The 144,179-nt window shown below is 42.5% G+C and overlaps 3 protein-coding genes and 2 long non-coding RNA genes across 5 annotated transcripts; 1 reads left to right on the forward strand and 4 right to left on the reverse strand.

Annotated features, from left to right (window-relative positions):
• Nucleotides 1-19,566: 19,566 nt before the first annotated feature.
• Nucleotides 19,567-92,717, reverse strand: LOC309512827 (fibroblast growth factor receptor 1-A-like; the record flags this gene model as incomplete). Its single annotated transcript, XM_082188554.1, has 12 exons — nucleotides 92,577-92,717; nucleotides 90,169-90,294; nucleotides 85,440-85,697; nucleotides 85,258-85,341; nucleotides 84,623-84,795; nucleotides 80,489-80,612; nucleotides 77,893-78,083; nucleotides 32,580-32,724; nucleotides 31,662-31,852; nucleotides 31,243-31,387; nucleotides 19,727-19,824; nucleotides 19,567-19,581 (listed from the first exon to the last, which is right to left on the reverse strand). Exons 2-12 carry the CDS (start codon nucleotides 90,281-90,283, stop codon nucleotides 19,567-19,569), a joined length of 1,539 nt encoding a protein of 512 aa, XP_082044680.1. The 5' UTR covers nucleotides 90,284-90,294; nucleotides 92,577-92,717.
• LOC309513109 lies at nucleotides 29,308-30,749 on the forward strand. The gene is made up of 2 exons (XR_014211309.1): nucleotides 29,308-30,566; nucleotides 30,646-30,749. It is a non-coding gene; the product is annotated as an uncharacterized lncRNA (long non-coding RNA).
• On the reverse strand, nucleotides 70,638-73,810 carry LOC309513067. Its single transcript, XR_014211265.1, has 3 exons — nucleotides 71,787-73,810; nucleotides 70,772-70,863; nucleotides 70,638-70,684 (listed from the first exon to the last, which is right to left on the reverse strand). It is a non-coding gene; the product is annotated as an uncharacterized lncRNA (long non-coding RNA).
• Nucleotides 92,143-98,839, reverse strand: ankrd39 (ankyrin repeat domain 39). The gene is made up of 5 exons (XM_082188818.1): nucleotides 98,741-98,839; nucleotides 98,346-98,437; nucleotides 98,155-98,258; nucleotides 97,871-98,074; nucleotides 92,143-94,475 (listed from the first exon to the last, which is right to left on the reverse strand). Exons 1-5 carry the CDS (start codon nucleotides 98,746-98,748, stop codon nucleotides 94,326-94,328), a joined length of 558 nt encoding a protein of 185 aa, XP_082044944.1. The 5' UTR covers nucleotides 98,749-98,839; the 3' UTR covers nucleotides 92,143-94,325.
• Nucleotides 98,840-99,466: 627 nt separating this feature from the next.
• Nucleotides 99,467-111,238, reverse strand: kctd9a (potassium channel tetramerization domain containing 9a). Its single transcript, XM_082188787.1, has 12 exons — nucleotides 111,044-111,238; nucleotides 109,739-109,860; nucleotides 109,162-109,205; nucleotides 108,833-108,929; nucleotides 106,495-106,553; nucleotides 106,247-106,375; nucleotides 105,886-105,953; nucleotides 105,353-105,448; nucleotides 104,428-104,577; nucleotides 104,234-104,339; nucleotides 104,000-104,133; nucleotides 99,467-101,406 (listed from the first exon to the last, which is right to left on the reverse strand). Exons 1-12 carry the CDS (start codon nucleotides 111,089-111,091, stop codon nucleotides 101,290-101,292), a joined length of 1,170 nt encoding a protein of 389 aa, XP_082044913.1. The 5' UTR covers nucleotides 111,092-111,238; the 3' UTR covers nucleotides 99,467-101,289.
• Nucleotides 111,239-144,179: the final 32,941 nt, after the last annotated feature.

Here is a 144,179-nt window from a genome sequence, read left to right on the forward strand (position 1 = left end):
TTAATTTCTCTGCTGTGCAAGGACTTAGCCTACTTCTTTTTTTACAGATAATTTCTCCAGCCTTTGAAAAAATCCTCTCACAAGGGACACTTGTTGCTGGCATACAAAGATATTTTTTTGCAAGGACATACAAATGAGGAAAGATTACTGCTCTCTCTTTCCAGTAAGTTAGTGGATCATGAGTTCTGGGCAAATACGCAAATTTCTAATTCTCCTCAAATGGCGCATCATGGATGATGTATTGTTGCAGTAGGCTAGCAGCCGATCACAATACACACATCTCACTTTATTTGGGGTTTCTAAACGGAAATGCTCCCACACCACAGATGTACGGCATCTCTTCTGGGGAGCCTCCATTTTATCTATCTATCCAAATCTATCTATATGAATCTATCTATGTATCTAGATATATATCTATAATCTATCTATGTATCTAGATATAATCTATCTATGTATTTATATATGTATCTATAATCTATCTATATATGTATCTATCTATTAATCTAGCTTGCTATATATATTTATATCTATGTATCTATTAATGTGTCACTATATGTATACTCTGTCTGTCTCTAGCCTATCAGTCAATGTGTTGTGTAAATTTAAATGTAAGCCTAAATAGCCTATAACTAATCAAATCGCACTATATCACCAAAAATCCGCTATCTCAAAATCAAACTCCTCTCACAAAAACCCACGAGGTCAATATGCGTTGATTTCACTTTTATACAGATGCGCGATTGTGTGGTCTGTTCCCGACCCTGTCAATCAAACGCTGATTCGGCGGACCACACCTGATGAAACACTTAGTGAAACACTTCGAGGCTTCGTTTGGCCATAGTCACGTGACATGGGTGTTTTGAATCACGCTTCGGATCAGTGTTTCGAAACATCTGCGCTTCGGGATCTCGCAAAGCTTCGGAACGACTGTTTCGCGTCAGCCATCCCTAGGATTATGTAAGGACATGCTAACTGATGATTGGAATGTGTTTTGAGCATCTGAACTAAGACAAATAAAGAAGATAAACGCAGTATTGGACTGAAAGTGTATTTGTTTGGAACCACGCGTCAGATAGCCCTACAAACACCTCAGTGACAAGATGGTAATTAGTCGCTACAATTTGTCAAAAATTGCTTCTTTGTGGATTATCACGCATCGCTTTGGAACTTTTTGAACTTTTTACGAACTAAGCACTGGATTCTGCTGTGGATTTGGATATAATTGGACGCGAGCGAGCGAATGAATTCAAGGTATGTGTAGTGCTACCTATGAATGACTCACGTGTGCACACCTTTAACCTTAACGCCTACTGTCATAAATATGCGACAAACCGTTTGACTCAATCAACCAGGTGAGATAGCGTCTGCATTCCCCCAATGCCGGTTAGTGCATATTCGCTACGGATCTAGGAACCTTCGACAAGCACTTGTTTCTAGTGGGACCGCAAAGTGACGGACTTATTTCCTGTTTACGCACGAGGATTACTCCGGTCGCGAAGTTATGGATATGAGTCGGGAAAGTTTGATCCTGAGGTGTATATAAGGTAAGTTGTGCTAAGATAAAAATACTCACCTGCTTATTGTGTGCTTATACACTCGACGTAATGAGGTGAAATATGTGACAAGTATTTTTGAAGTTATTGTAATATTTAGCTTTGTAGCATATTAGCGACAGTAGGCCATAAGCCTAATGCTGACCGCTAACCAGCGCTATATAGAAAAACGCTTTTCGTGACGGCTTATCTAGGTAATCCTTTGTATTTTGCTTAGTTATTTTCAATAGTCTGTATACAGACACCATGCTGGGATACACCATGCTGGGATATGAATACAAAAGCTATTTATTTTTATGCAGATCCGAATGAAATGCTGATTTCCTATTGAATGGCTAGTGAATTTCGCCAGTTTATCCATAGATTATCCATAGATTTTCACATTTCTAATAGTTAATTTTGACCCCTGCAGGTGTGAGGAGCAGCAGCAGTGAGGAGGAGGTTCAAGATGCGGGCAGTGCGGGCAGCGATGGCGAATGCGTGCGTGTGAGTGTGTGTATGTATGTATGCATGTGTGTCCACGTGTGCGTGGGTGTGTGTGTGTGGACAGGGGCGTGTCTAGAAGGGGGGCACGGGGTGGCACCGGACCCCCCTGTAATATGATTGGCCCCCCCTGGTGCCTCCCCAACATCATTGGGCTAGATTTACTGTCAACATGACAATGCCCAACGCCATTGGATCAGAGCGCTGTCAATCACTGCTTGATTTGCGATTCGCAAAGCAGAATCACTGGTCTGCGTTTTTCAAACAGGAGAGAGAGACACCTCGACACGTCACTGTTTATGGTAACTTATACACACTCAATTACAGTATATATTTTGAAATATTGCACTGTATGTTAGTGTGCAAGGACCTTAACGTTAGATTAGCTAACGTAACTTCGTCAGACTAACGTTACTGAATAGAGAGGACTTGTCAGTGTTATTCAGCGGCAGCGCACTCCACCACATAAATATAAAAGAGATATACTACTTTATGTTGTTTTAAAGACTTAAGGCACAATAATATTTGTGGCATGGTAAACATTAAAATGTGAGAATGTTAACTAACACCATAACTACATGCAACTCTGTGTAATTTCGATACTTAATGTTTTTTTAATTTATTTTTAGGCAGAATTGGGGGGAGTTGAGAATGAAAAGAGTCTTTTTATTTTTTTATTTTTTTATTAGAACAAAACTGTGTGGTCCAAAACATGCAGTGCCACATTTAATACCATCTATATTAGGGCACAGGGCATTGCAAATATTTTTGAAATCGTGCTTAAAGGGCACCTATTATGCAAAATTCACTTTTACATGGTGTTTGAACATAAATGTGTGTTGGCAGTGTGTGAGCAAAACCACCCTAGAATGATAAAAATCCACCCAGTAGTTTTTTTACTATCTCAATAAATCACAAGCACTGTCTCAGAACACCCTGTTCTAGATTTCCCTCACTGTGACGTAGAAATGCGCTAAGCCCCACCGACGCGGTTTGATTGACAGTCTGGTTTTGGCATAGACCCCGCCCTCGGTGATCTGCATCCTCCATTGTTTCAACGACAGCCGGTGTGTTTGTCTCATAAGAAGTGTAACTTAGGTGTTCTGTTGTGGAATTTAAGAATGGACATAGTAGTCTTCACTGACATCAGAGCCACTGAAAACGCAGCGGATGGATTTTATTTATGAAGAAACGGCGCCACTTAAACTTCCTTCATTTTCTGACTGACTGTTTAGTGAACGAGGGTCACAGTTAATCAAGTGTGGATCATTGCCTACAGTTCGCGATTCAACGTCACCTCCAGAAGTAAGTGTATTTTATGATTTTTGAGCAAATAGTCATTTCAATCGATGTCAGCCAGTTCAACAACAAATGCGACTAAAGCTATTTATTGTCGTCGTCATAGATGTCTCAACAAACAACGTCAAGACAGTTTTATGTCACGTAGGCTATCATTTTTGCAGCAATTACAAATGTAAATAAATGAAGGTCTGCTCTATCTCCATAGACAGTATATAAACGTCTATCTCCCTCCCCTTAAGAAAAAAATAAATAAATCGTTTGTACTTAGCAAACGTTATCACAGTATTTGTGTGTGTGTGTAGTTTAAAAAAATTGCGCGAACGTTATCACAGTTCGTGTGTGTGTGTGTGTGTGTGTGTTGCACATCCATAATTGCAAAGGGGACGCGATTAAAACTTTGTAAGTACATAAATGTATCAAATAACCATTCCGAGACGTTTAGTCCATTCTCATTCGTGTCTCTTCATCATCTGGGTCCAGCAGCAGGGCGGGGATATGCAGCTCATTAACATTTAAGGTGGTACACTCCAAAACAGCTCTTTTTAAAACAGGCCCCAAAAATGACATTTTCAAATGGTTATAATAAATTAACTGTGGGGTATTTTGTGCTGAAACTTCACAAATGAATTCTGGGGACACCCAAGACCAATATTACATCTTGTAAAAAGGGGCATAATAGGTGCCCTTTAATGTTTTCTAAACAAGTATTTATTTCCAGTTGAATTTTCTTATTTCCCATGGGCCCCCCCTCACTGGTTCTTGGTCCCCCCCTGTGCCCCCCCATTTATAAAATCCTGGAATCGCCCCTGTGTGTGGAGGTTAACCCTGGGGCTACCCAAGAGGTGTTTCACGGCCCCTGCTCCTTAAATAATTAAAGAGTGGAGTAGCATTGTTATGTTACATTGTTATAGTACAAATAACTGCTTCTGTGCATTCCCTCTCATTCTTTCAGGTTCAGCAACATACATTTGAAAACTTAATTTACAATTCAAATCAATCTACAATTCAAATTAATGCAATGTTTCCTATAGCCTTAACAGTAACGTTTGTGTATATTGTGTTGGTGACATGAAAGTGGTCATAATTCTTATTATTGAATACCTGCTGTTGCAGATTTATATAAATAAATAAGTAAAAAAAGGGTGAATAAATAAAACATTGTTTTTTCACTGTTATTTTACTGTGTTTTTGTTATCTCATTATTGACCATTATGCCTGCTGTTGCTTATTTTACTGTGTTTTTGTTATCTTATTATTGACCATTATGCCTGCTGTTGCAAATTTGCAACATACCAAATTGACCCCAAATTGACCATTATGCCTGTTGTCGCAAATTTGCAACATACCAAAATTTTGATTTATTTGTTGTGCAAAAGTGAAATTGATAATCTCAACATTATTTACCATCTACTTAAAGGCAAAAACACACATAAAACATTTTTTTATATACAGCTATATAAATTCAGGCGTTAATAAATCCAATGCATTGGTTGCTTAAGTTTACAGTTACTGACAAGGTGAATGAATTCAACACTCTGTGAAAATGAGTGTGAGTAATTGTGGTGAAGATTTTATGGCTGCTGGTAAACAAACAGAGACTAATGTGCCGGTTGAGAAAGTTTAAATGGAGTCTGTGAAAGAAAAACGGTGCATCAAACTTACTCCAAGGGCATTACTGGAAAAATTGGAAACGTTGCAGAAAACAAGAAAGACTAAATTAAACAAAGCAAACAACTTGATGGTTATCATAAGAGATTTTATGTCTAACCGAGAGTATGAAAAGGAAGTGCAATGTTCTTTTGAGAAATTCTTAAAACTGTGTGATGAAGCAAAAGAAATGCACAATTCTGTGATTGTTATTTTGCCCAATGAAGAAAAGGAAAAACAACAAACATGGTTCAATGGAAAGATGTTAATTTAAAATGGGTTTAAGGATGATGTTCAAAATTGGTTGAGTACTGAAAGTCAAGTTTCATGTTCTGGTGTTGATGACAATGCTTGTCAAGATGACATTGAACCAAATGATAGCGTTTCAAACATTGGAGAACTGTTGCTTGTGAGCTATTGGAAAGGCACAATCGAAGGGCACAGTTTAGAGATATTGTAACATTTGTTGAACGTCAAGTCAAAATGTCATCTGATCCACTTTTTGGTGATATCCAGAGTATTAAAACTGTACAACAGAAACCTCAACGTAGGTATACAATTAGAAACAGCTTTGCAACAACGGTTGTTACTAACAGCAAGTCAATTCAGTGTTGCGTGTCTGATTTCAGATCAAAATCCCAAGTTGTATGTTTGTGCTGCAAACGTGATCACTTATTGGAGCAGTGTACACAAATGCAAAACAAGATACACAAGGAAAAACTGAACTTTCTAAAGGAGAAAGGTATGTGCTTTGGCTGTCTTTGTGTTGGACACATGAGCAGAGATTGTGAAAAGCACTTGACTTGCACAGTATGTGGCCAAATGCATCCCGGCATTCTGCATATTCAACAAAAGGAGAGAATGTGCACTCAAGAACAAAATCGTCCATCACTAAGTAGTGCGCTTGTTGCCCTTCAAGCATGTGGTCAAACAGGGGCCGGTAATGGAGAATGTGCATTATCAATTGTACCAGTTCAAGTCAAATCCTGTAAAGGACAAAAGGTAATTCAAACATATGCGTTCCTGGATCCTGGTAGTTCTGCCACATTTTGTTCAGAACACTTAATGCATCGTTTGAAATTAAAAGGAAAGAAAACCAATATTCTTTTGAAAACAATGGGCAATCAAAGGTCTGTTAATAGTTCTATTCTGACTGGATTGGAAGTGTCTAGCCTTTGTAATGACATTTTTTACAGTCGTCCGGAAGTCTTCACTCAGGAGAAAATGCCTGTGTCCAAAGATAACATGGTCACCGAAGATGATTTGGATAAATGGCCATACCTGAAAGGTGTCAAGATCCCTAAAATTCCTGCTGATGTGGATTTGCTAATTGGAGCAAATGCTTACAAGGTAATGGAGCCCTGGGAGGTTAAAAACAGTGATGGAGAAGGACCTTATGCAGTTAGAACCCTACTGGGATGGGTTGTGAATGGACCACTCCAAGGAAGCAAGGACAATGGGAACACAATTGATTGTCCGGATGTTACTGTTAATAGGATTTCACTAGGCAAGCTGGAGGAGATGCTCAATAAACAGTATAATCACGATTTTAATGAGATTGCTTCTGAGAGCAAAGAAATGTCAAGAGAAGATCATGCATTTATGGAAAAGGTAAACAGGTCAATTGAGCTTCAGGATGGACACTACAAATTTAATCTTCCATTCAAAATGGAAAATCCCATGTTGCCAAATAACCTTTGTGTGGCTAAACAGCAAATAATGGGATTGAAGAGGAATTTGGACAGGAATAAGACTTTTCATCAAGAATATAAAGTTTTCTTGGATGAGGTCATCAATCAAGGTTATGCTGAAAGAGTACCATTGCATCAGTTGAAACAGGATGAAGGGAAAGTTTGGTATATCCCTCACCACGGTGTCTATCACCCCAAGAAAGGAACGTTAAGAGTGGTATTTGACTGTGGAGCTGCTTTCAAAGGTACATCGCTTAATGATCAACTGCTGCAAGGCCCTTATCTGACAAATTCACTTCTGGGAGTTCTTGTGAGGTTTCGACAAAAGCATTTTGCATTTATGGCTGATGTGAAAGCAATGTTTCATCAGGTCAAAGTTGCAACAGAGGATACAGATTTTCTTCGTTTCTTGTGGTGGCCAGATGGTGACTTGATGCAAGAACCTGTGGAATACAGGATGAATGTGCATTTGTTTGGGGCTGTGTCATCCCCAAGTTGTGCTTGTTTTGCACTACGCAGGACAGCAGAAGACAATAAGCCCAACTTTCCAGAAAAGGTCATTGACACAATTCATGCCAACTTCTACATGGATGATTGTCTGAAAAGTGTAGCTTCAGAGGAAGAGGCCATTTTGATGACCAAAGATCTCATAGCGGTTTGTTTAACCGGAGGTTTCCAATTGATCAAATGGGTCAGTAATAGCCGTGCTGTGTTGCAAACTGTACCTGAAAAACACAGAGCACATGGCATAAAAATTATGGATCTGGACAAGGATCAACTACCAATGGAAATAGCTCTTCACTGTAAAAAAAAATTACATCCCCAAGTGAAAAATTTCAAGTGACCGATAACATCTACATTTTTCAATTAGTCTGACGTATTATTTCTCATTGAGCCAATGTTAACAGACTATTGCAACAAGAATTTCACTTGGGCCAATTGAAAAATGTAGATGTTATTGGTCACTTGAAATTTTTCACTTGGGAGGGTTAGACATTTTTTACAGTGTTGGTTTGTTGTGGTGTGTTGAATCAGACACTTTCAAGTTTAAAATGACCATCAAAGACCATCCTTGCACCAGACGTGGTGTTTTGTCGATTGTATGCTCTGTATATGATTCTTTAGGATTCTTGGCACCATTCACTCTTACAACAAAATTTATTCTGCAAGAACTGTGTAGGACAAGATGTGGATGGGATGATCCGCTACCCTCAAATCTTCAAAGACAATGGTCTTTATGGTTAAAATAACTTGAGAGGATTGCAGACTTTAAGGTGGATAGACGTTTAAAGCCCACAGGATTGGACCAACTTACCAACATTCAGTTGCATAATTTTTCTGATGCAAGTACACTTGGATATGGTACTGTAACATATCTTAGGATGGAGACAAACAAGGATGTCCATGTCAGTTTCCTACTTGGCAAATCAAGAGTAGCACCATTGAAGCATGTAACAATTCCACGTCTTGAATTGAAAGCCGGTGTACTTGCTGCCCGAGTGGACAAAATGTTGAGGGCAGAGATACAGTTCCATTGGTGGAATCAGTGTTTTGGACAGATAGTACATCTGTGATAAAATACATAAAAAATGAGGACAAACGCTTTCTGACCTTTGTGGCCAACAGGATCTCTTTTATAAGAGAAGTTACTAGACCGTCGCAGTGGAGATACATATCTACCATCTCAAAATCCTGCAGACTCTTGTTCAAGAGGTATGAAAGCAGGCCAGCTGTTATCGAGTGAAGAATGGATCAGTGGACCAGATTATCTGTGGAAACCACAGGAAGAGTGGCCAGTACAAATAGTTGATTCTACTCTTAAGGTCAATGATCCTGAGGTAAAGAGGAACATGAGTGTAAACACCACTGGTGTAAATGAAGTGTTAAGTGCAACAAATGCCACTCATAGACTGATTACACACTTCTCAGACAGGCGAAAATAAATCAAAACCTCTTTAGATTCTTTGGGTGTATTGCCATCCTCCAAGAAGATGGAGAATGAGCTTCAAAAGCTAACATTCTCAACAATTACACAGAACTTAACTTTGGAGGACCTGACTGAAGCTGAAACTGCTATTGTTGCATTTAGTCAACAGCAACAGTTTGGAAAGGAAATTGCTGCTCTGTCATCTTCATCTGTTTTAAAGGTAAAACGAGACAGCAAGTTGTATAAGTTGGATCCTGTCTTTCAAGATGGTCTATTAAGAGTTGGAGGACGACTGAGGAATGCTGCTATGCCTGAGGAAAGGAAGCATCCTATCATTCTTTATAAAGATCAGCATATTGCCACACTCATTTTGCGGCATATTCATCAACAATTAGGTCACAGTGGAAGAAATCATATGCTTTCCAAGCTGAGAAAAAAATATAGTGTAGTGATTGTGACATACATAATTCACCTTTGTTGTTAAGCGTAGTTCTATACACTGTTGATTATAAATGCAGCACTTTGTTCTTAGTGTGTTTCTTCATAACTGTTCAGGGATCACGGTCCCTTTAAAATGTTCTGAATGTGTGATGACGTGGGGCGCTTGGCAACGCCATTGTTTACTCTGTGTTTTTCCTTTTAAATAAACGACACACGCGTTTGTGTGCTCAACGTGAGAAATTGTCTCTTGCAAATTACTGCAATTTCCACAATAGGATCATTAAAGGTAATGCAGCTGCTAGGAAGATCATATCTAGTTGTGGCCAATGTAGACGTCTTGGAGTTAAGGTTGGTGAGCAGAAGATGGCAGACTTGCCAAAAGAGAGACTCATTCCCGACCTTCCTCCATTTACGAACGTAGGAGTGGATTATTTTGGTCCTGTAGAGGTCAAAAGAGGGCGCTCCATTGTGAAACGTTATGGGGTCATCTTTACTTGCATGGCAAGTAGAGCAGTTCATCTGGAAGTCGCCTATTCCTTGGACACTGATGCATGCATTAGCTCTCTACGCAGATTTATTTGCAGACGAGGACAAGTTGTTCATATAAGATCAGACAATGGTACCAACTGTATTGGAGCAGAAAGAGAGTTAAGAGAAACACTCAGTTCATGGAATAAAAGCAAGATTCAAAAGGCAATGCTTCAGAAAGGTGTTCAGTGGAGTTTCAATCCTCCAGGAGGCTCACATTATGGAGGAGTGTGGGAGCGTGTGATCAGAATGGTCAAGAAAATTGAGTTCCATCTTACATCAGCAAACTTTGGATGATGAAGGATTTCATACTGTGCTATGTGAAATTGAAGCCATTCTAAATGATCGTCCAATAACAAAGCTCTCAGATGATCCTAATGACCTAGAGCCACTTACTCCAAATCACCTTCTTCAAATGAAAGGCAAGCCAGTTCTACCACCTGGACTCTTTGACCAATCAGAGTTATACAGCAAGAGGAGATGGAAGCAGGTCCAATATATGTGCGACTTATTCTGGAGAAGATCGACAAGTGAATACTTGCCTTTGCTTCAAGAGCGACAGAAATGGAACAAGGAAAGGAGGAGCTTTGTTCCTGGTGACATTGTTGTCATTGTGGACTCTACAGCCCCACGTGGATCCTGGTTGATGGGACAAGTCTTGGAAGTTTTTCCTGATAAAAATGGACTTGTACGTTCTGTGCGAGTACAAACTAAAACCAATATACTTGAGAGACCTGTGACAAAGCTCTGTCTATTGTATGACAGCCTGGAAAAGTAAAGGACTGATTGCAAAGACTATATGTTCTAACAAACGGAAGATTGTTTAAATGCAATGTTATACAGTGTCGCTTTGGACTTTAATGGCTCTTTGTATAAATATTGTATTGAATTGTAATGTCTACCTGTCATGTATAATTAGGGGCCGCTGTGTAAGAGCCATTATGCTCTATTTAAATGTCTGTTGTAGTTCCACTGGAGAACACTGGTTGGAGTATGGGTTTAGGGTATATAGGTAATCAGAGAGCAAGAGACGTCAGGTGTAATGGGGAAGCAAACAATTTTTGACCGTGTCAGGATTATGTAAGGACATGCTAACTGATGATTGGAATGTGTTTTGAGCATCTGAACTAAGACAAATAAAGAAGATAAACGCAGTTTTGGACTGAAAGTGTATTTGTTTGGAACCACACGTCAGATAGCCCTACAAACACCTCAGTGACAAGATGGTAATTAGTCGCTACAGCGGCTTTACAGAGATACAAGGATAGTAACAGAGTAACAGAGATTGTTTTGGCTTTATAGCAGTTCTTGAATAAAGTTATTTTCCAGCTAAAGTTAATTTGATTCACTTCCGTCGCAACGATCATTAGTTATTAACTTAGGGGCCGCTAACACGACACCGTTTTAACAGGAAACTATACACAGACTTTAAATGCGAAACCTGTGAGAACGCTGATGGCGTGCACATGCGTATTACGAGTTCAGTCTATTGGTATGCGCGTTTGAATATATGTGCACAGGTTTGTAATTCCCTACAAACCAAGCCTTAAAAAACTACTTGTCTGGCCTTAACATTTTTGATACAGAATTGTATCACTTCGGGGAAGATACGCGAACCGAATTTTCCCGACAATGCTTTATCTGTAGAGTGGTAAAGAGATCCTCCATAAGAGGCACTTTAGCACCCCGCTATGACTTTGGGTCCAGGCGCAGGTCCTTCATCAGATCTGGATACAGCCTGGATCCGGCAGGCTGCGGGAAAACCTTGTGATAAACAAAAACACAAAAATTAGCGTAGATGCCATTCTTCTTATGATGTAACGAGTACATCAGGATTTATGGGAAGTGTACCCGGTTCCGGCTGACCTGATCTATGCAGCCTAACATTGAATTATAGAAGTCTATAATGTGTTATGTGTATGCTAGGTCAAAGAGATGTGTTTTTAGTCTAGATTTGAACTGACAATGTTAGGAAGACTGTTCCAAAGTTTTGGTACTAAATAGTAAAAGGTTCTACCACCAGCGGTCAATTTTGATATTCTAGGTATTATCAACTGGACGGAATTTTGAGATTACAGTAGACGTGAAGGACTATAATGCGTTAAGAGCTCGCTTAAGTACTGCGGAGCTAAACCATTTAGTGCTTTGTAAGTAATCAGACATATTTAAAAATGTATACGATGTTTAATAGGGAGCCAATGCAGTGTTGACAGAACAGGGCTAATATGGTCATACTTCCTGGTTCTGGTAAGAACTCGAGCTCCTGCGTTTTGGACCAGCTGTAGTTTGTTTATTAAGCATGCAGGGCAACCACCCAGTAGTGCATTACAATAATCTAGCCTTGAGGTCATGAACGCATGAACTAATTGTTCCGCATTTGTCAATGAGAGCATATGGCGTCATTTAGATTTATTTTTAAGATGGAAAAATGCGGTCATCAAGTGTTAGACAGTATTCTGGGTTATTACGTGAGGACGTTTTTTTTTCTTCCAATAATTAGAATCTCTGTTTTTTCAGAATTAAGTAATGGGAAATTACTAGTCATCCAGTTTTTTATATCAGCTATGCATTCCGTTAATTTTGTGAATTGGTAAGTTGCGTCAGGGTGTGAAGAAATGAGTATCATCAGCATAACAGTGAAAACTAATGCCATGCTTCCTAATGATATCTCCCAAGGGTAGCATGTACAGAGTGAACAGCTATGGTCCTAGTACTGAGCCTTGTGGTACGCCATACTGAACTTGTGATCGATAAGACATCTCTTCATTTACTGCTACAAACTGATAACGGTCAGATACGTATGATTTAAACCATGCTAATGCAATTCCACTAATGCCAACATAATTTCTGAGTCCATTTAAAAGAATGTTGTGGTCAATAGTATTAAATGCAGCACTAAGAACGAGTAACACTGATAGAGAGATACAACCACGATTGGATGATAAGAGCAAATCATTTGTGACTTTAATGAGAGCTGTCTCGGTACTATGGTACGGTCTAAATCCTGACTGGAAATCCTCGCAGATACCATTTCTTTCTAAAAAGGAACATAGTTGTGAGGATACTGCCTTTTCTAGTATCTTTGACAGAAAAGGTAGATTTGAGATCAGTCTGTAATTGACAAATTCTGTAGAATCAAGTTGCGTTTTTTTTTAACAAGTGGTTTAATCATAGCCAGCTTCAAGTTTTTGGTACGTATCCTAATGACAAAGATGAATTAATGATATTAATAAGAGGATCTATGACCTCTGGAAGCATCTCTTTCAATAGCTTAGTCGGTATAGGGTCTAATATTTATGTTGTCGATTTAGATGATTTAACGAGTTTAGAAAATTCTTCCTCTCCTGTAGCAATGAATGAAAATTTTCCTCAAGGAAACTGCAATGCACTGCCTGATGCAATACTGTAGTAGACAGTTGCATAGTTATAATTTTCTCCCTGATATTATCAATCTTGTAAGTAAAGAAGTTCATAAAGTCATTACTGCTGTGCTGCTTGGAAACGTCTGTGGTTGAAGCTTTATTTTTCGTTAATTTAGCCACTGTTTTAAGTAAATACCTAGGGTTTTGTTTATTTTCTTCTAATATGGTTGAAAAATAAGCAGATCTGGCAGTTTTTAAGGCCTCTCTGTATGCAATCGCGCTCTCTCTCCACGAAATGCAAAAAAACTCTGTTTTCTTCAAGTTACGCTCCATTTTTCTGTCTGCTCTCTTAAGGGCCTGAGTGTGCTCGGTCTACCATGGCATTGGACTATTTTCTTTAATCTACTTTAAGTTTAAAGGAGCAACTGTTTCTAAAGTGCTGGAAAAGAGACTAAGTAAAGAGTCAAATGTTTATCGCTAGATTGAGTTCTTCTAAGCTATCTGGGATGCTGAGGAGATTAAACTGATCAGGAATATTATTATTAAAGCAATCTTTAGTGGCAGAAGGGATAGGTTTAACAAATTTGTAACGCAGAGTAGGCTATGCAGCCTTGGCTAAATGAAGTATACACAAAACTAGATAATGATCTGAGATGTCATCACGCTGCTGCAGAATTTCAACGGCATCAACATTGATTCCATGTGATATTAGATTTAGAGTATGATTATGAAAATGTGTAGGTCCTGACACGTGTTGTCTAACTCTAATAGAGTTCAGAATGTCTTTAAATGCCAATCCCAATGCATCTTTTTCGTTATCTACATGTATATTAAAATCACCAACAATTAGAACTTTATCTGCAGTCAGATAAAAAAAAAATCAGCAAATTCTTGGATAAAGTCTGTATGGTGCCCTGGTGGCCTGTATACAGTAGGCAGCAAAAATCTCAAACATGATTTATCATGTACACTAGATAGTGTTACATTAAGCACCAACACTTCAAAAGAATTATATTTGCAACAAGACTTCTCAGTAATTCTGAAGATATTACTATAAATTACAACCACTTTGCCTTTCAGACGAGGCTCATGTCTATAACCGTTATCTTAGGGGGTGGACTCATTTAAGGTAATGTAATCGTCTGATTTTAGTCAAGTTTCTGTCAAACACAGCACATCTAGGTTATAATCTGTAATCATATCATTAACAATAAGTGCTTTTGAAGTAAGGGATTGAATATTCAGCAACCCGAGCTTTATCATTTGTTCATCTGTATTATATCTGTTTTTTATTTGTTGAACATTAATTACCCCTCCTTGAACTGCCACCTTATCGTGGTGGAGGGGTTTGAGTACCCGAACGACCCTAGGAGCTATGTTGTCTGGGGCTATATGCCCCTGGTAGGGTCTCCCAAGGCAAACAGGTCCTAGGTGACGGGTCAGACTAAGAGCGGTTCAAAAACCCTTATGATGCCTACAAATTCGAGGACCGTGACGTCGCCCGGCATGGCGCAGCCGGGGCCCCACCCTGGAGCCAGGCCCGGGGTTGGGGCTCGTATGCAAGCGCCTGGTGGTCGGGCCTCTCCCCATGGGGTCCGGCCGGGCTCAGCCCGAAGGAGCGACGTGGGGCCACCCTCCCGTGGACCCACCACCTGCAGGAGGGACCGTAAGGGGCCGGTGCTAAGTGGATCGGGCGGCAGTCGAAGGCAGGGGCCTAGACAACCCGATCCCTGGACGCGGAATCTAGCTCTAGGGACATGGAACGTCACCTCTCTGGCGGGGAAGGAGCCTGAGATTGTGCGTGAGGTTCAGAGATTCCGACTAGAGATAGTTGGGATCACCTCTACGCACGGCTTGGGCTCTGGAACCACACTCCTCGAGAGAGGATGGACTCTTCACCACTCTGGAGTTCCCATGGTGAGAGGCGGCGGGCTGGTGTGGGTTTGCTTATAGCCCCCCAGCTCAGCCGCCATGTGTTGGAGTTTACCCCGGTGAACGAGAGGGTCGCTTCCCTGCGCCTTCGGGTCGGGTATAGGTCTCTCACTGTCATTTGTGCCTACGGGCCAAACGGCAGTGCAGAGTACCCGGCCTTCTTGGAGTCTCTGGGAGGGGTGCTGGAAAGTGCTCCGACTGGGGACTCCGTCGTTCTACTGGGGGACTTCAACGCCCACGTGGGCAGCGACAGTGACACCTGGAGGGGCGTGATTGGGAGGAACGGCCCCCCTGATCTGAACCCGAGTGGTGTTCTGTTATTGGACTTCTGTGCTAGTTACAGCTTGTCCATAACAAACACCATGTTCAAGCATAAGAGTGTCCATCAGTGCACATGGCACCAGGACACCCTAGGCCGGAGGTCGATGATCGACTTTGTGGTTGTTTCATCTGACCTCCGGCCGTATGTCTTGGACACTCGGGTGAAGAGAGGGGCGGAGCTGTCAACTGATCACCACCTGGTGGTGAGTTGGATCCGATGGCGGGGGAGGAAGCTGGACAGACTCGGCAGACCCAAACGTACTGTGAGGGTCTGTTGGGAACGTTTGGCCGAATCCCCTGTCAGAGAGATCTTCAACTCCCACCTCCGACAGAGCTTCGACCAGATCCCGAGGGAGTCTGGAGATATTGAGTCCGAGTGGACCATGTTCTCCACCTCCATTGTCAACGCGGCCACTCGGAGCTGTGGCCGTAAGGTCTCCGGTGCCTGTCGAGGCGGCAATCCCCGAACCCGGTGGTGGACACCGGAAGTAAGGGATGCCGTCAAGCTGAAGAAGGAGTCCTATCGGGCCGGCTTGTGGGACTCCTGAGGCAGCTGACGGGTACCGACGGGCCAAGCGGACTGCAGCCCGGGTGGTTGGGGAGGCAAAAACTCGGGCCTGGGAGGAGTTCGGTGAGGCCATGGAGAAGGACTATCGGTCGGCCTCGAAGAGATTCTGGCAAACCGTCCGGCGCCTCAGGAGGGGGAAGCAGTGCCCTACCAACGCTGTTTACAGTGGAGGTGGGCAGCTGTTGACCTCGACTGGGGATATCACCGGACGGTGGAAGGAATACTTCGAGGATCTCCTCAATCCCGCCGTCACGTCTTCCATTGAGGAAGCAGAGGCTGAGGGCTCGGAGGCGGACTCGTCCATCACCCAAGCTGAAGTCACAGAGGTAGTCAAGAAACTCCTCGGTGGCAAGGCACCGGGGGTGGATGAGATCCGCCCTGAGTACCTCAAGTCTCTGGATGTTGTGGGGCTGTCTTGGCTGACACACCTCTGCAGCATCGCGTGGCGGTCGGGGACAGTACCTTTGGACTGGCAGACCGGGGTGGTGGTCCCTCTTTTAAAGGAGGGGGACCGGAGGGTGTGCTCCAACTATAGGGGGATCACACTTCTCAGCCTCCCCGGGAAAGTCTATTATTCCAGGGTACTGGAGAGGAGAATCCGGCCGATAGTAGAACCTCGGATTCAGGAGGAACAGTGTGGTTTTTGTCCCGGTCGTGGAACACTGGACCAGCTCTATACCCTCTACAGGGTGCTGGAGGGTTCATGGGAGTTTGCCCAACCAATCCACATGTGCTTTGTGGATTTGGAGAAGGCATTCGACTGTGTCCCTCGCGGCATCTTGTGGAGGGTGCTCTGGGAGTATGAGGTTCGGGGCCCTTTGCTAAGGGCTACCCGGTCCCTGTACGACCGGAGCAGGAGCTTGGTTCGCATTGCCGGCAGTAAGTCAGACTTGTTCCCGGTGCATGTTGGACTCCGGCAGGGCTGCCCTTTGTCACCGGTTCTGTTCATAACTTTTATGGACAGAATTTCTAGGCGCAGCCAGGGGCCGGAGGGGGTCAGGTTTGGGGACCACACAATTTCATCTCTGCTCTTTGCGGAAGATGTTGTCGTGTTGGCCCCATCAGACCAGGACCTTCAGCATGCACTGGGACGGTTTGCAGCCGAGTGTGAAGCGGCTGGGATGAGAATCAGCACCTCCAAATCCGAGGCCATGGTTCTCAGTCGGAAAAGGGTGGTTTGCCCGCTTCAGGTTGGTGGAGAGTTCCTGCCTCAAGTGGAGGAGTTCAAGTATCTTGGGGTCTTGTTCACGAGTGAGGGAAGGATGGAACGGGAGATTGACAGACGGATCGGTGCAGCTTCTGCAGTAATGCGGTCGCTGTACCGGTCTGTCGTGGTGAAGAAGGAGCTGAGCCGTAAGGTGAAGCTCTCGATTTACCGGTCAATCTACGTTCCTACTCTCACCTATGGTCATGAGCTGTGGGTCATGACCGAAAGGACAAGATCCCGGATACAGGCGGCCGAAATGAGCTGTCTCCGCAGGGTGGCTGGGCGATCCCTTAGAGATAGGGTGAGAAGCTCAGTCACTCGGGAGGAGCTCAGAGTAGAGCCGCTGCTCCTCCACATCGAGAGGGGCCAGCTGAGGTGGCTCGGGCATCTTTTCCGGATGCCTCTTGGACGCCTTCCCGGGAAGGTGTTCCGGGCATGTCCCACCGGGAGGAGACCCCGGGGAAGACCTAGGACACGCTGGAGGGACTATGTCTCCCGGCTGGCCTGGGAACGCCTCGGTGTCCCCCCGGAAGAGCTGGAGGAAGTGTCTAGGGAGAGGGAAGTCTGGGCATTCCTGCGTAGACTGCTGCCCCCGCGACCTGGCCCCGGATAAGCGGAAGAAGATGGATGGATGGATGGATGGATGGATGAACATTAATTACATTTTTATCCTTAAATTAGTTTGGGAGTTTTTTGTATTTCCTAATTCGGGGAACAGACACAGTCTCTATATGATGATATCTAGGTGAAAGAGTCTCTATGTGATGGGATTTATCTGACCTCTGTGACGTGAGGTCTCTTCTCTGCGTCGTATCGCTCCATGTTTTCGTTCTTCAAATTCAGCCCCTTTAAAATGTCGTCCTCTTCATCGCCCATACAATACATGAGTGTATTTATTTAATTGGCTTGCGTGGAAGTATGGAGATTACTGGCCTGACGGAAATGTTCAAACCGTCAGATCCATCTTTCCCATTCATGATATTCAGAGAAGTTAAATGGTTCAGGTGGCTGGATCCTGAAAGTAGCACATGGGCCCTGCGCCGGCGGCTCTCTCCCCTCGGCAGCTGCATCACCTGGAGTGCGTTGTCCTCCTGCCGCTTGTTCCAAGACTTTGCGACTTCTCAACTCATAAAGCTTAAACTACTTCTGCAAGCTTATTAGAGTATCCTACTCTGAAACCATGTCTTATTCTCTAGTTTTTTGCATGAGTAAATAGCACACAAACACCTGTCGACTTAATCTAGCCTTGCGTTTATTCCACAACCAAACAATACACCCTCATGGGCAGAAACAGTAACATTGTAATGTTGTTTCACTACATAATTATCCCACATATCTGTGCCGTTATTGTTACAGTTGTGGTGTGGACTCTGCTAGTCTTATATTTAGAATGATTTTTTTTTTTTTTTTTACTATATCTTTAACGTTATTGTTATAATTATCATCCTTGGTGTGAACGAGCCTTTACTTATAGCAGGCTACAGACTTGTTTCATTATTATTATACTTAATGCGCAGTCCATTTTGGAATAAAAAAAAAAAGAATCTTACAAATTTCCATCTTTCTCAAATGAACATTCACTACATGCTTACAAAAACATTTCTCTCTCCATTAAAAGCATTTAAATCACATCCTACATTAATGTTTTGTAAATCAAAATGAGCTGCATTTTGTATTATAAGTGAAGGGGATGGATTGGAATCCACTACTGCTTCAATGTATGTGTAATGAGTGATTAGAATCAAGGTATTAATCAATATTTTTCCTTCTAAATATCAAATGAGTTGAATGACTTCTCTGGAGATTTTCCTTTGTTATAGAAGTTACCAGTGTGATTACTGAAATGTTCTTTTCATGTATTCTTTAATGTCTGTATTTGATATCTGAATGCAGTAACAGTGCTTGCTTATTTAGCCCGGCTTCTAGAAATGAAATAGGGACTTTTTTTTGTTTAAACATACGTTTAAACATGTTAAAACATATAGGGGTCATTGAAGCCAATAGTTTAAGGGACCATTTCTTTTTTAAAGCCTTACTTTCCAGTTAGATTAAAGTGTAGCTCTCCTTGAGAGAAAGAACACATTATCTTGATGTTTTGAGAGGGCTCTGTTTATAGTTAGAGCCTGGCCAAATCCAACCTTGGAAAAGCTGTGTGTTGGTGTGTGTGTTAGTCTTCTTGGTTACAGGTTAAGGAACCACTGGCATTATTGGAGATTGACTGAATTGTTGTTCGGGACATGCTAGCGCCCAGCGACCCAAATCTGTGACCTGGAAGGTCATGACATGCCTAACTTCAGGGTCCGAGTGTCAGCTGCATAATCGATGGAGATATGCTTCAGTCTATCTGTAAATGTGTGGAAAATTACTATGTTTATCTATTTCTTTGCCAATCAGAAACCTGAAGCAAGGACGTAGCTTTGACCTTGGTGTAGGGTATAACTGCTGTGATCTTTGTAATTGTAAAGGAGGTGGCCTACGAACTCCCATGTGAGTCTTGAAGCTGACTTCTGCTGATGAAACTGCAAACTATCTTCAGTAAAACTTTTCTACAATTTATTATAATTCTGACTCCGGGTCTTCTTTCAAACATCTGGTCCTTGGGTCCTAGACTGTTACCCCCTAAGCATGTCATGGTTTAAGGAAGAAGAGAACGAGAACTCAGAGCAGGGAAAACTGGTGGGCTTTATTTGACCATATATACAAACAAACAAACAAAAACAACCATAAGGGGGGAAAACACACAGTCAAGAGCAGGTGTTCGTACATAAGACAGGTATAGGACCGCCCGGGCTGGACTGGAGGATGATGCCGACATGTTAACAGGAAACAGGCAAAACTTGGTAAACTCAAACTTGGGCTCTTCTAAAACAAAAACAACAAGGACAAGACCAGAAAAGACATGAGTGGCAGGATCCTGTCACAAAACTACAAAAGTGACCAACTAAAATGTCATGATCCTATTATTTAAGGTAACACTTTATTTTGATAGTCCAAGACATTGTAGAGCTTTTCACAATGCGCTTAACAACGGGATATTGTCAGTCTAAACACCGCTTTTTAACCCCCGGTAAAGGAGCGTTTCACACTTGTAATTTAGATGCGGGGTTACCACCGATTTTTACCCCGGGGTTATGAAACCCCGCTCTGGAGTGTTAACTCTGCATTGCAGTGCCAAACTTGTACAGTGTGAAATGATGCAGTGTTAGAATGTTACAACTAGATGCATAGAAACCGACAACCAATCGCTTGTCTTATATTCACACGCTTTGGCCAGTCTAGGAAACTGTGTATGATAGGAAAAAGGTCAAGCAGCGATGGAAAACACGACAATTGGAGTGAAGAAGAGACCATTTCATTCTTACCTTTATAGTTCGAAACGTTCACTCAGAATTTTTTTTTTGATATTACAGTCAGCAATGAGGACACGCAATGCTAAAGCCTTTATGTAAACAGGTCACGTATGTCTAGCCAGTAACACTGACACTGCAAATATCCAAATAAGGACTTTAACTCGGGTTTAGGAATGTACAATGTGAAACGACAGCTTATGAATACCCAGGATTAACTGTTATAGTATGAGCAGTGTGAAACGTAAATAAAGATAATGTCTCGGTTACTAACGTAACCTCGGTTCCCTGAGATGAGGGAACAAGTATTGCGTAAGGCTAGCTTACGCTATGGGAAAACTAATTTTCTCGAGAATATTGAAGCCAAATTTTTAAAATGCAGTGCAGCTGCACAGCAGACACAGATGAGCGACTAGCGCGGTCATTGGCTGTGCTGTGGCAACTGCACGAACCTATGGCGAGGCGGCTCAGACACGCGAACCAATCAGGCTGCTTCGCGCTCGGCACGTCAGAGCCCGCCAGAATGGGCGTGGCTTATTTCTTTATAAGCATACATTCTTAGCCAAGGAATTCAGGTTTAATTGACTGAAGCAATCTCCTGATCAAAGCACAGTAGCACGGCGAATTACGCAATACTCGTTCCCTCATCTCAGGGAACCGAGGTTACGTTAGTAACCGAGATGTTCCCTTTCGAGAGGTCTCTCGTATTGCATAAGGCTAGCTTACGCAATGGGAACCCCCTTCAAAACGCTGTGCGTGCTTAAACTTCGCTCCATACTGTAGCCCAAGGCAAGATGCCTGAGGCCCATAGAAGAGTAAAGTTATGAATCCTAATTGAAGCCAGTCCCCTGACGAGCTTCGCATTGGGAACCAAGGAATGGGCCTATAACAGGGCCAAATCCTTATAAAATATGTATACGGTAAGAACCGTAGTTCGAGTTCAGCCAGGACCAGACATGTATGGAGCCCTATGGCTTAGGGGGTTTGTGCTTATACTTTTATATTGAAAGAACCCTCGCTTGCAAAGCGGGAACTTCCAGGTTATAAAACCTCATAAATGTGGACGGCGAGGCCCAGCCGGCCGCCACACAGATATCTTCAATAGGTATTCCACTTTGACCAAGCCCATGACGAGGCCATACCTCTCGTGGAATGAGCTCTGACGCCTAAGGGGCAATGAAGGCCACTATCCAGCGTGATAATCTCTGCTTTATGACGGCGAGCCTCTTGGTGCGGCCGCCAAAGCATACAAAGAGCTGTTCCGACTGTCTGAATGAGGCAGAACACTCCAGATAAACTCTGAGAGCCCTGACGGGACAGAGTAAATTCGCGGCGAGGGAAGCGAAATAACCTGTGCTCTGAACGGAGTCGAGGGCACTTCAGGAACATAACCATGCCTTGGCTTAAGGACGACTCTGGAGTCGTTAGGCCCAAACTCAAGGCAGGAAGCGCTTACTGATAGCGCTTGCAAATCGCCCACTCTCTTGACTGAAGCGAGCGCCAGTAAAAGAGCGGTTTTGAGCGAAAGATGCTTCAGGTCCGCAGACCGAAGCTACTCGAATAGGGCACCCTTCATTGCTTCCAGGACCGTGGAGAGGTCATAGATAGGCACAGAGTGGGGTTGTGGAGGGTTTAGCCTCCTTGCCCCTTTAAGGAAGAGCACAACGAGGTAATTTCTTCCTAGTGATTGTCCGGCCACAAGAGCGTGAGATGCTGTTATGGCCACCACATACACTTTGAGCATGGAGGGGGTGCGACCCGCGTCCAAGAGCTCTTGCAAGAAGGTGAGTACACTTTATACTCCAGGCTCCATGCTGCGCACTAGCCAGAGAATACCACCCATTTCTGAGCATAGAGGCGCCTAGTCGAAGGTGCTCTTGCTTCGGTGATGGTTTTTAGCACCCTTTCCAGGGGACACCCGGGTACCTGTTGAGGGGCCATACGTGAAGGGCCCACAAGTCGGGACGGGGATGCCAGATTTTCGTGAGGAGATCTCTCCTCAGCGGTAACAGCCATGGGGCTGTTTCCAGCAGCTGTGCCATCTCGGAGAACCATAACTGGGTCTTCCAGAAAGGGGCTATTAGTAGGACTGCACACTTGCTCTCCCTGATCCGTTCGATGACCTGCGGTAGCATCGTGACCAGAGGGAATGCATACAGCTGGCTCTCGGCCAGTCATGGGCTAGCGCGTCCCTGCTTTTTGTGAAAAATGTTTGGCAACGAGCGTTGTCTTCTGAGGTGAAGAGGTCGACCTCTGCCTCGCTGAAGATGCTCCATATCAGCTGAACCGTCTGTGGGTGAAGAGACCATTCCCCTGGGGGAACATTGTCTCTGGATAACATATCCGCACCCTCGTTCAGAATGCCTGGCACATGCGCCACCCTCAGCGAGCGCAGGCTGTGCTGAGCCCATAGAATGAGACTCTTGGCCATGACGTACAGGTTGTTTGACCTGAGACCACCCTGGCGATTTATCTGGGACACCACTGCCATGTCCAAGCTGGAGTACTGATGATGACATACTCTGACGTAAGGCGCGCTTTCATTTGTATAGAGTCTATCACTGTTCCCAGGAAAGAAATACTCTGGCTGGGAGACAGTGTGCTTTTGAAAGCATTGATCCTGAGACCCAGGCATTCTAGATGGCTGAGGAGCCAGGATCAGTGAGTTATCTATTGTGCCTCCGATTGGGCTATAATCAGCCAAATCGTCGAGGTAATTTAACACTCGCATTCCCTGCTGTCTCAGTGCTGCGTCCATGCACTTCATAAAAGTATGAGGTGCTAGTGATAGGCCGAATGGTAGTACTGTGTACTGGTAAGCCTGCCCCTCGAAGGCGAATCTCAGGAATGGCCTGTGATGGGGCGATATCTGGATGTGAAAAAGCATTTTCAGATCCACTGACAAAAAAACAATCCCCTGGGCGAATATGCGCAAGGATTTGTTTGGTTGTCAGCATCCTGAACGGGCACGTCATAAGCGCTTTGTTCAGGTGTCTGAGGTCTAGGATGGGCCTTAAGCCGCCATCCTTTTTTGAAACGAGGAAGTAGCGACTGTAAAAGCCTGACTCGCTTTGTGAAAGAGGGACTGGTTCGACAGCTCCCTTTTCTAACAGTTCCGACACTTTGGTGCGAAGGACGTGTGCCACATCTCTTCTCACTGTCGTCTCGTCCACGGCTAAAAAGCACGGAGGTCTGCGAGCAAACTGTAGTGAGTAGCCTCGTTTATAATGTTCAACACCCATTCTGATATACCCTCTGGGGAGGGTGGGTGAATAACAACGGAGAAAACTCTCACTTAGCAGAGAAAGAGTCACGCAGGGGCACGCGTTTGGTGAATAAGCACAGGAGAAAAAAATGTCTCTCTCTGTATAATGTGAGTCACGCGGGGGCGGGGCTGGCGTGGGCTCACCTTTTTTGAATGCTCATTAATACTCTAACCTCGCCGTTGTGAAACAGAGGGTGCGAGGGGCGGGGTCGCTTTCTGTACGTAAGGAAGCTGGCAGTGACCGCAGTGAAGAGAGCAGCATGTCCTCATCAGTGAGAACAGCCGACTGTGAGTGAATGCAGATTCAGCGTGACTGGATCTCAGGCATGAAGACGCATTCATTGTGTCCATCTGAGTCATGTAGACAGTTCTTACATGACGCGCAAAACGGACTTTAAAATGTTATATAATTTTCACCTGCTGCCAGAGCCAGGATTTGAACATGGGTCTCTGAGGCGAAAGCCTTAGATTCCACCACTGAGCCACTGGGGGGAATGATGTAAGACAGTTAGCGTGAGCAGAGAAGAGAGCGGCATGTTTTGTGTAGCCTGTAAAAACGGCATTTGTTTGCAGGTGTTTATGTTTTATCACAGGCTCGTTTGCTGCAATATTGACATTTCCAGCCGCCCGAACTAAAGAGGGGACTGGGAAATGTGTGAGAAATGGAGGTTGGTCCGGCCTTGGTGGGACTCAAACACTCCCTTTCTTCCTTTCGCTGATGTGAGTGACGTAGTTTCAGAGTTGTGAAACTCACTCATTGGGCCCTATCTTGCACCCAGCGCAAGTGACTTTGTACAGCGACGCATGTATCATTCCTATTTTGCACCCGCGCAAAGCTGACTTTTCCCTCCACAGAAGCACGTCGGTAAGTTAGGAAATACACTTGCGCTCCCGGGGGCGGTGCAGCGCAAAGAGGAGGCATGTTCCGGCGCAAACGTTCCTTCATGCTATTTTGATGGTTTAGAAAACAATTGCGCCACTAACCAGGAAAAAATAGTTTAAAGTCAGTGGCGCATTGCGCATGTTATTCATATGCAATTTTAAGGGCGCATGCTTGGCCATAATCAATGTAGCGTGTGCACAACGCGCATACACTTAGATTCTCTCATCTACACAGAAGCAGCAGTTTTCATTTTTGCAAATCATACATTATTACGATAGATAGACAATTTATTATAAAAGCATACATCTAGCTTACACATTTACCCAAATTATCATACGCCTGTTTAACCGAAGCTAATTTGGGTGTGTTTCTCCATTTCAATGTAACTTCTCTCTTTTACGGCCATGACGAGAGCGTTGCTCTCCTTGGCTGTGAACCGCTCCTGGCGCGCGCCTGGCAAATCCGCCGTTACAATAGCAATCCGCTATGGAAAAAGCGCATCTGCTCTTAAAGGGAATGTGAGATGACGCTCTGATTGGTTTATTTCACGTTACGCCCAAACCACACCTATGAGTAATGAAGCTACTTCAGACCAGCCCATTTTAGATTTGCGCCTGGCGCAAGAGGCATTTATCCCGCCGGGAAAATAGCAACAGCACCGAGACCCGCCCACAAAGTTACTTGCGCTTTGCACTTGACACTTGCGTTTCAGATAGTTAAAATAGGGCCCATAGTGTCCGTCTGGGTCATGCAGAGCGCTCGAAACGGGTACGCGAGGGCGGGGTAGCTCTCTGAACGTAGTGAGAGCTAGTCGCGAGCGCAAGGGGACGAGCGGCAACTCTCATTCGCAGGCTGCTCGTTCCGCTGAAAAGCTATGTCATCATCTCGTCGCAGTCAGGGCAGCCGCCCTTGGCGAGTGCAGCTTCTTCACGGCCCAGACAGGAAGCGCAGAGGATGCGACAATCTCAGCCGAAGAGGGCCTCTGAACGAGGCGCACGTGACTCGAGGCATTTGCAACAACGCCTCAGAAATTCACTCTTTTAGAAGTGCGTCGCAGCGGTGAACAAACTATATTAGCTTTTGAAAAGGATATAGCACGCCGGATGGCACAGCAGGACAGCGGGCTGAAGGCGGTGTCCAGGAAAACGGATGCCGGCGTCCTCAGAACTGCAAGGCAGGTGGCTTGTCCTGCTGAAGGTTTTTCAACGGTCAGCGAAGTGGAGAGTTCGCTGAAGGAGATAAAATCTGAATTCCTTGGCTAAGAATGGATGCTTATAAAGACATAAGCCACGCCCATTCTGGCGGGCTCTGACGTGCCAGGGCGCGAAGTGGCCTAATTGGTTTGCGCGTCTGAGCCGCCTCGCCATAGGTTCGTGCAGTTGCCGCAGCACAGCCAATGACCGCACTAGTCGCTCATCTGTGGCTGCTGTGCAGCTGCACTGCGTTTAAAAAATTTGGCTTCAATATTCCAGAGAAAAGGAGTTTTCCCATAGCGTAAGCTAGCCTTACGCAATACGAGAGACCTCTCGAAAGGGAACCCAGGATTCCGTTTACCTGAGGTTTAGAATGACCCAGGGTTAACTCTTTCAAGTGTGAAAATCCTTTCTGTTGACTACAGTATAATGAGACTTAGTTGACATGTAGGTGCAAAGTTACTTATATTCAATAGAATGCTTGTTGGGGAGCATCAAAATAAAGTGTTAGCAGACAGTCTACTAATACCCTGAGACTTAGTTTACATTTACATTTATTCATTTAGCAGACGCTTTTATCCAAAGCGACTTACAAATGAGAACAATAGAAGCAGTTAAACTAACATTTACAACAATATGCAAGTGGTATGACCCTTCTCAGTTTAATCTAACGCAGTACATGTTAACTTTTTTATAATTTATTTATTTTTTATAATAGAATAGAATAGAATAGAAGAGAATAGAAGAGAAAGTGTTAGTATTACTGGGTCAAGTGCTGATGTAGTTGACATGTAGGTGCAAAGTTACTGTCTGCTTAAAGGTCCCCTATTATGCAAAATTAACTTTTGCATGCTGTTTGGACATAAATGTGTGTTGGCAGTGTGTGTATACACACAACCACCCAATAGTGATAAAAATCCACTCACTCCTTTTTTATTAATCCCCATAAATCATCAGCAGTGTCTCCCAACGACCTGTTTTCAGAATGCTGTTTTAGTGACGTCACTAGCGCAGGCCCCGCCCACGAGTGTTGCCAGACACTGCCATTCTAACATAGACCCGCCCTGATCGAGTTCACAGCTGCTGCACTGACGAGAATGTCTCCCAAGCGTTGTAGGTGTTGTGTGGCTGGATGTATTAATCCACATAGCTCTCTCTATTTACTCCCGAAATCTGAGGCAGCCGCTGAAGACGAGGTGGAATTATTTTGTTTTTAAAGAAAATGCTCCCTCAACTCTACCGAAATAACTTACTGTGTTTACTCAGCTCTTACGGTGATTTTCTGAAGTAAAACTGACGCTTCATCTTTTGTGTTATGTACAATAAACTTTATTAAACTCATCAGTATATGTTTGATCATCATTCGGACCTGGTCCGAAACAGCAGACTTGTAGGCTATTAAAGGGGACATATCATGCTTTTAAATCGTTCCTTTTTACATATAAATCATACATTTGTGGTCTATATAAAGCGGAACTGCAATGCTTGGGTCTGAATTCCTTATTATTATAGCTCCACAGGCCCCTTTTCTACCCCTTTTCTGATGTGCGTCTGAGAGCAACTCGTTTTGGTGCGGTCTCTTTAAATGCAAATGAGACACTTCATACCCCGCCCCCTCTCCAGGTTGCAGAGGCGACACTCGGTTCAACTCCACCCCGTTCGGCCATTTTTGTAGAGATAAGATTATCTAGCGGCACAGAAACTTTTTATTCACACGTTATTAACAAAATGTCAACAACGGAAGACTTGTCCATCCAGCCTTACATGTTCGAGCCAGAGTTGGACACGGAGCGAGATGAAAATGAAGACAACGAACCTGCAGAACAATGTCTTCATATGGATGTATCGCAATGGTGTGTTACTGTATTTACATTAACTTCTCTATCCATGCCCACTACTACAATACTGCCTGTTTTACACTTCCGCCTGGCTCCGAAGAGAGAGAGTGTGCGCTCGTTCTTTCAGCTAAACATGCGCCCTGAAGAAGTACTTTACTTTTTTAACGTTATTTACAGCTTACCGAAGTGCTCTGTGCGTCGTCTCCAAAGATAGAAGGAATTGACCCCTCAATCAGACGAAGTCTATTGGCAAATCCTTCTTTATACTGGCGGAGGTTGCTGAAGTAGTTGTCCTCGAAGTGCTTCGCGCACACAAAAATGACTTTACCCACAGATGTGGGTACATTTCCGTGAAAAATAAAACTCAACCAGGCACTTCGAAGAGGTTCTGATGCTGGGAGACGGTGTAATGAAGCGTGTGGGTTACTACATCCAACAACCGAACATTTTGACTTATCCTCTCGTAACTTTTGCATCCTTGAGCTTGGACTACAAAATCGCAGCGAGAAATCAAAATGGCGGATTGCTCGAAGTGTTGGGCCGGGAGTAGGTGTCCTTATTTGGCAGTTCCGCTGCAAATACTGTGACGTAATTGTTAAAAAAACGTAATAGAGAATAGAAAAATCCGAATAGGTTGCAAATTATGACCAAAACAGAATAAAGATATCAACGAAGCACCTGAAGAGAATAATTTCAACTTTTCTGTACTTCTAAACACAACAAAATGCATTTACTGTAAGGGCTAAAAAAGTGGATTTAGCATGATATGTCCCCTTTAATAATGGATACATACAAGCAGATGACAAATACGTTATAACCGTAATTAAACTACTAAACTATACCTGTTCCATCTCTATACAGCACTCTGACTCTGTAGGCATTATTGTCCGACTCCGGGTCGAAATGAACACCGTTACTGAGAGTTTCTGATATTATTATCATCATTCCGTGAGATGAAATTGTCCTGAGAGACTGAGCGCGAGCTCGTGAGACTCCGCCCCCTGTGTCGTGCAGCAGCAGCTTATTTGCATTTAAAGGGCACACACTAAAACAGTGCGTTTTTCTGAGCCCCAAAAAATGACAATTTAAACATGCTGTAAAAAATGATCTGTTGGGTATTTTGAGCTAAAACTACACATACACACTCTGGGGACATCAGAGACTTATTTTACATCTTGTGAAAAGGGGCATAATAGGGGACCTTTAAAATGTGCTAACACTTTATTTTGATTCTCCCCAACAGACATCCTACTGACTATAAGTAACTTTGTAAGTCGTCAACTTATTTTACTAACCCCAACCCTACCAATCTACTAATACTCTAATGAGAGTTGGTGGACATATAGGTGCAATGTTACATATAGATGTCTAAAGGGGCCCCAAATAAAGTTTTACCGTATTTACTAGCATTGACAATGCCTTAAACATAATAGCTTGTGCCTTCCATATTTTGTGATTTTTATGGAAACCAGTTGTGTTACCAAATTCAACCCATAGCTTCAAGATGACTGTGGATAAAAAGGGGTGATCCGTGGCCAAACGCTGCTGGGACGCAGGTCGGGCTTGATCACCCCCGGCTGTGTCACCTGGGTGAGGGTGTATGATGTTGAAAGACCCGAAACATCCGATGAACCCAGGAACATCACTGATGATGTGTCCCAGGGCATCCGTAGGATGTATCTTTCACCTGTTACCAAATTCAACCCATAGTAGGTACATGCACTAATTTTCGTAAATTGGAGTGAATTCAATCCGATTTCAGATTATGTTTAAATGAACCCTAAATGTTCCAATACAATTCACATATTTGTTTATATGTGCATTAAAGCCACACTAAGTAGAAATTGTGTTTTTGTCAAACAGCGACCCCTAGAGTCGCTGTGGAATACTTGCACTGTCGTAAATTATATTATAACATTTTTACATGATTGCAGCTAAATCACAAGTAAATAGTCTATAGTCTAGGCCTACTGTATAATTTAATTTGTGTTGTTTTTATTGGAATGTAAACATTACAAAATGCCAGATAACATCAATTAAGTTAAATGTACGTCGCATTATTTCATAACATTGGCCGTTATGATGTCATTAGACATGATTATTGCAATTTATCATAATAGTTTGCAAATTGTGCTCGTTTACACTATTTACAACCTCTACGTTAGGCTTATTTATGATAATTATGTGAGATATTGAAAGCTGTTCTCATGATAATCGCAGGAATCAATCAACAGCGTCTGATATCCCTCAGGACTACGTGATAAATACACCTCACAACACCTGAATTCAGCTGGCAAACTAATTCGTGAGGCATAGCTATCTGATTTATCAAAACGATTCCATTTACACCTGGTCACATAAATGTATTTTTGCGAAACGGATTTAAATTCGAGCTTCAATTCTCGCGCTATATGCAGATTTAATGGAGTGCACGTCACCGAGATATGAGCTGCATTTTATAGATCATCAGCTAAAATTTCAAAATCAAAGACCGCAATAAGAGAGAGCAGTAACAGCCCTGGTAAGATCATTTCGTTTCTTTACTTTTAATGATGAAGATTGTGTGTTAAGCGTCTGCGACTTACTTTCACTTTGATTTGCGATAGTTTGCACGTTGGCTTGATGCAGTTGCTCATCTGCGGTGATGCGTGTTCCAGTGCGTCGTCGTATCTGGATATAACATAATAGCCTGTACAACGCTGAACGCTCTCACACGTTTTTAATTTTTTTTTTTTTTTTTTTTAGCATTTTTGGGAGGAGTACAATTTACATATATGGTTTCAACAACCATATGCATTTACACTTGTCCAGTTTCGTCTGGAATGCGTCTCAGATCTCCTCCTGAAGTGGTTTGAGGGATCGGATTCAAATCCGTCTCAAATGCGTTTCGGAAGGCATACCTGGACTTTTCACGATCGGATAGCTATCCGATCTGAGAAAATGCATGAAGTGGCCAGGTGAACCCCCATGACAAAAACATACGCACGAAAGCCGAAAACAAACGCTGGTTGGCCTCTCACGTCCAAATTTGACGAAGTGGTGGGGGAAGTGACGTATGCCGTAAAGCAGTCGAATTTTGTAGTTCTTTTTGTGCTCTTGTTACTACCCGAACACCGAAGTTACATAGTGCCAGTAAAAGAGATACAGACCCTGTCAGGCTATGGCAGACGTGTCATTCAACCTATTGTAAGTTGATGTACCATCACAAGGATCTTGGAAATATATTATGAAGGTTGAAAAGTTACATAGTGTCGCTTTAAATGTATTCCGAACAAAACTTCAGCACATGTACAGTTCCTGCGTTCAGAACAGGAGAAAGCTCACCAGAGCTACCCATGAGTATAATTGTCTTTTTTTGCCTTGATGACATATCTAAAAAGAAAGCTGACATTTAAGTCAGAAGTGTTTTTGTTTTTTTGCAAATATTTAGTAAATATTTAGTTGCATCCACTGAGCAGTTCTTCATTCGACATGATCAGTTCAAATTTATACGCATGTTTGGATGACGTAAACATACGCATCACGGCACTACGCATATGCGCATGGAATTTTTTTATCCAAAAATAGTCTGATTCAAGTGTTTACGTGCTTAACTTTTCTGTTGATTGAACACCCCTTTCAATCTGATTGAGCCATCAATCTGATTACTCACAGATTATTTTAATGCATGTAAACATAGCTAGAGTGAACTGACGCTGTTAAAAATGGATATGAAACCATCAACCAAAAACAGCACCACAAGAACCACAGATACCTTTATAGACAGTCAACCATGCAGAGTGATTGGAGTGGCCGATAGAGTTCGCAGCCCAGCAGATGTACTCTCCAGCATCCTCTAAAGACACATTCCTGATCTGCAGCACCTCCATCTCCTTATCCGTAGTGCTGACGCCTGCCGTCTAGAGAAAAGAACCACAGGATGAAGCCGAAGAGATCCGGGAAAACCAACCAGAGGTGAGAGAGATGCTTTGCATAACCTGCCCATAATGCTCTTATGAAAGTTACTTTGAAAAAGATTTCAAAAAGTTTCTTTTTCATTTTTACACACTGTAGGACGATTTAATGTCATAAACTGTGTCACTACATTATTTTGTGTTGGAACATATGAGAATTTTCATTGAAATGTATAGGCACACTTTATAGGCTAATCTCAGATTAGCAAAGAGGTTTTACCTTCAAGACCCGAACGTACGGCAGTCCGTCAGGGCCGAATCTGCGGCCGTTCAACTCAATGTGCATCAGCCACTGGATGTGTGTCTGATGATCACTGAAGACTTTACACTCAAACTCCACGTCACTTCCCACCACTGCAGTACGGTTAGCAGGCAAACCAGCCTGGAGGATCGGCCTGTTCGGTGAGCGCTCTGTATCACGCAACACACACACACACACACACACACACACACACACACACACACACACACACACACACACACACACACACACAGACACACACACAGACACACACACACACACACACACACACACACACACACACACACACACACACACACACACACACACACAGACACACACACACACACACACCACACACACACACATTATACACAGTGTGGTTAAAATGAGCACAAATAACAAATTATTTTTACTCCTTTCTCTGCTCAGCTTTTTTTCCCTCTTAAATAAATCAAAGTTTGGGTCAGCATTGTGGAACATAGGGTTATTCAACAGATGTCCATTAAACGCTAATCTCAGAGCCTGCAGAGAGCAGCCTATTTAAAACAAAACTCGAAACTCATTATAATTGCTGTAATTTGGTGATAAATGAGTCGGTGCGATCGTGGCCTAATGGTTAGAGAGTCAGACTGGTACCCTGAAGGTTGTAGGTTTGATTCTCAATACCGATAGCAAATGACTGAGGTGCTTTCAGCAAGGCACCCAACCATGGTTTGCAGTGTGTGTGTGTTCACTACTCATTACTCCTAACGTGTGTGCACTAACTTGGATGGATTAAATGCAGAGGACAAATTCTATGCATGTAAACATACAGTAGCTAGAGTGAACTGCCGCTGTTAAAAAGGGATATGAAACCATCAACCAAAAACAGCACCACAAGAACCACACAGATACCTTTATAGACAGTCAACCATGCAGAGTGATGGGAGATGCCGATAGAGTTCCCAGCCAAGCAGGTGTACTCTCCAGAATCCTCTAAAGACACATTCCTGATCTGCAGCACCTCCACCTCCTTATCCGTAGTGCTGATGCCTGCCGTCTAGAGAAAAGAACCACAGGATGAAGCCGAAGAGATCCGGGAAAACCAACCAGAGGTGAGAGAGATGCTTTGCATAACCTGCCCTTAATGCTCTTATGAAAGTTACTTTGAAAAAGATTTCAAAAAGTTTCTTGTTCATTTTTACACACTGTAGGACGATTTAATGTCGTAAACTGTGTCACCGACTCACTACATTATTTTGTGTTGGAACATTTGAGAATTTTCATTGAAATTTATAGGCACACTTTATAGGCTAATCTCAGATTAGCAAAGAAATTTTACCTTCAACACCCGAACGTACGGCAGTCCGTCAGGGCCGAATCTGCTGCCGTTCACCTCGATGTGCTTCAGCCACTGGATGTGTGGTTGAGACTCACTGAAGACTTTACACACAAACTCCACATCACTTCCCACCACTGCAGTACGGTTAGCAGGCAAACCAGCCTGGAGGATCGGCCTGTGAGGTGAACGCTCTACACACACACACACACACACACACACACACACACACACACACACACACACACACACACACACACACATTATACACAGTGTGGTTCAAATTAGCACAGATAATGATTTTTACTCCTTTCTCTGCTCAGCTTTTTTTCCCTCTTAAATAAATCAAAGTTTGGGTCAGCATTGTGGAACATAGGGTTATTCAACAGATGTCCATTAAATGCTAATCTCAGAGCCTGCAGAGAGCAGCCTATTTAAAACGCAAACTCGAAACTCATTATAATTGCTATAATTTGGTGATAAATGAGTCGGTGCGATCGTGACCTAATGGTTAGAGAGTCAGACTGGTACCCTGAAGGTTGTGGGTTCGATTCTCAATACCTATAGCAAATGACTGAGGTGCTTTCAGCAAGGCACCCAACCATGGTTTGCAGTGCGTGCGTGTTCACTACTCATTACTCCAAACATGTGTGCACTAACTTGGATGGATTAAATGCAGAGGACAAATTCTGTGTATGGGTTACCATACTTGGCCTTCATATGTCACTTTCACTTTAAATGTCTTTTGAAGCCACAGCTCTCAGGCCTTCTGACCTAAAGAGGGCAAATACAGACAATCTGCCACTGGTTCTCACTGTGAGCAATGGAGTAAGTTGGTGTGCACTGCACATCAGACAGTCCAAAAGTATGACTGGGAAACTCAAGAGTGCTTTGTATTTTTGTCTGAGTGGAGGACAGGGGTGAATTGTTGCTGGAGTGATCATAATTACACAATGTTTCGCACGTTGACATGAACACAACAAAACTTATGATTAGGGTAGGTAATTTTTGGCTAGCAATAACAAGCTAGCTTTGAAAGCATAAGATCCTTCTCTCCCTTCAGAGCCAGGCCTCCTTCAAAACACATGGAGCAAACAAAAGCGTTACGAGAGACAGCGTCAAACTACCTCATGTCTCATTTCGTTTCTTAAAACTCAATGCTGAGTTGTAATGAAACTAGCAGTCATGTGTTTCATATGAATGGGCATGTTAATCAGTCAGCATGGCTAGTGGAGGAGCAGAAGAACTTGAAAAGCCTCCCGTAATAGCAATATCCCAGAAAGATGACAAATCGAGGCGATTTTTGTGGTCATGGGTCCTAAACGATGGTCTTATGTCGTACAGTGAGAGAGGTTCAAAGAAGGCCGTTGTCACGGTCTTGCGACCAAAGATAGCCTGTGATAATTTTCTGACAATGTCAGAAATTTGACATGATCATCTCACAGTGTGTTTGCTGCTATGGCCTACGTCTACTGACTAGTCAATAAAAATGCAACATGAAATAGAATATTGATAAATGCGACATGGCGCTACAACTTAAAACTTCTTACCTCAAGCTTTTCATAGCTTGGCATGCCAAGTTGGCCTCTTTTCCCTAGCCATGACCTCGTTCATATTCATTCGTTCATACAGTGTGATTTATAATGATCTTATAGGATTGCCAAAATCACACAGTCTGTAGCAGGCATAAGTCAGCCAATTAGTGTTTGAATTAATTTACTCCAATTACTCTAATCTCATCTTGAGCCACTAACCACATCTCTAACTCTTAATGTCTAAATCCACTTAAATCCACATATTTACAATGGATCATTTAACACACACCATCACCGGAATATATGTGCCTGTCCTTGAAGATGACATTTACATCAAACTAACTTTTAATATGCAGAGAAAAGAAAAGAAATATGACTGACCGACTACGTCCAGTTGGTAGGTGTGATTGATGCTGCCGTATTTGTTTTCCACCAGGCAGGTGTAGTTGCCTTTGTCTGACGGTACCACTGACTCCATTATTATGGTCCACAGGTGCTCCCGAACCTGTGCAGTAACAGAGATATACTCATATCAGATAAGAGCTTTGAATGACATCAGGACATCCAATCAGTGCAGATTCCAAGTGGGAGTTAAAAAATTAAATATTAACATACCTCATAATGTATTTAGAAAGAAGAATTGAATCGGATTTAGAACTCTTCAGTTATAGATTTTAAGACAAAATCTACTTGCATTTGTATGGAGTGGGTGGGGTGGGGTGGGGGTTTGGGGGGTGTAGGCAGGCCTACTATGATATTAGACTACATAGCCTATAATAAAAGATAATGAATTTCAAACCTGAACCAAACATATTTTTATTCAAAGATCCATAGTCTGTCATTAGTCTTTAGTCTGCCACAAAAAAAACAACATTAAAATCATGAACTCAAATGTCATTATGAAAAAAAAACAAAAAAAAACAATGACTGTTGTAACAGTACGTAAATCAGACCTTTCAGGCTATAGCCTAACGCTAATAAGCCTTATGCCAAAATTATTATTACAACTAAATTGTCTGTCATTAAATAAATAACTAAATAACTGTGTAGATGATTTGCTTTGTGTAACCCCACATCAGACATTAGGCCGAAGTATTTTTTTGCACACAGTGCAGCGACCAATCAATCACTCCTTTACGACTGGCTGCACATTTACTGTCCAAGCGGTTGCTGCAACTTGCGCTTGCTTATCAATGCATCTAAATTTCCACCTATGGTATCTTTGTAGAACTTCAAAAAAAGAAACAAAAAAGACGCCACGGACAGTTTTGAATGTTTTATCAGACAATAACTACTCAAGATTTTGCTAGTATAATTTTCGGGACAATTAGGGCTGGATTCGGGACGTCGGTCTGGTCACCCTAGCAGCAAATCCAGTGTGAAAAGAACAGCTTGTTTAATGGTGGCGAGTGAGAAACAGGCCACACTCCATGTCCACTAACACAGAGCTCTTCTCAAGCCAAGAGATAAACTTCCAGCAAACTTACCTACTACAGAAACAAACATGTCTGCTAAAATACATGGATCTCTAAAGTGCATCTGAATTAGGACGTGCTGTAGGTGACGTTAGTCGAAAGACTTTAATCTAGTTTAAAACTAGATTAAAGTCGCATCTCTTCAGCCAGGCATTCATATAATCTTACAGTTCAAACTACAATCCGGCCTCTAGCTCATAAATGCCAGATGAGAACTGGCCCCCGACTGAGCCTGGGTTCTCCCAAGTTTTTTTTTTCTCCATTAGGTCACCTGATGGAGTTTTAGGACACCATTAGGTCACTTTTTCGGTTCCTTGCCACTGTTGCCTGTTGCCTTTGGCTTGCTCAGTTGGGGATATTTTGGGGATATTTAATTTAATTTTATCAATCAATAAATTCCTCTTGAAACAAACTTTGTTGTATTATTTTAATTTAATACTGTGAAGCTGCTTTGATACAATCTGTATTGTGAAAAGCGCTATACAAATATACTTGACTTGACTTGACTTTCGATTTTGCCTCTCATTGGACAAACCTATACGCTGATTTCACGCAGCCGTTATTTTGAAATCGAAAGCGAGGCTCCGGTGGGAAGAAAACCGAAAGTGTCGCCTTTAATCACAGGAGAGTCGTGAATGCGATGGCGTATTGTTGTGTTTAATGATGTTGTGTCAATTCTAAAAATGTACATACATTTCTTTCATACTTTAGACTATATACAGTGAAATTCATTTATAAATAAAATATTTTTTTAATATATAATTCAGAATGTAAAAAAAGAAGCAGGAATGAACTATATACATATCCTATATTGGATATTAACATCCAATAGTGTAAATCGCGGCAGCAGCTTCAGGTTGGTAATCCAAGGCATTGTTGTTTATCTTTACTTCCGGAGTTCTTCCCACCGGAGCCTCACTTTCGATTTCAAAATGGCGGCTGCGTGAAATCAGCGTATAGCTCGCCCACAAATTAAGTTTTGTCATCATTTGCCAACAGAGGAGAGTGTTCATGGTGCTTTTTTCACAGAACAAAATCTAAATTGCTTCTCTTTGACTTCAAGATTCGCCTTTAAGTTGCATTTAAAAAAACAGCAAACAGGTTTGAATTACATGAGGCCAAGTCAATAATGACACAGTTTTAATTTTTTGGTGATGAATTTCTTTAAGCAATATGTTATAATGTTTTTGAAAAACAAGGAAATTAGCATGCCATTAAGTAATTGAAAATGTCAGGTGTCTGATCGAGAGTATGAAGCATGCTTTAGTTGCCTGTGTTTAGTTGCCCTCACCTTGAAGCCTCCTAATCGTTGGTCTCCCTTAAACTCTTTCCCGTTCTTTAGCAACTTGAGTGTTGGTGTAGGGTTACCGTTGGCCCGGCAGCGGAACTTGACAGTGCCACTAATGTGAGCCGTGAGTAGCTTCATCTCCATCTTCTCAGGATGAGTCCAGTAGGGCGCTATTGCTGAGGAACCGATAGAAGGTACAGAAAATAATATGGGGAAGGGTCATTTTAAACTATTGTTTCAACTAAATGAAACTATGATGTGAACAATATCATGGGCATGGCCATCTTAGAACAGCAATCCAAAGCAACAATAAGAGTATGTTCCAGGAGAGTGATTGTACTAAGGTTACCGTGGATCACGGTGGATGGTTTGTAAGGAAAGAATACTGTTATTGACATTTGCCAGTTTCTGATTCTGAGTCATTAAAGAGCAACAAAACGGTATTTATTTCTTAAATTTCGTTAAAAATTACAAACTTGAGCCTGAGCTTGAGCCTGGTTCAGCATGGCACGATTACAACCAGCTAAATTTTTTGCCCAGAATTCTCAGCTCTGTTAGCTAACCATGCTGGTAGAATCCATGAAGTCAGCATTGAAGCATTGCATCTGTCAGCATTGAAGGCTTTACATGTGATAAATAAAGACTCACTGTAACTTTAGATCCTTTATTAAATGCGCACACATAGTGTTCAACTCTTTCAGCTGGTGCCCTAGCAGCCCTGTCCGGTCTGCAACACAATACCGCAACCACAATTGTTATTGCGCATAACAGCACATGTTCCTTTTTAGAAAGTAATGGTATCTGCAAGGATTTCCAGTCAGGATTTAGACCATACCATAGTACTGAGACAGCTCTCATTAGAGTCACAAATGATTTGCTCTTATCATCCGATCGTGGTTGTATCTCTCTATTAGTGTTACTCGGTCTTAGTGCTGCATTTGATACTATTGACCACAACATTCTTTTAAATGGACTCAAATTACAGGTATGTTAGCATTAGTGGAATTGCATTAGCATGGTTTAAATCATACTTATCTGACCGTTATCAGTTTCAGTACTAGGACCGTTGCTGTTCCCTCTGTACATGCTACCCTTGGAAGATATCATTAGGAAGCATGGCATTAGTTTTCACTGTTATGCTGATGATACTCAGCTCTATATTTCTTCACGCCCTGACGAAACTTACCAATTCACAAAATTAACGGAATGCATAGCTGATATAAAAAACTGGATGACCAGTAATTTCCTATTACTTAATTCTGAAAAAACAGAGATTCTAATTATTGGACAAAAAACTTCCTCACCTAATAACCTAGAATACTGTCTAATACTTGATGGCTGCTCAGTCAAGTCTTCGTGGTCGGTTAGGAACCTGGGTGTGCTCTTTGATACCAATCTTTCAATTGAAAGTCACGTTTCTAGTATCTGTAAAACCGCATTTTTCCATCTTAAAAAAGATAGCTAACAAAGTTTGGACCAACATTCCACAGGCCACAATCAACAACCTGATCAACTCTATAGGAAGGAGATGTGTTGCACTGCGTGAGGTAAATGGTGGTCACACCCCTGGTTTTCGGACACCCCCGGACCTTTTATTATGGCCAGCCTAAGGCATGCCTGTGCAATAATCATGCGGTCTCATCAACATCTTGATATGCCACACCTGTGAGGTGGATCGATTATTTCAGCAAAGTAGAAGTCCTCACTAACACAGATTTAGACCTATTTTTTAACAATATTTGAGAGAAATAGGCCTTTTGTGTACATAGAAAAAGTCTTAGATCTTTGAGTTCAGCTCATGAAAAATGGGGGCAAAAACAAAAGTGTTGCGTTTATAATTTTGTTCAGTGTACAAAGTAATAAATGGTTTAGCTCCCCAGTACTTGAGCGAGCTCTTAACGCATAATTGAAAACCTTCAAGTCTATTGCGATCTCAAAATTCTGGCCAGTTGATAATACCTAGAATATCAAAATCGACTGCTGCCGGTAGACCCTTTTCCTATTTAGCACCAAAACTTTGGAACAGTCTTCCTAACATTGTCAGGGAAGCAGACACACTCTGTCAGCTCAAATCTAGACTAAAAACACATCTCTTTGACCTAGCATACACAACACATTATAAACTTCTATAATTGAATGTAAGGCTGCATAGATTAGGTCAGCCGGAACCAGGAACACTTCCCATAAATCCTCAATCCTGATGTACTCGTTACATCATAAGAAGAATGGTGTCTACGCTAATATTAGTCTCTCTGTTAATATCTGTCCAGATCTGATGAAAGACCTGTGCCTGGACACGACGACAACGCAGTCCTGAAGTGTCTAGTCTATACACTATTTAATTTATTGAAACCAAGCTTAAATTAGGTCATTGAGAAATCTTAATGATGTTTTTATGATTGTGATAAATTTATAGTCATAAATATACAGCAAAATAAATCTTACTGTTGCAAAAAAGAAAAAGAAAAAAAAAAAGTTTAATTTCAGGTTAGACAGGTAAAAACGATCACACTTTGTTTTTGTTGAAATAAACTTACCCTCATCTTGGGAGTCTGATATGCCCTGGGACTGAAGAGCCTGAGTAAGGAGTACTGAGATCAGCAGCAGCATGGTTGTCATCATCATTATTATCATCGAAGATTCTCTCTGCTTCCAGCACAGCTCTTCATAAAAAAAAGTTTCATGCTTGAATGTTGAAAAAACATTATTTTTCTCATATTTGACATTGTTGCAGCACTGAATTCTCACTGGGCTTCTCTCTGTTTAGTTGCTTTCTCTATGAAGCCCCTCCTTCTGAAGAGTGCAATGTGCTCTGATTGGTTGGCTGGACCAGTGTGTTGGGTGTGTGCCCCTTACCATAACCACCAGTTTCAACACACTACTAACTCAACCAGGCCCGCCCCTTTATTTTGAGTATGCCCTGGGTGGAAATTATTGAAATGAGGAATATTTTGACTTGTTCGCTCCCAGGAGAAGACGTCTTGGTTACTGACAAAACCCTCGATCCTGATGGAGGAAATGGAGATGTTAAGTCGACTGACAAATGGGAACTCGCTTGGGAGCCCCAATCACCTCAGAGTTTTAGAAAAACAACTAATGGAATTGGTGAGTGGAATTTGCATGCCAAGCCACTCCCTATACATACAGGTATATAAGATGGTGGCTCGCATCCACTCATTTAGGATTTTGCTGAGGAGCCGAAGCCGTGGTCCCGACCATTCAGCAGGGTGGTCCAGGGTCCCATCTCTCCACCAATCACTGGAAACACATTTCTAGAGAGGAAGTCAGCTACAGTCATCTGCAGCCCCAGCCTGTGGACCACCTTGAACTTGAAAAGGCCAAACACTATTTTTACATGGTGCTATTTTTACATGGCGGCACCGGTCGCTCCTTTAGGGCCTGTAGTCACAGCTCCATCCACTGGACCGGATCTGGTGCTTCCTTTTTAGTGAGATCATTCAGCGGGCTGGTGAGCTCCTAATAAATAAAAACCTTTCTATAATATACTATCCCACCAGCCCCAAGAACTGTCTCACCTCCTTTTTACTCTTGGAACTTGGGCAGACTGCAATTGCAGCAGTCTTATCAATTCGGGGATGCTCCTGTCCATGTCCCAAGTGAAAGCCCAGATATCGTAACTCCACACGCCCAATTGCACACTTCCGTGGGTTCGCCATGAGTCTAGCCACCCTCAGCGATCTTAGGACAGCACGCTGATGTTCCAGATGCTGCTGCCATTTATTACTGTATATAATGATTTCATCAAGGTAGGCAGCAGCATACACGGAATGGGGCCGGAGGATTTTGTCCATGAGCCGCTGAAAGGTGGAGGGAGCAACTTGAGCGGAAGAGTAATAAAAGACCACAAAAGGTCCATGCCACTTTGTGAGTTACTTAAAACTAGATATTGGAAGTAATACAAGCACTTTATCTCCCAGTGCAAATTGACGCTCTCGCTTAACCCTGTTAGCCAACTTTGTCTGTCCTGGGCCTGGAGCAAATTCTCCATAGAGAGCCGACCCAATGTGTGGAGTTTTGTCCAGAGGTCCATGACATACTGAATTGTTTGAAGGCCCCTCCTCCCAAGCCTCTCTAATGCAATCAAGCACCCCACAGGGCTGACAACCATAGAGACGCTCAAATGAGGAAAAACCCTGTGGAGGCTTGTAGCACCACGAGCAACAGGGACCCGAGCCATTTATCCCAATTTTTTGCGTCTTCTTTTACGAATTTACAAACCATGGATTTCAAAGTGCAGTTAAATTGTTACATCAAGCTATTTGTTTGTGGGTGATTCGATTTAATGCCTAAAAGTTAATATAATTCGCTTAATGTCACGGATTGCTCTGAGACTCTGGTAAGATCCAAGAGCAGCTTTATTAGAAAATCCAGAATTGTAGTCATATGCCAGGCAAAGGGTCAAAACTAGTGATGTGACATTTGAACCGAGGCGTCGGAGCTTGTGTCGGGGAAAAAATGGGCGTGGAAAAAAAGATCACGTGACTAATGACAAACGAGGCCTCGGTTTGTGGGGATACGTCATCGGTTCAGTCTGAGTGTCGCTTCCGGAAAAGGGGGATTCGAAACTCGCGCCACCTTGTGGATTTTGTCAGGAGTAGTAGAAGCAGTTGTAGTAGTGTCAGAGAGTCAGAGGGCCCTATTTTAACGATCTGAAACGCAAGTATCAAACGCGAAACGCAAGTAACTTTGTGGGCGGGTCTCTGGCGCTGTTGCTATTATACCGGCGGGATAAATTACTCTTGCGCCCGACGCAAATCTAAAATGGGTTTGTCTGAAGTAGCTTCATTATTCACAGGTGTGGTTTGGGCGTAACGTGAAACAAACCAATCAGAGCGACATCTCACATTCCCTTTAAGAGCAGGCGCGCTTGTTCCATGGCGGTGTGCTATTATAACAGCGGATTTGCCAGGCGCATGCCAGGAGCGGTTCACAGCCGAGGAGACCGACGTTCTCGTCAGGGCCGTAAAACACAGAGAAGTGACATTGTATGGGGATGGAGAAACCCACCCAAATTAGCTTTGGTTAAACAGGCGTATAATAATTTGGGTAAATGTGTAAGCTAGATTTATGTCTATTTTTTCACATCTTCATGGACACAACAATGATTTCACTCGTGTGTTAATATTTTTCCTTGTAATAATGTATGATTTGCAAAAATGAAAACTGCTGCTTCTGTGTAGATGAGAGAATCAAAGTGTATGCGCGTTGTGCACACGCTACATTGATTATGGCCAAGCATGCGCCCTTAAAATAGCATATGAATAACATGCGCAACGTGCCACTGACTTTAGACTAGGTTTTTCCTGGTCAGTGGCGGAATTGTTTTCTAAACCTGCAAAATAGCATCAGGGAACGTTTGCGCCGAAACACGCCTCCTCTTTTCGCTGCACCGCCCCCCAGGAGCGCAAGTTCATTCCCTAGTTTACCGGCGTGCGTCTGTGGAGGGAAAAGTCCGCTGTGCGTCGGGTGCAAAATAGGAATGATACATGCGTCGGTGTACAAAGTCAATTGCGCTGGGTGCAAGATAGGGCCCTGAGAGTTAGATAACTATCATTGTCATTGTCGTTATTGTGTCAAATGTGTTAGGGCTGTATATTATTACATTATCAGGTTAGAATAGTTATAGTATATTGTTATTATTAATTATAGTAGCCATATTATAGTCTTGTTATATTAATTAGATAAGATTGTTTGGATTGCTTTGGATTTTGGATCTGGACTGGATTGCTTTTTGATTTGTTTGCTTTTTGTGACCTCTTCCTTTTTCCTGGTAATGGAGCCAGCAAGAAAGAGGAAATCCTCCCCTGTCTGGGCTCAACAGAAGCATCAGTATCCTCATTTATACCAGCTGGCACTGGCATTTTTATGGACGGAGGGACAACACTGGTTCAGAATTAATTAATTTGTCTGCTATTTCTTTGCACAGTAGCTAGGTGTCACTAGTGAGCAATGCTGAACGAAACTTCAAATAATGAACCTTTGGCCTCATTTTGCCATCACTAGTCAAAACACTTGCAAACAATCCATAAAAAACAAGACTCAGACGTGCAGTGTGACAACTACAAAACCTCGATGAGAAATGACAGCGAGAACACCGTATAAGTAGGGTGAGAGGTGAATGCAATAATTCATGATGAGTCTGGACAAAGGATTATGGGGTCTGAAGTTCATGGCTGAGTGGCAAAGGTCAGAGGAGTGCCCTCTAGTGGTCAAACTTGGCACACCAGCTGGTGACTTTGACACTTAAAGGGATACTTCACCTCTGGAAAAGATGAATGTGTATTTAAAATAGGAAGACATTTATGTGGAAGAAATGTGAAATTATTTTTGAATTTGGAGCTTTCTAGACTGAGAAAAGCCAGAAAATGTATATCCCAGAATGCACTTGCTTCGCTCCCCTAGGAGGCCACTCCCAAGCCGCGCCTACCGGTAAGAGAGCGCAGTTAAACAACAAGGCAAGGCTACTAGTGAGACTCCGTGACGAGTTTGCCCGGGATTTCGAGATCGCACAAAATGTCCGGGATTCGGCTTTTGCGTTCTACAGTCGCCATTCATTATGTTTACTGTGGCGAGCAGGACGAGGCTGTGGGCCGTGGGAGAACGGCGCGAGGCCGGTGGCGTGATTACTGAGACACACCGGTCTCGTATCTCTCACGGAGGAGCGGGAATTTTCTTAGCAATGTTAAAACGCACATCAACCGATCACTTGTTTAGCGTTCATGTAAACACTACATTCAGATTCACCAATCGAAATGAATTCAGTTAGATTGAAACAAAAGGTGTGCATGTAAACAATGAATGGCGACTGCAAAAAGCAAAAGCCGAATCCCGGACATTTTGGATGATCTCGACGGCCGGACATTTCCGTGAAAAAGAGGATGGTAACCCCTACTACTCAGCTTTCTCCTACTACTCAGCTTTCTCCACAGAACAAGAGCCTGCTAGCTTAGCTTCCAAAGAAAGACGGCTGATACTATGTGTACATTCTGTGAGTGAGATCCCACCCTCTATGGGCGGGTTGAGAACATGCGGGACAGCTCCTACTACTGGCTGTAGTCTTTAGCCTCTGGGCAAAAAAATACATAAATCCCTCAGGGGGATATGAGGGTGGAAAGCACGGTAATTCGAAAATACTACAGGTTTTCTACTAATACAAAGCTTAATGCTAAATCCTGAAGTATCCCTTTAATGTACGTGACATAAACGCTGTGCCCTGATCAGTGAGAATCTCTTTGGGTATTCCCACTCGGGAGTAATAATGCGAAACAGCGCGTCCACCACAATCTTAGCAGAAATGGGGCGCTGCTTATGGATATCCACTAGAACTTATGCAAAACAATGTTGGTGTGCTGAAAGTTCTAATGGCACGATGAGGTCCATACCAATTCTCTTGAAGGAGAACTCTACTAATGGTAATGGACACAATGGTGCTTTTGAAATGGCCAGAGGATTAACCAGCTGACATTCACGACACGCCACACACCCCTGGCGGATGTTCTCATGGATGCCCGGCCAAAAAAACAATTATTTTCTTAATGGGACTACCACGAGCTGCCTGAAAAAGCATTTTCCGATGGCTTTTTGGCTCTAATTACAGGGTTATATTTTCCTTTATTTGGGTATCTTTGGCCCCGTTATCTTTTATAATAGAAAAATAGGGATAGGAGAGTGGCTGATCAGGCTGAAGTAGTTTTCTGTCGATGGACCCTGTCATAGGCATTTTTCAGTGTTTCATCATGAGACTGCTCTAGAGGAAAGTCATATAGCTTGGGCAGCATTAGCTCCGCTCTTACTCTCGTTTCCTCTGAGTCAGTCTGCGAGGGACCCGAAACAGTGTCCCCTGCCTGAGCCACCGTTTCTCCCGTCCTTAGCCCTGTCCCCCAGGAGGCATCCGCACGCAAAATCCCCAATAATTGTGTAAATGGTGGGAATTAACCACTACAGTTCAGTTTAGTTTATTTCCACCTTAATTATATGTTTTTTTCCCCTGAAATTAAATATTAACAGGCACTAACGGGTAGTCCACCACATCCCTGTGCACACACCTCACCTTAAATTTGCATCTCGTATCCAATTCCCCTTGTTGCATCAGGCTTTGATGGATGGAGGTTTGGTTACAGCCAATGTTCCCTCAAATTTTTTTTTTTTTTTTTTTTTTTCTTGCTAAGCAAAACTTTTCTCTATTGGGCAGACATTTTGGCCACCTGATCAAAAACATTCTTTATACCAGACCTGTACAGTGTACACATACATACAAAAACTGGTTACATCATGCAGTTGTAACTTTTAACTTTAATGTGCTATTTGTATTTGATTTTCCCTGTTGATGTAACTTAGTGATATAATGTCATGTTTTTGAAAAATAGAACAGTTAAATTCTTAATATAATATAATATAATATTTAAAAAAAATATGCTGCTACAATGAGATGGTGGTTTTGGACAATGTTTTTGTTCGGTCAGTTATTGGCAACAGACAGCATTAAACAATCAAAATTAAATGTTTGTTTATTGTTTATGAATTTGCAAGATTGCAAATAATATATCTTAAATTTACAATACAATAAAATATCAAAACTAATTTAAGTATTTAAACTGATATAATATAATATCAGTTTAAATGCTTCAATTTGTTTTAATATTATACATGAAAATAAACTGAAGTATTTAAACGGATCTAATAGCTAAATATAAAAAAAAAAAAAAACGTGAACGTGAAATATTTTATTAAAACATGCCCTGAAACGTACACACACCAAATCTATTTGAACTGAAGTATGTAACTGAGTTTTATTGAGTTGGAATGTTTTAACTGTATGTAACTATTGTATATCGACATGAAATATTCATTCAAAATCACCTATGTGCATTATAGCAGCACATTTATACATGAGAATGCTTTGACGCGCTACCATAGCGCATGTCTGCCAATTCCACCAACTGCGTTAAACGCATTACTTTTTGTATTATTTAAAATAACTTTAAAACAGACATTTTAAAATTGCAATACTTGTAGAAGGTTCCTATTGGTAAGACTAACTTATTACAAGTGAAATTGTGCCAATACCTCCTTTAATGTATTTACAGTAAACAATTATTTTGAAAAAATATTACTGTAATTCACCATATTTGGTGACTTACTACAGGTGAGTGAGATAATAAAGCTTGTGAAATAATTGCCTATTATAGTATTAACTTGACTTTTTTGCTGCAAGGATATTACACTGCATCAAGATCATTTGTTAATGGTAATAAAATGCAGATCAAATTAAGCAATGGTAGTAAGTCAACCGTTAACTAATAATTAATATAAGATATATGTTAAGATTCAACTCATTTTAATATAATTTAACTTGAAATGACTTATACAGCCAAATTGATTGTATTTAAAAATTTAAGGCAGCAACTTTTTTTGCAGTGTATGTGCTTAATGTGAAACCAGCTTATTTTCATAATGTTGGATTCATTTTGAATTCTTTCTACTTGCAATTGTTCAATAAAAATAATATAGTTATATACAAAAATGAGTAGCTAAAGTAATGAAAAGAAACGGATGCTGGAGCCTGTGTATAACTATTATAGTATGTTTTGAGAGACATATTTAAACAAAGAATGATTTTCCATGAAAACATTCTAAATTATTTTCATTTTATCTTTTGTTTCACAGAGACTCCAGGCAGAAGAATAAAACTAATGAAAATAGTTTTAAGAGAGAACGAAAATGATCCAAGGCACAGTACAAGTGTGGACATGAAGAGAAACGGTAGCATAACATAACATAACATAACATAATACTCCATCTCTTCCCAAAAGGCAAGTGTCGTTTATAAAAACGTTAAGACACTACATGAAAAATACTACTAATATTATTCAAATTCAATCAAACTAATATAAAAGCATTATGTAGGGTATAAGAGTCCATTTGCGTACTCACCTTTTTCTTTCTGAAAAAGAAGCAGTCATAAAATTCAGATGCTCATAAAATAGCTGGCTCCCAAATAGTCACTAGACAAAGCTCAACATTTCTCCCTGTGACTTATGTTTAACCTATTTGGTTTTTATTAATCTATTTGAAATCAGTGAAAATATGACGACCGGAGGTGTGCTCGTCCTGAAGATCGCGTGAAGATAACATTTATGACTAACGCCTTGACTAACAACCAATTTCCTTTTGAGCGCGTCTATTTTTCAGCTGAAATTAGTGGTTTTTGTAAAGGAAAAAACAACAACATTTGAGCTCATCTTGAAGATCAAGTGCAGATAATTTCCAGGGGCGGATCTAGAAATTTTTTTTATAGGGTGGCTATGGGGTAGTATGAGGGGTGGCAACACCAAAGCAAACACTCATGCAAAGTAAAGGGATACTTCACCTCTGGAAAAGATGAATGTGTATTTAAAATAGGAAGACATTTATGTGGAAGAAATGTGAAATTATTTTTGAATTTGGAGCTTTCTAGACTGAGAAAAGCCAGAAAATGTATATCCCAGAATGCACTTGCTTCGCTCCCCTAGGAGGCCACTCCCAAGCCGCGCCTACCGGTAAGAGAGCGCAGTTAAACAACAAGGCAAGGCTACTAGTGAGACTCCGTGACGAGTTTGCCCGGGATTTCGAGATCGCACAAAATGTCCGGGATTCGGCTTTTGCGTTCTACAGTCGCCATTCATTATGTTTACTGTGGCGAGCAGGACGAGGCTGTGGGCCGTGGGAGAACGGCGCGAGGCCGGTGGCGTGATTACTGAGACACACCGGTCTCGTATCTCTCACGGAGGAGCGGGAATTTTCTTAGCAATGTTAAAACGCACATCAACCGATCACTTGTTTAGCGTTCATGTAAACACTACATTCAGATTCACCAATCGAAATGAATTCAGTTAGATTGAAACAAAAGGTGTGCATGTAAACAATGAATGGCGACTGCAAAAAGCAAAAGCCGAATCCCGGACATTTTGGATGATCTCGACGGCCGGACATTTCCGTGAAAAAGAGGATGGTAACCCCTACTACTCAGCTTTCTCCTACTACTCAGCTTTCTCCACAGAACAAGAGCCTGCTAGCTTAGCTTCCAAAGAAAGACGGCTGATACTATGTGTACATTCTGTGAGTGAGATCCCACCCTCTATGGGCGGGTTGAGAACATGCGGGACAGCTCCTACTACTGGCTGTAGTCTTTAGCCTCTGGGCAAAAAAATACATAAATCCCTCAGGGGGATATGAGGGTGGAAAGCACGGTAATTCGAAAATACTACAGGTTTTCTACTAATACAAAGCTTAATGCTAAATCCTGAAGTATCCCTTTAATGTACGTGACATAAACGCTGTGCCCTGATCAGTGAGAATCTCTTTGGGTATTCCCACTCGGGAGTAATAATGCGAAACAGCGCGTCCACCACAATCTTAGCAGAAATGGGGCGCTGCTTATGGATATCCACTAGAACTTATGCAAAACAATGTTGGTGTGCTGAAAGTTCTAATGGCACGATGAGGTCCATACCAATTCTCTTGAAGGAGAACTCTGTTATGTTATGTTATGTTATGTTATGTTATGTTATGCTACCGTTTCTCTTCATGTCCACACTTGAAAATATGACGACCGGAGGTGTGCTCGTCCTGAAGATCGCGTGAAGATAACATTTATGACTAACGCCTTGACTAACAACCAATTTCCTTTTGAGCGCGTCTATTTTTCAGCTGAAATTAGTGGTTTTTGTAAAGGAAAAAACAACAACATTTGAGCTCATCTTGAAGATCAAGTGCAGATAATTTCCAGGGGCGGATCTAGAAATTTTTTTTATAGGGTGGCTATGGGGTAGTATGAGGGGTGGCAACACCAAAGCAAACACTCATGCAAAGTTTTTGTGGATTTATTGCCTGACATATTCGTTTTCATGAATATATACAAAGGTTGAAAAATAAATAACAAAATATCAATATCCATCAAAAACTTCAACATATTCTCTGTCAACAGATTCAGATGTCTCTGAACATCTATACACTGTTGCAATTTCAATGTGAAATTACAGTATATTCCAGGTTAATGCATTACTTCCACAGTAATTTCACCGGACTTCTCTTGACAAGTCAAGTCACCTTCATTTATATAGCGCTTTTAACAATATAGATTGTTTCAAAGCAGCTTTACAGTGATAATAGGAAATTAAAGTAACAGAGATTGTTTTGTCTTCACAGCAGCTCTAGAATAAAGTTACTGTCCAGCTAAAGTTAGTTTTGATTGATTCACTTCTGTTTCAAAGATCATTAGTTATTCATTTATCGGTTACACGACACCGTTTTAACAGAAAACCCTCAACGCGCTCCGACCTGCTCATTCGCACAAAACGTACTCGGTTACTAACGTAACCTCGGTTCTCTCTAGAAGAGGGAACGAGTACTGCGTAAGTATCTTACGCTAGGGGAAAATCCCTTTTCCGCGAGATATTGAAGCCAAAAAATTATCCTTAATTTTGTATTATTGTAAAACGCGTTGCGGCAGCATACAGACATAGGCAAGACGGCTCGTGTGCCTATTGGCTGTTCTGCGGCAACTGCAGCAGCCTATCGAACGAGGCCTAGCGTGACGTCAGACCCAATGAGGGTGCTTCGCGCCCACTGCGTCACGTCCCGCTGAAACGGGCGTGGCTTAGGCCTATAAATCCAGCTCGCAGGCAGCTGATATCTGGTTTTTCATCGCCGAAGCTAACCAGAGCGTGTGCATGCACGGCAAGATACGCAGTACTCGTTCCCTCTTCTAGAGAGAACCGAGGTTACGTTAGTAAACGAGTATGTTCTCTTACGAGAGGTCTCTCGTACTGCGTAAGTATCTTAGTTTAGTTTAGTTTAGTTTAGCTTTATTGTCCCCCATGGGGCAATTTGGTTTACAGCAGCAGTTACATAAAACATACAGAACACATAATAATACAATATATTTACTCAATCATTTAAAAAACTAATTGCTCTTGGGATCATAGACTTTTTAAATCTGTTCGTCTTACACCGTGGAACATTATAGCGGCGCCCAGAATTGAGCATTAAAAACTCTTGACACAAGGGGTGGGAAGGATCAGCGATAATAGCCTTAGCCTTCTTCACACATCTAACCTTGTACACCTCACTGAGGTCGTTTAAGGCAGTTCCAGCTATTTTCCTACACACTTTGACTACAGCAGTCAGACTGTTCTTTTGCTTCTCCAAGAGGGAACCATACCAACAAATAAATGAAAAAGTAAGAATTGATTCAATAAAACAAGAGTAAAACATTTTCATAAAAACAGTATCCAAGTTAAAATTTCTAAGTTTACGGAGAAAATACATATGTTGATGAGCCTTTTTGCAAACTGCATCTACTTGTGACTCAAAGCGCAGCTTATTATCAATGACTATCCCCAGGTATTTGTAGGTCTCTACCTGCTCCACAACTTGACTGTTGATAAGAGCTGGAGTAAGAGACACAGATGACCTACCAAAGTTAATAAGCATTTCTTTAGTTTTATTTACATTTATTTTGAGAAAGGAAGATTCACACCATTCAACAAAGTCTGGTAAAACAGGGCCGTGCCCAAAGTTTTTCTGACTTAAAAGTGAAACGATGACAGAGTCATCTGCAAATTTAACAACATGGTGACCTGGGTAGCTACTCTGACAGTCATTAGTATATAAAATAAATAAAAGTGGTGACAGGACACAGCCCTGTGGAGATCCGACTGATGATGAAAGAACATCCGAATGGACCCCGTTCACCCTAACACGCTGGGGCCGCTCTGTTAAGAAGTCCATCAGCCAACTGATCAGGCCAGGATCGATATTAAAATTTTGTTTTAGTTTATCAGCTAAAACATAAGGCTTAATGCAGTTGAACGCAGAAGAAAAATCAACAAAAAGCAAACGGACCAGAGAACCTGCCCCCTCGAGATGTTTTAAAACCAAGTTTAAAAGTGTTCCTGTAGCATCATCCACACCCCGACCTGGCCTATACGCAAACTGTAAAGGGTCTAATTTGTCCTGCACAGAGTTCATTATGGCAGTCTTCACAAGTTTTTCAAATGATTTCATCACCAAAGAAGTGAGTGCTATAGGTCTAAAGTCGTTCAGTAGCTTGGGGGCTTTTATTTTTGGGACTGGAACGATTATAGAGTCCTTCCAGAGACGGGGGACCATATGCAACTGTAACGATAATTGAAAGATATAAGTAAAGATTTCAGCCATCTGCACAGCACAATTTTTACGAAGTCGTCCTCCAATAAGATCAGGACCAGGGCTTTTCCGCTCTTTAACTGATCTAAAAACTTTGATAACAGCACATTTGTCAATATGGACATTAGGGGAAGTACAAGCAGAGTCATTAAAAACAGACACCTCATTACAAAATTTATGCTCATCATAACGATTAAAAAAAACATTAAATTCATTTGAAAGTTGAAGGTCATTTGTCCCATTAAGTGAAACTACGCTCTTCTTTGTTGGCATACCCATCATATTTTTCACACCTTCCCAAGCAGGGCGTGCATTCCCTGCACTCAATACATTTACAACTTTATCTTTATAAGCAAACTTTGCAAGTTTAAGTTCTCTCTTAACTTGCTTAGAGAGCTCCCTGTATTTTAGCATATCTCCTTGATTAAAAGCAATATTCCTTTGGTTAATTAGTTGCTTAACGGATTTTGTGACCCATTGTTTATTATTAGCATAAATCAAACGGGATCGCTTGGGAACAATTATGTTCTCACAAAAGGAAATATAACTAGAAACAGTTTCTGTTAGTTCATTTATATCTGTAGAGATGTTCTTAAAAACGTCCCAGTCAGTGTCTGCAAAACATTCTTGTAGATCCATCACCGATTCATCCGACCAGACCGGCACCAAAGTTCTCTCAAGCTTGTTCCTCTTCAGAACAGTTTTGTATTCCGGGACAAGATAAACAACACTGTGGTCGGACGCACCGATAGGAGCTCTCGGGAGCGATTTGTAAGCTCCTTTGACTGTCCCAAAACAAAGATCAAGACACTTAGAATGCCGAGTCGGGCAAGTGACATATTGAAAAAAGTGACCAAGCGCTTTCCCGGGTTTACAATGGTTAAAATCTCCCATTAAAAAAATCGGAGCATCTGGTGCTCGTGCTTGGAAACTCTGCACTGCTTTGGTCAGGGATTGTATTGCAATGTCCGCATTAGCCCTGGGGTGTATATAAACCACAGTCACAAATAATTGGGGAAATTCCCTCGGCAAATAGAATGGCCGTAGCGACACTGCTAAAAGCTCGATATCAGGTGTGCACAAGGACTCACGAATGATGACTGTGTTGCACCAACGTTTATTGATGTATAAACATAAACCTCCGCCCAGTGACTTACCGGTCACCGCAGGGTCTCTGTCTAGACGAAAGGGTGCTCCAAAGCCCTCGATTTCCATAGTGTCCTGGGAGACGTGATTTTTGAGCCATGTTTCTGTGAAGGCGAGGATGCACGCATCTCTATACTCCTCCAAAAACCTCACGTGTGCTCGAACTTCATCCACTTTATTGTGGAGAGACTGTACATTCGCTAACAGTATGGAGGGAAGAGGGATTCTGCGATGTCCAAGTCTTTTAAGCCTTTGCCGTACAAACCGTAGTCTCAATTGATAAAAACGAATTAAGACTTACTTAAACACATAAAAACTCGTATAAAAACTCGTGTTCCAAACAACTCTCACACACTGCTGCTGCGCGTCGCCGTGTTAGCGCCACTCGCCGTCTTACGCTAGGGGACCCAATGTAAAACGCCGTGCGTGCTGGGATCTGACACCAAAGACCCAAGGGCGAAAGCCCGGGGTTCATATAGTGCATAATCACCAGGGGAACTCACAGGGAGTCCGGGAAGAGGGAGGGGCGGAGCCGCGCTCTTCCACATATAGCGTCATCTTCCACATATAGCGTCTGTAAATTACATCATACAGACAGGGCGGAGTACGGCCTGAACTGATGGAAAATTGTGGGTCTTATTCATTTGCCCATAAGCATTTTGCGGTCGATCAGCGAGCAGTGCTCATCGAGCAGTGCTCAGCAGACACAGTATTCTGAACCGATAGCATCAGAACAGACAGTACTGGTATATTTAGACCGACAACAGCCTGGCCTGTAAGGCGGGAACCTCTAGGTTATAAAACCTTATAAATGTAGACGGGGAGGCCCAGCCTGCCGCCATACATATATCTTGCAAGGCAATCCCACTTGACCAGGCCCACGATGAAGCCATGCTTCTCGTGGAGTGCGCTCTGACACCCAACGGGCACTGCATACCCTTGGAAGTGTACGCCAGCGCAAAGGCGTCAACTATCCATCTGGATAGGCTCTGTTTCGACGCGGCTAGTCCCTTGGAACGTCCGCTGAACGAAACAAAGAGCTGCTCCGTCTGTCTGAAGACAGATGAGCGAGACACATAAGCTCTTAATGCCCTGACTGGACAAAGGAAGCTCGCGTCTCCTTCCTCGTCAGAGACCGGTAGGGCTGACAGGGAAATGACCTGTGCCTTAAACGGTGTGTTGAGGGATTTTGGAACATAACCGTGCTTAGGTTTGAGTATAACTCTTGAGTCATTAGGCCCAAACTCCATGCACGTCGCGCTTACTGAGAGCGTGTGTAAGTCCCCTATGCGCTTCACTGAAGCGAGAGCCAGAAGAAACACTGTCTTGAAAGACAGGTGTTTAAGATCAATCGTCTGTAAAGGCTCGAATGGGTCACCTTTCATGGCTTCCAGCACCGTAGAAAGGTCCCATACAGGGACTGAGGGAGGTCTGGGAGGATTCAGTCTCTTAGCTCCTCTAAGGAAGCGGATGTCCTTCCTATTGACTGACCAAGCGTTGTTTTTGAGAACGCTGCTATGGCCGCCACATAAACCTTGAGCGTGGAAGGGGTCCTGCCCTTGTCCAACAGCTCTTGTAGGAAGGAGAGAACCTCCGTCACCCCACAGTCTGGGGGCGACACGCCACGAGCTGTGCACCAGCTGGAGAACACTGACCATTTCGAGGAATAGAGACGTCGCGTAGACGGAGCTCTAGCCTGCGTGATCGTGTTTAACACTCCGCTTGGGAGGTCAGCGGGTACCCGTTGATGGCCCAAACATGAAGGGACCACAGCTCTGGGCGCGGATGCCAAATCGAGCCCTTGGCCTGAGAGAGGAGGTCCCTCCTCACTGGCCACTGCGCGAGGACTTCGGGGCCTCGGGCTTTACCGCGGGGCGGGGCGGCGGCCAGATGAGCGAGAGCGCGGTCTCGCGCTTCGGGCCTGTCGGCGCTGCGAAGTGGCGGCGGTGGGCGGAGGCTGAGGCTGTGAGCTCTGAGCAGACGGTTTCGCACGGCCTGCTGCAGAACTGGAGCGCTTCGGCAGGAAGTGCTTCATAGCCTGTGACGCTTTCTGTACCTCGGCGAATCTTTCCGCTAAATCTTTGACGGAAGTTCCGAAGAGGCCAGCAGGAGAAAGCGGAGCGTCGAGGAACGCGGCGCGCTCAGACTCAGACATCTCAGAGAGCGTTAGCCACAAGTGTCTCTCAGTCACAGTGAGAGAGGCCATGCTCCGTCCTATGGCCTGTGCAGCAGACTTAGTAGCGCGGAGAGCGAGGTCCGTAGCACTTCTCAAGTCTGGCACGCAAATTGCATCTGGTCCTTTCTCGTCCAGCTTTCGGAGGAGATCGGCCTGGAAAATTTGCAGTGTGGCCATAGTATGCAGCGCTGACGCAGCCTGCCCAGCGGCGGAGAAAGCGCGACCGAGCAGGGTTGACGTCATGCGGCAAGCTTTTGAAGGTAGCGCCAGCTTAGCGCGCCGTCCAGCAGAGGGCGGGCATAGGTGGGCTGCTATCGCTTCTTCGACCGGCGGCAGCGAATGGTACCCTCTGTTTTTAGCATCATCAACAGCGGAGAATGCTAGCGAAACAGAAGAGCGCATTCTAGCTGAGAAGGTGGCGTTCCAAGACTTAGCGACTTCTTCGTGTAACTCAGGAAGAAAAGGCGCTGGTCTGGACGCAGGCGAAGCGTGCTCCCCAGGAAGAAAGTATCCATCCAGCCGGTTGTGAGCAGGCTGTTCAGGCGTAGACCACTCGAGGCCGAGGCTCGCCGCGGCCTGTGCGAGTACGCGCATCAGCTCTGACTCGATGCTAGCTCTTTTGCCTGACGATGTGCGGGCAGAGGGCGCGAGATCCACAGAGCTCGCTCAATCCTCACTGCCCGATGCCAGGAGAGAGCAGGAATCATCCTCCCTCGACGCGGCTTTCTCATCACCGTCGTCGACGGAAGCGGCGGCGAACCGGCGAGCTTTGACGGGTGGGGGAAGGTTCCGGGACCCGCTGAGCACGGCGCTTTTTACGGCGCGGCACTATAGCGGGTGGAGGTGCAGTCTCAGCGAAATATGCCAGGCGAGTCCTCAGAGTCGCCATAGGCAGTAGCTCGCAATGAGGGCAGCCGCCGTCAGCGAGCGCGAGAGCTGCATGATCCTCACCCAGGCAGGAAACGCAGATAACGTGGCGGTCCCCGTCGCTGAGTGTGGCTCTGCACGAGCCGCAGGAAGGCATCTTTAAAAAGACACAAGCTCTTTTAGACAGTGTGTGTCGCGGCGGCGAACACACACACAGCAGAGAGTGTAAAGGATATAGGTGCCGGATAGCGCAGCAGGAAGGCGATTGAAGGCGGCGCGGCCAGCGACTTCAGTGACGACTCGTCCCGCTGCAAAGGCTTCCTCAGACGGCGCGGCTTCTCTCCGGATCCAGCAATGCGTGTGCTTCGCTGAAGAGATGAAAAATCAGATATCAGCTGCCTGCGAGCTGGATTTATAGGCCTAAGCCACGCCCGTTTCAGCGGGACGTGACGCAGTGGGCGCGAAGCACCCTCATTGGGTCTGACGTCACGCTAGGCCTCGCTCGATAGGCTGCTGCAGTTGCCGCAGAACAGCCAATAGGCACACGAGCCGTCTTGCCTATGTCTGTATGCTGCCGCAACGCGTTTTACAATACAAAATTAAGGATAATTTTTTGGCTTCAATATCTCGCGGAAAAGGGATTTTCCCCTAGCGTAAGATACTTACGCAGTACGAGAGACCTCTCTTAAGAGAACAGTGCTTGGTGGCTCGAGAAAGCAAACCTTGAAATAGGTTCCAAGGTGCAGGCATTGACATTTTTTAAATAACGTTATCTCCTCGAACTTCAAAAACGCAAATCCATGAAAACCCTGACGGCATGCACATGCGTACTAGGGCTGTGACGGTATGGGATTTTTTCTTACCGCGGTAAAGAAGCAACAAATCTCGCGGTTTGGCGGTTAACCGACCCCGACCCCCCAAATATGTGCAATATTTGAACATCGATAATATTTTTTTTAATTACATTTATATCAAAACCTAAACTTTCAAACATCAAAATGTAATTTATTAATATGTATTCATGTCAAAATGACATACAAACATATTTTCCTATTCTATTTTGCCAGGAAACTTCCAACAGGCTTGCGTGAAAAATAGGCGTCGGTTCTATTTCTAGCATGCACACGTGTGCCGCAACTGAGACGCGCGTGTCACGCAGGCAGTGTGCAAGCTCTAACCTGTTAACATGGGAGCCGAAATAAAAACGGACACGCCACGCAGCCAGTGTGTCGCCGACCTAACCCCTCATTAAAGCCTTGTTTATACTTTCGCCTGTCTCCGCAGCGCGAGTGTCCGCAGACTGCGCGCGCACCTCCCCAAACGGACGAGGCGTTTATACTCGACGCGCTCGCCGTTGTACTATTCTTTGAAACGATAGGGGGCGACTCGAGTAATTGTACTCTAAACCATCAGGAATCAGCGGTTAGAAGAAGCTATACACACGTGACAATGTTTATTTTAGTACACGGCCACCAATTCCACACTACAAAAAGAATCGTGTAAAACCCAGTAAACCCTGAGATTATTACTAGTGACAATAAAACAAAATATATGGATATGAGAATGTATATACAATATAAATAAATTAACAATCTCTTATATTTTCTAATTTCACTAAACATTTCATTAAGTTTCGTGAACATTTTTATTAAACATGGACCTTTATGTTCATTAAAAATACTTTTTATGCTATTGTATGCTCATTTGTTAAATGTTAAGCAACTCATTTAGACATGCAAACTGGGTGCCGGTGTGGTGAGAAGTTCGAGCTCGGCCAGATTCGGCTCGAAGTCGTTCATCTTCGGATGCGGCGCCGCGCGCGTTGTTACAAAAAAATGTCGCGCACACCGCCAGGCGAAATTGGGTCTTGCGAACCCAACGCGCACGACCGCCCACACCGCAATGACGTCATTTTTGCCGCGCGCACCTTCGCGCTCGTGCGGACGCGTCGAGTAATGGTGTGTTCACACCGAACGCGAATAGAGCGTCAAATTCGCGTCTATCGCGTCTAGTTAGACGCTTGCACATTTTAATCCATTCGCGCGTCCGTGTCACTAGCGAATAAATATCCCGCCAAAAAGAGTATCAACAACAACAACAACACTTTATTTCTGCCGTACGTTTCCGTCATGTCTAGAATAAGACGTATTGCTGCTTTGTATTTGTTGTGGAAGATCCAAAAACGGAGGACATCCAAATGTCGACGTGTTCACAGCACCATCCAGAAACCGGTGACGTTTCAATGAGCTCTTCGTTGATTGGCTTGCGCAACTAAGCGTCATGCGAATTTTCCGCTTTCAACTTGCGCGGAAGACGCGATTCAGGAAACGCGTCGCTCAATTCGCGTCATTCGCACCGCCCGGCAACAATTCGCCCCGATTCGCGTCTTTGCATTGACTTTGTATGTAATCTACGCGCGCCAATAAAGAAATTCGCTTTTGGTGTGAACACACCATAAGGCCGGGTTCACACCGGACGCCGAAGCGGCGCGGAACGGAGGCCGCTTCCTTTCGGCGCCCATGTTAACCTATGGGTGTCGTTCACACCAGACGCGGAGCGCCGCGGCATGCCGCGGCCGGCCCGCGCCGTGAAGCGCCAGTTTCGGCGTCTGGTCTATTTTTTGCGCGACCGCGAGTGATCCGCGTCCATTCCGGCAGGAAGTCACACCAAGAAACACGAGACATCCGGTCAATTGTCAAAATAAAAGCAATTTTCAAATTAAAATACCGCGAGTGACAAATGCGATCATATTTGTGTATCTAAACAGACTAGAAAGATGAAAACAAACAAAGAAAAAAACTGTCTACCATATTCTCTCTCTGGCTGCGTGTGTGTCTCGACAACGGATTAATAAAAGAAGTGTACAAACTTCTTGGTTACAGAAACATATGGTGTATTCATTTTATGAGGTTATTTACTTACCCATGATGTAAAAAATAGCTCTGAATAAACAACAACGAAGCGCTTGTCGACCGCCGCGGAGAATACGCGTCTGGTGTGAACAGGCAGGCGCCGGACCGCGCGTGATTTTCCGTTCCGCGCCGCTTCTGCGTCCGGTGTGAACCCGGCCTAACCCCTCATTTACACTGCACACGTGTGCGGTGCGTTACGTCTGCGACAAGGTTTTATTCCGTCCTCGACGCGGTGCCAACTCACACCAGGAGCATTTCAGAAGCGGAGCGACTGGATGCGCGAGACCACGTGATTTGCCTGTCCGACGTGATTTTTCTTGATTTTGGGGGTTTCTACCTTACAGTCTATGCTTTCTACCAAGGATATATTGGTGTGCAATACAATCGAGAGTCTGCACATGGTGTTAATTTTGAAATTGACAGTGTTTTTTTACTTTTATTTTGTATTTCCGGTGCGACTTGGACGCGCGTCCGTCAAAAATAGACTAGGCGCCTATATTTAGCGAAGCGGCGCGGAGAGCCGTTTCTGGGAAGCTTCTGAAACGCGCCGCGTCGCGGCCGGTGTAAACACAAGCATTGACTAGAATGGGCGCGATCAGCTCCGGTAGCCGTGTCGCAGCCGTAATGCGCCGCAGATGTGTGCAGTGTAAATGAGGGGTAACACTGCACACATCTGCGGCGCATTACGGCTGCGACACGGCTACCGGAGCTGATCGCGCCCATTCTAGTCAATGCTTGTGTTTACACCGGCCGCGACGCGGCGCGTTTCAGAAGCAGAAGCTTCCCAGAAGCGGCTCTCCGCACCGCTTCGCTAAATATAGGCGCCTAGTCTATTTTTGACGGACGCGCGTCCAAGTCGCACCGGGAATACAAAATAAAAGTAAAAAAAAAAAAACATTGTCAAATTCAAAATAAACACCCTGTGCAAACTCCCAAACGTGTTACACACCAATATCCTTGGTAGAAACCATAGACTGTATGGTAGAAACTCAAAAATCAAGAAAAACCACGTCGGACAGGCAAATCACGTGGTCTCGCGCATCCAGTCGCTCCGCTTCTGAAATGCTCCTGGTGTGAGTTGGCACCGCGTGGAGGACGGAATAAAACCTTGTAGCAGACGTAATGCACCGCAGACGTTTGCAGTGTAAATGAGGGGTAAGGTAGGTGTGCTGCACTTAAGTCCAGCAAACGCCACAGGATGGTTAATTTTTCTAAGATGTGGTCAGTTAGTGGTATTTCCTCGCGAGACAGATACTTTTGTGCGACAAATACGGCATATTGCCTTGTCCAAATTCACCGGCTTCCCCTTAATTGTCACCTGCCTCAAAGGCAACACAGTATTTGGCTTAGACACTAGATTCTTGGCTATTTTTTTAATAATGTCATTCGGCTAGCGCCGTCAACTGTTATGCCTATACCACATAAGAGAGATCGCTACTTGCAATTAAAATCTAACTCCAACTGTTTACGTTATTGTCTTTTATGCCTGTGTTTGTTTGTATTTAATTGAACATTATCTGTAAACATCACAAGTACTGAAACCTAGCAGTTAATTAATAATAATCAGACACACACAAAAAATAAATCCCCCATATGTTTAACGGACTGTCCCTCCCTTGCGCAGGAAGCGTTTTTTTTTCTCCAGAAGCCCTTGAACATGGGACTCGCAGAATACAGTAAATTATAAGCAAATATTAATGTGTTTATAGTTCATATCACACACCATATGCACTCCTGTAACTTTCAGCAAAAAAAAAAAAGAAAAAAAAAAGTGCGGTGATGACCTCACACCGCGGTAGGCATCTCATTAACGCGATATTGCGGTGATGCGGTTATCGTCACACCCCTAATGCGTACTACTTGTTTAGTCTATAGATATGTGTGCAGGCGTGTAGTATTTCACTACAAATTGACCTCGCCAAATTACTTGTGTGGCCTTAAAAATTCATAATACAGAATTTGTAGTCGTTTCCGCAGATCCATGGAAACTGGAATAATTTTGATAACGTTTTATCTGTACAGAGGTAAAGGGAAGGAGAAGGAGTCCTTCACAGGGGAGAGACTAGTTGAAACTTCAGGGCTGCATTGTCGTCGTGTCCAGGCGCAGGTCCTTCATCAGATCTGGATGCGGCGGACTGCGGTAAACCTCGGGATAAACAGAGAGACTAATATTAGTGTAGGCGCCATCCTTCTTATGATGTAAAGAGTACATCAGGATTTATGGGTAAGTATTCCCGGTTCCAGCTGACCTAATCACCCTATAAGGGGAATTATCACCCTACGTCACACGGCGTCACGCAGGTTCTACTGCGCATGTCGGGACCAAAAGACAACAACCGGAAAATGTTGTGTTGTGCAGTCGGATGCCAGAATCGTAAATCTGTAAACAGTGGTCTTAAGTTTTACCGAATACCATCAACTCGCACTCCTTTTAACGCCAACCGCAGAAGTCTTTGGTTACAAGCCATCAGAAGAGCCGACTGGAACGAGGACCAAATTAAAAATGCCCGACTCTGCGGTTCACACTTCATATCAGGTAACGTTAAGTTAACGGCTAAGTTACGCTAAATCAGACACATCACTCGGTTTGGCTTACAACAACAAAAATAACGGTAAATAAATAATGAGTTGTACAACACAGAATAAAGTACAAGTTTGAGGCGAACTTGCTTACTAGCTAACTTACCTTCAATTTGGTTACGTTGTCTTGCTAGTTAGCCTAAGCTTGGTAGTAAAGTTAGTTCTTGGCTAATACGTTATAGTAAACTCAGGCTAAGTTTGCTGTTACACTCTATCGTACTGTCAATCACTAGAATACACTTTTTTTTGTGCAGGAGAGGTATCCATGGAATTCAATAGTCCCGACTTTGTCCCTTCTGTCTTTTCATTCTCAACACAGTGTGAAATAAACAAAGGCGATGCAAAACTTGAGAGGTAAATATCGTCACTTTTGCCTTATTTAGTTGCTAACTGGGATCACATTGCATGCATCAATATGCAGAGAATGTATGGCAAGTAATGTCACATCTTTTTTGTAAATATAATTTGTTAGACCAGATCGTTTTTGTGTCTACTAACCAACTAAACTGTTTTGGACTGACTGTTTGCTCTCATCTCCGAGTATCAGATTTAAGAGAAAAAGAAAAAGGGATAGCCCACCCACAGACCACCAGACCAAGTTACTGATAAGATTGCATCAGAATCTGCAGGAGCTTGCCTGTCCTCAGATGACTGCAGAATAGAGCCTGTTGCTGGTCCTTGCATTGGTAAGAACTTCTCATATCTTAACTAATGGCAGTCTCTAGGCTTGTTCGATTTGAACCAGCGCTGCACAGACCAATCAGTTTATGACATCAAAGTAACGCAAGAGCGATTCAAAACCATTAGGAGCAGTCTACTCTCTATTCACTCTTGCGGTACTTTGATGTCATTCACCGATCGGTCTGTGCAGTGCCAGTTCAATTCAAACAAGCCTATTATTAGGATGAATCAGGTCATTCTGTTTATATATTGTTCAATACAGCAGAACTGTGTTGTGAATGAAGTTGAACATTATTCTGTTTAGCACATGCTGCTTGAAAACATCTTATCAAATAATTGAGAAAAGCTAAACTAAAACAAGTGACAATGTATCTTTTATAAGTCAATTACAATCTAATCTCTATTTCAGAAGCCACAGTCCCAAAGGTTCTCCATGATGATCTGAAACACAAGTACAGCCAACTTTCTACAGAGTGTGACAACCTGCGTTTGGACATAAAAAAACTGAAATCTGAGAATGAGGAACTAAAGACAACACTCAGAAAAACACAATTTTCCTTTAGCTCTATCAAAAGCAAAGCAGTGCATGTTCTGTTTTTCACAGGTCTGACAAGTGTCATTTTTGAGTGGTTGATTAACAAACTTAAAGACAGTGTAGAGGTTGTGCGTGGCTCTATGAACCTGGAGGATCATCTATTAGCCGTCTTACTAAAACTAAGATTAGGGCTCAGCAACAAGGATATTGCTTTCAGATTTAATGTCACAGAATGTGACATCTCTAGAATTTTGAGAAGTTGGCTCCCTTCTATGTCTCTGGCTTTAAAGCCTCTCATCAAGTGGCCAAGCAAGCATGTAATATTAAAGAATATGCCAAAATGTTTTAAACCCAAATATAAACATTGCAGGTGCATTATTGACTGTACAGAAATTCTGATCAACAGACCCACAAATTTAACCTCCAGAGCCCAGATGTACTCGACTTATAAAAACTACAACACTGTTAAATATTTGGTTGGCATGTCACCTGCAGGAGCCATTACTTTTCTGTCGGCAGGTTGGGGCGGGCGTGTTTCGCATAAACAAATTACAGCTGAGTCTGGATTTTATGACCTTCTAGAGCATAATGATGAGATACTAGCAGATTGTGGTTTTACCATTAGAGATGAGCTTGCCACACGTGGTGCCACCCTTAGGATCCCTCACTTTACCAAAGGAAAGAAGCAGCTCTCTGCTCAAGAAGTGGACATATCAAGGCGTTTGTCTAATGTGCGAATACACATTGAAAGAGTAATAGGCAGATGGAAAAATGTCAAAATTCTGACAACTGTTATTCCACTCACACAGGTTGACCTCTTAGATGATATAGTGATTGTGTGTGGAGCATTAACAAACCTTTGTAAATGTATAGTCCCAAGTAGATAGCTTGATTTTGATTAATTCTTTATGTAACTGTTTATTGTAAATAACATAACTTATTGCACATTTAAGTGTTTTTATGTCAAATATTAGTATTGTATTAAATAATTTGCTTCGAAGTACATTTCATTCTGAGTTGTTGGTTTTTTTGCACTGATCACAATACCAATCCACAAGCTTTCTTCTTACTCTGGCACATGTGTAGTGAAAATTGTTCTTGCACTTTGCACAGTCAATCATCATCCCAAAGTCTGGCCTTTGACAGTGTGAGCAGACTGCAGGTGCTTGCATCAGTGGATCCATGGTGCGTGTTAACAGCTCAGGCAAAACTCTGCGTTTAAAGAACACTTCAGCTTTAGGCAGGACTGCTTGCAGCATTTCTTCATCTCTGGTGATGCGGTTGATGGTAATATCTTGCTTTGTCCAAACCACGAAGTCAAAGTTGTGATGTTGTGCTTTCATTATTTCTGTGTATATTCTTCTGGCTGTGTCCTCCATATCTCTTCCCCAAAGTACTGCTGGGACATGGGACAACTCATGTTTGTTTGTTTGTAGTGCATTACCTGTTTTACAAGGTTTGTTTTAGCGCTCTCGGTTACTACAGTACATACACGATGTAGGGTTGTGCTCGTTATCCTTCCAGTTCTGTGTGTGTGCCAGGCCTGAGAGTGGGACTGATTTTTAGTCGTTAGCTCAAGGTTTACACACTGGTCATTCGTTAACTGCTTCCCCAGTTTTTCGAAGGTCTCTTCACACCTCTCTTGTAGTTCATTTTGGCAGAGGCATCTCAGATTGGCATCATACAGAGCTACGAGTGGCTCTGGCAGGTCTCCGGTCTCTGTTTCAGATTCTGATGCGGAGTCTGTGTCACTGAAGTCCATGCTAGTGAGCAGAGCTGCATTAGGTGCCAATACTTTCAGGTCTGCAATGTCTTCATCTGTCAGTTCTGAATCCACAAAATAAATGTTAGATAACTTATTTTAATACAAACTACAATCAAAGCTGGTTACATGTCATTAAGAGTTACATGGCACTGATTATAACTTTAACTTTTTATTAACAAAACTGTTTTTACATTAATTACACTACCGGTCAAAAGTTTGAGAACATCCCCATTTTGTAGTTTTATTGAAATATAAGTAGTTCAAGTCCAGTAAATGGTACAAAAGTAAGCAGCAAACTGCCAAAGTTAAAAACAACATTTAAGTATTAACAGGCTGTTCCAAGGTGTTCACAGATTGGGACACCTTGTAGAAATGTGTTTTTGCATCATTTTTTTGTTCAGTTTTTGTTCAATCATTTACTTCCATTGCTTCAAAATAATCAAAACTCAGAAATAATGTAACACCTTGGAACAACATGTCCTAATACACCCTCAGAAGCTTTATTAGTGCAATATTGCAACTAGTTTTTTTTTTTCATTAATTGCCCTTTTCATTTAAATAAAAGTAATTAATACCTGCTTGTTATATGCACAACCTGATCTTTTCTACATTCAGATTGTGTCTACCTTTTACATTGTTCTTTCTACACTTTACTCTGAATGGCTGCAGTTGGGTGTCTGTCCTCTTAGCCTTTCTGAAGCTGATCTCACTCAGTCTGGCTGGTTTCACCTCTCTCTTGGATGTGTTAATCCACATATTTGTTCCTGATGTACAACACTTCTCCGTCTTTCCCATCCTGACCCACAGCTCAACTTTAACCATAAGTGCAGCTGCATGACTGCAGCATGACCCTAACCTGCACAAAATTGTATAATGTAGTAACACATTGGTTTAATTGTGCTTTAGGCTATACATAACAACAGTTGTATGATTTCAGCAAATAAGAAGTTACATTTTGTTTTATTGAATTGCTGAGACTGACTGAAATGGGTAAATAATGAAAATGTAATATAGTAATCTTATTTTGGTTACATACCCAGCCATACAGGTGCAGTTCGCAGTATATCTCTAGCCACTGGATGGCTGGCCATTTCGTTACATCGTTTAACCATTCAGAAGGTTTTATGGCAAACGGATCTGTAAGATGTATCCCACTCACTAACGTTAATTTCATTTTATAACAGTTCTTATCGCTGGGCGACAAACTGTTAAAATATGCGGAGAACATTCCGAAAATTAAATATAAACTCAAATATATATATATAAAATGTTTTAAATCGAGCTATTAGTATTATTCTTATCTGTATCCGTGTAATGATCAGCTGTTAAACCGGTCTTTCTGCAACCCCGGTGCGCGCACATACCGGATGTTTACAAACCTATAATTGGTCTATAGACTCATTACATGCAAAGTGAGATATTTCAAGCCTTTATTTGTTATAATTTTGATGATTATGGATTACAGTTTACGAAACCCACAAAATCAAAATCCCAGAAAATTTGAATATTACATGAAATCACACAGTAATTACACAGTGATACCATGGTCATTGAACCAGGTTTTGGTTATTTTGGCACTGTGGGCAGGTGCAAATCCTGCTGGAAAATGAAGTCAGCATCTCCATAAAGCTTGTCTGCTGAAGGAAGCATGAAGTGCTCTGAAAATGTCCTGGTAGACGCTGCGTTGAGTGGACAGCACAGTGGACCAACACCAGCCGATGACATGGCTCCCCAAACCAACACAGACTGGAAAATTCACACTGGACTTCAAGCATCTTGGATTGTGTGCCTCTCCTTTCTTCCTCCAGACTCTGGGACCTTGGTTTCCAAATGAGATGCAAAATTTGCTCTCATCAGAAAAGAGGACTTTGGTCCACTGTGCTTTATTAAATCCAGAGTCAACGCAGCCGTCTACCAGGACATGTTCAGAGCACTTCATGCTGACTTCATTTTCCAGCAGGATTTGCACCTGCCCACACTGCCAAAACAACCAAAACCTGGTTCAATGACCATGGTATTACTGTGTAATTACTGTGTGATTACATGTAATATTCTAATTTTCTGGGATTTTGATTCCGTGGGTTTCATAAGCTGTAAGCCATAATCATCAAAATTATAACAAATAAAGGCTTGAAATATCTCACTTTGCATGTAATGAGTCTATATAATATATAGCACCTGTATGCTTGTCTGTTGGCAGTTTTGAAGTTTAATACATTTGATGCCACAATTCGTCTGCAGGTGTTGTTATGAAAAAGTTTATTCAAGTGTTCTATTAGTATACTTCTTTTAAACTAAAAATAAGAAAGTATACTTTCGGTCTACATTTTATATACTTAATGTACTTCTCAGAAATATACTTAAAATAACACTTAAGTGTGCTGGACTTATACTGAGAGAAAAGTCCAAGTATATTTGGCCTGTACTTGTACTCAATCTTTTGATCGAGATATACTTAAAAGTATAATTAAGTAGGCCTATTTAAAGTATACTTGGCTTATAGTTGTGTTAACTCTTCTGATCGAGTAAGATATTAAATATACCTTTTTTTTTTACATAGTTTTTCATATACAGTCTTATGAAACTTACATTGTTTGAAAATATTGATTAGAATATTAATATAAAAACGGATATGTTTCTAATTCTGCGTATCTGAATTTTTGTGTAGGCTAGTCCACTGTATATGCACAGGCAAATGCCTCTCAGGTCCCACATGTCTCAGTCAGACATCAAATAAATAAAATATGAGCCTAGACATAGTGTTTAGGCCAGTACTTATAAAATCTTTGTTTACCCTTGCAAAACTTTGTGCTGTCTGCTGCAGAACTTTAGTTCATTCAGACATGCAAATATGCAAATCAAATTGACGTCAAAACCAATCCATGACATTGATTTGATGTAAACTGAATGTCAAACATATCGACCTGCATATACATAAACCAATTTCAGTGTGGGTATTAACTTTCTCTTTTCACCTAATTACCACTGGAAGACATTGCCTTTCAAACTGACCTCAAAATGATATGCAGTATCTTGATCAAGTCTTGACTAACTTTTGACGTCAAATTGATTTATCATTAAAAAGAGTTATCATCGAGTGGGGTTGGAGTTATCAGGTTTACTGAAAGTTTGAGGATAGAGCAAGATTTACAAAAGCTCTTTTTAAGAACTTTCATTGGCTAAATATTTGTAAAACAGACAGACAGGCGTAAAGGGTGACCAATAACATTGATTTATAAAAAAAAAAAAAAAAAACACCACCACAAAAAAGGGCACTTTGGAGTGTAAGGGCAAAAAGGGCATGTGCTCTGCACAGGTTGAGCCCTACCTGTGCAAATGCCTGTGTGTGAGGAATTGGAAGCAAGCAGAAAATGGGTGTATAGATCCACTTTTGCGACACGACTGTCGCGACGCCTCCCCACATTTGTACTTTGATGGGCGTTTAGCGCTATGGGCGTGGTTTTGACCGAGTGGGAAATGTTGCGTATCCGATTGTTAAGTCTGACGTCACGCGTGACGTTTAGCCTTTGGGTCCAAGCGCTCCTCTCGTCCAGAAATAACAATGGTGGAACCTGTAAATTTATTTACGATCACGTCCTTCTTAGTGAGGCACCCTTGGCGGTCAAAAAGGGATTAAATTCCTTTAACACCAACAGAATGGTTAGTGTAGCTCATCACTCAGGTGGCATAATTAAGGGTAGAGTCCAGGCATCAATGAAAAAGAAGATTTACGAGGTTGAAGTGAGTTAGCTCGGGACACGGGACACAGCACTGCGGCATTGTAAAAACACTCAATAATAACCAAAACACTAGCGAAAGCGGTAGGTAGGTAGAGAGGACCTGGACTTTGGACCCGGAAAGAGTATTATCGGAGAGTGGTTACGTCACGACTTAACAACCGAATAGAGACAGAGCGCAACGCGTCATACATTTTTATAAGCTTCCGAACCATAAAAGCCAGCCTTTAAGGAGACAAAAGCAATAAGAAAAAAGCTTACCTGCAATTATATACTATTTAATTGACTGAAACTAAGCTTAAAGTAAGTTATTGAGAAATCTTAATGATGTTTGAATGATTGTGATGAGGTTATAGCCAATCACAACAGAAGTCATATAAATATAAAGAAATCTTACAATTGCAAAAATGAATTGCAGGTTAGATAGGTGAAAATTATCACATTTGATTTTGTTGAAAAAAACTTACCCTCAGCTTGGGTGGCAGATCTGCCCTGTGACTGAAGAGGCTGAGTTAGAAGTACTAAGATCAGCAGCAGCATGGTTTTCTTCTTCATCATTATCATCAAGGATTCTCTCTGCATCCAGGTCAGCTCTGAAAAAACATTATTTTTCTTATATTCTCCATTGTTGCAGCTCCTCTCTTCCCAGTCTGTCAGTAACGCTCTGTTTAGTTCCTGTCTCTATGAAGCCCCTCCTTCCGAAGAACACAATGTGCTCTGATTGGTCAGTTGGACCAGTGTGTTGTGATTGGTCAACCGATTCAAGCGTGTTTGGGGAAATGTCCCACCCCGTACAATAACTGCTGCTGCATCCCAATTCACCTACTTATACTACGCCCTAAAAGTTCTCTTTTTTTGAAGAAGTGTATCAGAAGAGTATCAGAAGAGTTGGCAAGCTTTGGGACATACCACTTCGTCATCTTTAACGTCAATGTTTAAAGTGCCCTGTCAATCATCTTGGCGTTTCAGGGAGTTCAGAAAAAGTGAGATTGATACAGAATAACAACCTTTGGAGGGACTGTGTTTTGGAACTTTTGGAAAATTTGGGATTAGAAACTGTATGGTTACTGTAAGGAAATAACATCACAATAAAGAAGGCTAAGTTTATGACCAAATGATTTAGCAGATATAAAAAAAAAAAGAAAAAGATTTTCCTTTATTTACACAAACTATTTCTGACTAAAGCTGCCCAAGTCACTAGACTGCCAGTAAAGGAGGCTATTAGGCCCCTACCCTTTCCTGTTCATTCTTCTGAGAAAACTGATTCATGCAGAAAAAAACATGTCACGTAAGTGTGTGTGTGTGTGTGTGTCAGGGCAGAATTTCACCGAAACAGTATAAGAACAACCAAAGAGGTTTGCTGAATGAGTCAAAATTATGTAAACTGGAGGAAGTTTGACCAATCTGATGGATTTGTGATATGTTGGATAATTAATTAGAGCAACAATAAATAAAGCAACAGTTTAAACAGAAGCTGCAAACAGTGAAGAATTGGTTATCTGCATAATTTATTCAGTCGCATACCATCGCAAGTATGGAGTACCGTTTTATTTTCCACAGATTTCAAACCTTCCTCAAAAGTGTTGTTGGATAAAATAGGACTTATATGCTTTCTGTGTTTAAAATGATTATTATACAAGCAGTTTTAATGACCTCATATAAATATCTACTTTGTATGTACTTTCAAAAAAACAATTGTCCCACCACTATTTAGGTGACTGATAAAAGCGGAAAGGTCCATTAAAATAGCAAAACACTTAATTAATGGTGATCAATCATAGCACCTAACATTTAAGACATTTATCTTTATATAGAACATAACATATACATACATACATACTCCATCTCTTCTCAAAAGGCAAGTGTTGTTTATAAAAACATTATGACAGTACAAAATAATATTGTTCAAATTCAAAAAAAAAAAAAAAAAGCATATGTATTTTATTACAAACCAACATAAGAGTCCATTTTGTGTACTCACATTTTTCTTTCTGAAAAAAAGACAATTCCAGATCAGGTTCAGATGTTCATAAAATAACTGGCTCCCAAATAGTCACTGGTCGAAGCTCCCCATTTCTCCCTCTGATAGATATATTCTTCCTAAATATTGCATGAAGATTATTTTGTCACACTTATAACTAACTCTTTGACTAACAACCAATTTCAGTTGGCAGTCCGAAGTCAAAACTAACCCAAGCAGTGAGCAGAAAGACCTGACTCCACCTCCACTGAACCACAGAACCAATGGGTGGGCACACCACACCACACTTTTCTTAAAAGTAACTAAGCAATGCAATTAGTTACTTTGTAAGGGAGTAACACAATATTGTAATGTTTTGACATTACATTTGACATTTCATCAAATATAGCTATGTTGAGCAGTAGTACCTTATGAAGTGGTGTTGATCCATCATCATCAGTCAGACATGGATCGGCCCCACGGTCTAACAGTAGCTTGAGCACACTGTGGTGTCCGCAGTAAGACGCCCTATGAAGGGGGGTCGCCCCGCCACGAGTCTGTGCGTTCACACAAGCGCCACTGTCCAGGAGTAACTCACACACTGACAGATGACCTGCTCGACTGGCATAATGCTGCTCCAAAGAAAAAGAAGATCCGGGTTATGCATTATGAGATGTTTTTGCATTAGTGGTGAATTATAAAATGAACAAACCAAAGCGGTGTAGTTTGCCTGGTCCCTCATATTTGGATCAATTCCTTTTTTAATAAACGCCCTGACTCTCTCCACATCTCCATCCATTGCAGCTGACCAAATACCTACAAACAAGCAATTCACATGTTTTTGTTATAGGCATACCACCATTGTGTGATATGATGATATATGAACATAAGCAGGGCATGCACCTCTCTCAAAGTCCATCTCCTCCAGGGTTTGGTGGACGCTTGGTGTTGAGCGATGGGCACTACAGGTGCATTGACTTCCATGGGAATCCATCCTAAATGCTAGGCTATATAAAGCAGCACATAGACACTTTTGTTTACAGGGATAGTTCACTTTGAAATAAATTTTTGGTATGTTTTAGCTTACCTCAAGGGCATCCAAGATGTAGGTGTCTTTTTTTCCGCAGTAGTTTCAATTTTGATATTTTTAGGTCAAACCGTTCTTGTCTGTCAGTCATATAATGCAGGTCTATGGTCACTGTCTCAAAGAGCATGCACAGAGTCCAAATTAAAACAATTCCCCGTCGTCCAAATTAAACAATTCCCCATCGTAAGTACACATTGATGGCCTAAGACACGAAACGAGCGGTTTGTGTGAGAAAACGAACAGTATTTATATCGTTTTTACCACTTATACACAGCCATGTCCAAGTGATCTGATCTGACGTGTACGCAGACTGGTGCATAGATATATACACACTAGATGTCGCCTTGTCTACGGCAGTTCATTGGAACGAATGTCTTTAAGGCGACATCTAGTGTATATAAATATGCACCAGTCTGCGTACACGTCAGATCAGATCATATGGACATGGCTGTGTATAAGTGGTAAAAACGATATAAATACTGTTCGTTTTCTCACACAAACCGCTCGTTTCGTGTCTTAGGCCATCAATGTGTACTTACGATGGGGAATTGTTTAATTTGGACGACGGGGAATTGTTTTAATTTGGACTCTGTGCATGCTCTTTGAGATAGTGACCATAGACCTGCATTATATGACTGACAGACAAGAACGGTTTGACCTAAAAATATCAAAATTGAAACTACTGCGGAAAAAAAGACACCTACATCTTGGATGCCCTTGAGGTAAGCTAAAACATACCAAAAATTAATTTCAAAGTGAACTATCCCTTTAAGTAACTGAAACAGTTCAAAATCAGAACAACCACCAACACCTATAAAAGGTTTATAAAACCTGCACATGAGTTGGGAAACACTGCAACATGAGCACCAGTGAAGAGATGTGTTCTGCGTTCAACAAAAGGACGAACTTTCAAATTATAAGTTTGCGTAGGAGACGTACCATTGACATACCAAAAAAAAAAGTCCTCCAGTAGGCGGCATACCATTGGATCGTTTTGGTTGGGCTAGTTTTTAACTATCCTTGTTATTTTTTATTTTTTTCTTTCTTCAACAAATGTATGAGTTTTGTGAGCAAATATGGGTGTGCTGTCTGAGTGTCCACATTATTTTGACCATGTATGGAGAGACAGACAGTTTAGATAAGATTATTTCTAATATGCTGATTTGCTGCTCAAGAAACATTATTATTCATTATTTATATCCACAAATTTTTTTTCAAAACTGGTTTTGAACTGCTTTTCCCCTAGTAGGGAAGTATGCGGTTCAAACGCAACCCTCAACTCACTCACTCACTCAATGACACTCACTCACTGACACTCACTCAGACTCACTCACTGACACTCACTCACTGACACTCACTCACTGACTCACTCACTCACTGACTAACTCACTCACTGACACTCACTCACTGACTAACTCACTCACTGACACTCACTAAGACTCACTCACTCATTCACTGACAGACTGACTGACTCACTCACTCACTAACTCACTCACTGACACACACTCACTCACTCACTAACTCACTTACTGACTCACTCACTCACTGACACTCACTCACTCACTCACTGACTCTCACTCACTCACTCACCCACTGACTCACTACTGACACTCACTCACTCACTGACTCTCACTCACTCACTCACTCACTCACTCACTCACTGACACTCACTCACTGACTCTCACTCACTCACTCACTCACTGACACTCACTCACTGACTCTCTCACTCACTCACTCACTCACTGACACTCACTCACTCACTGACTAACTCAATCATTCACTGACTGACTGACTGACTCACTCACTCACTGACTGACACTCACTCACTGACTAACTCACTCACTGACACGCACTAAGACTCACTCACTCATTCACTGACTGACTGACTGACTCACTCACTCACTAACTCACTCACTGACACACACTCACTCACTAACTCACTCACTGACTCACTCACTCACTGACACTCACTCACTCACTGACTCTCACTCACTCACTGACTCACTCACTCACTCACTCACTCACTGACTCACTACTGACACTCACTCACTCACTGACTCTCACTCACTCACTCTCACTCACTCACTCACTGACACTCACTCACTGACTCTCTCACTCACTCACTCACTGACACTCACTCACTCACTGACTAACTCAATCATTCACTGACTGACTGACTCACTCACTCACTCACTCACTCACTCACTCACTCACTGACTGACACTCACTCACTGACTAACTCACTCACTGACACTCACTAAGACTCACTCACTCACTGACTGACTGACTCACTCACTCACTAACTCACTCACTGACACACACTCACTCACTCACTCACTCACTGACTCACTCACTCACTGACACTCACTCACTCACTGACTCTCACTCACTCACTCACTCACTCACTGACTCACTCACTGACTCTCTCACTCACTCACTCACTCACTCACTCACTGACACTCACTCACTCACTCACTGACTCTCACTCACTGACTCACTCACTCACTGACACTCACTGACTCTCACTCACTCACTCACTCACTGACTCACTCTTTGCAGAATGTATATAAAAATAAGTTAAATAAGTACATGTTTTTCTTTTCTAATCTTCATTTAATCACCAAACTTACTTAACTCACTAATCTTAAGACAGACTTGTTCATTTTCCTTTTGACCTTGTTGACACATGCACAGTTCATTTTTGATTTTTTTTGTGACATTTTTTCAACATATAAGCATATAACTTCAAAACTTACTGACTCACTCACTCAATCATTCACTCACTCACTGACTAACTCAATCATTCACTGACTGACTGACTGACTCACTCACTCACTCACTGACTGACACTCACCCACTGACTAACTCTGACTAACTCACTCACTGACACTCACCAAGACTCACTCACTAAAGCCTGGTTCACACGGCAGGATAATTAGGCCGATTTTAGCCCCGATTCACCCCTTCCGACAATCTTAAGGATGCTCCGATTATCGTAAAATAATCTGATCAGATATTCCTGCCGTGTGTTAAGGCTGCTCTCGTCTGCTCGGAAGGACGTCGGGACCGCTCCGATCTCAAATCGGGGATATCCAACATGTTGGATTTATTTGGCCCGATTTCTTCTCGTGTGTGGTGTCCCCCGAGCACGCAGCCTGTGGACTGTGGAGTGTAGCCAATCAGAAAGCGAGGTGACGACGCGGCGAGGAAACACCGGGAAATAGAATCAAAACAGCCGGCGGCATGGCGCACCAGAAAGTCCGGTGGACGTCAGAGATCATCGCCTTTTCTTTTGATAACGGTTTTTTTCGGTTAAAAACAAACTACAAACTATTGCCACTGCATCTTCTTCGTCCGCCATGATTGTTTACTCTGAAGTCACGTTTGATCTCGAGGTATTTTGCGCGATTTCCTGTCTGATCTGGGAATGCTCGAGAGTCAAATCGGTTCGTGTGTGATGTGTTGATTTTGCCGTGTGGCTGCGCACCACACACTGTACGACCAAAACTGTTAGACCCGTGATTTTTTATCCCCGTGTGTGGGGTCTCTCAGGTTTGGAAAATCGGCCGACAATTTTAAAATCGTCCCGTGTGAACCAGGCTTAACTCACTCACTCACTGACTAACTCACTCACTCACTGACACTCACTCACTGACTAACTCACTCACTGACACTCACTGACACTTACTAAGACTCACTCACTGACTAACTCACTCACTCACTGACTAACTCACTCACTCACTGACTAACTCAATCTTTCACTGACTCACTCACTCACTCACTCACTCACTCACTCACTCACTGACACTCATTCACTGACTAACTCACTGACACTAAAATACTCACTCACTCACTCACCGACTCACTCACTCACTGACTAACTCACTTACTGACACTCACTCACTGACTCTCACTCACTCACTCACTCACTGACACTCACTCACTCACTGACTCTCACTCACTCACTGACTCACTCACTGACTAACTCACTCACTCACTGACTCACTACTGACACTCACTCACTCTCACTCACTCACTCACTGACTCTCACTCACTCACTCACTGACACTCACTGACTCTCACTCACTCACTCACTCACTGACTCTCACTCACTCACTGACTCACTCTTTGCAGAATGTATATAAAAATAAGTTAAATAAGTACATGTTTTTCTTTTCTAATCTTCATTTAATCACCAAACTTACTTAACTCACTAATCTTAAGACAGACTTGTTCATTTTCCTTTTGACCTTGTTGACACATGCACAGTTCATGTTTGATTTTTTTTGTGACATTTTTTCAACATATAAGCATATAACTTCAAAACACAAAGTAGGGGGAAAAACTAATAAAAGAATCATACGAATTTCCATCTTTCTCAAAAGACCTTTCACTAAACAAACATTTCACTACTTATAAAAATAAATTCATCATAACCTTGTATGGGATGGTTTGGGGAAGAAGAATAAAGGGAGTTGGGGCAGAGGAAATTGTGGGTTTTATTTGGGTCACAGTACAAACAAATGAACAAAAACTAAGATGAGGGGGAAAAACACAGGTAACAGGGCAGGTAACAGTACAGAAGACCGGCATGGGACCAACCCGGCTGGACTGGAGGATGATGCTGAAAAAAAGGCAAGGACAAGACATTAAAAACATTTGTTGCAGGATCTGTCACAAAAGTACAGTATAAACATACACTAAAAAGAATTGGTAACATTTAAAAGACTTGTTATGGGTTAAATTGGGTAGATGCTCTTTAATAAGAGTAGGTTACCAATTTTTACAGTGTAGGATCCTCACAAAGAAACTCAAATAATTTCTGACTAAGATGGTTTGTTTTCACTTTCATGCAGCAAATAATCGATGTTAAAGGGATACTCCACTTTTTTCGGAAATATGCTAATTTTACAACTCCCCCAGAGTTAAACAGTTGAGTTTTACCGTTTTAGAATCCATTCAGCCGAACTCCGGGTCTGGCGGTACCACTTTTAGCATAGCTTAGCATAGATAATTGATTCTGACGAGTCCAGTAGCATTTCTTTCAAAATGACCAAAGAGTTTCAATATGTTTCCTATTTAAAACTTGACTCTTCTGTAGTTAAACCATGTACTAAGATCGACGGAAAATGAAAAGTTGCGATTTTCTAGGCTGATATGGCTAGGAACTATACTCTCATTCCTGCGTAATAATCAAGAAACTTTGCTGCCGTACCATGAGTCCAGCAGGCGTAATGATATGACGCAGCGCCTGAAAATAGTCCCCAGCTCGGTAACTTCCAACGTGACCGGGACTAAGTTTGTCTAACCTATCCGATTGTTAAGTCTGACGTCACGCGTGACGTCTAGCCTTTTCCGGGTCCAAGCGCTCCTCTCGTCCAGAAATAACAATGGTGGAACCTGTAAATTTATTTACGATCACGTCCTTCTTAGTGAGGCACCCTTGGCGGTCAAAAAGGGTTTAAATTCCTTAACACCAACAGAGTGGTTAGTGTAGCTCATCACTCAGGTGGCATAATTAAGGGTAGAGTCCAGGCATCAATGAAAAAGAAGATTTACGAGGTTGAAGTGAGTTAGCTCGGGACACGGGACACAGCACTGCGGCATTGTAAAAACACTCAATAATAACCAAAACACTAGCGAAAGCGGTAGGTAGGTAGAGAGGACCTGGACTTTGGACCCGGAAAGAGTATTATCGGAGAGTGGTTACGTCACGACTTAACAACCGAATTAGACCTATTTTCAGGCGCTGCGTCATATCATTACGCCTGCTGGACTCATGGTACGGCCGCACAGTTCCTTGATTATTACGCCGGAATGAGAGTAGTTCCTAGCCATATAGGCTTAGAAAATTGCAACTTTTCATTTTCCGTCGATCTTAGTACACGGTTTAACTACAGAAGAGTCAAGTTTTAAATAGGAAAAATATTGAAACTCTTTGGTCATTTTGAAAGAAATGCTACTGGACTCGTCAGAATCAATGATCTATGCTAAGCTATGCTAAAAGTGGTACCGTCAGACCCGGAGTTCGGCTGAATGGATTCTAAAACGGTAAAACTCAACTGTTTAACTCTGGGGGAGTTGTAAAATGAGCATATTTCCGAAAAAAGTGGAGTATCCCTTTAAATAGTTAGGTTATCACTGACAATGACTTAAACATAATAGCTTGTGACTTCCATCAAGTCAGGATTGTTTTTAGTAAATATTTAGTAAATATGTAGTTGCATCCACTGACCAGTTTGAAATCTGTCAGAAAATCATATGCATATTTGTATGATGTAAAACGCGTGTAGACATACGCATGTGCGCAAGGATTTTTTGAATCCAAAATTTGTCTAATTCATGCGTTTACATAATTTTACTTAATTTTTTCCTGTTGATTGGATTTTCCAGGTCTACACCACTCCTTTCAATCTGATTTAAATTGAATTTGGATCGAGCTCATACAGATTTTACATTAAGCCTTTTCAGTCTGATTGACTTCTAAACTGATTATGAACAGATGATTTGAGTGCATGTAAACAGCTGCTGTTAAAAAGGGATATGAAACCATCAACCAAAAACAGCACAAGAACCACAAATACCTTTATAGACAGTCAACCATGCAGAGTGATTGGAGTGGCCGATAGAGTTCCCAGCCAAGCAGGTGTACTCTCCAGCATCCTCTAAAGACACATTCCTGATCTGCAGCACCTCCACCTCCATCTCCTTATCCGTAGTGCTGACGCCTGCCGTCTAGAGAAAAGAACCACAGGATGAAGCCGAAGAGATCCGGGAAAACCAACCAGAGGTGAGAGAGGATGCTTTGGCAAAGAGTGTGCTTGTTAATTTTTACACATTGTATGACAATTAAATATTGCAAACTGTGTCACTACATTATTTTGTGTAGGAACATGAGAATTTAAAAAAAAATCTCAGAATAGTGAAGAGGTTTTACCTTCAAGATCCGAACGTACAGCAGTCCGTCAGGGCCGACTCTGCTGCCGTTCACCTCGATGTGCTTCAGCCACTGGATGTGTGGTTGAGACTCACTGAAGACTTTACACACAAACTCCACATCACTTCCCACCACTGCAGTACGGTTAGCAGGCAAACCAGCATGGAGGATCGGCCTGTTCGGTGAGCGCTCTGTATCTCACACACACACACACACACACACACACACATACACATTATACACAGGGTGGTTAAAATTTGCATAAATAACATCAATTATTTTTTACTCCTTTCTCTGATCAGCTTTTTCCCCCTCTTCCCCTCTGATTGGAATCCACTTCTGCTTCAATGTATATGTAATGAGTGATTATAATCAAGGTATTAATCAATATTTAATATGTAATATTTCAATATCAATAAGGAACCACTGGCATTATTGGAGATTGACTGAGTTGTTGTCCGGGACAACAAAATCTGCGCCCAAATCTGCGTCCTGGAAGGTCACGACATGCCTAACTTCAGGGTCCGAGTGTCAGCTGCATAATTGATGGAGATATGCTTCAGTCTATCTGTATATGTGTGGGAAATTACCATGTTTATCTATTTCTTAGCCAATTAGTAACAGCAACCTTAAAGGATTAGTTCACTTTAAAAAAAAATGTTGCTGATAATTTACTCACCCCGATGTCATCCAAGATATCCATGTCTTTATTAATTTCGAAAAGAAATTAAGGTTTTTGAGGAAAACATTCCAGGATTTTTCTACACAGAATGGACTTCAATTGCAACCAACCATACCAATGTTCAAAGAAGGTTCAAATGTCCGTCTCAATGCAGCTTCAAAGTCTCTGCATGATCCCAGTCGAGAAATAAGGGTTTTATTTAGCGAAACGATCTGTCATTTTCTAAAAATAATATAAAATACAAAATACAAGACCCAGACAACATGACACATGAGACAAGGGAACACATGGCAGGATCACATGACTTGAACAGGGGCCCAACATGAAACATAAACAGAGTCCAGGAGTGTGGTCTTGGGGGAGGGATGGCGGGCCAGTTCCGTGCAAGGGAACAAGGCTGGAACCGTGGCATGACGGGCCTGGGCCGTGGAGTGTGGGCAGACCTGGGCCGTGGCATAGCGTGGACGGACCTGGCAGGCTATGAAGTCTCCAGGATGGCATCAAGAGTTCAGGGGGCCAGGGCGGACCTCACAGTTCAGGGGGCCATAGAGACTCAGACTTGGCAGGCATGACGTGAAGAGGCTCAGACTTGGCGGATACTGTGGGGTTGCGGGGCTCCTCATCCGCAAAACCCACAGTAAACGATGAGCCACTTAACAACAAGGCATAGCCTATGTATTCTGCCAACGACCAGTGGATCTTTCCCCCAGGAAGCTGGGAGCGAATGGGCTCATTCAGAATCACCCGAAAAATGTCTTTCAAAGCAACGTCATTAAAATCCACCTGATGGCTGAGTCCACAAAAGTCCTGAACACAGGTTTCAATGGCCTGGTCGCTTGACGGAGGTTCAAGAGACGAAGAACTGCTGGGTTCATTGTGAGGGTCTTGTATTATGTAACGTGGGGATCCACTGGAGGCAAGTTTGTAGAACCCAAGTACAGTTTATTCAAAGATCCAAAACATAAAACAAAATACAAAATAGAAGACAAAGACTTGGCTTGGTAAGACTTGGCTTGGCTTGGCTTGGGAAAATATGAAACCGACAGCGGCTACACAAACAAATTACAAGACCCAGACAACATGACACATGAGACAAGGGAACACATGGCAGGATCACATGCTGTATGTGTCTGTCTTGTCTGTATGCAAGTTTGAGGGACTTTATTTAGGTTGCTGATCCCTGATTTAGCTTGTATTCATTTTTGGGTATTGCTGATAATGAATAGATAAAGCTTAGCATTAAATCATTCCAATTTTTATTTTGTGCGACAAAACTCAACTTTTCTCAACAACTCTGTGGCTGCTCAGAAATGTTGCAACCTAGGCTCCTTGGAAATATGTGCTTCCACTTGCATTTCTTGAAAAGAAAAAAGAAGCTCTCGCTCAAAAATTACATTTAAAAAGTATAATGACCTTGACCAAAATCACGAACATGATTAAAAAAAAACACTTTTCAATTACAGTACAACATCTGATTGTCCTAGGAGGACTTGATGGCATAAATGTATTGTGTGTCTTGTGTGCGAGTGACAAATTCCAATTGTGTGTATGGCACAGATGATGTCACAGTGGCCTCTGTCTACATGGGTTCACTGATTGGCTGATGTGGACTTGATTGATACCTTCATTATTTAGCAAATAAATCAGTGCAACATAAAAAAGGCATCAATTAAGTCCATTAAGTCAGCCAATCAGTGTATGAAATGTATTATCTAATTCCAATTACTCTAATCTCAGCCACTAACAATGTCTCTAACTCTAACACATCTGAATCCACTACGTCACTTAAACACTTCATATTTGCAATAGATCATTTAACACACACCATCACCAGAGTACATGTGCCTGCCCTTGAAGATGACATTTACATCAACCTAACTTTTATGTAGAGGTAAGAAAAGAAATAAGACTGACCGACTACGTCCAGCTGGTAGGTGTGATTGATGCTGCCGTATTTGTTTTCCACCAGGCAGGTGTAGTTGCCATTGTCTGACGGTACCACCGACTCCATTATGATGGTCCACATGTGCACCCGAACCTGTGCAGTAACAGAGATATACACATATCAGATAAGAGCTTGCATGTGTGGAAGAAATGTAATATGTTCTATATGTGTCATTTTCTTATATTCATAGTAATAAGATTAATGTAGTAAAATGACACGAGGATTACATGCGGAGTCCCATGATTCTCTGCTACATTGATGGAACAAAACTGTTATTAACTCTTATGAATGTATGTACGTGTATGACCTCGTATACGTGACTTGACAAAAAGTAATGTATGACTGAGACAAAGGGCCTTTACTCAAGGGTAGTAGGATGCAACAATGTGTTAGTTATGGGACATGTTGTTCATTTAGCCACTCTGATGACATAGAGGGAGTCAACTATAAAGAAGGAAGGGTGCCCCCACTCTTTGTCACACTCTGCAGGCAATTTGTAATGACTGTATGACTGCTGACCTTTCCTTGCAAGGGAATAAATAATCTTTAAAGACAATTGATCCATGTTTGTCTCTTATTCAGTATTAGAAAATTGTTTGCCACCACACATGACACCAGGATGTCCAATCAGTGCAGATTCCAAGTGAGAGTGAAAAAATAAACTATTAACATTACCTCATAATGTACAAATTATTTTTTTAAAAGTGAATCTGATCATTTACAAATTATTTGTAAAAAATTTAATCTGATTCAGAACTCTTCAGTTATAGATTAAGACAAAATCTACATGCATCCATAGATGCATAAGAAGGCTGACCCCTAATTTCCACCAACTGCGGAACGGCTGCGGATCCGCTCCGGAACGGCGGCGGAGTCAATAGGTTTCCATATAAAGTCAATGTGTGTATTTTCACTGACTGCGGAACGGCTGCATTCCGACTCCGGTGATCCGCAGCGCTCCGGAGCAGATACGCAGAGCTTCTATTTTTGCCGGATGCCGGAGAGCTCCGCAGCAATTCAGCACTTATATCACGTGACCATTTGTGAATTCGCGAGATTTCGTGGGTCCTCGTGACTTCAGCTGTCAGTCATGGCCGCAGCCGTTCCGCAACAAATCCGGACCTGGTGGGTATTGAAGGACGGCGGAGCACGGAGCCGATCCGCAGCCGTTCCGCAGTTGGTGGAAATCCGGGGTGATTGTCTTTTAAGATCAGCAGAAAATCCAAAGTGAAAAAATCACATTGTGTTTTATGGTGGAGAGTGAGAATCAGGCCACTCCATGTCCACTAATGCTATGATGAAAAATTACCAATCGTGGCTCCTAGACGGTGGTCCTACGTCTTACCCCTTATTTTCACCAACTGCGGAACGGCGGCGGAGTCAATAGGTTTCCATTAAAGTCAATGTGTGTATTTTCACTGACTGCGGAACGGCTGCGTTCCGACTCCGGCGATCCGCAGCCCTCCGGAGCAGATTCGCAGAGCTTCTTTTTTTTCCGGAATGCCGGAGAGCTCCGCAGCAATTCAGCACTTATATCGCGTGATCATACGTGAATTCGCGAGATCTCGCGGGTCCTCATGACTTCAGCTGCCGCATCCATTCCGCAACAAATCCGGACCTGGTGGGTATTGAAGGACGGCGGAGCACGGAGCCGACACGCAGCGGAGCTGATCCGCAGCCATTCCGCAGTTGGTGGAAATCCAGAGAGACAGTGTGAGAAATTTAGCATGATCATCTTAATGTGTTTTGCTGGTACGACCTACGTCTACTGACCAGCCAATAAAACTGCAACATGAAATAGTGTATTTATCAACGCGGCATGGCGCTAAAACTTAAAGGGGACATAACACACACAGTTTCTGCCAATCTCATGTTAATCTTGAGTACCTAAAGAATAGTATTGCATCCTTCATATCTCCGAAGAATCTTTAGTTTTATCAGATTTATAAAAGAGAGATAAAGCTTTACCGCTTCTTTCCGAAAACAGTCGAGCTCCTAGAGGAGTACTGTGCAGTTCTCCCGACGACTGAACGAAACGCGCTGATGGGCACGCTCTTGCTCTCTCTCTGGTTGATGTGTGTGCATGCTCTTTCGGGAGAAGTGCCCATACAAGGAATTTCACCCTTTTTGACATCATACCTTTTTTTCGCCCTTTTTTCATACTCAAAAAAAACTTTCCGAAACGTATACTAACCCTGAAGGAGTGTATTTGGCACAGAAATACTCTGTCATATGTCCAACTCCTTTTTGAAACTTTGGCCATGTTTAGCATGAGAATCCAACTCTTTAACAGTGTAAATAAACGCCTCCAGAAGCTTGACTGTTTTCAGAAAGAAGCGGTACAGCTGCATCTCTCTAATATAAATCGAGGGAGTACCGATGAAAACTAGCCTTCGGGGTAATTTGGGTACATTTACATTCATGATTGTTGATTAATTGTCCATAATTAATTGTCCCTAGAAAAGGGACATGATTGTCCCTATTCTAAAGTCTAAAAAAATACAAAAAAATTGTCAGAATGCATGAAATGGCATTAGACATCCCCTTTAAAACTACTTGCCTCGTGCTCCATTTGCAAAATTGGCCAAGTTGGCCTCTTTTTCCGAGCCATGGCCACGTCCATATCCTCCTCTTTCGCTTCCTCCTCTTTTTTTCAACACACATAAAAAACAAAATTGCCAAAGAGTGATTTATCTGGCTTTATTTGTTAACCACTAACGCATGCTGATGACGTTTTATTCTTCTATACTAACTAAATACTGCTGTATTTGGCCGAGCGATTGTTTGGGGGCTCGCTAATATATTCGAGTTTGACCATAGTTCTTGTGGGGAGAAGAATTTATGGTTCCACTTTATTTCGATAGTCCACTTTAGACATTCTACTAACTGTAAGTAACTTTGCAACTACATGTCAACTAACTCTCATTAGAGTATTAGTAGACTGTAGTAGATTGTCAGTAGACTGTTAGGTTATGGTTAGGTGTTAGGGTTCGGGTTAGTTGAAAAAATTGACGTAATATCTGTTGGGGGACCATCAAAATAAAGTGTTAGCAGATATTAAGCATACAGTCTACTGATACTCTAATGACAGTTAGTTGACATGTAGTTGCAAAGTTACTCATATTTAGTAGAATGTCTAAAGTCGACTATCGAAATAAAGTATTACTGAATTTATAGAAGGTTTGTAGTGTAGCAGTTCTTCAGCTGCGATGTTAGCATGTAGTCTTTCAAATAATATTAACCCAAAGTTCTGTCTGTGTGACAGAACTTTATACATGAAGACAAAAAGGCTACATACAATAGTAAACTGTCTGGACCTCCCACAGGAGATTGATGAACACTACAATTCACCCTGAGCAATGTTGGGTCTTTGTCATTCACACTCATCGGTTTCTATGGGCTATACATCTGTATGGGCCATTTGGTTCATGTCTTTACAGACACAGATAGAGTTGATTGCATCTTGAGGCACAGTAACAATGTAAATGCATCTGACTGAAATACACATAATCTTTCACTACAATTCAATAGGTGTCAACACTGTACAGTCTACATACATGTCATACCCAAGTTTATTAGATCCATGTCGTACAGTGTGATGTGTAATGATCTAATAGGATTGCAGAAATTGCAGTCTGTAGAAGGCATCAATCACAACTCTTCTCAAGCCAAGAGCTCTATAACATGGATCTCTAATGTGCAGCTGAATTAGGATGTAGGTGACTCCCAATTTTGCCTCTCATTTGACAAAGCTATAGCTTGCCCTCAAATGTTGTGTTATCATTTGCTAATCAAGGAGAGTGTTCAGGGTACTTTTTTTGACAGAACAAAGTCTCAATATTGCTTCTCTTTGACTTCTTCAAGATTCGCCATTAAGTTGCATTTAAAAAACACAGCTAACAGATTTTAATTACATGAGGCCAAGTCAATAATGACACAATTGAATTTTTTTGGTGACCTATTACTTTAAGCAATATGTTATTATGTTTTTGGAAAAAAAAGGAAAGCGGCATGCCATGAAGTCATCGAAAATGCCAGGTGTCTGATCAAGAGTATGAAGCATGCTTTAGTTGCCTGTGGTTTCTTCTTCCAGTTGCCCTCACCTTGAAGCCTCCTATTCGCTGGTCTCTCTTGAACTCTTTGCCATTCTTGAGCCACTTGAGAGTTGGTGTAGGGTTACCGTTGACCTGGCAACGAAACTTGACAGTTTTGCTGGCGGGAACCGCGTGGAGCTTCTTCTCCATCTTATCAGGGTGAGCCCAAACAGGAGCCATTGCTGAGGAACCGATAGAAAGTGAAAAAAAAATAAGACTGAGAATATTACTATGAAACTACAATGTGAACATTATCAGGAGGATGACCATCGTAGAACACTAATCCAAAGCAACGATTCGAGCACGTTCCAGGAGAGTGATTATACTAAGGTGACCTCAGATCAAAGTGTGCAATATTTGGGTGTTGGTGGATGGTTTCGCTCCTTTTGACTGGCTTGATAGTGCCCTTGCGACTCAAAGACTAATCCATCAAAAGACATGAAGACTTACAGTCTAATAAACTAAAGCTCGGCACATTCCATAAGACGGCTGTGGTTTATAAAACAAAAATGTGCACTATTTCCTGTTATAATTCCTGCTTTGAAGGACAATCCTAACAATATTGATTCACATTGACATTTGCATATCTTTGAGTCAGAGTTTCGCGCACAGAGAGTTTGACTAAGAGAGCAACGGTGACTCACGAAGCAGCTTCTGGTCATTTGATAGCTTGGCCTCCTCTGAGGAAGACTCGTCTTCATCATCATCTTCTGAGGATATCAATCCATCTGACCAAAGAACAGAAAATCAGGTTATGTTTTTGTTGTGTTTGTGAACAATACAAATGTCAACCTATCAGCAATTTTGAATTCAATTGGTTTCTCACCTGTAACGTTGACATTGAAGTAATCTGTATGGTTGCTGTTGGGTCCCTGAGCAAAGCAAGCATACAGACCAGAGTCGGCCGGCTCTACTGTTTCGATCTCCATCTGGTCGCTGCGCAGACGCGTGTGCTCTCCGTCAACCAGTGGAAAATGGTCCTTAGTCCAGGTCACTTCCTGTGTCTCCTCGTTACCTTTACAGCTCAGCTCCAGCTTTTCCCCCGGATACAGAGTGTACGGCGTGGGATCAACCAGGGCTACCGCTTGTTTTTCAACAAGATGAAAAAAAATAATGATTATGTTAAGTTGTTAAGTTATGTCATCAAGTTAAGTTATGATGGATATATTATCAGGGACCCCCCAAGCTCCCAAAAAATGGGGTAACATATTCCCCCAAAAATTAACATCCCAAATTAAGCTAACACATTGGCAGAACGTGGTGTCTTGTTACAGGACACACAGAGACTTTTAGATATATACAATATATTAGTCGCCTTGGCTACTGCAGTTAGTGCATCTAGTGTATATATCTATACCCGCCCGCGCTCTCAGATCATTTGGACGCAGCTGTGTTCAAGAGGTAATAACGATATAAATACTGTTCGTTTTCTCACACAAACCGCTCGTTTCGTGTCTCGGGCCATCAATGTGTACTTACGATGGGGAATTGTTTAATTTGGACGATGGGGAATTGTTTTAATTTGGACTCTGTGCATGCTCTTTGAGACAGTGACCATCGACCTGCATTATATGACTGACAGACAAGAACAGTTTGACCTAAAAATATCAAAATTGAAACTACTGCGGAAACAAAGACACCTACATCTTGGATGCCCTTGAGGTAAGCTAAAACATACCAAAATTTTATTTCAAAGTGAACTATCTCTTTAAGCAAAGCGCACGTTTCTCACAGCGTATATGTGCAATGAAGCCCGCAAATGTCCTTCAGCCTATCCGAACTTTTTAAAAGATTATTAAAGGTTCGACTCGAGTGGTGTGCGTGTGTGTGTGTGTGTGTGTAAGGAATTGGAAGCAAGCAGAAAACGGGTGTTTCTTAAACATACGCAGTGTCAGCCCCTGTCTGTGGTTAAAAACTAAGCTTATTGTTATTAAAAATGATAGCCCACAAGAAGCTAGCGATCCATATTGTCTGTACTCTGATTTGCAGCCCAAAAAGGAGAAAAAGAAAAGAAGATTATGGGGGAGGAAATGGTTGGGGAGATGTGGGAAGCAAGGATTGTGTGTTCTGCAGAGAATTGGTGGTAAATATACTGGTGTATATCCTCCCCGATATTTCCTGCTGCCCTGTATCTTGCTCTCTCATTGGATAGGTCATCGCCGATGTAGTTTTCAGTCAGAACACATTTCACACACAGCTGAATTTTGAATCGCAGACAGGTCCAGATATTGGTAACACTTTATAATAATGTTCAGTTGTAAGTTATTTATAAGTGGTTAGTTAATGATGAACTAATCATTTACAAAACATTCATAAATGATTAGCAAGTGATATACTAACATTTTATGTATGTTTTGTAAATTCTGTTACAAGTCATTTACAAGTGATTAGTAAATGATTAACTAATCATTTACGAAACATGACTATGCATTCATAAATGATTAATAAATTGTTCAAATGTTTTGCTCACATCAGGTGCACAGTGGTTAGACTCCATGTGTTTCAGAGAAGACAGCTGTCTATACCCTCACCAGTCAGCACTTACACTGCAGCACACACTACAGTGTTCAACACCTGTTATAGATGTGTAAACGCATGAATAAATCATTTACAACACTTTCTGCATCCCCTAATCTAAAGTGTAAACTATTCATCACTTGTAATTGTGTTGAACATTGTTCCTTACCTGTTACAAATGATCTGTACGTGTATACAAGGCATTTACAACACTTTCTGCACCCTCTAATTGCTACATATATAAAAAAATTAAATAAAAAAAATTATTAAACATTTATGAAATGCATATTCATGTTTTGTAAATGATTAGTTAATCATTAACTAATCAATTGTAAATGACTTAACTGAATATACAAAACATACATACAATAATTAACATATCACTTATTAATCATTTATGAACGCATAGTCATGTTTCGTAAATGATTAGTTAATCATTTGCTAATCACTTGTAAATGACTTGTAACGGAATTTACAAAACATACATAAAATGTTAGTATATCACTTGCTAATCATTTATGAATGTTTTGTAAATTATTAGTTCATCATTAACTAACCACTTATAAATGACTTACAACTGAACATTATTATAAAGTGTTACCCAGATATTTAGCATGCCAAATATCTCACAGGCTTCGGCTACACATCGTCAATTCTTTCAGATCGCGTCTTGGATAATGCACACTATGTGATTGTGCCCTGCTAAAAATATAGAGTGTTTGTAGTATGAATGTAATTGGGACGTACTACATTCACCATGTTGTCATTATCATGTGACATACCAGCGTCTGTTGTTTCATCACTGTCATTAATAAATCCTCTCACATGGCCTCATGGGATAGTAAAGTGTCCATCATGTGCGCACTTCAGAATCTCTCCATAAGCAGTAGATCGTCTGGGTACATTTTGACCACTCTTTTATGAGTATTATGAATTCGGACATAATTATTTTGTCACAAACTGTTTTTCACCTACTATATAGGGAAGTATGCGATTTAGGATGCAGATTCTTGTTTAGTTACTTCTTTACTCAGTATATAGCCCTGTGTGAGTCTTCCTTTGTTTGTTGTCTTTGTTTTTCGTCTTCATCTTGGATTCTTTTCTTGTTTTTGTTTAATACATTTCTGTATGAAGATCCACATCTTAAAGCCCATGTTGCAGGTTAGAGTACCCAGTAAGCCAATGTATAGAAAAATAATGTAGGAACTAGATTTAAATATAAACATATACTTATAAAACGCTATTTAGGCTTCTGGAGTCGTTTTTGTGAGAAAATTTTACTTCCGCATTTGAAAACCGCCGAACCGGAAGTGACGCAACATGAGGGAGAGCGGTCAAAATAAACAATAGGAAAGCAATGGATCGCAATGACAGCTCGGAAAGCTGGGGGAATTGTAGCCTAAATGTTTACTCGTATGATATATATAATTCATATAATTGATATATATGATGATATCATATAATTATGAGCCTGATATGAAGCCAAGTGAGCAGGACAGGCCAGGGTTAGACAGAACAACGGTGAGTTGTGGTGTGAGGAGAACAGGGCAAGAGAACAGTGTTAGCTTATAGATGTATTCACGTTAGCCGACGATATGTATAACACTATGCTCAGATCACAATACTGTACAGATTATTATCATCATGTATCAGGCAATAGCAAAGCTAGTATTTAGACCCTTACCTTCATGTGTTGTGTGTGTCAGCCATTAGGAGACAGTTTCCAGAGGAAGAGGGACTTTATAAAGGCTTTGAATTGACCCATTTGGTGACGATGAATACAAAAAATGATCACAATCACAACTGTCTTACTGTACAAAAACTTTATATGTAGAAACAGCCAACACAAACATTAAAGTCGGTTTGTACAGATTGAAAATTAATTATAGAACATAATATATTATATTTATAATAATAATAATAATAATAATAATAAGTGTTGGCTGCAGACTAATAACAAACACATAAATGCATTACAAGTTTATGTAGGATATGTTAATGAATTAAATTAAGACAGGCACATTTTGTAAAACAGATGTACAATAAGTGATGTCTGACGGATCCGTGAGCGTCATGTTTCCCGCCGGCGGCCGAACCACATGCTGACGGCGGACCGTCACCGGGCGACCCGATGAAGGAGCCGGTGTTGTGCCGAATTTCGACCCCCTGCCAAATTATTACCCCCCTCGTTGAAGTCAGTACCTGATTGCCTAATCCTAACCCCACCCCTAATCCTAACCCCTCCCCCACAACTAATCCTAAACCTACCAATACTAGGGGGGTAATAATTTGGCGGGGGTCGAAATTCGGCACAACACCTGGACAGTGTCCACATATCGCCGGGATTATAATCATTCGGTCTATAGTGAACGCTACACGCTACCGCGTTATTCAAAGCAAAAGCAGAAGCAGAAGTGAAGTCCCGTCTCTTACCCTGCACAAAACGCACGGAAGATCGCACCGTCCTTTTTCTTATTCGGAAACCTGTGGACTCGATGCCCTGACAGGCCATAATTCACAATAATTTACCACGACGATGATTAATTGAAATACAATAAGCACCGGAATCATGACCGCTCCAACTGAATACCAACCTACTCCACACTGAGCGAACGCAGAGCTGGCGAACGACTCCCTCATGTGGCGTCATATGACGCGATGGTGAAAAAAAAAAGCGTTTTTTCAACACGGTCAAGGAAACTGTCACGTTTTCTATTAAATTTGTGCCCTTATGTCTTGCAAAACAATTTTTAATCCTGCATTTACTTTTCATATGGTATTTTCATACAAGGTTATATTAATAAAAAAATTATAAAAAAAAAACCTGCAACATGGGCTTTAACTACTCCTTACCTGCAATTACACACTATTTAATTTACTGAAACTAAGCTTAAAGTTATTGAGAAATCTTAATGATGTTTGAATGATTGTGATGAGGTTATAGCTGATCACAACAGAAGTCATATCTTACGATTGCAAAATTCAATTGCAGGTTGGATAGGTGAAAATTATCACACTTGATTTTGAAAAAAACTTACCCTCAGCTTGGGTGGCAGATCTGCCCTGTGACTGAAGAGGCTGAGTTAGAAGTACTAAGATCAGCAGCAGCATGGTTTTCTTCTTCATCATTATCATCAAGGATTCTCTCTGCATCCAAGTCAGCTCTGAAAAAACATTATTTTTCTTATATTCTCCATTGTTGCAGCTCCTCTCTTCCCAGTCTGTCAGTAACACTCTGTTTAGTTCCTGTCTCTATGAAGCCCCTCCTTCCGAAGAGCACAATGTGCTCTGATTGGTTGGCTGGACCAGTGTGTTGTGATTGGTCAACTGCTTAAAGCATGTTTGGGGAAATGTCCCACCCCGTACAATAACTGCTGCGGCATCCCAATTCACCTACTTATACTACGCCCTAAAAGTATGTACTCTTTTTGTGAAGAAGTGTATCAGAAGAGCTGGCAAGCTTTGGGACATACCACTTCGTCATCTTTAACGGACAGCTCTGTTGCTTAGTTGCATCTTGTCAATGTTTAAACTGCCCTGTCAATCATCTTGGCGTTTCAGGGAGTTCAGAAACAGTGACATAGCCTGGGAAAACCCAGACTACTTCCGGCGAATTTTAATTCTCTCTCCAGGATAGTCTGGAGAAGAGCCCATTCAAACTCATTTCTGTGCCGCCGAAATCGCGGCACCAATCAGAAACGTTTGGGGAGGGATTTACATGATGACGACAGCGCAGCGACGCTGAAGGAGATTTCATTACAAAGATGGATGCCGCCGTGGAACATCACTCGTTCGAATCATAGACAGTATATAAACGAATCAGTTATCGCGTCTGTTTTGAGCAATTTAAACTTACCGTTTTCGTTAAAGGGTTAGAGGGCGCGCGCGCATCCTGCTGTGTGACGTGTACGCAGACTGCGCGCGCCCTCAGATCACTTGGACATGGCTGTGTATAAGAGCTAAAAACGATATAAATACTGTTCGTTTTCTCACACAAACCGCTCGTTTCGTGTCTTAGGCCATCAATGTGTACTTACGATGGGGAATTGTTTAATTTGGACGATGGGGAATTGTTTTAATTTGGACTCTGTGCATGCTCTTTGAGACAGTGACCATAGACCTGCATTATATGACTGACAGACAAGAACGGTTTGACCTAAAAATATCAAAATTGAAACTACTGCGGAAAAAAAGACACCTACATCTTGGATGCCCTTGAGGTAAGCTAAAACATACCAAAATTTAATTTCAAAGTGAACTATCCCTTTAAAACCGGAGCAAAGAACAACACTCGAAGCATACGTCATCTCCTTCATCGATCTGATTGGTTTTATGACTATCCAATTGCGCCCAGAGGAATTTGAGCTACGTCGGTTGGTGACGCCCCTTTGGAAATGATTTGTCTACATAGCTTCCCCAGACCCTATACTCAGTTTCAACTGAGAAGGGTCTGGTTTTAACCAGGCTAACAGTGACATTGATTTAATAACTAGGGACTTTGTGCTTTGGAACTTTTGGAAAATTTGGGAATAGAAACTGTATGGTTACTGGTAGGAAGTAACATCACAATAAAGTAGGCTAAGTTTATGACCAAATTATTTAGCTGATATAAAAGCTAGTCCTTTGTTAACACAAACTATTTCAGATTAAAGTGGCCCCAGTCGCTAGACTGCCAGTAAAGGAGGCTATTAGGTCCATACCCATACCCTTTCCTGTTCATTCTTCTGGGAAAACTGACTCATGCTGAAAAAATGTCACGTAAGTGTGTGTGTGTGTGTGTGAGTGTGTGTGTGTGTGTCAGGGCAGAATTTCACCGAAACAGTATAAGAACAACCAAAGAGGATTGCTGAATGAGTCAAAATTATGTAAACTGGAGGAAGTTTGACCAATCTGATGGATTTGTGATATATTGGATAATTAATTAGAGCAACAATAAAGCAACAGTTTAAACAGAAGCTGCAAACAGTGAAGAATTGGTTATCTGCATAATTTATTCAGTCGCATACCATCGCATGGAGTACCGTTTTATTTTCCACAGATTTCAAACCTTCCTCAAAAGTTGTTGGAAATGCACAAAATAGGACTTATATGCTTTCTGTGTTTAAAATAATTATCATACAAGCAGTTTTTATGACCTCATATAAATATCTACTTTGTATGTACTTTCAAAAAACAATTGTCCCGCCACCATTTAGGTGACTGATAAAAGCGGAAAGGTCCATTAAAATAGCAAAACACTTAATTAATGGTGATCAATCATAGCACCTAACATTTAAGACATTTATCTTTATATAGAACATAACAGATACATACATAAGTAATTGCAAGTGTTGTTTATAAAAAAAAAACATTATGACAGTAAAAAAATATTATTCAAATTCAATAAAACAGAAAAGCATGTGTATTTTATTACAAACCAACATAAGAGTCCATTTTGTGTACTCACATTTTTCTTTCTGAAAAAAAGACAATTCCAGATCAGGTTCAGATGTTCATAAAATAACTGGCTCCCAAATAGTCACTGGTCGAAGCTCCACATTTCTCCCTCTGATAGATGTATTCATCCTAAATATTGCGTGGAGATTATTTTGTCACACTTATGACTAACAACCAATTTCAGTAGGCAGTCCGAAGTCAAAACTAACCCAAGCAGTGAGCAGAAAGACATCCCCCTCCTTCACTAACACCCAGCGGCGTACCCCTGTGTGTAAGTTTCAGTTTCAGTTTGTTTTATTTATAAAGCACATTTTTATACAACCAAGGTTGCCCAAAGTAATAGCAAATATTAAAAATAATAAGAGAGTCAAAACAGAAGAAGTCCAAACAGTGGATTTCAGAAACCACTGTAGTTTTCCAGATGTGTTGGCTATGTGTTTTGTGTATATCACAAAAATCTACAGTACAGAAGGGCAAAATGTGCTGGTCAAGTACAACACAACATTGTTCTTAAATTGCCCCTATTATGTTTTTTTAAATATTCCCTTTCATACAGTGTGTAATATTGCTGTTTGTGAATGTAAAATGTCTGCAAAGTTGTAAAGTCAAAAGTCAAAAGTGCATGATAAATAAAGTTATTGTCTAGCAAAAGAAGGAATCGACTCTGAACCACCTAAACGAGTCGTTCCTCATTCGAATTCTTCTGCTTTAGGGTTCTGCGTCACTAGAAGATACGTTTGCATAATGCACCTATGTTGTACGTTGTCCGTCCGCGAACTTGACCAGCCCACAACACGTCATTTTACTGACGACTGCTTCTCAAATCTCTGATTTCAATGCGAGATTCGAAAAGCGCTTGCTCTTGAAAGATGGGTCAGTGCCCAGTTTATTTGGACTAACTTGCTCCTCAGAATCTCAACCTGTAAGTATGAATAATTATTGATGTATATATTTTCTACCTGGTGTTCAAAATACTAGTTTTGTGTTTTATATTGTGTATACGTTTACAGCTAACCAGCTAAATCACGTTATTACTGTGATTCTTCTTCGGACTCGCGCTCGGATTGATAGCTCAACAATCCCTGAGCTGTTGTTATTTAATGCAACAGAACCACATAAAACAAAGTTTGCTTTGCACTGGATCACCCTTTTGCTATGCGGTTATAACTCAGCACTGATCTGAGCTGTAACTAGCGTGTGCCAAGAAAACATTTTAAAGCAGTTTGTCATCTTTATATAGGATTTCTGGTGCTGGAAACAGCTGTTTATGAAGATCTCCAGAAGCATCAATCCTGGGTTTCTTTATTCAGTGAACATTAACACGACTCTATCACCCTCTACTGGAGAAAAGCACAAGGCTCACTGTGGAGAAAACTATCCTTTTGGGAAGGCCATCAACAAGTGAAGATTTTTGGATCACGAAATGTTGTAGTTAAAGCATCTATCATCAGCGGCTAACTGCTCATGCTAACCAGACAAACCATCCATGTAGAACTTGCTCACTCCATGTAGAATTGGCATGCAGCAAAATGTGCCACGGATTCAAGACTTTTTGTTGATCTGGTCACATTTAGTAGCAGTGGATCGACTCTTGTAGGCTCTCACAACATGAGGAAAGGCTTGTGTAACCATAAAGACCAACTTAAGCGACTATGCCTCTTTTCAACCATAAGACACACTGATTTACAAGGCACAGTTTTTGAAAATGTTCTTCATAATCCTTAATGAAAAGGCATTTCAGACTGTAAGTTAGATAGGGTCATTGTGGTGGTCTCAGGAACTCCCAAACTCGGTCCTTCTCGGGACAGAGATCGAAAGGTATGCATGATCTTTTATCCTTCACAACTCGCAAGGCTGGGAAGCGTTTCGCCAACAGCTCACAAACCGTGAAATGCCTCTGTTCAGCAGCCTGTGTGCATATACAATCACAACCCCAAAAATGAATAGACCTTAATCAGGGTAGTGACATGTTTAGCTTTTGACAGGAATGAAAACAAGGCTGTGAGGGGTAGAATTACAGTGTTTTCAACGGATTGTACTGTTGTTAGACAACATTGTTCAGCTGATGAAACGTCTTTCCAAAAAAGTAGATAAAACTCCATAAAACAGTTTTGAAAATATATAATCTAGGACCTTTATACAGTTTTAGCCATTTTAAGACTGTAAGTCTGCCTTGTTTACATCTGCATGAAAGAGATAGTTCACCCCCCAAAAAAAATTACTCACCTTCATGTCGTTCCAAACCCGTTAGACGGTCGTTCATCTTCAGAACACAGATGAAGATCTTTTTGATGAAATCTGAGAGCTTTCTGTGCCTCCGTTGACAGCTATGAAACTACCACTTTGACGCTTCAGAAAGTTCATAAACTAAGAGATCGTAAAACTAATCCATATGAATTGAGCGTTTTAGTCCAAATTTTCTGAAGAGAGTCAATCACTTTAGGGCTGCAACAACGAATCGATGAAATCGATAAAATTGAATTATTAAAAGAGTTGGCAATGAATTTCATTATCAATTCGTTGTGTCGCACGACTATTAGGCCACTCAATAAATGCGCGAGAGAGACCGAGTGTGTCCGAGAGCGAAAGTGCGTGAGAGAGCCTGAGGGCCCTATCTTGCACCCAGCGCAATTGACTTTGTACACCAACGCATGTATCATTCTTATTTTGCACCCGATGCACAGCGGACCTTTCTCTCGGCAGACGCACGTCGGTAAACTAGGGAATGAACTTGTGCTCCCGGGGGGCGGTTCAGCGAAAAGAGGAGGCGTGTTCCGGCGCAAACGTTCCCTGGTGCTATTTTGCAGTTCCAGAAAACAATTCCACCACAGACCAGGAAAAACCTAGTCGCGTTTTCAGCGGCGCGCTCAGATACTATTTTAAGGGCGCATGCTTGGCCATAATGTAGCGTGTGCACAATGCGCATACACTTTACTTCTCTCATCTACACACAGACACAGCCATTGCCATTTTTGCAAACCATACATAATTACAAGGAAAAAGATTCCACACGAGGGAAATCATTGAGGTGTCCATGAAGATGTGAAAAAATAGGCATAGATCTAGCTTACACATTTACCCAAATTATTATACGCCTGTTTAACCGAAGCTAATTTGGGTGGGTTTCTCCATCCCCATACAATGTCACTTCTCTGTCTTTTAAGGCCCTGACGAGAACGTCGGTCTCCTCGGCTGTGAACCGCTCCTGGAGCGCGCCTGGCAAATCCGCCGTTATAATAGCAATCCGCCATGGAACAAGCGCGCCTGCTCTTAAAGGGAATGTGAGATGTCGCTCTGATTGGTTTATTGCACGTTACGCCCAAACCACACCTATGAATAATGAAGCTACTTCAGACCAACCCATTTTAGATTTGCATCGGGCACAAGAGTCATTTATCCCACCGGTATAATAGCAACAGCACCCAAGACCCGCCCACAAAGTTACTTGCGTTCCGCGTTTGATCCTTGCGTTTCAGATCGTTAAAATAGGGCCCAGTCCAGAGAGTGTTTGTGCGCAAGCGAAAGTGCGCGCGAGAGAGACCGGGTGTGTCCGAGCTTTAGTAAATTGGTAGTAATTTACGTTTCTGTGGAGAGGATAATGGCATCTGTGAGGAAGATAGTTATATCTGCAAAGACTGCAAAGAATGCAGCAAAATATTTAACTGGCCTGACTAGGCGATGTGACGGTATATTTTGCATTGCAATGCAAAGTGTCTCTGAACAAAGGGAGTGTGAGAGAGTGAGTGCGTGTGTGTCTGAGTGTGAGAGTTTGTGAGTGCGTGTGTGCACGTCTGTGAGTGTGAGATATTGTGAGTGTGTGCGTCTGTGAGTGTGAGAGTTTGTGAGTGTGTGCGTCTGTGAGTGTGAGATATTGTGAGTGAGATATTGTGAGTGTGAGTTTGTGATATTGTGAGTGTGAGTTTGTGAGTGTGTGCATCTGTGAGTGTGTCCGTCGGTGAGTATGAGAGTTTGTGAGTGTGTGCGTCTGTGAGTATGAGAGTTTGTGAGTCTGTGAGTGTGAGAGTTTGTGAGTGTGTGCGTCTATGTGTGATAATTTGTGAGTGTGTGCATCTGTGAGTATGAGAGTTTGTGAGTGAGCGTCTGTGAGTGTGAGTGAGTGAGGGTTTGTGCGTCTGAGTGTGAGAGTTTGTGAGTGTGAGCGTCTGTGAGTATGAGAGTTTGTGAGTTTGTGAGTGTGTGCGTCTGTGAGTGAGAGTTTGTGAGTGTGTGCGTCTGTGAGTGTGAGAGTTTATGAGTGTAGTGTAGAGAACGAGTTCTGACGTTCAAACAAATCCTGTAAAGTTTTCTGATTTTTTTTTTCTTTTTCTTTATTTTTTATCAATTATTTATTGTTCTGACAGCTCAGGTCACTTTAAACAAAAATATACATATTTTTTGTGCACTTTATTTAAAAAAAAGCCTATATATTTGGCAGATATAAAGCATACATGTGTATGTTTTTTGTGTTAGTCCATTAAAAAAAAAAAAAAGTATTACTTTAACAGCTCAGGGATGTTCAAGGAGAAACCTGATTGTGCACTTTCTGAAGATTTTTTACACTGTGAATCTGCACTGTCAGTTCTGTTTTTGAATAAAGGGTTGGAAATGAATGCGTTTTTTTTTTTTTTATCCGATTTATCGATTAATCGAAAACATAATCGGCAGATTAGTTGCAGCCCTAAATCACTTTATATGAAGAACAGATTTAATTTAGGCTTTTATTCACAAATAAACACTGATCAACGAAAATAAACCGCTAAACCGAACCTGCTTGACGCGCAAGAACAAACCGCTGCGTAACACGAGAATGAACCTCATTGGTTCTTGCACATTAAGAGAACATGCTTGAGCTTCCGTTTACCATAACTGATGTGTAGTTGATGAATGTTTATATGTGAATAAAAGCCTAAATTAAATCTGTTCATCATATAAAGTGATCGTGTCTCTTCAGAAAATTTGGACTAAACCACTCTATTCATATGGATTAGTTTTACGATCTCTTTATAACCTTTCTGAAGCGTTAAAGTGGTAGTTGCGTAGCTGTCCATGGAGGGCCAAAAACTCTCCGATTTCATCAAAAAGATCTTCATGTGTTCTGAAGATGAACGGAAGTCTTACAGGTTTGGAACGACATGAGGTTCAGTAATTAATGACAGAATTTTCATTTTTGGGTGAACTATCCTTTTAAATTCAATATGCCATCTAACCTGACTAAGGTCTATTACTTTGAACCTACATTTTAAAAAACAAGTTCTTTTAAGAATTAAGTGAAATAAAATGAGGTCAGTCCATAAAATATAGTACCTTATGAAGTGGTGTTGATCCATCATCATCAGTCAGACATGGATCGCCCCCACGGTCTAACAGTAGCTTGAGCACACTGTGGTGTCCGCAGTAAGACGCCCTATGAAGGGGGGTCGCCCCGCCACGAGTCTGTGCGTTCACACAAGCGCCACTGTCCAGGAGTAACTCACACACTGACAGATGACCTGCTCGACTGGCATAATGCTGCTCCAAAGAAAAAGAAGATCTGGGTTATGCATTATGAGATGTTTTTGCATTAGTGGTGAATTATAAAATGAACAAACCAAAGCGGTGTAGTTTGCCTGATCCCTCATATTTGGATCAATTCCTTTTTTAATAAACGCCCTGACTCTCTCCACATCTCCATCCATTGCAGCTGACCAAATACCTACAAACAAGCAATTCACATGTTTTTGTTATAGGCCTACCACCATTGTGTGATATGATGATATATGAACATAAGCAGGGCATGCACCTCTCTCAAAGTCCATCTCCTCCAGGGTTTGATGGACGCTTGGTGTTGAGCGATGGGCACTACAGGTGCACTGACTTCCATGGGAATCCATCCTAAATGCCATGTATAAAGCAGCACATAGACACAGTTTTGTGATATATAAAGTGAAGTGTAAAGTTTAAAGAACTGTGTGTGAAATAGACGTGGTCATATTTTGACAAAGATTTAAATATATACTTCATATTTGTTATGGACACTAATAACTAAATCAGTTCAGCTCTTGCTCATATTTAACTGCCTGATATAATATGCCACGTTATAACGAACAATTGACACTTTCGTTTAAGTAACTGAAACAATTCAAATTCAGAACAACCACCAACCAACACATAAAAGGTGTATAAAACTGTCATTACCTGCACATGAGTTGGGAAACACTGCAACATGAGCACCAGTGAAGAGATGTGCAACTTCTGCGTTCAACAAAAGAACGAACTTTCAAAATAAAAGTCCTGCGTAGGAAACGTACCATTGACATACCAAAATAAAAGTCCTGCAGTAGGCGGCATTCCATTGGATCGTTTTGGTTGGGCTAGTCTTGAACTATCCTTGTTTTGTTTTTTTTTGTTTGTTTTTTTTCAACAAATGTATGAGTTTTGTGAGCACTTATTGGCGTGCTGTCTGTCCACATTATTTTGACCATGTATGGAGAGACAGACAGTTTAGCTAAGATTATTTCTAATATGTTGATTTGCTGCTCAAGAAACGTTATTAATATCCACAAAAATATAAACATAAACTGTTTTCAACACTGATAATAAGAAATTATTATTTCTTCAGCAGCAAATCAGCATATTAGAACGATTCCTGAAGGATCACGTGACAATGAAGTCTAATGATGCTGAAAATTCAGGTTTGATCAAAGGAATAAATTACATTTTTAAATATATTAAAATAGAAAATGGTTACTTTAAATTGTAATAATATTTCACAACATTTATAAATTTACTGTGTTTTTGATCAAATAAATGTAGCTGTGGTGAGCATAATAAAAAAATAAAATAAAAAATCTTACCAACCCCAAACCTTTGAATGTTCGTGCATATATCTCCACACACATAAATAAAGACAGACAACCGGACTTTGATTATAACAGTCTATTTATGGAAACACACTTCCGTAATAGAGTGCAACAGGGTTCGGTAAAGAGAGAACCGATAGATCCTCCCCTCCACCACTTACATAAATACAGCCTGATACATAAATAAATAGCTTGCACCCTTTCCATAAGGGTCTGATATACATAGAGATCACACTTAAAGTGCAAAAGTCTATTTTGATTGCCTTCATTTAACAGGATTGACGGAGTACCTACAATAAAATGTGTAAAAGAAAATCAACAGCATGTTTTATAACAAAAAACTCTGAAATGTCAGAATTCTCTGACCGAGATGGTTAGGTTTTCATTTAACCATGCAGCAAATAATCTAGGAATAGTTGAGCAGCATTTTATAAATGTGCTACTTCTTACTACACACAATTTTGGGACACAAGTCAAACAAAAAGTGGGACAGTATTGATTAGCATATGTTATATCGGAAACATTTACAATAAGGTTTCATTTGTTATCTTGATTTATTGCATTAACAAACATGAACTAACAACGAGCAATACATTTGTTACAGTATTTTTTAATCTCGGTTAATGTTAGTTTATAAAAATACTGCTGTTAATTGTTTGTTCAAGTTAGTTCACAGTGCATTAACTTATGTTAACAAATATACATTTTGATTTTAATAATGGATTAGTAAATGTTGAAATTAACATTAACTAAGATTAAAAAAAAGGTTGTAGAAGTATTGTTTATTCTTAGTTTATGTTAACTAATGTAGTTAACTAATGAAACCTTATTGTAAAGTGTGCCCGTTATATCATGATAAACATTACATAAGGAAGCACTGGATTTGATAATGACCCGACAAACATCACATGAACATTTTTGGTGTGGGTTGGTCACTTCAACATTTCACTTCAATGAAAAAAAAAAAAAAAAAAATTGGGGGAAAATAAGAACTCTGAAAAGCGAAAAGCATACCATATCCACATATTATATATAATGATATGATAAAATAGCATATTGGCACCACTGGTTAATTATTGTGCATATTAACCTATGGCTAAGTGTTATTACACAGTTATCAAAAATTAAATAGGTTTTGCAAGATGCATTGCATTTGGTTGAAGTCTTTGTCTGACTGCATGGATTCAATAACTAACAATGGCGAAAAACAAGAACGGGTTGTATGGGAGGTAGATCAACAAATGGCAAATCGAAAAACAAAATAAGCAATTAATGTCATTTATGAGTACATGTAAAAACAGAATATATAAGAGCTGTATGTTTATGTTGCATATTTGACACCAGAACTTTCAGTTATATGAGATGTTTAAGGTATATTATTCCATATTATATAGGCCTATACAAAAGGCTGCTGTTATACGAGTTTGTTTCGCCTACGGTAAGCTGTGCAACAATAAGCCTCCTATAAATTCATTGATAAATCTAAAATTCGATAGACATATTTGGTTGTACTGATTGATTGAAATGTTGACTTCATTATTTGAGACAAAACACAACATGAAACGTATACATTCATTCAATCGAACAATAGTTCAACACAAAGCATAAATAAAAACCAAACCAAAAGCAATAGGTTTGGTTTGACAAACAACCTTTTTAAATATCTGGAATCTCTAGGATAAGCTTTCGCTATGTTGGCCGTGACTACAGACCCTGGATGTGCACTAGTGCATGAGAGTAAAGCTCAAAGATTAGAGGTGGGCAAACCAAGTGCTAGTATTGCATACGGTTCCACGGGAGCGTGAAACGAAAAGGGGGTCGGGGTGAGGGAGTGCTGGGAATAGCTGGCTGGTGAGGTTTCTGGGCAGGGAACAATGTAATTGGTTATCTCACACTTTGGGACATGTGCAGTGGAGTCAGCATCTCCTCGAAGATGGCTCCTTTCACATTTGAACCACGCAGATTCGCTTCCTGTAGATCACAGCCTGAGAGATCGCAGTTCTGCACACACATCACAGAAAATGTTTTTCAGTGCAATAATGGTGTCACTAGATGCCCCAAAATAACACACCTTCAATCAACACTAGCTGCGTTTACGTGGACCCTAAATAATCCGACTGTAGTCAGCCTGGAGCACAGCACAGTCGAAGTAATGTAGTCACACGTAAACTTGTCACTCGGAATTAATTGACCAATGAATCGACAGGACATGTAAACGCTTTGTTTGTCTGGAACAATGTAGAAATGGTGTAATGATGCGTGGAATGAGTTGTTGTTTTTGAACGAAGTCGTGTCAATCTAAAATTCTCCTTCCATTAATCATTAGTGAAAAGGACTCCATCTTTGCTTCGGACCCTCCTCCACAGACGCCTTGTTTTGGGCACAGGAAAGGTTGTTTTTACTGCTTGATAAATATAAGCAGCACGGCACAAAGCGTCATGTTCTTGTCTTCTCCTAATTAGGACCCGCAATAGGTATTAAAGGGATAATTCAACCAAAAATGAAAATTCTGTCATCAATTACTACATTTAGTACATACAATTCACACCGTGTCCTAACTACACGCGACATGATAAGATTCCAGCGACAGGCAGTGTGTCTGTCCACTCTAGACGCGACGCGACTGTGAGACGCCACAACGTCAATCAAAAATCGCAGCCAATCAGAACAGCGTGTGGGCGGAGTCTCGCGGCAAGTGCACCGCACTAGAGAGTAATCTTGACGGCAGTCACAAGAAAATGGATAAGTAGCTTCATAATCAAATTCACAAATATTACACCATTTGAAAAATACTACTGAAGTATAGTAATACTAAATACTAACTGAAAGGCTACTGAGTTACTAAAACAATCTTTGTCAAATAATACACTTGTTTGTTCACAGTTTTAACGTTCTTGTTTCCATTTGTTTAATTTCAAGATCTGAGGTGAATTATATCCATTGTTGCTTTTACAGCAACAAAGCTGGAGCACTAAATGATATTCAGTCACATTACACGCTTTTAACATTAAATAAAGCACATAAACAGTGCCTGAGATTATCAGTGCCACACTTTGTGTTTGTTGTTCCAGCGCGACGTCGCAGAAAAATAGAAACCGTTTCTAAAATAGAATCGTTGAGTGTCGCCGTCGCGCCTGGTTAGGACAAACACTTTTTAGGATACCTTTTATCGCGTGTCGCGGCGGGGGTCCGTGTAGTTAGGACACAGTGTTACAAATTGTTCCAAACCTGCATTAATTTCTTTCTTCTGCTGAACACAAATGTCGGTAACCAAACAGTTGATGGACCCAATTGACTTGACTATGAAAGTCAATGGGGTCCATCAACTGTTTGGTTACCCATATTCTTTAAAATATCTTTTTTTGTGTTCAGCAAAAGAAAGAAATTCATGCAGGTTTGGAACAACTTGAGGGTAAATGATGAGTAAATGATGACAGAATTAAAAATTTTGGGTGAACTATCCCTTTAAGACTGCTTTTTAAAACAATGAAAAGGAGGATGGTTAGTATGAGACAGCGGCTGGAAACTCTGTATATTCGTGCAGTGTGTGCTTTTCAAAAGATCTAATCCGATTTGAAGCCTGTGACATATCAACGCACACATTAACCCGATCAATTTATTTAGAGTTCATGTAAACACAAGGGGCCCTATTTTAACGATCTGAAACACAAGTATCAAGCGCGAAACACAAGTAACTTTGTGGGCGGGTCTCGGCGCTGTTGCTATTATACCGGCGGGATAAATGACTCTTGCGCCCGACGCAAATCTAAAATGGATTGGTCTGAAGTAGCTTCATTATTCATAGGTGTGGTTTGGGCGTAACGTGAAATAAACCAATCAGAGCGTCATCTCACATTCCCTTTAAGAGCAGGCGCACTTATTCTATAGCGGATTCCTATTATAACGGTGGATTTGCCAGACGCGCGCCAGCAGCGGTTCACAGCCGAGGAGACCGACGTTCTCGTCAGGGCCGTAAAACACAGAGAAGTGACATTGGGGATGGAGAAACCCACCCAAATTAACTTCAGTTAAACAGGCGTGTGATAATTTGGGTAAATGTGTAAGCTTAGCTAGATGTATGCTTTTATAATAAACTATCTATCTATCTATCTATTGTAATAATGTATGATTTGCAAAAATGAAAACTGCTGCTTCTGTGTAGATGAGAGAATCAAAGTGTATGAGCGTTGTGCACACGCTACATTGATTATGGCCAAGCATGCACCCTTAAAATAGCATATGAATAACATGCGCAATGCGCCACTGACTTTAAACTAGATTTTTTTCGGTTAGTGGCGGAATTGTTTTCTAAACGTGCAAAATAGCATGAGGGAACATTTGCGCCGGAACACGCCTCCTCTTTGTGCTGAACCGCCCCCGGGAGCGCAAGTGTATTTCTTAGTTAACCGACGTGCTTCTGTGGAGGGAAAAGTCCGCTTTGCACGGGTGCAAAATAGGAATGATACATGCGTCGCTGTACAAAGTCAATTGCGCTGGGTGCAAGATAGGGCCCTATGTCCGGATTCACCAATCAGAATGAAATCATTCAAACAAAAGGTGTCCATGTAAACGTAGCTACGGTAGCCACTCTCACCTCAAGATCTGTGCCGGCTAATGTTGCACCTCGCAGGTTACAGTTCTTCAGCTTAGCATTCTTCAGCGTAGCCACACGCAGATTAATACCAGTCATCTGACTGCCCTCCATGTCAACTCCTTTCAGATTAGCCCCTAAAGCGCACAGAGAGTTACATGACAATGCAACATTAATGTCGCATAATTTCCATTAGCAATGATGTTCTACGACTAGTTCTGTATGCAGAGGTTTTACCCTCAAGGTTGGCCTTGAGCCCAGAGGGATCCTCAAAGTTACATCCTTTAAGGGACGCTCCCTCTGCGTTGGAGCAGAGCATCTTCACGCCCTGAAGATTAGCACCCTGGAGCACAGAAGAAAGCAATCAAGCAAGACTTCATATCAGTTCAAGAGGATTAAAACCAAACGAAAGCGAGAGATGATCAGCTCACATCCAGGTTGGCTCCAGAAAGGTCCGCTCTCTCCAGGTTTGAGCAGCACAGGTTTGCATAGGTGAGATTGCAGCGACTCAGATTTGCCATCTTAAAATTAATATAGCGCAAATCCAGCCGAGAAAGGTCCGCTCCACTGAAATTAAGACCCTGAGAGGGGAAAGACACTTCAATACCAACATCAGACTGACTAAAGCCCTATTCGGACGGGACTAGTTTAACATGGAGAGGTGGGGTGGAGTAATAATTACCAGAGCTTCTCTGTGATTTTAGTCCCGTCGATCATTACGGACAATGTCAGTAAAGATTACGGTGACTTTTACCTTCAGTAAAAAGGTCCGGAAAAATGACCTCAGGTAACACTAATCCTGTGCGAATACACCCGCTGTAAATATGTACGTAAATATTTGGTAATTTCCTGTTTTAAAGTAGTTTTCCAGCGGTTTTTCAAGTGTGGAGGCGCTTGAAGAAGCATTCAGTTGCGTTCTAGACGCTAGGACGAATCTGTGGCAAAACTCAAGTGTTTTACACACACCATTCAGATCAGAGAGAAGATCGACTTGTTAGAGGCACGAAACATCTTTTAGCGTTAGGTAAGTGCCTTTTACCAACACAATCCAATCTGAAGTTAATTAATACATTGTTCTACCGGACTTAACTGTTTTAATATATATAAAGATAGGTTGTTTGTGCACGTGATATCAGGAAGCAGCGTAACACACACATGATGACAGGAGTGACGGCGATGCGCAAATCGAGTTACTCTCCCACTTCTGCTAGTTTTACTGAGATATTTTATCCCGTGCGAATTGGCCATTAATATTACAGACGTCCTGTGGTAAAATTACATTACTCCATCTACCCTTGTAAAGTTAATCCCATCCGAATACGGCTTAATACACCTGACTGAACAAAAGTCTTCTACCTGACAGCGTAGCTCTGATTTGGTTGGTGTAGCCAGCAGAAAACGAACAAATTCCTTCCGTGAGAGAGGAGAGTGGTCTTCAGGTGGATGAGAATTCTGCACATCATGGAAAAAATGTATTAAACGTATGCATATACACAACCGCTAAAAAATTTGGGGTCAGAAAGATGTTTTATTTTGGGAAAGAAATGAGTACTTTTATTCATCAAGGATGCATTAAATTGATACAAATATTAAGCAGCACAACTGTTTTTAACACTGATAATAATTAGAAATAAGCAGCAAATAGGCATATCAGAATGATTTCTGAAGGATCATGTGACACTGAAGACTGGAGTAATGATGCTGAAAATTCAGCTTTGATCACAGGAATAAATTACACTTTAAAATATATTACAATAGAAAATGATTATTTTAATAATATTTCAATAATATTTTCCAATAAATGGAGCCTTGGTAAGTTAATGAAGATGAAAACTTTTGAAAGGTAGTGTATAATATATATAATAATAATACATATAATATAATAATACCTTAATGGTGACTTCTATCTGCTCTGCCAGTTGCTCTATTCCAAAGAATCGAGCTTCTTCTAGAACTCCTATAAAACATAAAACATTCAACTAACTAAAGAATAAAAACTGACTTAGGGTATGGCAAGAATTTATTTTTGTTATTAATTACAATTATTTATTGAACAATTGTGTATTTTATTAAATTTTCCATGGCTGTAACTTTATAAAAAAAAACTTGAATTATAGTGATCTACCAAGATTAAAATGTATTGCAATAATCTACACCCCAAACCTGAATGTACCATCTAATGTATAACTAATAACCTAGATAAGAACTATCATCTGAGAATGCTTTAGTTAACATTCAGGCCTCACTCACCGAGTAAGTTGATTCCTTCATTGACAATGATCTGGCCATGCCTCAGGTAATTCAGGATGGGCTCAAAGTACTCTGGGCTTCGATCAATGAGGTAAGCCCCTCGTTCATCCTGCTTATTACCCCACACATCTGCAGATCAAGAAAGCGGGGGAAACAACTCTGATATAACTGTGCAACAACCTATTTGATGAACCAGCAAAACAAACAATGCTTAAATCAGTCAGTGAGTGTACGGGAACTAAACTTACCCTTCCCTCTGAACATGTGTGCCAGCATGCTGTCAGGCTCCTTACTCACGAGAGTACTCCTTAAACAAGAGCAAACACAGAGACCACGCATCAGAAATAGACACCTAAACGACAAACCAGTGCAGACTAGTGTTGTTTCAGCATTATTTATATCAGTGGTGTCCAGTCCAGCTCCTGGAGAGCCACTGTCCTGTAAAGTTTAACTCAAACCCCCATTAAACACACCTGAACCAGCTTATTAAGGTCTTATTAGGCATACTAGAAACTTCCAGCCAGATGTGTTGAGGCAAGTTAGAGCCAAACTCTGCAGGACAGTCAGTGGCCCTCCAGAACTGAGTTTGGACACCCCTGATTTATGTGCTATTATACTACGGGGCTGTTGAATGCTTGATTCTGATTGGTTGAGGAATGTTCTAAGGTGTGTAATTATTTTCAGGGACACACACGGCTAAAGTAGTTCCAGGCAGGGCTTGACCACATTACTCTTCGCCAAATGGTTTCAGTTATTTCAAAGGTCCTTAAAGCCGACAACAGCAAAAGAACCAAAACCTACAACGACACTGACCTTGCAAATAAATATAGTAAACAATTGGGTAATAAAAAAATTATCTTCCACTCAAACGCACACACATACAGTCCGGACACACACAGAAACGTGTAGTCAGCGCTACTCTGACGATTTTAGCAGTAAAATAGTTTAGCAACTTAAAATCTACATGACATTTCTCACTAGCGAGGTAATACCAGCGCTGTTCTTGAAGCAGATAAACTTACAGTTTTCTCTATGACGTACAGTACAGTAAACGTACAGTTTTCGGGGACACTTCCTATAACACCTGATGTACTCGTTACATCATAAGAAGATTGGCATCTACGCTGATGTTAGTCTTTCTGTTTATTCCGAGGTTTACTGAAGTCAGACGGATGTCGCCTTGGCTTTTGGCTTGCTTAGTTGGGGACATTTAATATTCAACAATATTATTGATCTGCCTTACTTAAGATGGATGATGACGCAATTTTCGTCTAAAAACAAACTTTGTTGTATTATTTTCATTTTATCATTGTAAAGCTGCTTTGATACAATCAGTATTATAAAAAAGCGCTATATAAATAAAGGTGACGTGACTTGACTATTAGTAAAGATGCTGCTGCCAAACAGTGTTGAGAGACACAGAGACTCAGGTAATTCTTAACCTCTCTCTCTCTCTCTCTCTCTCTCTCTCTCTAATAACTGCATTAGTCTGCTATCAATGGCTCAAGCCTCCATTACTAGCTCTAAAATGACGTTTTGGAATTAAGAAACGGAGGAGTGGGATTAGATGCGTAAGAAATTAGTTTTAAGGACAAAAACCTGAGAAATCTCTTGAAAAACAACTTCTGAACAATGTCTTGAGGTGTGGTAGCTGTAGTATAAGCGGAATAATTGACTCCAGGAAGGTAACCACTCAAGATGAAGCATTGCTGTGATTTTACTATGGTTAAGATGGTTTCCTTCTTGCCTAAAAGCTCCTCTTAAAGCGGCGCTATGCAGTTTTGGCAATTTCTTCCTGTTTTCTTGCTTTTCTTGCTTCGGAATAGATATTTGAAAACACTGTCGTAAAAACTCATTGGCAACTTTTCCCCATCCCATCTTCTCCCTCTGGTCATGTGCATTTCTTTTCAAAGAAGCCGGCGAACGCACAGAGCCATGTCCACTGAGGTGTGTATGATACACAGAAGGCTAGCATATAAATGTTGAGTGCAGTGCCGGAAAGCAATTCATTACATCACGAGACCTGATATCACGCGATACTTCCTAACGCTAAGTTTTCCCAAACGCCCTGACGCCCGCCGGCCCAAAGTTGCAAGGGTGGTTTTTCCGCTCACAGGCGCTAGAGGGAAGCGAGACGGCCACCATTCAACCCCAAAAAAGTCATATAACCATTCCAATGACTCTGAAGCTCTTCAGTTAACTCAGGGTTTCTCAAACTCGGTCCTGGAGGGCCACTGTCCTGCACAGTTTAGCTCCAACCCTGATCAAACACACCTAGCTGTGAGTTTCTAGTGATCCTGAAGACATTGATTAGCTTGCTCAGGTATGTTTGATCAGGGTTGGAGCTAAACTGTGCAGGACAGTGGCCCTCCAGGACCGAGTTTGAGAAACCCTGAGTTAAGGTAAATTAAGCTAAATAAAACTGCATAGTTCCCCTTTAAATATTTTCAAATCACAGCCTTTCGCTATTTCCTTTCACTTATTTATTAACTCTATTAAGAGTTGTTACAGTAATAGAAAAGAACTTGATATTTCACTGAAAGTTACAGTAAGCCAACAAGACAGCACATCATGCTGCATGGTTACCTAGTGGTTGTGAAATGCCGCCCACCAATATTCAGCGTCAGCCAATCAGTGTGCGATCCTGAGATGTCATCTGACGTTTTCCCATCACTCTGAGGATCTAAAACACAAACACAGTCATAGTTTTACACACTGACCTATATGTACACCTTCAGTGTCACTGAATAATGATAATACATTTTATGCAAATGTGACTTTTTACACTTTTATGAAAAGTGACTTTAAGCTATTCATTTGTGTTCCCTCCTAGGAATCCAGCTCATGACCTTGGCATTTCAAGCTGTATATTCTACCAGCTGAACTACAGGGAAAACAAAATGATGTTGGCTCACCGATGAAAGCGTCTCCTTCTGACACATATAGCACGTCATCATCTCTGTGGAATACATACAATAACCAGTCAGTATATCTGATACATTACCTCTCATTTGCATTATCTCACTCAAGAAACAAGTACAAGGGTCCGGTGTAATCAGTTACACTTTATTGTGATGGTCCCCTTCACACATTATATGGAGTATAAGTAATGCTGCACCTACATCATGTGACTGAAAGTTGTTTTACAAATAAATTATACTTTCAACTGTAAATATTGAGTAGTAAATATGAAATTGTATGTATTTTTTTTTTAAATCATAGTAAATCCACTTCAAGATTAGAATATTATTTGGTAGAATAATAAGGGGTAAGGGTTAATAGAAAAAGTTGACATGTAGATGTGAAGTTACTTATAGTCAACAGAATGTCTAAAGAGATATAAAGTGTTACCAGGTCATCTTTGTTACCCCATTTGTTTATTTAAAGCAGGTTTAAATAACAGAGAATAGCATTTTTTTTTTACATATTGTTCCCATCATTGTCTTTCATAAATGAATGAATGATAGTTGAAGAATACCAATGCAACTGTACCTGATAAGTGCAATGTCATCTATAAGACCACCTTTCCCATTATATAGGTTACAAGCCCTGATTCCCAATTTATTGCTGGCGACTGTCAGAAGATCAGGCAGAGTCCCATAAACGGCTACAACCTGCAAAAGAAGCGAAGACGTGAAGGCATTAATATTTCAATGTTTGCATTACATTGTCAGAATGTTTATTACACTTTACTTTATAAGGTGTCTGTGTTACAGTGTAATTATACATTTAAGTACTGAGTAATATTAATTAACTACATACACTTACTATAAGGTTAGGATTAGGGTTTGGTAGTATTAGTATAAGTTGCACGTAATTATGCATAATTTTTAGTTATTACTATAGTAACTAGATGTAACATATGTAACAAGGACACTGTAAAATATAGTGTTACCCAATAATTATGATGGAAACACTTTATAATAAGGACCCATTTGTTAAAAAGTAGTTAACTATACTAGTTAACATGAACTAATATTGAAAAAATACTTCTAAAGCATTTTTTAATCTCAGTTAATGTTAATGTCAACATTTATTAATACATTATTACAATCAAAAGTTGTATCTGTTTATATTATTTAATGGACCTGAGCTGATATGAACTAAAAAAGGACCAGTTGTATTTTTAATAACTAATGCTAACAAAGATTAATAAACAAAACTAACATATTGCTCATTGTTAGTTCATATTAGTTAATACATAAACTAATTTTAACTAATGGAACCTTATTGTAAAGTCTTACCACCACCCTTATTATAATCATCATTGCAAGTTGTTGTCTGGATGGATAATGTGGAGTGAATAAAGCAATATCTTTCACTATTATAGAATATTTCAATAAATATTCAATATTAGTATTGTTACTGAATACATATGAAATATGCATGTTTAGTATATAAATTAATAAAAATGTATATAGTAAAAATTATTTAAACAATATATAAATGTATTAACAAGTTACGTCAGTACATTTATATTTAAACAATAGAAATGTATTGATGTAACTAGTTAGGTAGTGTCAATAAAATACAGAAATGCATTTACGGTATAATAATAAACAATAATGTTAAAAAAAAAAAAACAGTCGAGCGAGCTCTTATGTGGCCTTAACCATATCGTCAGGAGTACAATAACAACTTAAATGTTTTGAGTTCTAACAGTTTTCTATGTCATTATTAAATAAAGTGAAACCCAGTAATAGTTTCATGCCATTGACAGGACATCACTGTCTGTCCACACACACAACACTTACTGGAGTTGGCCAGGCTAAACGTGTACTGCGTGTGTTCACTCACCTTGCCATTTTTGGAGGTTCCGTTGACAAAAAGCGTCACCCTTCGCATGCTTTGTTTGCACTAATTTAAAGTATTAACTGTACAAATATTAATAAATTAATATCTCGCTAACTTATCTATGTATTAAACTAATACCTACGTAAGGAGAGTAGGAAGAACCAACCTAGCTACATTGTATCAAGATGACGGAGAAGCTGTCCAATCAAAATGCGAATACTGTTTCAGACCTCGATGACTGACCAATCACAGGACGCGTTTCATAAACTGGGGCCTGCGGTTCGGACCAATCGGACACAATTGTGGCGTTGGTCATTTTAATGAAAAACTTGCCTGGTGAGAATGGAATTTTGACGCAAGGGAAATGATTACCTCAGTGACTGTGGGCTGCTCCAGTCAAGCTACTCATTCATTACAAGGCCGTATATAGGACTGCGGGAAGTATATATATTCTGGAAGTCCCAGCCTACGATAGACTGTAAACAAACTGTCAAGCTGAGGTAAAATCTAAAAAACAAATCTAAAATCTCATTCTCATTCACTCTCATTCTAATGCAAAATTTAGAATTGTAAAAATTATAATTGGGGGAATATGAAAAAATAAAGAAAAGAATTATGTGGTTAAGTATTCGATGGTTTCAAAATAATATCCAGCATATAAGCCTTTATTATACACTAGGGGGCAGAGTAGGACACATCTTTTTATTTTATTTTATTTATTTATTTTTATCTGCTTATTTATTTCCTATAATCTTAACATGACATTCCAAGAAATTATCAATCTTTACTCTTGTAAACAATATATATATATATATATATATATATATATATATATATATATATATATATATATATACATATACATAATTTGTTTTGACAGCCTTCACATGCACACACAATCTAAATTATCATTAAAATTTATTTTTGTTGACAAAACAAGTAGTATTATAAAGAATATGCATCAAATTGTAAAAAAAATTCACCCACATGCATTCAAGGGAAACTGTGTGTGCAGGGACTAATAACATTATGATGTCCTATATAGTAATTGTCTATAAAGATCTAATGCAAGAAAAGTAGTAATTTCTGCATGTTCACACTTGTTTATTACACTAATTGTTACTTTAATAGTTCATATATTAAGTGCAAGGAGAAACTTTTAATCTATTAGAGCTGCTGCAAATTTACAACTCAACTGTTCATAGAGTGAGTCTATGTATTATATTTTGTAATACTGACAGTATTTTTTTTTTAAATCCCCATAAGCTAATATTGTTACTTGGCCAACAGATGTATTTGTCCTTCTATCTGGAGCATTTAGAAAAAATAAAATAGGCCACATGTAGAAGCATTGATAAAAGACGTTAAACAATTAGGCAGCGGGTGATAATATCCTGCTTAGCTGTCTGATTCTTACACGGTGGCCCCAATCTTATCTTCTGTAAAAAGGCTGTCTTCCAGAATGTCCCATTGTGTGTGTGTAACTGCCCACATGCTCTGCAAACACAGGCCGATTATCACTTCTCTTGCTGTTGACAAAATTTCCTTCAGCTAAAGGAAAGTTTCCAGTTCTCCCTTGATTTCCCGTTCAGGTTATTCTGGTTGGGTATTTCCTTCTTGAAAAATAAATGAGATAAGAGCCATATGTGCACACACTATATAGAGTGTGTTTTCTTTACACAGGTTTACAGAGATAACGTTATGACCTGTTTTATATTCAAAATTGCTGTCAATCATGGAAGGTTGTCCTCCTTACCTGACCTTGTAAGACTTATTAGTTATGTTATCAATTGGGATGTTACCCAGATTACTTTTAGTCTTATTTTGTTTGACTGATTACACTTTTAATCAGTAAATGTGGAACCGAAGCACAGCTGTGCCACGGTTTAGTTTAGACTAGAAATACAACAAATCCATTCTTAAGCCTTCTCTGTCACTCTGACAATACACATTAAAAGTCACGTTATCATCTGAACTGGACTGATGGAGCAGGGTAGCAGTGACATTTTAAAGTGTCTCTATTATGCTTTTTCGAATATCACCTTTCATGCAGTGTGTAATATAGCTGTTTGTGAATGTAAAAGGTCTGCAAAGTTTTAAAGACCAAAGTCCACAACAAATAAATGTATTGTCTCCTAAATGAAAGAAGCAATTCTGACCTGCCTGAAACGAGTCGTCAGTAATTCCAGTCTTACTTCCTGTTACAAATCTACGTAATGTAATACATTTGCATAATGGCAGTCTATGGTCTTCATTGGCTGCTTGAGAACAACGTCTACTTTTCCCCACCCTTACCGCTTTGTAAGTGGTAGATTAATTTCAACAGACTGGGCCATCTGACCAATCAGAGCAGAGCAGGCTCTCGGAAAGGAGGGGTTTATAGAGATCGAATCTTTTATCGAACTGTTTCAGAAACTGTGAGAAAAGAGCTGATGTTTCAATGTATATTATGAGAAAATTAAAGTTTTTTTTTTACCTTGAATGCATGTTAACATATTGTAGGAGACTACAAAACAAAATTAGCCACTTTAAAGGGATAGTTCACTTTGAAATTAAATTTTGGTATGTTTTAGCTTACCTCAAGGGCATCCAAGATGTAGGTGTCTTTTTTTCCGCAGTAGTTTCAATTTTGATATTTTTAGGTCAAACCGTTCTTGTCTGTCAGTCATATAATGCAGGTCGATGGTCACTGTCTCAAAGAGCATGCACAGAGTCCAAATTAAAACAATTCCCCGTCGTCCAAATTAAACAATTCCCCATCGTAAGTGCACATTGATGGCCTAAGACACGAAACGAGCGGTTTGTGTGAGAAAACGAACAGTATTTATATAGTTTTTACCTCTTATACAAAGCCACGTCCAAGTGATCTGAGAGCGCGGGCGGGTATAGATATATACACTAGATGTCGCCTTGGCTACGGTTTCGTTCCAATGAACTGCAGTCGCCAAGGCGACATCTAGTGTATATATCTATACCCGCCCGCGCTCTCAGATCACTCGGACGTGGCTGTGTACAAGAGGTAAAAACTATATAAATACTGTTCGTTTTCTCACACAAACCGCTCGTTTCGTGTCTTAGGCCATCAATGTGTACTTACGATGGGGAATTGTTTAATTTGGACGAAGGGGAATTGTTTTAATTTGGACTCTGTGCATGCTCTTTGAGACAGTGACCATCGAAGACACCTACATCTTGGATGCCCTTGAGGTAAGCTAAAACATACCAAAATTTTATTTCAAAGTGAACTATCCCTTTAACCTTAAAAGGATGTGGAAAAAGTTTGAAAAAAACCTCAAACTAAAGTTGATACAATGGTGGACCTCCAACATTCAACATTTTCTGCTTTTTTTCATAAGATACAATGACAATTTGATGGAATTTCTTTGACAAGAAAAATTTGTTTTAGGACGGGACTTGATTTTGTCCATTGGGACTTGATTGGATGGTTGTGGTTTGCTATTGGTGGATCTCATATGAGTGACAGGTTGCCCCGCCCTCGTGCCAGTAAACATACATGAGAAGAGATGTTGCTGCAAGAGAGAGGGGAAGTTATTTTGATTAAAGATTACGAGGCACATGAATTAACAAAAAAATAAAAGATGCATGGAGAAATCAATAAATCATTTATTCTGCAATATTCCATAAAATATAAAGGAATAAAAATTCCTTTAAAAGGAATAGTTCACCCCAAAATAAAAATTCTGTCAATATTTCTCTGTGGAAGAAATTTTGTGGAAATACATTTTTTCACACTGGCCTTTTCCATACAACAATACGTCATAACCACATCCATATACAGTGGAGAGCAGGATTATCATATATTATAACTCTATGTATTATTTTTTATACAGAGAGAGCATTTTTTACACGCACTCACACAAACTAATGTAATATTTCAGAATATGGGTTTGAAATGACATGAGGGTGAGTAAATGTCAACAGATTTTTCATTTTTGTTGTAAACATTGACTGGTTTGCCGTAGGTCCACATTCTAGGTGACATACCTCCACTAAGCTATAGCAGTGTTAGAGTGCAGTTAGAGTAAAAAGTACTGTACTGCATAAAGAGGGAAGTGTAAACAGCAGTTAGGGCTTCTATCTTCATGCGTGACTTGTGTAAATTGTCTCTAAGCAACTGTGGCTCTCAATATGGTTCTGCAATGGCTAATGGGTTGTAAAGTTCACAGAAAATTATGATAAACAACTATCCCTGCTGAAAAGGAGAAGACTTTTATATTTACCCTCTAGTGTAACATGCCTTTTGAGTTGAGGGTTGCCAGTTGTGTTTTGCTGAGATGTTGCTGAGGCTGATGAAAGTCACAGTGAAACATTTCTTCAGTTTTGAGGAAACACCGGAGTTGTGTTAGAGCAACCATTGAGCCAGTGGGTCGTCTGAAAGCTGCACCAGTCCATGAATAAAGCATCAGGTGCCGTGCAACTCTGATTTGTTTTTTAGGAACTCTTTGAAATAAATCAGATGGATAAATAATAAATGCATACAGTCGGAGAGGAGACAAGATAAAGCAGAACATAAATACAGAGAGAGATGAAGGAAGAGAAAAGGAAATCACAAACACTAAATTACCTTAAAAACATCTTTAATTACTTCCTCGTCATGACTTTTATCAGTAGCTTCCTTATTGTATTAACAGAATTGCTTTATTACAATAACATAACTATATTTGAATTTTTATAACATAACATTATACATTTTCACATATATAGGTTATTAATTATACAAATCCTTTTATGGAATGCAATTATGCATTGTTTTTAACAAGGAAATATGTTTTCCTATTCACCTTACATATACATTTGCATTGTACTTTAACAACATTTTTGAGGAAAATGTAGCTATATGACAAATCTCTACCACAATGGAAAATAGTAGAGAGAAAAAATCCTCTTAGAAGTTGATGTATAAATATTCCAATTCACATAAGAAACTCTTGGAACACCTACAAACTCGGTGAAACTGGGTGAATTTTATCATTAACAATTTAATATTGCTCCCAAAGCTGAGCTCATCTTCCCTTTAGGAGTTCCCTCTACTTGCCCTTTCTGTAGAATATAATTGTTTAATTTGTTTAATACATAAAAATCATTATATTGTGTATATAGTGTTATATTGATGCTATAGTAAGCATGTTATATAGTAAGTGTATTACTATAAACACTTCTCATTAAATAAATAAATTCAGTAATATAAATGATTCCACTATCTAAAAACAATACCGATGAGGAAATGCATTAGAGGTACAGAACTGACATATATAAAAAAGATCATAGGAACCATTTTAACATACGACTATGTAAGAAAACTTCTGTAAATAAAAAAACATCAGGGGGCCAGATAGGTGCCGGTAGCTCAGGGGGCCAGATAGGTGCCGATAGTTAAGGGGGCCAGGGAGGAGCCGGTAGCTCAGAGGGCCAGATAGGTGCCGGTAGCTCAGGGGGCCAGATAGGTGCCGGTAGCTCAGAGGGCCAGATAGGTGCCGGTAGTTTAGGGGGCCAGATAGGTGCCGGTAGCTCAGGGGGCAAGATAGGTGCCGGTAGCTCAGGGGGAAAGATAGGTGCCGGTAGCTTAGGGGGCCAGGGAGGAGCCGGTAGCTCAGGGGGCCAGGGAGGAGCCAGTAGCTCAGGGAGCCCAATAGGTGCCAGTAGCTCAGGGAGCCAGGGAGGTGCCGGTAGCTCAGGGGGCCAGGGAGGAGCCGATAGCTCAGGGTGCAAGATAGGTGCCGGTAGCTCAGGGGGCCAGGGAGGAGCCGGTAGCTCAGGGGGCCAGGGAGGAGCCAGTAGCTCAGGGAGCCCAATAGGTGCCAGTAGCTCAGGGAGCCAGGGAGGAGCCGGTAGCTCAGGGTGCAAGATAGGTGCCAGTAGCTCAGGGGGCCAGGGAGGAGCCGGTAGCTCAGGGGGCCAGGGAGCAGCCAGTAGCTCAGGGAGCCCAATAGGTGCCAGTAGCTCAGGGAGCCAGGGAGGTGCCGGTAGCTCAGGGGGCCAGGGAGGAGCCGGTAGCTCAGGGGGGCCTGGGAGGAGCCGGTAGCTCAGGGGCCCAGATAGGTGCCGGTAGCTCAGGGGGCCAGGCAGGAGCCGGTAGCTCAGGGAGCCCAATAGGTGCCGGTAGCTCAGGGGGCCCGGGAGGTGCCGGTAGCTCAGGGGGCCCGGGAGGTGCCGGTAGCTCAGGGGGCCAGGGAGGAGCCATAGCTCAGGGAGCCCGATAGGTGCCAGTTGCTCAGGGAGCCAGGGTGGTGCCGGTAGCTCAGGGGGCCAGATAGATGTTAGAGTGCAGTTAGAGTAAAAAGTACTGTACTGCATAAAGAGGGAAGTGTAAACAGCAGTTAGGGCTAAGCTTCTATCTTCATGCGTGACTTGTGTAAATTGTCTCTAAGCAACTGTGGCTCTCAATATGGTTCTGAAATGGCTAATGGGTGGTAAAGTTCACAGAAAATTATGATAAACAACTATCCCTGCTGAAAAGGAGAATACTTTTATATTTACCCCCTAGTGTAACATGCCTTTTGAGTTGAGGGTTGCCGGTTGTGTTTTGCTGAGATGTTGCTGAGGCTGATGAAAGTCACAGTGAAACATTTCTTCTGTTTTGAGGAAACACCGGAGTTGTGTTAGAGCAACCATTGAGCCAGTGGGTCGTCTGAAAGCTGCACCAGTCCATGAATAAAGCATCAGGTGCCGTACAACTCTGATTTGTTTTTTAGGAACTCTTTGAAATTAATCAGATGGATAAATAATAAATGCATACAGTCGGAGAGGAGACAAGAAAGAGCAGAACACAAATACAGAGAGAGATGAAGGAAGAGAAAAGGAAATCACAACCACTAAATTACCTTTAAAACATCTTTAATTACTTCCTCGTCATGATTTTTATCAGTACATTTACATTTACATTTATTCATTTAGCTGACGCTTCTATCCAAAGCGACTTACAATTGCTATATATGTCAGAGGTCGCACGCCTCTGGAGCAACTAGGGGTTAAGTGTCTTGCTCAGGGACACATTGGTGTCTCACAGTGGATTTGAACCCGGGTCTCTCACACCAAAGGCATGTGTCTTATCCATTGCGCCACTACCACCCGGTAGCTTCCTTATTGTGTCAACAGAATTGCTTTATAACAATAACATAACTATATTTGAATTTTTATAACATAACATACATTTTCACATATATAGGCTATTAATTATACAAATCCTTTTATGGAATGCAACAATGCATTGTTTTAAACAAGGAAATATGTTTTCCTATTAACCTTACATAATATAGGGAGCCGGTGTTGAAGATTTTATTATTTAGAAAATAAGTAATTTAACTGTATTTTTGTACACTATTATCTCCTTTCTGTGTGTCTTTTGAGTGACTTTGGATTGACTTTGGAAGCCTGAGAGCTGTGCTGCTGCAGCAGAAAATTCTATTTCAGTAATGTCACATGATACAAAACTATTTCTCAAAATACCTATAGAATGTATTACCATCATGTATTACCATCTTTGGAGGAAGGAGAAGGTATATACGTTAGAGCTGAACATTGCTTGGGAGCGTCTTTCTGCAGAAGGGCGTTCAGACTTTGCTTGTGAAATAAAGTCTAATCTTTCTGGCATCTGAGATCTTTGAGAAGTCATTTCCTCGATTGCACCCCAACATTGGCACTACAACACCGGTAGCTCAGGGAGCCAGATAGGTGCCGGTAGCTCAGGGGGCCAGGGAGGAGCCGGTAGCTCAGGGGGCCAGGGAGGAGCCGGTAGCTCAGGGAGCCAGATAGGTGCCGGTAGCTCAGGGGGCCAGGGAGGAGCCGGTAGCTCAGGGTGCCAGATAGGTGCCGGTAGCTCAGGGGGCCAGGGAGGCGCCGGTAGCTCAGGGGGCCAAGAAGGAGCCGGTAGCTCAGGGGGCCAGATAGGTGCCGGTAGCTCAGGGGGCCAGATAGGTGCCGGTAGCTCAGGGGGCCAAGGAGGAGCCGGTAGCTCAGGGGGCCAGGGAGGAGCCGGTAGCTCAGGGGGCCAGATAGGTGCCGGTAGCTCAGGGGGCCAGATAGGTGCCGGTAGCTCAGGGGGACAGGGAGGCACCGGTAGCTCAGGGGGCCAGGGAGGAGCCGGTAGCTCAGGGGGCCAGATAGGTGCCGGTAACTCAGGGGGCCAGATAGGTGCCGGTAGCTCAGGGGGACAGGGAGGCCGCCGGTAGCTCAGGGGGTCAGGTAGGAGCCGGTAGCTCAGGGGGACAGGGAGGAGCCGGTAGCTCAGGGGGACAGGGAGGAGCCGGTAGCTCAGGGGGACAGGGAGGAGCCGGTAGCTCAGGGGGACAGGGAGGAGCCGGTAGCTCAGGGGGACAGGGAGGAGCCGGTAGCTCAGGGAGACAGGGAGGAGCTGGTAGCTCAGGAGAACAGGGAGGAGGCCGACAGATAGCAACCCCCATCACCAAATTTTCTTAGGAGTAGCTACGGAGCTACACACAATATGGCTGTAGCCATCAAGGAGAGTGTTGCATACTCTGGGCACAGTTCTGGGCCTCCAGTCCCTCCCGAAGATATTAATCTATTCTGGGGTCCTGTATTCTGTCACGGCAGTTGCTATAATGAGCGCATGATGGTGGAGAATGCAAAAGAAACACTTTATTATAAAAGAAAACAAACACGTAGGAGTTCACAGGAGAAAAAACAGAGGAACACAACCACTTTACCATAAACAAACGTGATTTGTGGAAAGACATCTTGAAAAAGACTGCTCCTGCTTGCTCTTTTAGGGAATGATCTTTTAGCCGAAATGCCCAGGGTTGAATGCTGCACTCTGTGCACAGCAAACACCGCTGGAATGAGGCAGAGAGATCCCACAATGAGCTACAGGCAAAGTAGCAATTAAAATAGCAATTTTCAAAGTAATCTCCTGGTAGCATTAAAATTGCTTTTGTTTGCTCTTTGCAGAAATGTACTCTTCGTAGAGTTGAATGGAAAGAGCGATCGCTGTGCAACCGCTCGGCTCCGAAGCAAAATATGAATAAAGTGAATAATGCCGGTCCTTTTTATACCCGTATGTCCGGGTAGGTGTGACTCGGCATGCAAATCTCACTGGTCAATGTTCATTGGCTCGTTTTGCTACCAGTTGGAGGTGATTGGGCTCCCAGGCGAGACCCCAATACGTCAGTCCGACGTAACATCGAACGTGACTGACTGAATGGGTACTCAGGGCTTATATAAAGACTGGGTTATCAAGGTAGAAACAGAACATGTGAGGTGAACTAATCGGCAACCATGGAAATAAACTAGTGGCGGGAAAATGAGGACAAAAGAAACAGGAACTAGAACAGAACCAAAACAAAACATACATGTGATAGTGATTGTGTTTGCTGGCCATGAGCTCAAGGTTTTGGTTGGTTTGGTTTAAGCACATGGCTTTTGATGTTTGTTTCTTTGTGCCATGTGATCTCCTGTCTATTGTCTTACCCCGCCCATCTTGTTAACTGATAATTGGTTCATTTGCCCCACCAGTCTCTTGTTACCTGCTTTGTGTGCTCTCCCTATTTATTCTCCTTGAGTTTGCAGTCCTGTGTGAGTTAGTCATCTAAGGTATCCTCATGTGTCCTGATCCTGCCAAGTCTTGCGCTCTCATTGATGTCTTACACAGGGTAGTTTTGTGTTTTTTTTTGTTTTAATAAAAAGCCCATTGCTCTGCTCTACCCCTTTATAATTATGCAAAACTAAAATGTGTAATTAGGATTTCAGAGAAAACCAGAGACCTACCTGCAGAGTTCAGATCTGTCTGTAATTATCAAGATTTTAATTAGCTGCTTCAGTGATGTTGGGGCTGAGCTTTGCAGGAAGGTAGATCTCCAGGAACAGGATTGGGCACCCCTGCAGTAATACAATCTTTTTTTCTACTTTTTTTTTTTGCGCATAAGAAAAGTTGCACAAGAAGTGCATTTAATAGCACAAGGTATTGCAGAAGATGGAGTCATTATTATAGGTCACAGATGGAGGAAAGCTGTCATCTACACCTTCTACTCTGAGTTTGCTCTCATTTGGAGGAGACTGAGAGCACCAGTAGATCTGTTATCTTTGACTTCTGAAGCACAGCATGAGGTATCAGATCAAAGACCAAGGAAATGGTGTTTCAGATGGTTAAGTAACATCTCACTCTGCTCCTGTCTGGGCTGCCCATGGGTAAATAGTTTTTCTTACAGCGATGGAATTAATTGGAAAGGACTTTCTGTTTCTGTAAGTTTCTTTGAGTGAGTCACAGTTTCACTCCGTGTTTTCCTGTTTGCACCATTTCCTGCCACTAATAACTGTGTTTTGGTATTCATCTCATTTATATCTGTATTTTAGTTCCCTTGTTTCTGTTCATTGTTTTCAGATCTTGTCTGTGGTTGGTGTATGATACAGTACTCTCTTTATGTGGATTTACCTGTGGATTATTAAAGACTGCCTTATTTCCTTCATCTTTGTGTTTGTGTGTGTAGCAACATAGTCCATGACATCAGCTCTGCTCTTCTGCGCGGATTCTGTTTGAGGCATAACAGTGTACGTCATAAAAGAGACGAATATCCAAAAAGTATGTCTTTACTTTCACGTTTTATTCCTGATGTTGTACTGAATTAAACAGATTTTTCAATATGCTTAAAGAACAATAATTGGGTATTTGAAAAGTTATTACCTTAAACCAAATAATATTCTGCTTGCTAAAAGATCAAATGTGTCTAGAAGTGTCATTTCCCAACCTCCAGCTGTTTTGACTGCAGTCATGGAGACACTATGCAGTGTTTTGTAGGGTGAGAAGGGAAAGCCTTTGATGAATATTTTATGAGCATCATTCAGCTAGTTTTCTGTGGCATGACAGCTGTGAAGAGTCCTATGCTCTCTTGAAACATCCTTTCTGTCAAATAGAATGGCATGCAGAAAAAGATGATAGTATGAGAGAGTCTTTCTAAAATCCCATCAGCTAACTTCAAGTTTAATGTAAAGCTAAGTGCCATCAAAGAATATTGTAAAGCTTGGGTTTATTTTATTTAGCAGATCATTTTGAGTAAGACATCTTTGTTAAATAAACTAAAGGACAGGACTCAAACTTACATCCTATCACGTTCTACAAAAGGACTGTGACCACTGGGCATATTATGTATGTAATAACTGCATTAACATTTTAACAATGTGACCATTTTGAGTGAAACTGAATTTTCAGTATGAAATAAATGTAGAGTTGGCTTAATTTTATCCATTAATGATTGAATCTCATGAAGTATTTAAATAATATACATTTTTCTCAACCTCTTGGGCCTGGTTATGTACTAGTAAGTTTGATGAAAGCTTATGAAAACATGCAAAAAAGCCTTCCTTTTACATGCTACATTCAATCGAACAATGTCCAAAAATGTTGTGCTGATGTATTGTTTTTCTTCAAACATGCACATGACACTTTAAATCAGAGAGTTGTTATCCATCAAGCTGGTTTTATGTGATTGATGCAAGACTAGTTCGGAAGCTTATGTATCCCAGAAAGCATATAAATCATATTTATGTCTTGTAGTGCCACAGTTGCCAGATGATGCATGGTGCTTCTGTGTGTCAAATCCCGATGTTCATGATGACGCTCATACATAAAAGTGATAAGAAATCTAAGTTTCTGTTGAAAAGAGAAATACTAGTCTACAATTTAACTTCATCATGAGCAGTTATGGTGACAGGGCATCTGCATTTAAACAATTTGTCATCTGTCATGTGTCAGTGTTTGTGTGTATTTTCAGTAGGCACATGTCTTCCTTTGTTCTTTTCCCGCCACTCCTTCGTATCCATGGTTACTGTCATTTAGTTAATCTGTATCACCTGTGTTCTGTTAATCAGTGTTCATTGTATTTAGTTCCATTCTGTTCTTTGTCCGATCTCCATCCTATTAAGTGTGTGTGAATCTTCTTCCTGTCTGTACATGTTTGAATTATATTGTTAGTAAAATTTTGCATTGGAACTTTTGATTCTCCGTCGTCGTCTTCTTCTGCCTGCACCATTTGGATAATATGGAATATATATGAGTAATATTATTAGGTAATATTATTTTTATTCTGTGTGGCTTTGATTATGTCAGCAGAAATAAAGGTCTGTTCCCGAAGCCAAGAAAGCAAGAACATATTATGGGTCATAATGTAAACTAAAGACTATACTGGCTGATGTAAAAGAGGCCAAAAAATGACAAGCTCTTTGATATGTCCTACTTTTCTTGAGACAAGGAATTCTTACTGCTTTCTTGATGCCATAATGTTGTCTTTAAATATAATAAAAATAAAAAATAATAATATCTGGGGCTAATGAAAGTAATGTCCTCCTGCAGAAAAACACTTCTGTCCCGCTAAACTGCAGTCGAATACTGTGGGCTGCAGGATTCTTTCAAGGATCGGCCAGTGCTCAGTTTTTCTCAACTTTTACTTATCATAAGACTTCATCCATCTGTCAACACATTAGGCCTCGGATCAGCAGTGAGTAAGCAGTCAGGATACGGATTCATCAAGGCCGAATGAAGCTAAATGATCAGGACCTTCTGTTGGTCTCCTCTCCTCCCAGAAACCCTGTAATAAATGAAGCTCATTTCCAAGTTAATAGCTGCCCTCATTTGTCATGCCTTATTTTCATGTTTATCTGTTTCCAGCTGATGCATAATGAGTTTGAGCATGTTTTCCACAATTTATCCACATCTACAGAGGAGTAACAGTGGTCAAAGGTGCTTGTTGATGGAATGAAGCTGCATTATTCATACTGAAAGGATGTGGATAACATCACTTTCTCTATGTTGCCTTTTTTAGCTGATGTTATTGCTAATGGTCCTTCCTCCACAAAATGACCATATAAACCAGCAAAAGCAAAGAGATTGGGGAATAAACAAAAATGACAAATTACTTTTTCCAGTCACGAATGCATATTAAAGGAGCATTCAGTAGTTTGGTGCTAATTTAAAAAGTTTTTACAAAGTTTTACAGAGTCGAATGAATAGTGTAAACTGGCATGAGATGAAGTCTCATAATAGTCATCATAAAAGTTTCGCTGTTTGGTGATGCGAAGAGCGAAAATCAGACTACGAACATCTAATACCATTGTAGTGTTGGTACTTACAGTACATGAAGAACAGTGATGCTAATGCTAAAGTACTAATTAATGCACTTTTAATCCATATTTGAATGTACAAACATTTGCCATTTAAACTAACTATAGTTTCGCCAATATGCCACAGTTGCTTTATTTGAAGAAGCTACAAACATATACAATACATTTTTGCATTTGGCAAATGCTTATATTTAAGTCCCCTGGTGAAAATCCAGCTTTTAATGTTGTTTATATGTCTATGTGGTGTTTTTAATATGCTTTAAGACAAACCATGTGTAAATTCATAAGTCGACACCATTGCTTGTCATCATTCTGGTATCTTACTCAGTCTCCCTCTTCTGGTCACACACACACACATAACCTTAGCTCACCTTTCCTCATCCTCAGCTGTTTCTAGTTACTACTTGTCATCACGCTAATTCCTTCACACCTGTTCTCTGTTCTCTCTAATTGTGTTTGCTACTTCTAGCTTCACTTTTTCCCTGCTTCTTTGCCAGATTATTTCATATTCAACTCATGCAAGAGGCTTCACCTTACCTCCTGTCCGAGTCCTGTCCGAGTCCTGTCCGAGTCCTGTCCGAGTCCTGTCCGAGTCCTGTCCGAGTCCTGTCCGAGTCCTGTCCGAGTCCTGTCCGAGTCCTGTCCGAGTCTACTCTAATGCAAGACCGATCATTCATCCAGCCAGGCACAGGTCTATTTCTATCTGTTCGATTGTAACCTTTTGTTCTGCACTCTGTCCAGCCTGCCGGTTGCTGACGAACACCCAGAGCATTCTCCTCTCCAACTGCTTGCTGCTATTTCTCATAAGAGATCAGAGGACAGTGCCCGCTGGATCCCTTTCTCTGACTGTTTGCCGTAGCCTACTCGGAACGAGACTTTCTGTTTCATGTTATTAGCGCGTCAGCCTTGATGGCGACATTTCTGTTATTTATCTAAGAAGAGGAAACGTATTTCTGTTGAACTGACTTTTCTCTCTCAATTAAAGGGACTGTTCCTCCACTTCGCTTTTGGGTCTTATCTTTCCACATCACATTGCTGAGTATTTTCTCCTTAAAACTGCAGTGAACCAAAGACCGTCTCAAAAACACGGTTTGAAATCGCTGGTGTTTCTGACGTCACAAACTACCTTGTAACCAATCAGATCAATGCGTGATCTTCAATGAGTGGATCTCTGATTCAAGCTTTTAAGGCATTAAGAAGAAAAAAATCCAAGAAAGACATATTAAAATGTTATTTTGGTGATCAAAGATAATTTTTAAAGGGATACTTCACTGTTTTTTCATATTAAACCATGTTATTCCCTTAACTAAGACGAGTTGATACATACCTCTCTCGTCTCAGTGCGTGCACTCAATCGCTCTGGCGCGCGGCGACACTTTGATAGCGCTTAGCTTAGCCCAGTTCATTCATTAGGGACCAAACAGAGATGAAGTTAGAAGCAACCAAACTATAAAACTATTAAAAAGGATAACTATAATGTATGGCAGAATAGCACTTGAAGTTGGGAGCACTTGGACTCTGCGCAGGAAAAAGTCACTCCTGAAAAATTCTCTCCCTCTCACTTCTGTCATTAGAACCAACGTGACTTTTTACTGCGCCGAGTTGAAGTGCTCCCAACTTCAAGTGCTATTCTGCCATACATTAAAGTTATCCTTTTTACCCGCTTAGAGAAGCGCCACGTTTTATTTTGTGTCACCATACTTGGTCGTGTAACTACTTGTGTAACTGTATTTAAATAGGGAAAACGTGGAGGTGTTTGGTCGCTTCTAACTTCATCTCTGTTTGGATCCTAATGAATGAACTGAGCTAAGCTAAGTGCTATCAAAGTGTCGCCGCGCGCCAGAGCGACTGAGTGCACGCACTGAGACGAGAGAGGTATGTATCAACTCGTCTTAGGTAAGGGAATAACATTGTTTAATATGAAAAAACGGTGAAGTATCCCTTTAAGGGATAAAATTATTGACTATAGGGGACGTAAAAAAAAACACACAAAAAACAAACAAACAGTTGTGTCATCTACATTTTAGCCGTCCCTGCATTCCATTAGAATCAAACTCATTTCATTGCCTGTTTTATCCATGCTCTACTATGGTTTTTACATTAGTAACTACCCAGCAAGCAATTTTGTGTTTAAAAGATGTCTAATAGCCGTCCAAACACAGCCCAGACGTCTGGCTAAAACCAGGCAAAATTTGGACTGTCAGTGAATGTAATAGACTTCGATGTTCCTTGTGTTTGAAAAAAGACACTCAAAAGGCAAAGCTTGGGAATGGTGAAAGCTCCCATTATAAATATAGTGCTTTTGCAGAACATTTCACACACAGTTCATACACCGAGAGCTTCCATAATCGCATGCCTTTATTTGTATTTGTGCTTGGTGCTTTACAACTGTCATTTAGTGTAATTGCTTTAGGGTAGAGCAGGTGCTGGATCTCAGCTGTAATTAAATAGACTATTTCAGTGCATTTCAGGCAATCCATTTAGTATTCCATTTAATGTTGTGCCATAATATTTCTGTAACATATATGTGAACACAAAATGACGGATGAGATGTGTTTACACAGGTGGCTCATGTAGAGAAGTGTCACATGTGGTTGTGGGGACTGGTGCTGTTTAAATAAATAAAGTACTGTTTTCTTCCTCCCAGCAAATGGTGTTCTAAACAGAAAGATGATTAAATATCCCAAACGATTCAGACTGTCTTTACGTGAGGTTATCCAGGATTCTTGTGAATTCCACACGTTCATGTCTTGCTTTTGCAATAAAAAATATTTAATGTTGGTGATAAAAATGTATACACGATGTGCTTCGTCTGTGTTCTTTTATTCTCTGTTAACCTCAGAACATGTGTTCTGGTGCCATATAATAATACCAATTCTCCATATATGGATACAAAACTCTGAGACTTGACATCCTGTTAATAAGGCAAGAATTTCACAGTTTCTGAGAACTGAATCCTAAGGCAAATTGGAACATACGAATGGGACGTAGAAAGAGAGAAACACAGCATAAGGTTGGAAAAAAACAGAGCTTATTATAGGCATGGATTGGCGGATAGAAAGAGAGAAAATTAAAGTGACAGACGCTCATTAATACAGCTCATTCTGCTGTCTGTGTCCTGTCAAGTCTCTTTCTGCAGTTTTCCATGAAGCTGTCGGATTATTTGTGACCCTGGACCACAAAAATCACAAGGGTAAATTTTTTGAAATTGAGATGTATTCATCATCTGAAAGCTGAATAAATAAGCTTTCCAGTGATGTATGGTTTGTTAGGATAGGACAACATTTGGCCGATATACAACTATTTGAAAATCTGGAATCTGAGGGTGAAAAAAAAATCGAAACATTGAGAAAATCTCCTTTAAAAGTTGTGCATTTATGTTCACGATTGTGCTGCATTCACTCACAAAAATAAATGTTTCATATATTTACGGTAAGAAAATTTACAAAATATCTTCGTGGAACATGATCTTTACTTAATATCCTAATGATTTTTGCCATAAAAGAAAAATCGATCATTTTAACCCATACAATGTATTGTTGGCTATTGCCACAAATATACCCGTGCGACATGTGACTGGTGACTTTGTAATCCAGTGTCACATTTGTCTAAGTCTTTAAAGGAATTACTCAAGCTCCCATTCACACTCATTAGAAGTGAAGTCAGACTGCTGTGGCACGACATGCTAAACCCTAATAGGACCTATTATGTGAGGTAATTAACATTTTAGTACATGTGGAAGAGAAAGATGTTGTGTGTGAGTTGTTTCTATTCATTTTTGTCTGCCCTGCCTTAAATATGCATGACCTTATGTAGACGCTGTCCATAAGGCACATTCATACATCAGCTGGGATGTCTCATTTGAGTGCTCATGCTGTTCTGTGCAATCCTTTCATTTTTTTCAGTTATTCAGCAGTTCACTCAATTCAGAACATGACACCCAATCTGTTGTTCGGTAGCATAAAACGTACTCGGTTACTAACGTAACCTCGGTTCTCTCTAGAAGAGGGAACGAGTACTGCGTAAGATATCTTACGCTAGGGGAAAATCCTTTTTCCGCGAGATATTGAAGCCAAAAATTATCCTTAATTTTGTAATAATGCAAAACGCGTTGCAGCAGCAATGCAGACATAGGCGAGACAGCTCGCGCGCCTATTGGCTGCTCTGCGGCAACTGCAGCAGCCTATCGAGCGAGGCCTGGCGTGACGTCAGACCCAATCAGGGCACTTCGCGCCCGCTGCGTCACGTCCCGCCGAAATGGGCGTGGTCTAGGCCTATAAATATCGCTCGCAGGCAGCTATTATCTGGTTTTTCATCATCGAAGCAACCAGAGCGTGTGCATGCACGGCAAGATACGCAGTACTCGTTCCCTCTTCTAGAGAGAACCGAGGTTACGTTAGTAACCGAGTACGTTCTCTTACGAGAGGTCTCTCGTACTGCGTAAGATATCTTACGCTAGGGGACCCAGTGTAAAACGCCGTGCGTGCTGAGATCTGACACCAAAGACCCAAGGGCGAAAGCCGGGGGTACATATAGTGCACAAACACTCAGTGAACTCACAGAGAGTCCGGGAAGAAGGAGGGGTGCAGCCTCACTTTTCCACATAAAGTAGCGTCGAAGGGACGCAAATTTCATCATACAGACAGGGCGGGGTACGGCCTGAACAGATGGGGAAAAAATGTGGGTCTTACACAGTTTGCCCAGCTTTAAACTGTCGAAAATTGAGCTGTGCTCAGTAAACGCAGCATTCTGAGCTGAACGCATCAGGTCAGATAATACTGGTAGTCTAGACCGACAGCAGCCTGGCCTGCAGGGCGGGAACCTCTAGGTTATAAAACCTTATAAATGTAGACGGGGAGGCCCAGCCTGCCGCCATACAAATATCTTGCAAGGCAATCCCACTCGACCAAGCCCACGAAGAGGCCATGCCTCTTGTGGAATGCGCTCTGACACCCAAAGGGCACTGCATGCCCTTGGAGGCGTATGCCAGCGCTATAGCATCAACTATCCATCTGGATAGGCTCTGTTTCGACGCGGCTAGTCCCTTAGAACGTCCGCTAAACGAAACAAAGAGCTGTTCCGTCTGTCTGAAAACAGACGAGCGAGACACATAAGCTCGTAATGCCCTGACTGGGCAAAGGAGGCTCGCGTCTCTTTCCTCATCAGGGACCGGTAGGGCTGACAGAGAGATAATCTGCGCCCTAAACGGTGTGTTGAGGGATTTTGGAACATAACCGTGCTTAGGTTTGAGTATAACTTTTGAGTCATTGGGCCCAAACTCCATGCACGCCGCGCTCACAGAGAGCGCGTGCAGATCCCCTATGCGCTTCACCGAAGCGAGAGCCAGCAAAAACACCGTTTTGAAAGACAGGTGTTTCAAATCGATTGACTGTAAAGGCTCAAATGGCGCACCTTTCATGGCTTCCAGAACCGTAGAAAGGTCCCATACGGGGACTGAGGGAGGTCTGGGAGGATTCAGTCTCTTAGCTCCTTTAAGGAAGCGGATGACTAAATCGTTCCTTCCTATTGACTGACCAAGCGTTGTTTCTGAGAACGCTGCTATAGCCGCCACATAAACTTTGAGCGTGGAGGGGGCCCTGCCCCCATCCAACAGCTCTTGTAGGAAGGAAAGCACCTCCGTCACATCACAATTTGTGGGTGACACACCACGGGCTGTGCACCAGCCCGAAAACACTGACCATTTCGAAGAATAGAGTCGTCTTGTAGACGGAGCTCTAGCCTGCGTGATCGTGTTTAATACTCCTTTAGGGAGTCCAACATGTACCCGTTGATGGCCCAGACATGAAGGGACCATAGATCCGGGTGAGGATGCCAGATCGAGCCGCGGGCCTGTGAGAGGAGATCTCTCCTCACTGGTACTGGCCACGGGGCAGTACTTGCTAACTGCATCACGGCTGGGAACCAAGGTTGGTTTTTCCAGAACGGTGCTACCAGCAGTACTGAGCATCCTTCTTCCCTGATCCGTTCTATCACCTGAGGCAGGAGAGAGACGGGGGGAAAAGCATAGAGCGGGCGGCGGGGCCACACATGGGCCAGCGCGCTCCTGCTCTTGGAGAAAAATTCTTGACAGTGAGCGTTTTCTTGAGACGCAAACAGGTCCACTTCCGCTCTGCCGAATTTCTTCCACAGCAGTTGGACTGTCTGTGGGTGTAGGGACCATTCGCCTGCCGGAACATTGTTCCTGGACAGTCTGTCTGGTCCTATATTCATGATCCCTGGCACGTGCGCTGCTCTGAGCGAGCGCAGGTTGCACTGAGCCCATACCAGGAGGCGTTCTGCCAGCCTGTACAGTTTCTCGGATCTGATGCCGCCCTGGCGATTTATGTAGGATACCACAGACATGTTGTCCGAGCGGACCAAGACGTGGTGACCTTTTATTTGGGGACAAAAACGCGTCAGCGCGTTGTCTACTGCCAGCATTTCGAGGCAGTTTATGTGCAGGAGCTTCTCCCGTTCTGACCACTGGCCGAAGAACGGTCTGCCCTCGAGCAGCGCTCCCCATCCCGAGGTGGACGCGTCCGTGGACACCACTTTCACCCTCGAGGAAGTCCCCAGGCTTACACCTGATTGGTACCAGTCGTTCGCTTTCCAGGGTTTCAGAGCTGTAACGCATTTCTGATTGACCCTGAGGCGAAGCAAACCGGGTGCCCACGCTTTGCGTGGGACTCGCGCTTTCAGCCAAAACTGCAGCGGGCGCATGCGGAGCAGACCCAGCTGGAGTACTGACGATGCTGAGGCCATGAGACCTAGCATCTTCTGAAATCTTTTGAGCGGGACAGACGCGCCGCAGCGAAAAGAGTTCGCTGTGCGTCGAATGTCTACCGCGCGCTGTTGTGATAGTCGCGCTATCATGGATAGTGAGTCCAGTTCTGTGCCCAGGAAAGATATTTTCTGACTGGGTGACAGGGAGCTCTTCGCCCAATTGACACTCAGACCCAAATCCTCGAGGTGATCGAGTAAAATGGTCGTGTGTTCTATGAGCACTGCGCGAGATTGCGCTAGAATCAGCCAATCGTCCAAATAATTCAGCACTCGCATGCCTCTCATTCTGAGGGGTGCGAGCGCCGCGTCCATGCACTTCGTAAATGTACGGGGTGCTAGGGACAAACCGAACGGCAGGACTGTGTACTGATATGCCTGGCCCTCGAAGGCGAATCTCAAAAATCGCCTGTGACGTGACGCTATCTGTATTTGAAAATACGCGTCTTTCAGATCTATTGACACAAACCAATCTCCTTGGCGAATCTGCACAAGGATTTGCCTGGTCGTGAGCATCCTGAACTGTCGCTTCACAAGCACTTTGTTCAGTTGCCTTAGATCTAGTATGGGTCTGAGACCCCCGTCTTTTTTCGGTACCAGGAAGTATCTGCTGTATAGCCCTCCTTCGCTCTGATCTTGAGAGAGGGGTTCTATGGCCCCTTTTCTCAATAGTTTCGTCACTTCGGCTCGAAGTAGATGTGCTACTTCTGTTTTTACCGTGGTCTCGACGCGCGCCACATAGCGGCGAGGGCGTCGGCGAAACTGCAGCGAATAGCCTCTTTTTATAATGTTCAGCACCCACTTCGAAACCCCGGGCAGCTTTGCCCATGCGTCTGCATGGATAGCTAGGGGTCGAATACGAAGCGCGCTCCGCTCGCTCAGCGATGGAGAAGCTTCTGTGTGCTGTAACACAAGCGTGTCGCTCGTGACATTTGAGGCATGGGGCGCGCTGATGACAGCGGGCAGATTGCCCGCGCTCGACTCCTCTACGGTGGTTAACCGCGAGGGGGAGGGCTGGGCGGTTCCCGTGGGAACTGTCATGTCTATGTGTGGATGTGGGCGCGGGACAGCGGGCACATTTATCACACCGAAAACATCGTTCGCTTGCGTGAAGCGAGTGCACGTTGGTTTCGTTTTTACAGAAACCGTGAGACATGCATAACGTGGTGTTAGTGGGCACTGGGTAGTGGGCACATTCACCATGTTTGAAGCGCAACCGACCTGAGTCGGTTTTATGTGCGCGAGCCCTGTGTGACAGGCTGTGCTTATGTGTAGGGATGGGCACTGGGCAGTGGGCATTCTTACTACACACGAAACACCATCGGCCGTGGCCGGGACACCAGAAAATACGCTCTTTTGGGGATTTATCTGGGTAGCCGTGAAAACGGCATTTGTGTGCAGGCAAGCGGGTGACAGAACCGACTTGTTGGCTGCAGAAAACACTGGAACAGTCACATTTTCTGGAACTGGACGAGCGAATAGCTTTGGTGTGAGTCCGGCCGCAGCGGGACTGGAACACCGTCGTTTTCCTAGCTGTGCTAGGACGACTTCGGGGCCTCGGGCTTCACCGTAACCTTAGGTCGCGGGCCGCGTCCTGCGGGGCGGCGACCGGATGAGCGGGAGCGCGGTCTCGCCCTTCTGGCCTGGCGGCGCTGTGAAGTGGAGGCGGTGGACGGTGGCTGTGGCTGTGAGCTCTGAGCAGACGGTTTCGCACGGCCTGCTGCAGAGCTGGAGCGCTTCGGGAGGAAGTGCTTCATAGCCTGAGACGCTTTCTGTACCTCTGCGAATCTCTCCGCGAAATCTTTGACGGAGGATCGGAAGAGGCCTGCGGCGGAAAGCGGGGCGTCGAGGAACGCGGTGCACTCAGACTCGGCCATTTCCGAGAGCGTCAGCCATAGATGTCTCTCAGACACGGTGAGAGAAGCCATAGTCCGTCCAATGGCTTGCGCTGCGGACTTAGTAGCACGAAGGGCGAGGTCCGTGGCACTCCTTAAGTCCGGCACGCAGATCGCGTCAGGTCCTTCCTCATCCAGCTTACGGAGGAGATCGGCCTGGAAGATCTGGAGCGTTGCCATGGTATGCAACGCTGACGCAGCTTGCCCGGCGGCGGAGAAAGCGCGGTGGAGCAAGCTCGACGTCGTGCGGCAAGCTTTAGAGGGTAGGGCCGGCTTAGCGCGCCGTCCAGCGGAGGGCGGGCATAAGAGGGCCGCTATCGCCTCTTCAACCGGCGGCAGCGAGAGGTATCCTTTGTTCTTGGCATCGTCAACGGCGGAGAATGCCAAAGAAACAGCAGGACGCACTCTAGCAGAATAGGGGGCGCTCCAGGACTTGGCGACTTCTTCGTGTAACTCAGGAAGAAAAGGCGCCGGTCTGGACACAGGTGAAGCGCGCTCCCCAGGCAGGAAAAATCCATCCAGCCGGTTGTGAGCGGGCTGCTCAGGCGAAGACCACTCGAGGCCGAGGCTCGCCGCGGCCTGTGCGAGTACTCGCATGAGTTCCGTCTCGATGGAAGCTCTCTTGCCTGACGAAGTGCGGGCAGGGGGCGCGGGGTCCTCAGAGCCCGCCCAATCCTCACTGCCTGACGCCAGGATAGAGCAGGAATCATCCTCTCCCAGCAGGGCTTCCTCATCCGCGATATCAACGGAAGCGGCGGCAGACGGCGGCCGCTGTCCGTCAGGAAGCGAAACAGAAGAAGCCGGGGAAGCAAGCGGGCGAACCGGCGAGCTTTGGCGGCTGAGGGAGGGTTCCGGGGCCCGCTGGGCACGGCGCTTTTTACGGCGCGACGCCGCGGCGGGCGGGGGAGCAGTCTCGGTGAAGACGGCTAGGCGAGTCCTCAGAGTCGCCATTGCCATCAGCTCGCAGTGAGGGCATCCGCCGTCAGCGAGCGCGAGAGCTGCATGTTCCTCACCCAGGCAGGAAACGCAGATCACGTGGCGGTCCCCGTCGCTGAGTGTGGCTCTGCACGAGCCGCAGGAAGGCATCTTTAAAAAGACGCTAGCTCTTTTAGAAATGTGTGTCGCGGCGGCGACACACACACACAGAAATACAGTGTAATAAAGAGAAGGATATAAGCGCCGGAAAGCGCAGCAGGAAGGCAGGAAGGCAGGAAGGCGGCGCGGCCAGCGACTTCAGTGACTCGTCCCGCTGAAGGTGCTCTCTCTCGACGGCGCGGCTCCTAATCCAGCTCCAGCGATGCGTGTGCTTCGCTTGAAGGATGAAAAATCAGATAATAGCTGCCTGCGAGCGATATTTATAGGCCTAGACCACGCCCATTTCGGCGGGACGTGACGCAGCGGGCGCGAAGTGCCCTGATTGGGTCTGACGTCACGCCAGGCCTCGCTCGATAGGCTGCTGCAGTTGCCGCAGAGCAGCCAATAGGCGCGCGAGCTGTCTCGCCTATGTCTGCATTGCTGCTGCAACGCGTTTTGCATTATTACAAAATTAAGGATAATTTTTGGCTTCAATATCTCGCGGAAAAAGGATTTTCCCCTAGCGTAAGATATCTTACGCAGTACGAGAGACCTCTCGTAAGAGAACTAGACACATTATTATGACCGCCGCTAGCGTAGCTAGCCGGTCATATAGGGATTGTCAAAGTTTTTTTTTTTTTTTTTTTTCGTCACCTTACTGAATTTTTCGTCAACGATACCAGGGACACCGAAGCACCGGGGAACATGAAATTTGGTGGGCATGTAGCCCCACTAGACTTCTAAGGAAAAATTTCGTTTGGTCCCCGGGGGCCACTCCCCCCCCGCGCTGGGCCCCCCCAAACCCCCAAAAATGCAGTTTTTCCTAAATAACTACCTGAACCGTGGCACCGAGGATGAAGAAATTTTTATGGTATGTTGGTCTACTAGACTTTTACGGAAAAATTTCGTTTGGTCCCTGGGGGCCACTTCCCCCCCCGCGCTGGGGCCCCCTTAAATTTTTCGTCAACGATACCAGGGACACCGAAACACCGGGGAACATGAAATTTGGTGGGCATGTAGCCCCACTAGACTTCTGAGGAAAAATTTCGTTTGGTCCCCGGGGGCCACTCCCCCCCCGCGCTGGGCCCCCCCAAACCCAAAAAAATGCAGTTTTTCCTAAATAACTACCTGAACCGTGGCACCGAGGATGAAGACATTTTTATGGTATGTTGGTCTACTAGACTTTTACGGAAAAATTTCGTTTGGTCCCCGGGGGCCACTTCCCCCCCCGCGCTGGGGCCCCCTTAAATTTTTCGTCAACGATACCAGGGACACCGAAACACCGGGGAACATGAAATTTGGTGGGCATGTAGCCCCACTAGACTTCTAAGGAAAAATTTCGTTTGGTCCCCGGGGGCCACTCCCCCCCCACGCTGGGCCCCCCCAAACCCAAAAAAATGCAGTTTTTCCTAAATAACTACCTGAACCGTGGCACCGAGGATGAAGAAATTTTTATGGTATGTTGGTCTACTAGACTTTTACGGAAAAATTTAGTTTGGTCCGCGGGGGCCACTTCCCCCCCCGCGCTGGGGCCCCCGTAAATTTTTCGTCAACGATACCAGGGACACCGAAATACCGGGGAACATGAAATTTGGTGGGCATGTAGCCCCACTAGACTTCTAAGGAAAAATTTCGTTTGGTCCCCGGGGGCCACTCCACCCCCGCGCTGGGCCCCCCCAAACCCAAAAAAATGCAGTTTTTCCTAAATAACTACCTGAACCGTGGCACCGAGGATGAAGAAATTTTTGTGGTATGTTGGTCTACTAGACTTTTACGGAAAAATTTCATTTGGTCCCCGGGGGCCACTTCCCCCCCCCCCCCCCCCGCGCTGGGGCCCCCGTACATTTTTCGTCAACCATACCAGGGACACCGAAACACCAGGGAACATGAAATTTGGTGGGCATGTAGCCCCACTAGACTTCTAAGGAAAAATTTCGTTTGGTCCCCGGGGGCCACTCCCCCCCCGCGCTGGGCCCCCCCAAACCCCAAAAAATGCAGTTTTTCCTAAATAACTACCTGAACCGTGGCACCGAGGATGAAGACATTTTTATGGTATGTTGGTCTACTAGACTTTTACGGAAAAATTTCGTTTGGTCCCCGGGGCCACTTCCCCCCCCGCGCTGGGGCCCCCGTAAATTTTTCGTCAACGATACCAGGGACACCGAAGCACCGGGGAACATGAAATTTGGTGGGCATGTAGCCCCACTAGACTTCTAAGGAAAAATTTCGTTTGGTCCCCGGGGGCCACTCCACCCCCGCGCTGGGCCCCCCCAAACCCAAAAAAATGCAGTTTTTCCTAAATAACTACCTGAACCGTGGCACCGAGGATGAAGAAATTTTTGTGGTATGTTGGTCTACTAGACTTTTACGGAAAAATTTCTTTTGGTCCCCGGGGGCCACTTCCCCCCCCCCCCCGCGCTGGGGCCCCCGTAAATTTTTCGTCAACCATACCAGGGACACCGAAACACCAGGGAACATGAAATTTGGTGGGCATGTAGCCCCACTAGACTTCTAAGGAAAAATTTCGTTTGGTCCCCGGGGGCCACTCCCCCCCCGCGCTGGGCCCCCCCAAACCCCAAAAAATGCCGTTTTTCCTAAATAACTACCTGAACCGTGGCACCGAGGATGAAGACATTTTTATGGTATGTTGGTCTACTAGACTTTTACGGAAAAATTTCGTTTGGTCCCCGGGGCCACTTCCCCCCCCGCGCTGGGGCCCCCGTAAATTTTTCGTCAACGATACCAGGGACACCGAAGCACCGGGGAACATGAAATTTGGTGGGCATGTAGCCCCACTAGACTTCTACGGAAAAATTTCGTTTGGTCCCCGGGGGCCACTCCCCCCCCGCGCTGGGCCCCCCCAAACCCCAAAAAATGCAGTTTTTCCTAAATAACTACCTGAACCGTGGCACCGAGGATGAAGAAATTTTTATGGTATGTTCGTCTACTAGACTTTTACGGAAAAATTTCGTTTGGTCCCCGGGGGCCACTCCCCCCTCCCCGCGCTGGGGCCCCCGTAAATTTTTCGTCAACGATACCAGGGACACCGAAGCACCGGGGAACATGAAATTTGGTGGGCATGTAGCCCCACTACACTTCTACGGAAAAATGTCGTTTGGTCCCCGGGGGCCACTCCCCCCCCGCGCTGGGCCCCCCCAAACCCAAAAAAATGCAGTTTTTCCTAAATAACTACCTGAACCGTGGCACCGAGGATGAAGAAATTTTTATGGTATGTTGGTCTACTAGACTTTTACGGAAAAATTTCGTTTGGTCCCCGGGGGCCACTTCCCCCCCCTGCGCTGGGGCCCCCGTAAATTTTTCGTCAACGATACCAGGGACACCGAAACACCGGGGAACATGAAATTTGGTGGGCATGTAGCCCCACTAGACTTCTACGGAAAAATTTCGTTTGGTCCCCGGGGGCCACTCCCCCCCCCCCCCGCGCTGGGCCCCCCCAAACCCCAAAAAATGCAGTTTTTCCTAAATAACTACCTGAACCGTGGCACCGAGGATGAAGAAATTTTAATGGCACATCAACCTAGCCCATAATCACTCATTTGTGATTTGCGCCCCTCCCATAAAAAATGAAAATGCAATATTATTCTGCTTTAATCGCCCCTATCTTCAGTGGAGATGTTCAGAACTGCACCATATTTCATGTGTATGATTAACTTGACAACCTCTGGGGGTATCCTCTGCTAAGTTTTGTAGAATTTCATCCATGGGGGGGTATAAAATAAATTCATTTATGTGCACATTTAGTGACTGTACACTCATCGGCCTGTAGATGGTGCTGTTGAGCGAAGGGTTGCTGGTTTAGGATGATACTGTCACACACACACATGCAGGAATACGCAAGCATGCACACACACTGACATCCACACGCACAGACACACACCCATACACACACATACAAATCCACATGCACAGACACACACACACACAAACACACACGCGCACACATGTACGCACACATACATACACGCACAGACACACACACACACACACACACACACACACACACACACACACACACACACACACACACACAGACACACACATACACAAATACACACACATACACACACACACACACACACACACACACATGCACATACTATTACTTTTTTTAGGTATATACATAAACACGCAATACAGCCAAATTACTCCACGTCATTTATTTTTGTGGAAAGCCAGTGCAGGCCTGAGCGGCGGTCATATTTTGTACCGCGATGCGGTACATCTAGTTAGTCAAAAGGTTTGACATCCCTTGTGTAAAAGAAGTGCGCATAATTGCATTGAATGTACACTTCAAATCTTAAAAGTATATATTTTTTTTATAACTGTACTTGCAGCGAACATAATTTTACTTATGTAAAAGGCCACTGACGTAAAACTTAAAGAAAGTACACTTCATGACAACATTTCTTAAAACTATGTTTCTTTAAGAAAATGTACTTCGTAATCATGTCAAATTAAAGTGTAATTGCATATATATTAAATGCATGACATACAAGTTTCATTAGAAATTTCATTAAAGTACATTTTAGTCACCATAAATGCTTGTAATGCACCACAAATTTCAAAGACAATAGAAGTAAATGTGAAGTTACATATAAAGATGTTCTACTTAAATGGGTCAAAAAGGCACTCTTAAGTTCAACTAATTTAAACTTAAATTTAAACTATAATTCATTTTCATTTAATTGCAAATAACATGCAATTCACTTTTCGCCTGGAGTTTGATTGACAGTTTATCCGCCATTTGTCCGACAAACAAATCAGACTGTAGAGTTAGTATTTACATAGGTGGACTTGAAAAATGGTGTGTATTGATGTCTTTCCGTGGTAGAAAATATATACCTTCTGATGTTCATTCATGTTTATTTTTTGCTTTAACCAGTGGTGGACAGTAACGAAGTAAACTTAATTCGTTACTGTACTTAAGTAGCTTTTTTGCGTATCTGTACTTTACAGAAGTATTTCAATTTGGGAAGACTTTTACTTTAACTCCACTACATTTCAAAGTCAAATATCTTACTTTTTACTCTACTACATTTTCAAAATCAGTCGTTCCTTTTTATTTATGAGTGGATAAAGCCTTAACTGGTCAAAAGAGCCACCTATCACAGTAGCCTACAACGTGCGCGCTTTGTTTTGAACTTGCCTTGGCGGTATCTACTAAGCGCGAACCACAGCCGTTAAATATGAGAGTTGCGACCATAGACAGTATAGAGGTTGCGACACACACGGCTTGTTCGACTTGAACCGGCGCTGCACAGACCGATCAGTTTATGACATCAAAGTATAGAGCGAAATCGCGAGAGCGATTGAAAAGCATACAGAGCCGTCTACTCTCTAATCGCTCTCGCGGTATTTTAATGTCATTCACCGATTGGTCTGTGCAGTGTGCCGTTTCAAGTCGAACAAGCCTACTGTGATCTCGCCGCCGCGCGGTCACGTGATTCGTGTAGCTCTCAATAGTTCCAAACAATTTGTGTTGCCAATGATTTTAAGCGGGGGCAGAGAGCAGCAGCTATTATTGCAGCAATTATCGGTAAATACTGACGCATAATGAACATTGCTTATTACCTTGGCACTAAAATTACTTGCATATAATAGCATTTTTTTTCTGAGGAGTAGCAGAAACACTGCATTAATACGTTCCCTTTCAAGGGAACTCCCGTTGCGTCGAGAAAATGACGCTGTGGGAACGCTTTGCGTGATGACGTCTTGAAGCACATGTAAAATCAGTCCAATGGTGTGGCGGAACGTCAGAGGCGGGTGACGTCACGTACCAGGAAGCTATAAAAGCCGGCCCGAAACAGAAAACGAAAGCTTTCTGAGTCTTCAGTTGCGCTCTGTGTTGAATCTGTCCTTGTTATTTGGTGTTGTCTGTCTATATTATATATATATATTCAGTATGGCGAGCAAGCAGCAGTTTAGAGTGTGTGTCCATCCCTGCCCGCGTTATTTAACGGGAGGTGATACTCACACTCTTTGTGTTGTTTGTTTGGGTGAGGAGCATGCCCAGTCAGCACTCGAGGGTGGTGACTGTGTGCATTGCGACGCGCTTCCATTGCGCACGCTCCGATCCCGCTTGGCTCGGTTCAATCCCGATCGCGTTCCCCAGGGCTCGGGTCCCGCCGCGGCTGAGGCTCGGCGGCGATCTCAGACCTGGGGTTCGCAAATGGATCTGTCAGTGGATGTTGAGACGGGCTCTGCCTTATCTCAGCATCAATCTGACAGATCCAGTGCCTCTCATCAGGGTGTGGAAGCACGCATTGCGGTTTCTTCCCCCCCGATAGAGGCACCAATACTGCAACTGTCCAGCTCTGAGGAGTTGGATGTTGTGAGTATTGAAGCTGAGTCTGAGGATTCGCCACCTCAGTCTCATGCGTTTGAGGAACTGCTCGATGTTATTACTAGAGCAGTTGACAGACTATCTATTGAGTGGCCAGAGGATAGGCAGGACGTTCGTTCGAAAAGTAAGCTCGACGAACGCTTCCTGCCATCTCGTACACAGCCTCAGCGAAGAAGCCTTCCGTTTTTCCCCGATCTCCACACCGAGGTGTCGAAATCGTGGGGAAAACCGGTTTCATACAGAGTGTATGCACCACAAACATCCCACTATTCTTACATTCACAAATATAAAGAATATGGTTATGGGGAGATGCCGAAGGTGGAGGAGACGCTTGCGAGCTATCTCTCTCCAGCAACGGCATCTTCCCTGAAAGCTCCTTCACTTCCCTCTAAGCCAGTAAAATTCACATCATCTCTGGTTCATAAATCGTATGCAGCCGCTGGTCAAGCTGCAGCGTGTCTGCATACGATGTCTATTATGCAAGCCTATCAGGCAGAATTATTGGGGGATTTAGAGGAGGGCGGGGGAATTGGTCCTGACACAGTGGCTGAACTACGCAGAGCCACAGATCTGTCTCTCAGGGCCACCAAGGAGACCGCTAAATCAATCGGGCGGTCTATGGCAGCCCTGGTGGCCACTGAGAGGCATCTGTGGCTCAATTTGAGCGATATAAAAGAGAAAGAAAAGCTCGTTCTCTTAGATGCTCCGGTTTCCACTGTTGGTTTATTTGGTGATGCAGTAAACAGTGCGGTAGCTAAATCTCAGGAAGCTGCTAAACAGGCAGCTGCATTACAAAAACTTCTCCCCCGCCGTTCTTTCATTGAGGCTGCTGAGCGGGAGCAGCCTCACTCCTCTAAAAAGAGCGCTGAACATCGTGCCACTCAAAAACAGAGTGTGTCCTCTCGTGCTCCCCCACAAAAATCTCGGGGACACGGAGGGCGCTCTCAAACCCAGCAGTCTTCGAGGGGTAAAACGGATCTGCGGACCGTTATTACCGCCAAGAAGGCTGCTGGGGAAAAGTCCTGATGTCTGAGGGCTCAGGACAAATGAGGGTAGTCCCCCCGAAGCAGAGCGGTTAACACCTCTTTTCACGGTGCCCGTCTCTCTTCGGTGCCCTCAGGGGACCGTTCTGCCAACCCTGCCACCTCTGGTGTTACAGGGCGCAGCGGTCTCCGGCGAGCACATATCTCAAGGTCCACCCGGAAACGTAGTGGCCTCGGGATGCCCGCCCCCTCTGAGGAGGGTGCTAGAGCAGTCTGTTTGGTCGTTCCCTGCCGGTGCGCCGTTACAGGGCGACGAACCGACTACTCAACAGCAGGAGAAAAATACGGTGCCGTCTCTCTTCGGTGCCCTCAGGGGACCGTTCTGCCAACCCTGCCGCCTCCGGTGTTACAGGGCGCAGCGGTCTCCGGCGAGCACATATCTCAAGGTCCACCCGGAAACGTAGTGGCCTCGGGATGCCCGCCCCCTCTGAGGAGGGTGCTGGAGCAGTCTGTTTGGTCGTTCCCTGCCGGTGCGCCGTTACAGGGCGACGAACCGACTACTCAACAGCAACAAAATCCAGAAACCAGTCTCGAGAGACTGGTACCTCTAGTAGAATCTTTGACAGCGTGGAAGCTACTGTCAAATGTTTCTCGTTGGGTCCTGCAGACCGTGGAAAAAGGGTATTAGATACAATTCTATTAACGCCCACCGCGGTTTATGGGGGTCCTGCCCACAGTGGTGGGCCCCGAGCAGGTTCTGGTTATGGAACAGGAAGTAAACACTCTGTTAGAGAAAGGGGCCATAGAATATGTACCCCCCTCCAACAGGGAAACCGGGTTTTACAACCGGTACTTCATAGTTCCAAAAAAGGACGGGGGAGTGCGTCCCATTTTAGATCTTCGAGTTCTGTACGAGTACATGCAGCTCAAGTTCAAAATGTTAACCTTGAGACAAATCGTGCCACAGATCAGGTCCGAGGACTGGTTTGTCACGATAGACCTCAAGGACGCATATTTCCATCCGTCCGTGTCATTGGAAGTTTCTGAGGTTTGCTTTCGGGGGCAAAGCATACCAATATCGAGTTCTTCCATTCGGCCTTGCTTTATCACCCCGCACTTTCACCAAATGCGTGGATGCAGCTCTGGCGCCTCTGCGCCTCCGGGGTATTCGCATCACGAACTACATCGACGATTGGTTGATTTTAGCTCAGTCGCATTAGATGGCGGTTCAACATCGAGATGTTGTTCTCGCCCATATGAAAGAGTTGGGGTTACGGCTGAACGCCAAGAAGAGTGTGCTTTCTCCATTTTAGAGGACCACTTTTTTAGGCGTGGTTTGGGATTCAGTGTCGATGCAGGCGCGCCTGTCATCGCCACGCTTCGATTCCATCCTGGCAGCTGTGAGAAGTGTAAAGCTAGGCCAGCTACTCACTGTCAAACAGTTCCAGAGACTGTTGGGTCTCATGGCAGCAGCTTCCAACGGGATACCTTTTGGACTGCTGCTCATGAGGCCCCTGCAGTGGTGGCTCAGGACCAGAGGGTTTTTCCCCGAGGGGCAACCCATTTCGCACAATCAAGGTCACGCGGTGATGCCTACGTGCCTTGGTTATGTGGAAGAAACCTTGGTTCCTGTCCCAGGGCCCAGTGCTGGGAGCTCCTTGTCGTCGCAAACTGCTAACGACGGATGCTTCCCTCACGGGTTGGGGAGCGATCCTGTGGGTCGCTCATCTCAAGGTCTGTGGGAAGACCATCATCGTTCCTGGCATTCTATAGCCTAGAGATGTTAGCTGTCTTCCGGGCTCTGAGGAGCTTTATCACAGGTCTCAGGGGACACCATGTGTAGTACATACGGACAACACGTCGGTAGTCGCCTATATCAAGGGGGTTTGCGCTGGCATGCCATATCCTCTTGTGGTCCCAGGGGAAGTTGCTGTCACTCAAGGCAGCCTACATCCCCGGGGTCCAGAATATAGGAGCAGACACTCTGTCGAGACAGGGGCCGAGGCCCGGGGAATGGTGGCTCCACCCCCGAGGGGGTGGAGCTGATATGGAAATTATAAGTGGATCTGTTTGCGTCTCGAGAGACGTCTCACTGTCCACTTTGGTTCTCCTTCACGCATCCAGCTCCTCTGGGACTGGATGCTATGGTACAGACGTGGCCGAGGCTACGTCTGTACGCCTTTCCCCCAGTTGCTCTGCTCCCGGGAGTTCTGGAAAGAGTTCGCAGGGACCGGGTTTCCCGATCTTGTGTCCCTCCTCGACGGGCATCCTCTGGAGTTACCCGTCAGGAGGGACCTTCTGTCCCAGGCAGAGGGCTCGATATTTCACCCTCGGCCAGAACTGTGGAACCTGTGGGCTTGGCCTCTGAGGGGGCCCAGCTCATAGAGTCAGGTCTCTCAACCGAGGTTGTTGAGACCATTCTACAGTCCAGAGCTCCCTCCACGAGGAAACTTTATGCCCTGAAGTGGAGAGTTTCACTTCTTGGTGTAGTGACCGTCGGTTGGACCCAGTCCACTGCCCAATTGGTACAGTGCTGGAGTTCCTGCAGGAACGGTTCACTGCAGGTCTGACCCCGTCCACTTTAAAGGTCTATGTGGCGGCCATAGGTGCTTACCACAGTCCTTTGGGTGGAATGTCTGTGGGGAAAGACCCCTTGGTATCTCGTTTCCTTCGTGGCACTTGGAGGTCCTCCTCCCTTTCGAAATCGGACCAGGAGGCGAATAATTTGCTTGCCCTGTTCGGGCGTTAGACGCGTATGTCCACAGAGCTGCCCTGTGGCGTAAAAGTGACTTTTGCTCCCCTAACAAGGGAGGTCCAGTGTCTAAGCAAAGGATGAGCAAGTGGGTGGTTGAGACTATCTCACTGGCTTATGAGGCGGCTGGACAGCCTTCTCCTTTGGCTGTCCGGTCGCTCTCTACTAGGAGTATGGCGGCCTCTAAGGCCCTTATTTCAGGAGT

This window comes from Leuciscus leuciscus (assembly GCF_965113295.1).
Source record: "Leuciscus leuciscus genome assembly, chromosome: 13".
NCBI classification, from domain to species: domain Eukaryota; kingdom Metazoa; phylum Chordata; class Actinopteri; order Cypriniformes; family Leuciscidae; genus Leuciscus; species Leuciscus leuciscus.

Bases quoted from the DNA above. Each gene is read 5' to 3' on its own strand.
- ankrd39 (XM_082188818.1), bottom strand. The intron at 98,259-98,345 runs GTGCATGCCCTG...GCTTGTTTGTAG, and splicing joins GGAGATGGACTTTGAGAGAG to GTATTTGGTCAGCTGCAATG. The intron at 98,075-98,154 runs GTTTGTTCATTT...TCTTTGGAGCAG, and splicing joins AGGCAAACTACACCGCTTTG to CATTATGCCAGTCGAGCAGG.
- kctd9a (XM_082188787.1), bottom strand. From the start codon at position 111,091: ATGCGAAGGGTGACGCTTTTTGTCAACGGAACCTCCAAAAATGGCAAG. The intron at 109,206-109,738 runs GTACAGTTGCAT...TGTATTCCACAG, and splicing joins GATGACATTGCACTTATCAG to AGATGATGACGTGCTATATG. The intron at 101,407-103,999 runs GTGAGAGTGGCT...ATGTGTGTGCAG, and splicing joins TAGCCGGCACAGATCTTGAG to AACTGCGATCTCTCAGGCTG.